Source organism: Oncorhynchus keta, chromosome 26, assembly GCF_023373465.1.
Source record: "Oncorhynchus keta strain PuntledgeMale-10-30-2019 chromosome 26, Oket_V2, whole genome shotgun sequence".
NCBI lineage: Eukaryota > Metazoa > Chordata > Actinopteri > Salmoniformes > Salmonidae > Oncorhynchus > Oncorhynchus keta.
In genome coordinates this window covers 10,634,269-10,756,164 of record NC_068446.1, presented here as the reverse complement: position 1 = coordinate 10,756,164, position 121,896 = coordinate 10,634,269, and the positions used below count along the sequence as shown (strand labels likewise).

At 41.8% G+C, this 121,896-nt stretch overlaps 1 protein-coding gene across 1 annotated transcript; it reads left to right on the top strand.

Moving 5' to 3' along the window:
• Positions 1–390: 390 nt before the first annotated feature.
• LOC118358912 (insulin receptor-like) lies at positions 391–111,546 on the top strand. Its single transcript, XM_035736918.2, has 20 exons — positions 391–1,578; positions 49,869–50,417; positions 80,029–80,353; positions 83,077–83,216; positions 83,423–83,570; positions 83,795–84,009; positions 85,004–85,130; positions 86,023–86,273; positions 86,500–86,667; positions 86,867–87,065; positions 96,026–96,309; positions 96,580–96,728; positions 99,398–99,554; positions 99,838–99,934; positions 100,080–100,147; positions 100,263–100,492; positions 100,739–101,012; positions 101,901–102,030; positions 102,487–102,621; positions 102,887–111,546. Exons 1-20 carry the CDS (start codon positions 1,500–1,502, stop codon positions 103,245–103,247), a joined length of 4,086 nt encoding a protein of 1,361 aa, XP_035592811.1. The 5' UTR covers positions 391–1,499; the 3' UTR covers positions 103,248–111,546.
• The last annotated feature ends 10,350 nt before the right edge of the window (positions 111,547–121,896 follow it).

The following is a 121,896-nucleotide window of genomic DNA, read 5'->3' as shown; positions in this document are numbered from 1 at the left end:
ACCATTGAGGCAACAATCCATTGGAATCCCCACCCAGTTGACTACTTTAAAATTGTGGAAGTATAGTGGAAGCTTTCAATGGCAATGTCTATGCAAAAATTATTTATATCCATTATGAGTCCTCTATCTATCTCTATGTCATGGCCGCTAGCATTTTAATGAACCATATCTAAAACGAGGCCAAATCGGGAAATTCAGCCGCCCTTTAAAAGAAAAATGGGGTCGAGAATGGGCTTCCATACTAACACAATTTTGTTAGACTGTTGGTTTTGTATAATGCTATACACTGCAATCCACACATTGCTAGTTGTGCGCACCGTTACTCCAGTCCGTGTTTTCCTACATACCCTATCTGCCCCAGCTGACTGGTAGTAGTTGTTTACTGGTGGATAGACATGGGGAAAAAAAGGTGGGAACCTGAGAGGTGCTGTATACGGTAATCGAAGTTTTTCCCACATAGCAGTTTATTATGCCATTAAGTTTGTTTACCTCATATTTCCGATTCTGACAGCGGTTATTTACTTTATTTAATTGCCGGTTTTGAAGCTTCGTTGGTTTATATGAGCTGTTTCGCCAGATAATCTGAAGACGGGAGTTCTCACACTTTTTAGCAATGTGCTGGAAGCGGGGGGATATTTGTTTAGTGGCTAAACGTAATGTTCGCTGGATCCATTTTTTTTTTTTTGGGGGGGGGGTGTTTTTCATGTTGTCGTGGGCTGGCTGTAGCGACTAAATCAGTTCAGAGGAAGGTCGTTCAAATATATCCACGTTTTTCCTGCACGTATCCACATTTCATGGGATGTGTTCACATTTTTCCTCTCACGTTTTAAAACTAGGTGTTTTCCTGTGATACGGCGAAGAAGTGCAACATTGGAGTGCATGAAACACTCAGCGACCTGTGGATTACAGCAAGCTAGCCAAGGGTAGCTAGCTTCTTGGGTCTATAGAAGTTCGGCTACATAGCTGGATTTTTGGAAAGAAGAGGACACCCAGATTTCTAAATGATCAAGCATTAATCTTAAATAATTGCTTTATAATACGGAAATACGGTCTGAGTGCCTTTCAACAGTGGAACCTCGTTTATCGTGGAATGAGGCCGTGGCTCGTTACTTTCTAGTTTAGCTAACGTTAGCGGTGTGGGATTTATTTTTTCTCGAATCGGAATACTTTAAAAATAAAAATCAAACATTAAAGTGAACTATCCCATACAATTGTAGGAAATTACTATTTTTATTCGCAAATGTGTCGCCAGAACACACGATCAAGCTATTTAGTGGTCATCTTTTTCAGGGAGAACCGAAATCCCAAAGTTAGCTGAGAAGATATTGCTGTTAATTAAGATACAACCACGTTGGACCCCTGGCCCCTTTTTAAGGGGGCTAACTGGACTAGCTAGCTTGATTTATCTTCTCCTTTTGAAAACTTTTTTGTTTGTATTGGATTTCTTAAACGAACTTTGGATTTCTTCAAAACACACAGAGAACACACTCGAAGTCACAATGTGGCTTGGGACTTCAGCGGTTGTTTTGGTTACTTTTATCTACATTGGATGTCACTGTGTCCTAACAAATGGAGAAAGTAAGTAAAGCTATAGTTGTAATGCAATGTTATGTTGCTGACTATACACGCCACATTATTCTACTAACGAATTATTTGTTGCACATTTCTTTCTGCACAACATTTAAAATTGAATTTATTGAAAATTAATTAAGTAAAGGATTATTTGCCGTGGTCAGTTGAACATTATGGTTGTTTCACCATTTTGCCACGACACAATTTTACCTTAGGGTGGAAATGTGTTTCTCATAGTTATGTTTCTAATATTTGCTTGCAAAATTATTACAGAATACCCACCACCGCCTCTTAAAAATATAGTATTGAGGCCTGGCGTTGATTCGTTAACCGGAGGGCCAGATTAGCTCCTGTTACTGGACTATGGTGGTCTTTTACAGCGAATCTAAACTGAAAGTTGCAGGATTCGCTTGCACAAATAGGCAGGCCTCTTCGTGGCGACTTACTACACACAGTCTCGTTGTAGATTTACATTTACATTTAAGTCATTTAGCAGACGCTCTTATCCAGAGCGACTTACAAATTGGATGGACATGTAAATGCATTTAGCCATCTTTAAGGTCCCTGAAAAACCCATAAATGCAGGTTTTAGCCTACATTCTGGGTTTGCTCTAGCTAACTTTAGCGATTGGAGAACTAGGTTTTCTGGTATGACGCTAATTAACTATCACGAGCCGTATGAATGTTGTGCGTTCGGTTGAATTATTTACCGGAGGTAGAGGCGAGCAAAACCCTATCTAGTTATTGACTACGGTGTTTATATAGCTTGCTAGCTAGCATCGATTGCTAACATCGCTCCCAAATGCCTAAACGACTATATGGGTTAGCTGCGTAAGCTAGATGATATTGTTTACGCTTGTCCATCCCTCAAAATAAATGCCAAAAATGATTTTGACATTCACACCGTCTCATTTCACCATGTGCCAGACAATTACTGTGAGGATGTTTACTACAGAGTAATTTAGTATTTAAATGGGAGAAACAAAACAATATTATTGCTGTATATCCTATTCCTTGTGTTATGAGAAATTGTATTCCTTTTGTTATGCGGGGCATTTTGTATGGAAAAACCAGGTATCCACGCCTGAGAGAAATATAAACCCCACAGTCCCTGTTTTGATCCAAACATTTTCAGATCATCATTTCACAGCATACAATATGATTGTCTCTAATCTTCCATGTTTGCATGACTCGGAGCCATGCATATTATGAAGAGCTGGTACAAGATAAGGTGCTATTTCATATATTTTTTATTTAATCTACACTACATATTTATTTTCTAGCAATATGGAATATTTTCTAGATGAGTGGACCTGGAGTAGCTTTTTTTCAGACTTGACTGTGGCAATTTTGTGCTGCACTGAATTTTGCATAATGAAAATGTCTAATTTACAGTCTTTGCATATTTCTCTTGCTTACAAGACTGTCAGAATTATGCTCTGTTTGCTTCCTTGTAAAGCTGACACATCTCTAGAATGTTTTATCTAGAACATATGAGGCTGTTTGTAAACATTAAGGAAATAACTAGTAGGCATTCCTGTGATGGCCACATGAAGTGAAAGCATCTGTATCACATCCGGCTGGGATTTGGAGTCCCATAGGGCGGAGCACAGCGTCCGGGTTTGGCCGGGGTAGGCCATCATTTTAAATACAAGGGGCGGTAGGTAGCCTAGTGGTTAGAGCGTTGGGCCAGTAACCAAAAGGTTGCTGGATCGAATCACCAAGCTGACAAGGTAAAAATCTGTCGTTCTGCCCCTTACCCTAGAGAGGTTATGTGGCCAACATCCAGCAGGGCGCCAAATACAGAAATGCTAATTATAAAAATTCAGGAAACAAAACCTAAAAATTATGAATGCGACAATCTCAAAGATTTTACTGTGTTACAGTTCATATATGGAAATCAGTCAATTGAAATTAATTTGGCCCAAAATCTATGGATTTCACATGACTGGGTATACAGATATGCATCTGACTTTTTGTTAGGAGCATGGATCAGAACCAGTATTGGGTGTGACTACCATTTACCTCAAGCAGTGCAACACATCTCTTTCGCGTATAGCTAATCAGGCTGTTGATTGTGGAATGTGGACCACAATGGTTGTGCGAATATTGTCTGGAACTGGAACACTGTTGATCCAGAGTATCCCAAACATGCTTAATGTGTGACATGTCAGGTGAGTGTGCAGGCCACTGGGACATTTTCAGCTGCCAAGAAGTTTTTTATTACCCCCCTTTCTCACAAATTTTGTGGAATCCAATTGGTAGTTAGTCTTTTCCCATAGTTGCAGCTCCCCTACAGACTCGGGAGAGGCGCAGGTTGAGAGCCATACGTCCTCCAAAACATGACCAGACCAAGCCGCATTGCTTCTTGACACGCTGCTCGTTTAACCCGGAAGCCAGCCGCACCAATGTGTCGGAGGAAACACCCGGCCCACCACAAGGAGTCGCTATGGGAAATTCCCTAAACCGGATGACGCTTGGACAATTGTGAGCAGCCTCATGGGTCTTCTGGTCACAGCCGATTGTGACCCAGCCTGGGCTCGAACCCGGGGCTGTAGTAATGCCTTAGACCGCTGTGCCACTCCGGAGGCCCCCAAGATTGACCTCCTTGGTCAGAATGCCAAGTGTCATGTCTGGAGGACACCTGGCCCATCCCTGGTAAAGCATGGTGGTGGCAGCATAATGCTGTGGGGTTGTGTTTCAGCTGCAGAGACTGGGAGACTAGTCGGGATTGAGGTGAAGATGAACGGAGCAAAGAACAGAGAGATCCTTGATTGAAACCTGCTCAAGACTTTGCTCTCAAGCTTAGCCTTTTGTTAACAACACTGTCATCTCAGATTTTCAAAATATGCTTTTGAATCATAGCTAAACAAGCATTTGTGTAACAGTATTGATAGCCTAGCATAGGATTTATGCCTGGCTTTCAGCATGCAACATTTTCACAAAAAACAGAAAAGGATTCAAATAAAATTATTTAAATGAGAACTTGTTCTCAACTTGCCTACCTGGTTAAATAAAGGTGAAATAAAAAATAAAAAAATAAAAAATGTACCTTTGAAGAAGTTCAGATGTTTTCAATGAGGAGACTCAGTTAGATAGCAAATGTTCCGTTTTTACAAAAAATATTGTTTGTTGACAAATCGGTCCGTTTTCTTCATCATTCTTCATCACATTTGGGTAAAAAACGAAAATTAAGTCATTAAAACGCGAACTTTTTTCAAATTAACTCCATAATATCGACAAACATGGCAAACCGATGTTTAGAATCAATCCTCAAGGTGTTTTTCACATATCTATCGCCGATAAAATCCTTCGTGGCAGTTGACTTCCTCGTCTGAAGAAATGGAACGCGCATGGACCTACAGATTATCAAATCAAATTTTATTTGTCACATACACATGGTTAGCAGATGTTAATGCGAGTGTAGCGAAATGCTTGTGCTTCTAGTTCCGACAATGCAGTGATAACCAACAAGTAATCTAACTAACAATTCCAAAACTACTGTCTTATACACAGTGTAAGGGGATAAGAAATATGTACATAAGGATATATGAATGAGTGATGGTACAGAGCAGCATAGGCAAGATACAGTAGATGGTATCGAGTACAGTATATACATATGAGATGAGTATGTACACAAAGTAAACAAAGTGGCATAGTTAAAGTGGCTAGTGATACATGTATTACATAAGGATGCAGTCGATGATATAGAGTACATATGATGAATAATGTAGGGTAAGTAACATTATATAAGGTAGCATTGTTTAAAGTGGCTAGTGATATATTTACATCATTTCCCATCAATTCCCATTATTAAAGTGGCTGGAGTTGGGTCAGTGTCAGTGTGTTGGCAGCAGCCACTCAATGTTAGTGGTGGCTGTTTAACAGTCTAATGGCCTTGAGATAGAAGCTGTTTTTGAGTCTCTCGGTCCCAGCTTTGATGCACCTGTACTGACCTCGCCTTCTGGATGATAGCGGGGTGAACAGGCAGTGGTTCGGGTGGTTGATGTCCTTGATGATCTTTATGGTCTTCCTGTAACATCGGGTGGTGTAGGTGTCCTGGAGGGCAGGTAGTTAGTGATGCGTTGTGCAGACCTCACTCCCCTCTGGAGAGCCTTACGGTTGAGGGCGGAGCAGTTGCCGTAACAGGCGGTGATACAGCCCGCCAGGATGCTCTCGATTGTGCATCTGTAGAAGTTTGTGAGTGCTTTTGGTGACATGCCGAATTTCTTCAGCCTCCTGAGGTTGAGGAGGCGCTGCTGCGCTTCTTCACGACGCTGTCAGTGTGAGTGGACCAATTCAGTTTGTCTGTGATGTGTATGCCGAGGAACTTAAAACTTGCTACCCTCTCCACTACTGTTCCATCGATGTGGATAGGGGGGTGTTCCCTCTGCTGTTTCCTGAAGTCCACAATCATCTCCTTAGTTTTGTTGACGTTGAGTGTGAGGTTATTTTCCTGACACCACACTCCGAGGGCCCTCACCTCCTCCCTGTAGGCCGTCTTGTCGTTGTTGGTAATCAAGCCTACCACTGTTGTGTCGTCCGCAAACTTGATGATTGAGTTGGAGGCGTGCGTGGCCACGCAGTCGTGGGTGAACAGGGAGTACAGGAGAGGGCTCAGAACGCACCCTTGTGGGGCCCCCGTGTTGAGGATCAGCGGGGAGATGTTGCCTACCCTCACCACCTGGGGGCGGCCCGTCAGGAAGTCCAGTACCCAGTTGCACAGGGCGGGGTCGAGACCCAGGGTCTCGAGCTTGATGACGAGCTTGGAGGGTACTATGGTGTTGAATGCCGAGCTGTAGTCGATGAACAGCATTCTCACATAGGTATTCCTCTTGTCCAGGTGGGTTAGGGCAGTGTGCAGTGTGGTTGAGATTGCATCGTCTGTGGACCTATTTGGGCGGTAAGCAAATTGGAGTGGGTCTAGGGTGTCAGGTAGGGTGGAGGTGATATGGTCCTTGACTAGTCTCTCAAAGCACTTCATGATGACGGAAGTGAGTGCTACGGGGCGGTAGTCGTTTAGCTCAGTTACCTTAGCTTTCTTGGGAACAGGAACAATGGTGGCCCTCTTGAAGCATGTGGGAACAGCAGACTGGTATAGGGATTGATTGAATATGTCCATAAACACACCGGCCAGCTGGTCTGCGCATGCTCTGAGGGCGCGGCTGGGGATGCCGTCTGGGCCTGCAGCCTTGCGAGGGTTAACACGTTTAAATGTCTTACTCACCTCGGCTGCAGTGAAGGAGAGACCGCATGTTTTCATTGCAGGCCGTGTCAGTGGCACTGTATTGTCCTCAAAGCGGGCAAAAAAGTTATTTAGTCTGCCTGGGAGCAGGACATCCTGGTCCGTGACTGGGCTGGGTTTCTTCTTGTAGTCCGTGATTGACTGTAGACCCTGCCACATGCCTCTTGTGTCTGAGCCATTGAATTGAGATTCCACTTTGTCTCTGTACTGACGCTTAGCTTGTTTAATAGCCTTGCGGAGGGAATAGCTGCATTGTTTATATTCGGACATGTTACCAGACACCTTGCCCTGATTAAAAGCAGTGGTTCAGTTTCACGCGAATGCTGCCATCAATCCACGGTTTCTGGTTTGGGAATGTTTTTATCATTGCTATGGGAACGACATCTTCGACGCACGTTCTAATGAACTCGCACACCGAATCAGCGTATTCGTCAATATTTTTATCTGACGCAATACGAAACATGTCCCAGTCCACGTGATGGAAGCAGTCTTGGAGTGTGGAGTCAGCTTGGTCTGACCAGCGTTGGACAGACCTCAGCGTGGGAGCCTCTTGTTTTAGTTTCTGCCTGTAGGCAGGGATCAGCAAAATGGAGTCGTGGTCAGCTTTTCCGAAAGGGGGCGGGGCAGGGCCTTATATGCGTCGCGGAAGTTAGAGTAACAATGATCCAAGGTTTTACCACCCCTGGTTGCGCAATCGATATGCTGATAAAATTTAGGGAGCCTTGTTTTCAGATTAGCTTTGTTAAAATCCCCAGCTACAATGAATGCAGCCTCCGGATAAATGGTTTCCAGTTTGCAAAGAATTAAATAAAGTTCGTTCAGAGCCATCGATGTGTCTGCTTGGGGGGGATATATACGGCTGTGATTATAATCGAAGAGAATTCTCTTGGAAGATAATGCGGTCTACATTTGATTGTGAGGAATTCTAAATCAAGTGATCAGAAGGATTTGAGTTCCTGTATGTTTCCTTCATCACACCATGTCTCGTTAGTCATGAGGCATACACCCCCGCCACTCTTCTTACCAGAAAGATGTTTGTTTCTGTCGGCGCGATGCGTGGAGAAACCCGTTGGCTGCACCGCATCGGATAGCGTCTTCCCAGTAAGCCATGTTTCCGTGAAGCAGAGAACGTTGCAGTCTCTGATGTCCCTCTGGAATGCCACCCTTGCTTGGATTTCGTCAACCTTGTTGTCAAGAGACTGGACATTGGCAAGAAGAATGCTGGGGAGTGGTGCGCGATGTGCCCTTTTTCGGAGTCTGACCAGAACACCGCCTCGTTTCCCTCTTTTTCGGAGTCGTTTCCTTGGGTCGCTGCATGCGATATGCAATAATATGCAATAATTTCGACACAGGACACCGGGCGGGACACCAGGTAAATGTAGTCTCTTATGGTCAATCTTCCAATGATATGCCTACAAACACGTCACAATGCTGCAGACACCTTGGAGAAACGACACAAAGCGCAGGCTCATTCCTGGCGCATTGACAGCCATATAAGGAGACATTGGAACACAGCGCCTTCAGAATCTGGGGCATTTCCTGTATGAAACTTCATCTTGGTTTCGCCTGTAGCATTAGTTCTGGGGCACTCACAGATAATATCTTTGCAGTTTTGGAAACGTCAGAGTTTGTCTTTCCAAGGCTGTCAATTCCATGCATAGTCGCATCTTTTCGTGACAAAATATTGCGCTTAAAACGGGCACGTCTTTTTATCCAATAATGACATAGCGCACCCATAGGTCGAAGAGGTTAAACCTCTTAGAACTCCCCCTACTTTGTGCAATTTCTGCCTGAAGACATACCCAAATCTAACAGCCTGTAGCTCAGGCACAGAACCAATTATTGGTACCTTTTGAAAGAAAACACTCTGAAGTTTCTGTAAATGTGAATTGAATGTAGGAGAATATAACACAATAGATCTGGTTTAGATAAAACAATGGAAAAAACCATACGTTTTATTTTTACATTTGTATCTTTTAAATGAACAAGATAAAACAAACATTCAGATAGGATCATGGGGACAATTTCAGTGAAAAATAGAAGAGGGCAACAGTACTTGTGTAAAGTTTCAGAATGATAACTTTCAAAATGAGTGTGCTACCCAGGTGTCCCACACAAGTAGCCCAAATGTACCCAAGTGGCCAAATTGGTGAAGGTATACATTTTGAAACAAATAACTATATACAAAATACCAAAAAAACCAATATACATACAAAAATATAATTATTGATAAAAATGTGGGAAAAAAAATATACATTTACAAAATAACATGGGTAACTATTTACACACTTTCAGTCCTCTAACAAAACAAATCAAATATATTTATATAGCCCCAGCCTAAAACCCCAAACAGCAAGCAATGCAGGTGTAGAAGCACGGTGGCTAGGAAAAACTCCCTAGAAAGGCAAAAACCCAGCCAGTCCTCTTCTGGCTGTGCCGGGTGGAGATCAGTGGTTGTAGAAGGTGCAACAGGACAGCACCTTGAGTAAAAATGAACAGTTTATGGTTCCATAGCCGCAGGCAGAACAGTTGAAACTGGAACAGCAGCAGGGCCAGGTACACTGGGGACAGCAAGGAGTCATCATGCCAGGTAGTCCTGACGCATGGCCCTAGGGCTCAGGTCCTCCGAGAGAGAGAAAGAGAGAGCATGCTTAAATTCACACAGGACACCGGATAAGACTCTCATTCGGAGTCAGTGTCACTGTGAAAGAAAATGTTCAGTTAGAATAGTTTCACATATGAGCCCTTATTCAACAGGTATAATAAACAGATATTATATATGGGGTACAGGGAACATAAGGTTGAATATATTATTATGACCTGCAAGATCTACTGTCTTTATTATATTACAACAGACCAGCTGTATCTACTGTCTCCATTTCACTTTGGCCATTGTTGTGGGCCTGCCCTCCCCTCAACAGCCTCAAATAGGCTATTTCATATGGGTTGGGGTGAGGTGGCAGACACACGCATCTCACATTTCATAACATTACATGTTTATATATTGCTTCTAAAATAAAATTAAAATAAAATAAAATAATATTTTATATTATTAATTTCAAACAAGAGCATTAGCATGATAAGAACTTACCAGTCCAAAACGATGTCCTCTCCCTTTAAACAAATATTCCTCCACAATCACTAAATGAATCGTCCTACAACAATCTCTGTCTCACTTTCCCAATCAATTTATTCAAAAATAGTGTGTATAGCTGTATATCTAGTCTTAGATTTAGCTTTCCCTGACTAAGTCGCCATACTGATTGACATATATAAACAGCTGAATCTGCACGTTTACCAAACAATGCAGTGCGTAATACGTGTTTCTCTTTCCGGTATGAAACTTCAATAGCGGATAACTCTCTTTACGCTGGAGCTTACTACATGGGTTGGTCTTGCAACACATGAACTTGACCTATTGACGTTTACCTCAGCTCATTGGCTATCTACCCAGCTAGATTTCAAGACGATCAGTGGTCATTGGGTTAAAAGACAATCAACAAAACAGCAGGCAAATCATTGGTGCACAATGATGTCATGACTTGTTGTCTTCAAATCGGTTTCTTTCAGTCAATACGTCCCGCCAAATGGCCCATCAGGTTTGATTGTGTTACAAACAAACCAATTGATTGCAGTGAAACCAAACATGACTGGTAAAGTCACGTTCTGTGTGGGTTATTTACCTGGAATGTGTCGTCGAAAATGGAATGAGACGGAATTCACGACACAAGCGGTTCACAAAGTGTTTCGTGTTAGGCTATAAAAACGGATTTGATCAAACAAAAGATCATTCATTGTGTAACAATGAGCATTGGAATTGCTAACAGGCGAAGATCGTCAAAGGTAAACTATTTATTTTAATGCAGTTTGTGATTATGTTACGCCTGTGCTGGTTCAAATTGTTTTTTTTTTATGGGGCTCTATGCTCAGATAATCACATCGTATTCTTTCGCAGTAAATCCTTTTTTAAAATCTGTCAACACAGTTGGATTAGCAATATTCTAGGCTTTAGATACATGTGAGAAACTTGTATTTTCAAGAATGTTTAATATGACTATTTGTGTAGCGATCACCGTATGTTGTGGAATTTCAGCCCGCTAGCGGGTTCCGTGCGCAGAGCGGTTAACAAACTATAGTTTTGGCCAGTCGGTTAGGACGTCTACTTTGTGCTTGACACAAGTCACTTTTCCAACAATTGTTTACAGACAGGTTATTTCACTTATGCACTGTATCACAATTCCAGTGAGTCAGAAGTTTAAATACACTAAGTTGACTGTGCCTTTAAACAGCTTGGAAAATTCCAGGAAATGGTGTCATGGCTTTAGAAGCTTCTGACAGGCTAATTGACATAATTTGAGCCAATTGGAGATGAACCTGTGGATGCATTTCAAGGCCCACCTTCAAACTCGGTGCCTCTTTGCTTGACATCATGGGGAAATCAGCCAAGACATCAGAAAAAAAATTGTAGACCTTCAAGTCTGGTTTATCCTTTGGAGCAATTTCCAAACACCTGAAGCTACCATGTTCATCTGTACAAACAATAGTACGCAAGTATAAACACCATGGGTCCATGCGGCCGTCATACCACTCAGGAAGGAGGCGTGTTCTGTCTCCTAGACATGAACGTACTCTGGTGCAGAAAGTGCAAATCAATCCCAGAACAACAGCAAAGGACCTTGTGAAGATGCTGGAGGAAACGGGTACAAAAGTATCTGATATCCACAGTTAAACGAGTCCTATATCGACATAACCTGGGAAGCCGCTCAGCAAGGAAGAAGCCACTGCTCAAAAACCGCCATAAAAATGCCAGACTACGGTCTGTAACAGCACATGGGGACAAATATCGTACTTTTTGGAGAAATATCCAATATACAATGACCCTAAGCATACTTCCAAAGTTGTGGCAAAATGGCTTAAGGACAACCATGTCAAGGTATTGGAGTGGCCATCACAAAGCCCTGACCTCAATCCTATAGAAAATGTGTGGGCAGACCTGAAGTGTGTTATGAGCAAGGTAACCTGACTGTTACACCAGCTCTGTCAGGAGGAATGGGCCAACATTCACCCAACTTATTGTGGGATGCTTGTGGAAGGCTACCTGAAATGTTTGACCCAAGTTAAACTATTAAAGGTCAATGCTACACAATTCTAACTGAGTCTATGTAAACTCCTGACCTACTGGGAATGTGATGAAAGAAATAAAAGCTGAAAAAAATAATTCTCTCCTATTATTCTGACTTTTATCATTCTTAAAATCAAGTGGTGATCCCTAACTGACCTTAGATGGGGAATTTTTACTAGGATTTATTGGTCAGGAATAGTGAAACTGAGTTTAAATGTATTTTGCTAAGGTGTATGTAAACTTTCGACTTAAACTCTAAATGTGATATAAACGTTTTTTTTTATTATCACTTTGCTAAAATGTATAGAAACCTGTTGCTTTGTCATTATAAATTGAAGAGGGACTTAAAAAAATCAGTTTTAGTATAAGGCTGTAACATAATGTGCAAGTCAAGGGGTCTGAGTACTTTCCGAATGTACTGTACATAAGGTCATTTTCTGCAGAAAAGTATTCTCTTTGATGGCATTCTAAAAGAAGACCATGTTCTGTGAAATGTCTTTTTATACAAACCCATAGCTAGGATTTATAAAAGAGCCCTAAGCCATTGCGATGCAAATGTTTGTCTGAGAAGTTGTTTTCCCTGGCCTTTGTTTTTTACCTTTTTTTGATTCTGTATTCTATACAAGTATTTTTTTTGCATTCTGTTTATTAGATTAGAATATGGCCAAATGCCACAGATTTAAGTCTAACAGGCAATAGTAATCTCAGGAGTTGTGAACAAAAGGATTTCCGTGTCCTTTGTCTGTAAGGTGTTTGTGGGGAAGCAGGCAATATGCACTGTAAAATAAATTAACGTCTCGTTCCTCTTCCTAAATGTTTCAGGTTTTATCCCTCTCAACGTACCCTTTTCAGTCTCTCCCCTCTCGCTGTCACAATTTATAATCTGGTTTGTATGTGTTAAGTGAGCTCTTCCTCTCACACTCAGTGTTCACTAGGAATGCAACGGTACAGTGGGCCCCACGGTTCGGTATGTATCACATTTTGTGGGTAACGGTACGGTTTCGGTATCATGTATTTAAGTTTTGTCTTGTATGACTCATACAGTGGATGAGTTTGCAACACGTAGCTCTCACAGTCTAGTACAAATTGATCTGTCAGTGAGGTAGCTATGAGTTGCTCTGGAGGTCCATCTATCAGTGTAGAGAGTTAGATGGGGTGTCTGTCTTCGTTTTCAATTTCTCTCCATGATGGTTCATAGTTTGAGATTTACTTTGCTGCTGAAATGTGTGCGGGAGGGGACATTCTTTTCATTACATTTTTTGTTTACATTTTTTTCATCAAGCGCCGAAATCCTGAGTCAGTAACTGCCGAAAAGGGTTGCTTATCTTTGGCTCTGAATTCTCCCGCCCCTTTTGTTATTTCTGTATCTTTTTTCAGAATTTGTCACATTTGTTGTTGGAAGGCAGCAGCGAGAGTGTTGTTTTCGCTAACGAGTGGACTCTCCTTGCTCCACCTGCAAGGGATATGGCCGGGTGATGGTGACGTAAATTACATGTGTTAGAAGTGTTTCCACTCCAGTAGCCGACAGTGGCAATGCTTGCAGACTGTACTTTGCTTACGGTTTTCTTACCCTCCTCATCGTATTGAACGCTGAATCCAAAATGTTCCCACACAGTGGATTTGAAAGACGGCGATGCCTCTTCAAATTTGCTGCTCTTGTCTCACTAGCGCTTGCCATTGTCAAGTTGGAGCTGAGAGAATATTTGTTTTTTGTTTCCCCTCTTCATGGGTCCCCTTTAGGGAGGTTTCCTACTGAATGTCATTGCAAATTGTCCATTGGTGTTTTAAGGGGTAGGGTTGTGGGGTGTTTTTTGTTGTCTATCTGCGTTGTTTTAGAACTTTTACAACTTTTTTTGTACATAATGTTGCCACTACCATCTCTAAAGACTGAAAATAACTTCTAAACTTCAGGACTGCGATTACTCATCACGGACTAGCAGAATCCTTTTTCTTCTTTCATGACTCTGATGAGCCCGAGAGGAGGGATATACTTCTCTCTCGGGAACAGGCCCCGACCCCAGTGATGAGCGTGTAGAGGAGGCGGAGAAAGAGGCCAGAGGGCGGGCTGCCTTCTGAGGAGTAGGAGGCGCTCAAATAAACCCCCACTCCCCTCAGTTCTGCTCGCAAACTTTACAAACATGCAGATAAACAACAAAAAAACACAATCGGTTGGGGGCACGTAAAACGTCTGCCTTTTCATAAATATACACGTTAACATTTTCATTCGGAGACATTTTTTTTATCTCATTTTGTGTGCAAATGTCACATCTATAGTGCTGGAATTGCCCTTCTGTAAGTTTAAGGAATATTTCCTATTGTCTCCCAACTGTTCACTGTCACCTAAATCAGGTAGGCACATTTCCATCATATGATGTGGAAGTGCATGGATTTAAATGCTTTCCATCTTATGTAATGATGATGGCCCTTGAATCTTTTCTGTCAGATTACTGTTGGCAGGCAGCACTGCTGCAAAACATTTTCTACTCAGATGGCAACCACCCTTCTCCCATTTATCCATTGGATACAGTTACTGTTATAACATTAAAATTATCAACAGGGCTAATGAATGGTGCTAGTCTAAGAACAATTGAGGCCTGAATAAGTAATGACGTGATGCTCATGTCTCCACTCTAACAATCGGAGTCCCAATGGCGGGAAGGCAGGTGACAAGCTTGGCTCCAAAATGATTGGGATTATTTTTGACAGATTTTGTCGAGTGTGAAAACCTCTCACTTTGAGTCTTCCTCTCGATTTAAACACATACACCAATCCCTTCCCCCTGCCACTCATGCCAACTAAATCAAGAGATCACTTCTTTCTCTCCGACAAGTGGTTTCAACTTGCTATTTTCATTTGTAGGTTTGGTATAACAGAATCGGTCACATGGATACCCGAAACACATTAAAACATAATTATAAGTAATATAAAGAGCAAGTTAACCTTTCTAACCACACCCTTTTTGTCTCAACTCAAATTGCGTGCAGAGGAAACACTACTAAAACAGGAGTATCAATGAACATTGAATCTGCATTTTAGCCAAAGATTGTTATATTAGCTATCTAGTCTTTGATTTTAAAAAAAATAAATGTGCTATAAGCATAAAACACAATTTACATTCTGAGAATTAAGGTAGGCCACTTGATTTAAACATCTGAACAAAGTTGACAGGCAAGCATGCTGTTCAATCAGTTGGAGATGGACAGAAGGGTGTGTTCATAACAATTCAACTGTTGCAATATAACCATTTCCTGGCTACTTGCTAGCATGTGGACTTGTACTTGAGAGATTGTTTATGACATCGGTGTTAATTTTCTACAATGTCTAGTCATTATTTGTGAATGTGCGTTATGCATTGTTCCGGTAAAATGTGTTAACAAATGGGGCATTTTCATAGTAGCCTAGTGGTTAGAGCGGTGGGCTAGTAACCGGAAGGTTGCAAGTTCAAACCCCCGAGCTGACAAGGTACAAATCTGTCGTTCTGCCCCTGAACAGGCAGTTAACCCACTGTTCCTAGGCCGTCATTGAAAATAAGAATTTGTTCTTAACTGACTTGCCTAGTTAAATAAAGGTAAAATAAAAAATAGATTGCTTTGAAAGCCAGATCAGTGATAATTGCAAAAAGTAGGTTAAACAATTTTGATACATTTTATTAAATTATTAGTGGGGCTTCTAATTTGCCTAATTTCATACGCCCTGAATTCATACACTGCATTTCAGCAAATAATATAATTTTTCCAAACACCTTTATTTAAAAAATAAATAAAATAATCACGCTTATTTAGAGAACATTTGAACAATCTAGATTGGGATTGGTCAGGGTTATTGTTATATGCATTAATTTAATGTCTTTTGTACCTGTAACCTATGTGAAAAATGTCATAACAACAAAATGTGTCAATTAAAAAATATATATATATTGCTGTAGTGTCTGGACATTCTTTTGCTAAAAATTTACATACCTTTAAGATAATTTCAGATTTATTAAAGCTGCAATATGTAACTTTTGGGGTGACCTGACCAAATTCACATTGAAATTAGTTATAGATCTGTCATTCTCATTGAAAGCAAATCTAAGAAGCGGTAGATCTGTGTGCTATTTCTATGCTTCCTGTCAAGTTTTTCACAGCGGTTTAGATGGTGCAATGATTCTCTACACTGTACTTGTTTTGTCAAACTGAAATTAGGCAAACTATTAGAATTTTAGCAACTAGGAAATGGTGGCGTAATTTCTGCATAGTGCGTCTTTAAGTGACTAATACTTGTCATTATGTTTCAAAATCTGTAGTAGAATGACTGCAATTGAATTGGCTACAATTGGAAATGAAAGTAATGACAATCCACAGTTGGGTCACCTGCTTCTGTCCTCCCACTGGCCTACTGTTATGTTCAGGGGAGAGGCTATACGGACACACCTGGTGGCCAAAATTAATGACGTATGTTGCGAAGCAAGAGTTTTTTTTTTTTTAACCTTACAGGGACACCCGTTCCCAGATGGGACCCCCCCCACCCCCAACACCCTCAGCTGTAATGTGGCGCATGGAACACAATAAATATTCCTAAAAATATTTAACCTCCACACATTAACAAGTCCAATAGCTCAAATGAAAGAAACAAGTTGTTTATCTACCCAGCAAGTCAGATTTCTAAAATGTTTTACGGCGAAAACATAGCACATATTTATGTCAAACCACCACCGCAGACATAGCTCATTTGCATAGCCAAGTAGGAAAAAATATGCAATCAACAAACGCAGGATTAAAAGAAAAATCATTTCACTAACCTTTTGAAATCTTCATCAGATGACAGTAATATAACATGTTACACAGTACATTCATATTTTTTTCAATCTGCAATATATATCCATAAATCTCTGTTTACAATGACGCATCGTTCAAAAAATGCTACTAAAATGTCAGGAGAAATGACGATAGCTCCGGCAGATAACGTCAGCTAACAAGGAATACACATCATAAACTTTGACTAAATATGCATGTTCTACATATGTATAGGAAGATACACTTCTTCTAAATGCAATCGCTGTGTTACATTTATTTTTAACGTTACAGGTTGCGTTCACTAGGCTATACTAGGAGTCGGCGCTCCAAAAGTAGCATTCTGGCTCCTCTATCTTGGAGTCCACAGAAACCCAAATTTACCACATAAATATTCCCTTACCTTTGCTGTTCTTCCATCAAAAGACCTGGAAGGGATTATACTTACCAAAACAGCGTTTAGTTTTCAAGTCTGCGTCTTTCGGTTCTTAAACACGGCACTTTTCGTTCGAAATGTAGCCAAAAGTCAAGTGGGTGCGCACCAAAACGTCGAACTTACATATTATATGTCGAGTAAACTTGTCAAACTAACTTCATAAATCAAGCTTTAACATGTTATAAAGGTGTACAGCAATCGTGAGAACGAACAGAAACACAGGCACCGCTCAATCGATCTTGGAAAAAAGACAGGACTTGACCAGAGCGCACATAAAAGTGACCGTTTTTTTCGAGTGACCGAGAGCTTTCGGCATGCTCAAACTCTCGCGAGCGCGTGATTCTCACAATGAGAAGCCCCATTGAAAGCTGAGATCGCGCTGAACACGTAGGGACTGTTCCCAGAGCTGTAACTGTTTGGGAAGGGTGTTTGCGATGACGTCAAAAGTTGGGCCAACTTTTCTGATGACAAGAGATAGTTTGGGAGAATGCATGCTCTGAGAGTTCCGCTTTACATAGAGACAACATTTAAACGGTTTTAGAAGCTTTAGAGTTTTCTATTCGATAATATTTTTTATATGCATATATTAGCAACTTTTGACAAAAATGTATCCTGTTTAATAAGGGCACCAAATTCCTCCAGTAGGGGCAGTAAACAGCCCTAGCCCCAACAGGTTTTAACTACCTCAAGAATATTTCTAAAACAGTAGCAAGACAAGTTTTCACCAAATGGGCTTACACTTTATTTACTGCTCTAATGGAGCCCAATATGGTGACTGACTGGCTCATTCCCTGGCCTGTCTGTTTTCAGATAAAGCCACTGCAGACTGGGAGCTTGAGCCCAACCTCACTCTCTAGGACTGTTATCCATGTGTTAATGGACCCACTGTGTGTGTGTGTGTGTGTGTGTGTGTGTTTATCAGTGGTGATGGTGAGTCCTGAAACACAAAGGTGTGTGTGTGTGTGTGTGAGACCCATAACAAGGTCTGGTGGTCTACTCTACCCATACTGTGGCGATGGCCGCCCCTTAACCTCTTGTGACACCCCATCCCGTGAACGGGACCGTTATCATCTGACACTAATTTGCATAATGCAATGGACATAAATATTACTAGAAAATATTCCTATTCATGAAAATCACAAGTGAAATATATTGAGACACAGTTTAGCCTTTTGTTAATCACCCTGTCATCTCAGATTTTCGAAATATGCTTTACAGCCAAAGCTAGACAAGCATTTCTGTAAGTTTATCGATAGCCTAGCTTAGCATTTTGTCCAGCTAGCAGCAGGTAACTTGGTCACGGAAATCAGAAAAGCAATCAAATGAAATTCTTTACCTTTGAGCTTCGAATGTTTTCACTCACGAGACTCCCAGTTCCTTTTTTCCAAAAATATTATTTTTGTAGGCGAAATAGCTCCGTTCTTCACGTTTTGCTGAGAAATCACCTGGAAATTGCAGTCACGAAAATGGCGAAAAATATTCCAAATTAGCGCCATAATATCGACAGCAAACATTGTTTATAATCAATCCTCAAGGTGTTTTTCAAATATCTATTCGATAATATATCCATCGGGACAATTCGTTTTTCAGTAGGACCGATTGGAGTAATAGCTACCTCCTGTATTTTACGCGAGAATCTCTCTGGGAGCATCAGGTGACCACTTGCGCAATGTAGCCGCCTACGGGTGTTCTTCAACATAAATGCGTAAAATTACGTCACAATTCTGTAGACGCCTTCGGGAATACGGAGACGGAGTAATCTGGGTGATAGCCAAGATAGCCAAAAACAAGTCTCTCACTGTTGCCGCCTGCTATAGACCACCCTCTGCCCCCAGCTGTGCTCTGGACACCATATGTGTACTGATTGCCCCCCATCTATCTTCAGAGCTCGTGCTGTGAGGCGACCTAAACTGGAACATGCTTAACACCCCAGCCATCCTACAATCTAAACTTGATGCCCTCAATCTCACACAAATTATCAATGAACCTACCAGGTACCTCCCCAAAGCCTTAAACACAGGCACCCTCATAGATATCATCCTAACCAACTTGCCCTTTAAATACACCTCTGCTGTCTTCAACCAAGATCTCAGCGATCACTGCCTCACTGCCTGCATCCGTAATGGGTCAGCGGTCAAACGACCTCCACTCATCACTGTAAAACGCTCCCTGAAACACTTCAGTGAGCAGGCCTTTCTAATCGACCTGGCCGGGGTATCCTGGAAGGATATTGATCTCATCCCGTCAGTAGAGGATGCCTGGATATTTTTTTTAAAATGCCTTCCGAACCATCTTAAATAAACATGCCCCATTCAAGAAATTTAGAACCAGGAACAGATATAGCCCTTGGTTCTCCCCAGACCTGACTGCCAACACAAAAACATCCTATGGCGTTCTGCATTAGCATTGAACAGCCCCGTGATATGCAGCTGTTCAGGGAAGCTAGAAACCATTATACACAGGCAGTTAGAAAAGCCAAGGCCAGCTTTTTCAAGCATAAATTTGCTTCCTTCAACACTAACTCAAAAAAGTTCTGGGACACTAAAGTCCATGGAGAATAAGAACACCTCCTCCCAGCTGCCCACTGCACTGAAGATAGGAAACACTGTCACCACTGATAAATCCACCATAAATGAGAATTTCAATAAGCATTTTTCTACGGCTGGCCATGCTTTCCACCTGGCTACTCCTACCCCGGTCAACAGCACTGCACCCCCAACAGCAACTCGCCCAAGCCTTCCCCATTTCTCCTTCTCCCAAATCCATTCAGCTGATGTTCTGAAAGAGCTGCAAAATCTGGACCCCTAGAAATCAGCTGGGCTAGACAATCTGGACCCTTTCTTTCTAAAATGATCTGCCGAAATTGTTGCCACCCCTATTACTAGCCTGTTCAACCTCTTTCGTGTCGTCTGAGATTCCCAAAGATTGGAAAGCAGCTGCGGTCATTCCCCTCTTCAAAGGGGGGGACACTCTTGACTCAAACTGCTACAGACCTATATCTATCCTACCATGCCTTTCTATGGTCTTCGAAAGCTAAGTCAACAAACAGATTACCGACCATTTCGAATCTCACCATACCTTCTCTTCTATGCAATCTGGTTTCAGAGCTGGTCATGGGTGCACCTCAGCCACGCTCAAGGTCCTAAACGATATCTTAACCGCCATCGATAAGAAACATTACTGTGCAGCCGTATTCATTGATCTGCCCAAGGCTTTCGACTCTGTAAATCACCACATCCTCATCGGCAGACTCGACAGCCTTGGTTTCTCAAATGATTGCCTCGCCTGGTTCACCAACTACTTCTCTGATAGAGTTCAGTGTGTCAAATCGGAGGGTCTGCTGTCCGGACCTCTGGCAGTCTCTATGGGGGTGCCACAGGGTTCAATTCTTGGACCGACTCTCTTCTCTGTATACATCAATGAGGTCGCTCTTGCTGCTGGTGAGTCTCTGATCCACCTCTACGCAGACGACGCCATTCTGTATACTTCTGGCCCTTCTTTGGACACTGCGTTAACAACCCTCCAGGCAAGCTTCAATGCCATACAACTCTCCTTCTGTGGCCTCCAATTGCTCTTAAATACAAGTAAAACTAAATGCATGCTCTTCAACCGATCGCTACCTGCACCTACCCGCCTGTCCAACATCACTACTCTGGACGGCTCTGACTTAGAATACGTGGACAACTACAAATACTTAGGTGTCTGGTTAGACTGTAAACTCTCCTTCCAGACCCATATCAAACATCTCCAATCCAAAGTTAAATCTAGAATTGGCTTCCTATTTCACAACAAAGCATCCTTCACTCATGCTGCCAAACATACCCTTGTAAAACTGACCATCCTACCAATCCTCGACATTTTGCGATGTAATTTACAAAATAGCCTCCAATACCCTACTCAACAAATTGGATGCAGTCTATCACAGTGTAATCCGTTTTGTCACCTAAGCCCCATATACTACCCACCATTGCGACCTGTACATTCTCATTGGCTGGCCCCTGCTTCATACTCGTCGCCAAACCCACTGGCTCCATGTCATCTACAAGACCCTGCTAGGTAATGTCCCCCCTTATCTCAGCTCGCTGGTCACCATAGCATCTCCCACCTGTAGCACACGCTCCAGCAGGTATATCTCTCTAGTCACCCCCAAAACCAATTCTTTCTTTGGCTGCCTCTCCTTCCAGTTCTCTGCTGCCAATGACTGGAACAAACTACAAAAATCTCTGAAACTGGAAACACTTATCTCCCTCACTAGCTTTAAGCACCAACTGTCAGAGCAGCTCACAGATTACTGCACCTGTACATAGCCCACCTAGAATTTAGCCCAATCAACTACCTCTTTCCCAACTGTATTTAATTAATTTATTTATTTTGCTCCTTTGCACCCCATTATTTTTATTTCTACTTTGCACATTCTTCCATTGCAAAACTACCATTCCAGTGTTTTACTTGCTATATTGTATTTACATTGCCTTTTTTGCCTTTACCTCCCTTCTCACCTCATTTGCTCACATTGTATATAGACTTGTTTATACTGTATTATTGACTGTATGTTTGTTTTACTCCATGTGTAACTCTGTGTCGTTGTATCTGTCGAACTGCTTTGCTTTATCTTGGCCAGGTCGCAATTGTAAATGAGAACTTGTTCTGCTCAATAGGGACGCATTGGAACGCAGCGCTTTCAAAAACATGAGGCACTTATGGATTGGATTTTTCTCAGGATTTCGCCTGCAACATCAGTTATGTTATACTCAGACAATATTTTTACAGTTTTGGAAACTTTAGTGTTTTTGGAAACTTTTGTGTTTTCTATCCTAAGCTGTCAATTATATGCATATTCTAGCATCTTGTTCTGACAAAATAGCCCGTTTTACTTTGGGAATGTTATTTTCCCAAAAATGAAAATACTGTCCCCGAGTTACAAGAAGTTAACTTTGACGATCTTCATCAGAATGCACTCCCAGGAATCATTGTTCCACAATAAATGCTTGATTTGTTCGATAATGTCCAAGTAGCTACTTTTGTTAGCCCGTTTATTACACAAAGCCAAACGCTCGTGCAGGTCCATCCGAACGTCGGACAAAAAGTTCAAGAAGTTATTACAAGTCTAAGAAACTTGTCATACTAAGTATAGAATCAATCTTTAGGATTTATCAATAAAGTTCCAACTGGAGAATTCCTATGTCTGGTAGAGGTACCATGGAACATAGGTCGCTATCATGTGTAATGCGCGTGACCAGGACCTGGCTCTCTGCCAGACCACTGACTCAAAGAGCTCCCATCCGGCTCCACAAAGAAGCCTCAATCAAGTTTCTAAAGACTGTTGACATCCAGTGGAAGCCCTAGGAAGTGCAACTTTATCCATAGCCCACTGTGTATTCAATAGGGGCTGGGTTGAAAATAGACCAACCTCAGATTTTCCACTTCCTATTTGGATTTCCTCTCAGGTGTTTGCCTGCCATATGAGTTCTGTTATACTCGCATATCATTCAAACAGTTTTAGAAACTTTTATTTCACAACTTTCTAGTGTTGCCTTTACGCGATTTAGCAAAATAATAGGCATACACTTGATTTAGACTACATTGTTGCATGCTAAATGTTTTTCTTATTTGGCCAGCCAGAGAATTAACCAAATATACAGATGGGCCTCCTGAGCAGCGCTGTGGTCTAAGGCACATCGCAGTGCTGGGTTTGATCCCGGGCTATGTCGCAGACCCATGAGGTTTGGCCAGCCAGGATATCCTTGTCCCGTTGCACTCTAGCGACTCCTGTGGGGCGCATGCACGCTGACACGGTCGCCAGTTGTATGGTGTTTCCTCCGAACACATTGGTGCGGCTGGCTTCCGGGTTAAGCGAGCAGTGTGTCAAGAAGCAGTGTGGCTTGACAGGGTCGTGTTTCGGAGGACTCATGGCTCTGGAACTTGGACTCTCCAGAGTCCCATCGCTGCAACTCCTATATGGACAAGACTAACCACCAATTGGATATGACGAAATCGGGGAGAAAATAAATTAATATATTACAGTACCAGTCAAAAGTTACCACAAATTCTCATTCAAGGGTTTTGATTTTTTACATAGAATAATAGTGAAGACATCAAAATGATGAAATAACATGCATGGAATCAATGTAGTAACCAAAAAAGTGTTAAATCAAAATATATTTTAGATTCTTAGCCACCCTTTGGCATTGATGACAGATTTGCACACTCTTGGCATTCTCTCAAGCAGCTTCACCAGGAATGCTTTTCCAACAGTCTTGAAGGAGTTCCCACATATGGTGAACACATGTTGGCTGCTTTTCCTTCACTCTGCAGTCCGACTCATCTCAAACCGGGTGATTGCAGAGGCTGGGTCATTTGATGCAGCACTCCATCACTCTCCTTGGTCAAATAGCCCTTACACAGCCTGGAGGTGTTGGGTCATTGTCCTGTTGAAAAACAAATGATAGTCCCACTAAGAGCAAACCAGATGGGATGGTGTGTTGCTGCAGAATGCTGTGGTAGCCATGCTGGTTAAGTGTGCCTTGAATTCTAAATAAATCAGACTGTGTCACCAGCATACCACCTTCGCCATGCTTCACGGTGGGAACCACACATGCGGAGATCATCTGTTCACCTACTCTGTGTCTCACAAAGACACGGCGGTTGGAACCAAAAATCACATTTGGACCGAGAACCACCGGCCTAATGTCCGTTGCGTATGTATCTTGGCCCATGCAAGTTTCATCTGATTAGTCTACTTTTAGTGTTAAAAAAAAATGTGCAGCCTGATTCACGGTCTGCTCTGAACAGTTAATGTGTCTGTTACGTGAACTCTTGAAGCATTTATTTGGGCTGCAATCTGATGTGCAGTTAATTGCTGATTTTCTGAGGCTGGTAACTTGAATTAACTTGTCCTCTGCAGCAGAGGTAACTGGGTTTTCCCTTTCTATGGCAGTCCATAGCGCTTGATGGTTTTTGCGACTACACTTGAAGAAACGTTCAAAGTTCTTAATTTTCCATATTGACTGATATTTGTGTGTTAAAGTAATGGACTGTCGTTTCTCTTTGCTTGTTTGAGTTGTCCATATTATGGCAAGAACAAGTTTTAAAAACAAAATAGGTCTATCTTCTTAATACCATGGGGAACTGATTAGCTGAAACACATTAAGAAGGAAAGAAATTCCAGAAATGACCTTTTTAACACCTGTTAATTGAAATGCATTTCAGGTGACTACCTAATGAAGCTGGTTGAGTGCAAAGCTGTCATCAAGGCAAAGGGTGACTATTTGAAGAATCTCAAATGTAAAATATGTTTAACACCCTTTGTTATTACACGATTCCATGTGTTATTTTGTAGTTTTGATGTCTTCTCGATTATTCTATAATATAGAAAATGGTCCAAATTAAAACCCTTGAATGAGTAGGTGTGTCTAAAACTTTTGACTGGTACTGTATGTGTCTATCTCATCACACAGACAGCTATTCAATGAAACAAAATCACATTGATTAAGACAAGTCACAGGCTTTTGGTCAGAAGATGGCCTAGGCTAAGTTACATAACATTCTGGCAAAATGTTGTGATCTGTGCTAGTAAATAAGCCAACTAGACAATATGATCACGAGCAGCACTCAACTTAGGTACTATTTCTACAGCCTAATTGCAGCCTAACCAATATCCCAAAATGTTGCTGAAATAGTTGACCACGCAGGTAGGCTATTACTTCAAATGAATTATAACATTGATGTTTGTGGAATTTCAGTGAGCAACATTTTAATGTCTTCAATTGCATTAGTCTACTTTATGCCAATATTTTTGACATTCAGTGATATTTATTCCCACAGTAATTATTTATGGATCCATTCATTTGTGCTTAAGAAAACAGTCCTTGTGGTGGTCTATGTGAAGAGATGGGTGAAGTTGCTGATGAATTTACGAATGTTTCAGTAAATGTCGGCCAAAAAAGCGTAATTATATTGCCAGCAGCACACGTAGTCACCAACTATCTGTATAACATGAAAACAGCCTAACCAGCTCTGCCAGGGTGAGAAATCGTCAGTGGGGTGTTCTCTCATTTGTGTCTGGCAGTAGCTTGTAAGCTAGCCAAGGTTGGGTGGTCAGAATGCTCGGATCAACCCTCTGCAGGGCGGTAAGTAGCCTAGTGGTTAGAATGTTGGGCCAGTAACCAAAACGTTGCTACATCGAATCCCCGAGCTGACAAGGTAAAAATGTGTTGTTCTGCCCCTGAACAAGGTAGTTAATCCACTGTTCATAGGCCGTCATTGTAAATAAGAATTTGTTCTTAACTGACTTGCCTAGTTAAATAATAATAATAATAATAAAAAAACGTACTTCTCGGCTCTGAAGATAATCTGACAATGCTCTGCATTTACGAACATTCAGAGTGCACTCTAGGACTACAGATTGAATTCACGAACACACCCGAAGTCGTAAGTTGTCTAGCTAGTAATATATTATGCTAACAAGCTAGGTAGAGGTTGCGTAGCAACAGCATCAACTTCCGGTAGACAGGTGTAGCGCGAGTATGCTCAACTGAAAGGATACCGTTCTTTTACAGTATACTAAAATGAACTAATAGTATGTAGTGTCTACTCATTCCGTATGTAGTATACTGTTTGTTAGTATGGGTATTAATACAGCTTTGATACTTGGTGGAAATAAAAGTAGAGGCTTTGTCGCTGGCAATACCTTTTTCATATATATAGAAACATGTATATCAGACAAACAAACATGCCGTAGCCGAGGCGCTTTCAAGGCGGGGCATTCCATTATGTCTGAAAAGGGTAATTGATACAGGCTACCGGTAATGGAATCCTCCACCTGTTTGCTGGTAGAGACCCTGTACTGTGCACTGCAGAAGCAGACAAAGAACGACATACATGGAGCCGCCTCTCCTGCTTTCCTCCTGCCTGTGTAAGTTGTTCCATGCTCCATTGATGTTCCATTGATAATTTGTGATTTTGTTGTCAGCATATTCAACTATGTAAAGTATAAGAAGAATATTTCATTCATTCAGATCTAGGATGTGTTATTTTAGTGTTCCCTTTATTTGTTTTCCGAGTGGCGCAGCAGTCTAAGGCACTGCATCTCAGTGCTAAAGGTGTCACTACAAACCCTGGTTCGATTCCAGGCTGTATCACAACCGCTCGTGATTGGGATTCTCATAGGGCGGCGCACAATTGGCCCAGCGTCGTTAGGGTTTGGCCAGGGTAGGCTGTTATTGTAAATAGAAATGATTAGTTCTTAACTGACTTGCCTTGTTAAATTTAAGGTAAAGAAGTATAATAAAACCGTTTAGCTGTGTTTCTCTTTTCCTCGAGTATAGAAAAGTAGGCTGTCTTCAATATTTTAGTCTCTCAACCCTCCCACATTCCCCACTGTATTTCACAGCCAGTGTCATGTGTCTGACTATGATTAAATGAGATGACAGGCTATTTTATCAAATCGAGTTCCTAATGTTTAATTGATTACGTGATTTTAATTAAAACATTCAACTCATTAATAACCTGGGGCACCACGTAAGTGTGTTTTTACAGAGCTGCTGTCTTCCGAATAAACTCTCAAAGATCTGAAGATATTTTACATCAGTCAGCAGTCAATCATTAATCGTCACCTAATTCAGTCTTATTCTGATTGCCGTAAAGTACTTGGTTATCTGCACGAACACTGGCTAACTATTTGAATCAGAAATACACAAATTGGCTTAATTTCTTCACTAAATACCAAAATCAGATTTTATTTAAACATAAAAAAAAAAGATTTTATATATACAACGCTGTCTGTGTGGGTGGACTATTTCAGTTTGTCCGTGATGTGTACGCCGAGGAACTTAACATTCCACCTTCTCCACCACTGTCCCATCGATGTGGATAGGGGGGCGGTAAGCAAATTGGAGTGGGTCTAGGGTGTCAGGTAGGGTGGAGGTGAACAGCATTCTCACATAGGTATTCCTCTTGTCCAGATGGGTTAGGGCAGTGTGTTTTTGATTGTGTCGTCTGTGGACCTATTGGGGCGGTAAGCAAATTGGAGTGGGTCTAGTGTGTCAGGTAGGGTGGAGGTGATATTGTCCTTGACTAGTCTCTCAAAGCACTTCATGATGGCGGAAGTGAGTGCTATGGGGCGGTAGTCGTTTAGCTTAGCTTTCTTGGGAACAGGAACACTGTTGGCCATCTTGAAGCATGTGGGAACAGCAGACTGGGATAATGATTGATTGAATATGTCCGTGAACACACCAGCCAGCTGGTCTGCAGCCTTGCGAGGGTTAACACATTTAAATGTTTTACTCACGTCGGCTGCAGTGAAGGAGAGCCCACAGGTTTTGGTAGCGGGCCGTGGCATTGTATTGTCCTCAAAGCGAGTAAAAGAGTTATTTAGTCTGTCTGGGAGCAAGACATCCTGGTGCGCGACGGGTCTGGTTTTCTTTTTGTGATCCGTGATTGGCTGTAGACCCTGCCACGTTCCCTTGAAGCACTTGTAATGGCAGTCCATCACAACATACCCAAGCATTTCCTGATTAACAAAGGGGTGGTCTGTGTATAATTTCATTGTATTAGAAACACAGTTTGAGATTATTGTGAGGGGATTTTGCCAGTGGTTGAATGGGGAATTGGGCTTCCCGGGAGAATGTTTTCCGAGTTTGCAATAGTGACCAAGGGGGGCGTGGCTTAGCGAAGGGTCAATTGCAATTCGAGATGTGAACTCGCTAACCTGTCAACATTCAGGGCTTATCTGTCCAATTGACACCAGTGCATAATTGGCCGGCTGGCTCATGAACTGTCCCTGTTCCATGCAGTAGCTGTCTGTTCCTGTTAGCTGGTGAGCTAACTAGACTATGCTTCTGAGGGAGTGAATGGGCTCTGCTCAGCAGGGGGAGGGAGCAGAGCAGACACACAGACATGAGTGTCAGACCCTGCAGGTCTTTTATGTGGACATATAATTAAAGGCCCAGTGCAGTCAAATGTGATTTCTGTTATTTTTTTTCACACTTTGATTGGTCTTTGAAATTGCTAAAATGATGATAATGCCCTTTTAGTGTAAGAACTGTTTGGAAAGACCATCTACAATTTCAGCCTGTTTGGTGGCATGGCAGTAAATCACCAGGCAGTAAATTACTTAGTATACCAATAAGAAAGACTTCCAAACCTCTCTGCCACTTAGACCACTCCAAGACAGTCTTGCTTAAGAAATTACTTTTTGCTAATAAGCTATTTTTGTTTGTTTTCATTGAAAATGGTCAAAAAGAATCACACTAAGTTACTTAATTGTTACCCAGAAATGATTTGATATTGAAATAAAAATGTCTGCATTGGACCTTAAGTGTAATGGCCGTCAGGAGCAAAGCAGGACTCCAAGGGGCGAGCCCGGGCAGCCAGGCGAGGCTCTTTACTGCAGCCACTCTGTGTCGAAGGCGAGAGCCCCCTCTCGTCTGTTAGCTGCAATTCTTCCTGCACTTATTGATCATCTCTCTGTGTGGCACCCTTCCTTCTTGGAGAGGAAGCCATAGCAGTTTAATAGGAGCATCTAAGGCCACATCATCAGAGGAATGGTTTTGCCTCTGAAATCTGAATTCAGAGAGTCATTTCTAAAGACTTTTCTCTCCTGATTTGACGTTGCATTGTAAACATGGTGGCTAGTTCTTTTGGCAGCATTTTCCAAAGGCTTTGGCAGGAAGTTGAAAGAGATTAGAGGTTGACCGATTACTCGGAATGGCTGATTAATTAGGGCCGATTTCAAGTTTTCATAACAAACGGAAATCTGTATTTTTGGGAGCCGATTTAAAAAATAATAATAATAATTATGCCTACATTTAACTAGGCAAGTCAGTTAAAACCTCTTATGGATAGGGGAGACGCTAGCGTCTCAAGTGGCCAATAGCCTCGGGAAATGCAGAGCGCCAAATTCAAATAAAACGCTATAAAACTCAAACTTTCATTAAATCACACATGCAGGGTACTCCATTAAAGCTACACTCGTTGTGAATCCAGCCAACATGTCAGATTTTAAAAATGCTTTTCGGCGAAAGCATGAGAAGCTATTATCTGATAGCAGGCACCGACCTGAACCACCTGAACCAGTTGTAAACAAAATAACTAGTGTAGCAGGCGCTACACAAAACGCTGAAATAAAATATAAAACATGCATTACCTTTGACGAGCTTCTTTGTTGGCACTCTAATATGTCCCATAAAAAATCACAATTGGTCATTTTTTCCGATTAATTCCGTCCATGTATACCCAAAATGTCCATTTATAAAGCAGGTTTGATCTGGAAAAAAACAGCTTTCCAAAACATAACGTCACTACAAAACATTTCAAAAGTTGCCTATAAACGTTGCCAAAATATTTCAAACAACTTTTGTAATACAACTTTAGGTATTTTTAAACGTTAATCGATCAAATTGTAGACGGGGGAATCTGCATTCAATAGAGCAAGTAATCAAAACATGCACCATTTTCCCTCTTGCATGTAACTATCAACAGTTTAACGTTGTTCCAGGATGTGCCTCTTCTTCGTTTCACCAATGATTAACTTCAACCCAATTCCAAAGACTGGTGACATCCTGTGGAAGTCGTAGGAACTGTAAAATGGTCGCTATCTAATTTCCCTTGGCAAAGACAACTGAGGGAACGGTCAGAGAGAAAAAAAAAAAATTCTGAACAGTTTTTCCTCTGGGTTTTGCCTGCTACATAAGTTCTGTTATAGTCACAGACATGATTGAACCAGTTTTAGAAACTTCAGTGTTTTCTATCCACACCTACTAATCATATGCATATAATATATTCCTGGCATAAGTAGCAGGAAGTTGAAATTGTGCACGCTTTTTATCCAAAAGTTGAAATGCTGCCCCCTATCCCCAAGAACACATAAGAACACATTCTTATTTTCTATGACGGCCTAGGAACGGTGGGCTAACTGCCTCGTTCAGGGGCAGAACGACAGATTTTCACCTCGTCTGCTCGGGGGATTTAATCTTGCAACCTTACAGTTAACTAGTCCAACGCAATAACGACCTGCCTCTTTCTCGTTGCACTCCACAAGGAGACTGCCTGTTACGCGAAAGCAGTAAGCCAGGGTAAGTTGCTAGCTAGCATTAAACTTATCTTATAAAAAACAATCAATCATAATCACTAGTTAACTACACATGGTTGATGATATTACTACATATTATCTAGCGTGTCCTGCGTTGCATATAATCTGACTGAGCATACAAACATACAAGTTTCTGTAGGCAGAAGCAGGCGCGTAAACATTCATTCAAACAGCACTTTCGTGCATTTTGCCAGCAGCTCTTAGTTGTGCTTCAAGCATTGCGCTGTTTATGACTTCAAGCCTATCAACTCCCGAGATGAGGCTGGTGTAACCGAAGTGAAATGTGGCTAGCTAGTTATCGCGCGCTAATAGCGTTTCAAACATCACTCGCTCTGAGCCTTCTAGTAGTTGTTCCCCTTGCTCTGCATGGGTAACGCTGCTTCGATGGTGGCTGTTGTTGTGTTGCTGGTTCGAGCCCAGGGAGAAGCGAGGAGAGAGACGGAAGCCATACTGTTACACTGGCAATACTAAAGTGTCTATAAGAACATCTAATAGTCAAAGGTTAATGAAATACAAATGGTATAGAGGGAAATAGTCCTATAATTCCTATAAAAACTACAACCTAAAACTTCTTACCTGGGAATATTGAAGACTCATGTTAAAAGGAACCACCAGCTTTCATATGTTCTCATGTTCTGAGCAAGGAACTGAAACGTTAGCTTTCTTACATAGCACATTTTGCACTTTTACTTCTCCAACACTTTGTTTTTGCATTATTTAAACCAAATTGAACATGTTTCATTATTTACTTGAGGCTAAATTAATTTTATTGATGTATTAGGTTAAGTTAAAATAAGTGTTCATTCAGTATTGCTGTAATTGTTATTATTATAAATAAATCGGCCGATTAATCGGTATCGGCCTCTTTGGTCCCACAATAATCGGTATCGGCGTTGAAAAATCATAATCGGTCGACCTCTAAAAGAGAGATCGTGGAGATACCGACACCCATCTGTTTCTGACTGGGCTGGGAGGGAGGGTGTATTACCAGCAGCAGACCTCTACTTTGTGGGGTGGCTGTGTGTGTATCCGGGCCCCGAGGGAGACTTTTGAGGCTGCTTGTTGCTTCTCGCCAGTGAAGTGGGAAGATGAAAAGGGGCATCACATGTTTCTGTGTTGAAGTTACCTTCTGTGGGTCTGTTTTTCTCACGCAGGCCCATATTTTAGGCCACTCCCAGTTTTCTGTTTATTTCCTGTTTCATAGGCTTTTCTTTGTTTCATAGGCTTTTGTCTGTGACCAAACAGACAAAAGCTGTTTGGTTGTATTTGGACATTGTGTAATAAAACCAGTACAGTATTACTACTTTACTGCCTATTACTGTGTGCGTTGTGTATAGACAATGGAGCTAAGGAATTGACACACAGATTTGGCCTCAGAATAACCCATTGACCCAACAGACGAAAGACAATTTCCTCTGTGGCATCGTCGGTACAGGGAAGGTCACTCCATGAGAGGTTGGCCAGCTTTCTTCTGTTCCTTGAGTCTGATGGGGCCAGGCAGAGGTCTCGGGTTGATGGGGCCAGGCAGAGGTGCATTAACCAGACACAGGGCTAGGCAGTATAACGTATTTTACTATACCGGTATTGATGCACGGACCAGTTTGGATTTTTACTTTACCTTCTATGATGGTATTTCAGGGTTTGGTTCGTTAAATCTGATACACCACTGTTTGATAGTTTACTCCGCTACTTGAGTAGTCACTCTCCCTCTCACCTAGCCCTGCCCTTTGTCACTCAAGGGGCGCAGCTGTTGTTGCTTGCGATCATTTGCTGACCATTTACCCTTCTTCAGTCTACATGGTCAATGCAGCAGATGCAACAATATGTTGAAGACAACAATGCTGCTGTCCACTTGGTTTCTTAATTTTGTTACCTTACAGCCTTATTCTAAAATTAAGGGAACACACTATTGAATCTATCTACACACAATTTCCCATAATGACCAAGCATAAACATGCTTTTAGAAATGTTAGAGTGTGTGTGTGTGTGGTATGTCAGGTTGGATGGGGAGCGTTGCTGCACAGCTATTTTCAGGTCTCCCAGGTTTAAGTCCAGGCTCTTGCTGGGCCACTGTAGGACATTCAGAGACTTGTCCCGAAGCCACTCCTGTGTTGTCTAGGCTGTGTGCTTAGGGTTGTTGTCTTGTTGGAAGGTAAACCTTTGCCCCAGTCTGAGGCCCTGAGCGCTCTGGAGCAGATTATAATCAAGGATCTCTCTGTACTTTGCTCCGTTCATCTTTCCCTCTAACCCGACTAGTCTCCAAGTCCCTGCCGCTGAAAAACATCCCCAAAGCATGATGCTGCCACCACCATGCTTCACTGTAGGGAGGGTGCCAGGTTTCTTCCAGGCGTGACACGCATTCAGGTCAAAGAGTTCAATATTGGCTTCATCAGACCAGAGAATCTTGTTTCTCATGGTTGGTGAGTCCTTTAGGTGCCTTTTGGCAAACTCCAAGTGAGCTGTCATGTGCCTTTTTTACTGAGGAGTGGCTTCCGTCTGGCCACTCTACCTCAAAAGGCCTGATTTGTGGAGTGCTGTAGAGATGGTTGTCCTTCTGGAATATTCTCCTATCCCCACAGAGGAACTCTGGTGCTCTGTCGGAGTGACCATCGGGTTCTTGGTCACCTCCCTGACCAAGGCCCTTCTCCCCCGATTGCTCAGTTTGGCCGGACGGCCAGGTCTAGGAAGAGTCTTGCTGGTTCCAAACTTCTTCTATTTAAGAATGGAGGCCACTGTGTTCTATGGGACCTTAAATGCTGCAGAATTGTTTTGGTACCCTTCCCCAGATCTGTGTCCTTCCCCAATCCTGTCTCGGAGCTCTACGGACAATTCCTTCAACCTCATGGCTTGGCTTTTGCTCTGACATGCACCTTATATAGACAGTTGTGTGCCTTTCCAAATCACGTCCAATCAATTGAATTTACCACAGGTGGACTCCAATCAAGTTGTAGAAATATCTCAAGGATGATCAATGGAAACAGGATGCACCTGTGCTCAATTGAGTCTTACTTATATCAAAGGGTCTGAATACTTATGTAAGTTATTTCTGTTTTTTGTGTTTTTAAATGTTCTATAATTTAACATTTTGCTTTGTTATTATTGGGTATTGTGATTAGATAGAGAATTATTTAATTCCTTTTAGATTAAGGTTGTAACGTAACATAGTGTGGAGATAGTCAAGGAGTCTGAATGCACTGTATATACAGGCAGTTTGTGGGACTGGTAATGGATAAAGACTGACTCTAATGCAGTTCTTAAGTATGGGGTGACCATTATACACGTGATTTTAAAAAATCCTGGTTACTGATATTTGAGGGGCAAAATGTCTTAATTGACATAACATTTTAAATGTGTATATTTGTAGAACCCTGTAAGGGAAGTGTAGACACAAAATTACTAAATTCTAAGTAATAGTAACAGAACAAAACTTGAGTTATGGATGTGATGGAAAAGGACGTTTTAAAATATTAAATGATATCAAGCACATACTGAGTAACTGAATAAACATACAAAAACTCAATTCAATTTTTTTATAAACTCATGCTTTGTATTAATCTCACACCCTTTATGAAATGGTACCTCCTCCCCCTGTTGTCCACAAAAGGACACAGGGACTGGACAACTTGAGCTGCTGTCACCCTGGCAAGATGTACACAAATCTTGTGTGGTCGCCCATGAGAAGATGAAATATTCGGCAGATACGGAGTAAATTATTCTAGCTAATCCCAATAGATTGTTATAAATTGTGCGGGCTGTAGGCCTAATATGTCTGACTACCGAAACACTACGCCTACAGTTTATCTTAATGGTGTTGTAGCCTAACATCTTTAGCTGAACTAATCCAACGTCTCGGGGGACGCCCCATGTTTGCATAACAATTAGAGATGAGGATTTAAACCATGTCACAACAAGGCCCCCTAAACAAGGACCAGGCCCACTGAGTATCTCTCCCGTCCCACGACACACCGCCTGTAGAGGGAATGGGTTGTGACGTGTTAATCCCCGGTATTCCTATTTTTTTTAAAATGTAAATGGTGGGGAGTTGGTCTGGCAGCCATATTCAAATTGAGCTTTATTTAAACGGCACATTTCAGACCTAGAATGCAACGCAATGTGCTTTATAGGAAGAAACAAATAATAAATGAGAATAAAAGCTGAAATATTTACAACACAACAAACAAGCTAAAAAAACTAAATTACACAAACTGAACTGGCACCCTAAGGAAAAGCAAAGCTAAAATGTCTTCAGATTTTTTTTTTTCAATTTAAAGTTTTATTAAGTTTTCTTGTTTTTCAATCAACCAACGAAACACATTCCACATTCACAGATGTGACAGGCTTTAAAAAAAGAAAGTCAAAAAATAATAATACATTTGAAAAAATAAAAATACAATTCAAATGAATGATAAAGTCAAATAAAAGCATTTATTTTTCTTAATCTATATATTTTCCTTGGTGCATATATATATATATATACATACATACGTACATACACACACGCACACACACATATGCACACACACATACGCACACATACTCAAAAACTAAATTAAAATAAAAACACAAAAAAAAACATAACACTTGCAGCAGCACTATCAAGGTTCTTATCAGCTATTTCAAGCATTCGCTGAGACGACGGGCCAATAATTAGTTTTTAGGTTTTACAGTACCTTACACAACATGTATCTGCGCATTTCCCTAGTCACCCCGTTCACTCTGTCCAGTTTGAAATATAGTTGAATAGTGGAGACCAGAGTCTATCAAACTTGGGCTGTCTCTTGTGGAGGTCATAAGTGAGCTTTTCAAGAGGAAGAAAGTCAACAATCTGGTCAATCCACATTTTAAATGTAGGAGGGGTATTAGAGGCCCACAATAGAATAATACATTTCTTAGCAAAGTATGTAAGTCATGAGCAAATTTTCTCTGTCAGGATCAAGAACAAAGTCCTGCTGGGCATTAAAGAAGATAGATACACGGGGTCATATCAAACTGTACCTCTAGTATTTTCTGAGCAGCAGTATGTACAGATTGCCAGAATCTGGCAATCTCCCTACAGCTCCAAAATACATGCATATACGTTCCACTTTCAGAGGTACATCTTTTACATTTAGGAGACATATCTGTTTTCATTCTATGGAGTCTCAAAGGAGTATAATAACATTTGTACAAAAATTTGCAATTAGATTCTTTCATTTTTACACTGGTAGAGGAGCAGTATACCCTGTCGCAATCCTCCAGTGAAGCCAGCAGGACAGGGGTCTTCTGTGCATTTACTTGATCAATAATATCAAAAAGACGGCGAACGTTATCAGAAGAGTATCTGTCTCTAATAAATCCAGTTTGGTCCGCTTTTATTATTTTGGGAAGAAGAGTGTTTAGTCTTTTGGCGAGCAATTTGGTAATTATTTTATAGTCGAAATCCAACAAGCTTATGGGCCGGAAGGACGAGCAGGATAGGGGGTCCTTGTCCTTTTTTAGCAACACTGTAATGCGAGCTGTGTGCATTGAGTCTGGGAGAACTCCGTTTTTGCAAAAATCCTCCAGCATTGGCATGAAGATAGGGCTGAGCTGGGGCCAAAAAGCTTTGTAGAACTCTCTGGGGAATCCATCTGGGCCTGGGGACTTATTAGGTGGCATGGAGGTAATTGCCTCCAGGATCTCCTCAGGAGTGAAGGGGGAGTTGAGATCTTCTTGGTCGGTCTCTGATAGTTTAAGTAGCGAGATTCCCTCTAGGAAAGAGTGGAGTTCTGCCTCTGTGTGTTTTCTCTCAGAGGTATATAGTTTGCAGTAAAAATCATGAAAAGTTAAATTGATATTTTTTGGGTCATATGTGACCTCGTCCTCTGCTGTTCGGATAGCCATGATTGTACGCTCTGACTGCTCCTTTTTGAATTGGTAAGCAAGTAATCTACTGGGCCTATTGCTATACTCATGGTATTTCTGTTTAGTAAAGACATTTTTTTTTTAATCTCCCGAGTGTAGTCCAAATTCAGTTTGGCTTTGGCTGCTTTAAGATGACTCCAGGAGGTGCTGTCTAGGGATTGTTTATGTATTTTTTCACAGCATTCCAGCTCCCTCTCAAGATCTAGCCTGTGTGCTTCCATTGCTTTTTTCTTAGAGGAAGCATATGCAATTAGATGACCTCTTAGTGTGGCTTTAGCTGCGTCCCACATTGTGGCCGGAGAAACAGGAGAATCTTTATTGTCTTGTGTGTAGTTGTCTATCCATGTAGTTACCAATGTATGGAACACGTCATTTGATAGCATGGAGGTGTTGAATTTCCAGCTCTTTGACCTCGGGATGTTTTTGCAGAGGTCAAAGCGGAGGTGGACAAAGGCGTGATCTGAAAGTGCTATCGGTCCGATTGTACAAGTGGCTGAATTTACGAAACTCTTTGGGATAAAAATGTAATCTATACGGGAGTAGGTGTTATGGACAATAGAGTAGTATGTATAGTCCATAGATGAGCTATTAGTCTCTCTCCAGATATCTATCAGTCCCATCTCTTTAGTAAGAGTTCAACATCTTTGCAGATCTAGGATTTGTGCTGGGGACTTGAGATGATTTGTCTAGGGTTGGGTTAAGGGTACAATTAAAATCTCCGGCCACCACGCCAAAGGAGACACTGCTCATTGAACAGGGTTATACTTTTTGACATGAAGGCAGGAGTATCTGTGTTAGGGGCGTATATGTTTAATATAGTAATTGGTTGACCATATAGTGACCCAGTTATCAAAATAAATCCCCTCCGGATCAGTATTGTTTTTGTCAATTATGAATGGAACATTTTTATGGATAAGTATGGCTGTGCCTCTACTGTTTGATTTGAAAGATGAGAAATACACCTGTCCCACCCAAGCTCTGCGGAGTTTGGCATGTTCAGCATCACAGAGGTGTGTCTCTTGTAATAGCGCAATGTCTGCTTTTTCCTTTTTTAGAGCACATAGTATCTTTTTTCGTTTTATTGCATGCCCTAGACCATGGCAGTTCCATGTCAATAGATTTAAGGTACTAGTCATCGTCATCGAGCAGTAATCGAACTTTAGTGCAAGTCATCGCTGGGTAAAAGTGGATAGTAATTACAGCTGCGTTCACATAAAAGGAAAATAAATGGTGTACATAAATAATAATCTCTGAACACCCCAGCCGAGTTCTCAATTCTGTGTTCCGAATAAAACAAAAACCAGGAACAGTTAGCAACGCACAACGTCTCCCTCTCCCCACCAAAGAAATGCCTCATCCTCTCCACCCCGCATTGAGTAAATAACACAGTTGCCCTCGTCCAGACCACAGTAAAAGAGGGGAGAAAAATAAAATCAATAGCCCAGCCTTCATATACCTCCCCCAAGGGACATGGGGAACCCCAAGTAATAATAGCAACAACAAAAAAACATGGAAATAAAAGTAGGCTGAAACATTAGTAGGCCTAGGTTAGGCTATTACAGCCCATCTCTCTCAGTTAAAGGAAAATAAATATAAATTGGACGGCTATAATGACATTTAGGGGGTGGGTCTCTGGATATCGGCTATATGTCGTCTTACCTCCTTTAGTAATGGCATTAATCGCATTTAGTCATTGGTCTGTTTCTCATTGGCCAGGATTGTCTTTCAAAAAACATTTTGCCTATTCGGGAGTTTTGAAGTGTCGCAAGGCTCCTCGGTGAAGAATCCTGAGCTCGTTTGGGTATTTGAATCCCCTGAAGATGCCTCGGTCAATGGAGTATTTCTTCACTTCGTCAAATTCCCGGCGCTTTCGGCGTATTCCAGCTGACAGGTCCTGGTGTAAAGTGAGTTTGGCGTTTCCCTCTGTGATGGTGTTGTTTTTCGCCGCCTCTAGGACTCGTTCCTTGTCGGTGAATCTCAGGAAACGTATGGTGATTGGGCACGGTGGTTGTCTGGCTGCTGGTGGGGGCCTCAGTGCTCGGTAAGCTCTCTCGAGTTCTATGGGCCTGTCGGTGGACATGTGGAGCCACTCGGGAAGTTTGTCTTGCAGTCTTGTCTTGGAGGCTTTTTCCGTCGCTAATACTCGAGTCCGGGTAAAAATGTCACCTGTAGTGTCGCCTTTTGTAGCCGCCATGACTTTTTCTTACTAAAGCTAAATGAGTTTGAACTTGGAGTGGAGGTAAGATAAGGAATTGGAAACTACTTGTGCGGAGCTCTTAGTTCATGCGGCCATCTCGTTCAAGGGTCACGTGTTCCCCCCCTTTAAGATCTCTTAAATATGTCCAGTTTCGGCACTTCTCAGGTTCTCCGGCAGGCTATTCCAGAGGCTGGGTGCATAACAACTAAAAGCTGCCTCTCCATGCCGCTTGGTCCTAGGCTTTGGGATAGTTCATCTGCCAGAGATCCGGTGGGAAGTACTGGGTACATAACTCGTCCAAACTCGTCATTTAGCTCGAGACCATGGGTCTCAACTAGAGGTCGGCCGATTAATTGTAATGGCCTATTTAATTATGGCCGATTTCATAACAATCGGAAATCGGTGTTTTTGGACACCGATTTGGCAGTTTTAATTATTATTATTGTTACACCTTTATTTACCGTAATTGCTGGACTATTAAGCGCACCCGACTATAAATTGCACCCACTGAATTATTAAAAAATATGTATTTTGTACATAAATAAGCCTCACATGTCTATAAGCCGCAGGTGCCTACCGGTCCATTGAAACAAATTAACTTTACACAGCCTTTAAACGAAACACGGCTTGTAACAAAAATAAATAGGCTTTAACGAAACACGGCTTGTAACAAAAATTAAACAGTAGCCTACCAGTAAAGTCATTGGTCACTATCTTCCTCCTCCTGTGCACTGAAACCACTGAAGTCATCTCCTTCGGTGTCGGAGTAGAATAGCCTCAGAATTGCTTCATCCAATGTTGGATCGTTTTCATTGTCGCTCTCGTCACTTTCATCCGGAGGCAAATACCCCGCTGAGCTCATGCTGCCCCTTCAACACGCAGCAGTCCAGCCTTTCGAAACCCGTTGATGATAGTGGATTTTTTGACAATGCTCCACGCTGTCAGGACCTACTGGCAGACTTGACCATAAGTTGCTCTTCGCATGCGGCCCGTTTTAGTGAAGGATTTCTCCCCACTTGTCATCCAAGCCTCCCACTGAACACGGAGCGCTACCTTAAATGCACGATTTACACTGATGTCGAGTGGCTGCAAATACTTTGGGCCATCTGCTTTTCTTCTCTCTGAAAGGTTTGTTGTCTTTTTGCACTGAGTCAGTTCCTCACGCTGCTGTTTACAAAGTCTTATAATCGACTCATTAAGGCCAAGCTCCCATGCAGCAGCTCTATTTCCTTTTCCAACAGCCAGATCGATCGCCTTCAACTTGAAAGCTGCATCATATGCATTTCTCCGTGTCTTTGCAATGAGGGTGACAAAATTACTACCGTAATCAGAATGATGGGAAGTTTGAGCGCGCTCGATTTACGCCACATTCTGTGACGGTGCTCAGTTTTTTGGCGGGCATGAATCTTGTGAAAGCGGGAAAAATCCATAAATTAGCCGCGTCATTGTATAAACCGCGAGGTTCAAAGTGTGGGAATAAATTAGCGGCTTATAGTCCGGAAATTACGTTAATCTTTATTTAGCTAGGCACGTAAGTTAAAAACACATTCTTATTTTCATTGTTATTATTATCTTATTATTGTCAGGTTGGGGATTCAATCTTGCAACCTTACAGTTAACTAGTCCAACGCTCTATCCACCTGCCTCATTGCACTCCATGAGAAGCCTGCCTGTTACGCGAATGCAGTAAGCCAAGGTAAGTTGCCAGCTAGCATTAAACTTATCTTATAAAAAAACAATCAATCATAATCACTAGTTAACTACACATGGTTGATGATATTGCAAGTTTATCTAGTGTGTCCTGCGTTGCATATAATCGATGTGGTGCGTATTCGTGAAAAAGGACTGTCCGTGCTCCAATGTGTACGTAACCATAAACATCAATGCTTTTCTTAAAATCAAGAAGTATATATTTTTAAAATCAGCATATTTCACTAAAAGAAATCCAGGTTAGCAGGCAATATTAACCAGGTGAAATTGTCACTTCTCTTGCGTTCATTGTACGCAGAGTCAGGGCATATGCAACAGTTTGGGCTGTCTAATTTGCCAGAATTTTATGTAATTATGACATAACATTGAAGGTTGTGCAATGTAACAGGAATATTTAGACTTATGTATGCCAACCGTTAGATAAAGTACGGAACGGTTCCGTATTTCACTGAAAAAATAAACGTCTTGTTTTCGAGATGATAGTTACCGGATTCGACCATATTAATAACCTAAGGCTCGTATTTCTGTGTGTTATTATGTTATAATTAAGTATTTGATTTGATAGAGCAGTCTGACTGAGCGATGGTAGGCACCAGCAGGCTCTTAAGCATTCATTCAAACAGCACTTTCTTGCGTTTTGCCAGCAGCTCTTTGCTGTGCTTCAAGCAGTGCGCTCTTTATGACTGGGGCGGCACGGTAGCCTAGTGGTTAGAGCATTGGACTAGTAACCGAAAGGTTGCAAGTTCAAATCCCCGAGCTGACAAGGTACAAAATCTGTCGTTCTGCCCTTGAACAGGCAGTTAACCCACTTTTCCTAGGCCGTCATTGAAAATAAGATTTTTTCTTAACTGACTTGCCTAGTAAAATAAAGGTCAAATCAATTTTTTAAAAATAAATAAAAATTAAAAATTACTTCAAGCCCTTCAACTCCTGAGATTATGCTAGTGTAACCGATGTGAAATGGCTAGCTAGTTAGCGGGGTGTGCGCTAATAGCGTTTCAAACGTCACTCGCTCTGAGACTTGGAGTAGTTATTCCCCTTGCTCTGCATGGGTAACGCTGCTTCGATTGTGGCTGTTGTCGATGTGTTCCTGGTTCGAGCCCAGGTAGGGGCGAGGAGAGGGACGGAAGCTATACTGTTACACTGGCAATACTAAAGTGCCTGTAAGAACATCCAATAGTCAAATGAAATACAAATGGTATAGAGAGAAATAGTCCTATAATTCCTATAATAACTACAACCTAAAACGTCTTACCTGGGAATATTGAAGACTCATGTTAAAAGGAACCAACAGCTTTCATATGTTCTCATGTTCTGAGCAAGGAACTGAAACGTTAGCTTTCTTACATGGCACATATTGCACTTTTACTTTCTTCTCCAACACTTTGTTTTTGCATTATTTAAACCAAATTGAACATGTTTAATTATTTATTTGAGACTAAATTGATTTTATTGATTGTATTATATTAAGTTCAAATAAGTGTTCATTCAATATTGTTGTAATTGTCATTATTACATTTTGTTTTTAATCGGTATCGGCTTTTTTTGGTCCTCCAATAATCGGTTAATGGAAAATCATAATCGGTCGACCTCTAGTCCCAACCCCGCCATGTGCAACTGGGTCCTGGACTTTCTGACAGGCTGCCCCCAGGTAGTGAAGGTAGGAAACATCTCCACCCTGCTGATCCTCAACACTGGGGCCCCACAAGGGTGCGTTCTCAGCCCTCTCTGACCTCCCTGTTCACCAATGACTGTGTGGCCATGCACACCTCAAACTCAGTCATCAAGTTTGCAGACAACTAACTTTTTTGAACGGTAGTGTAGGTCTTTCTGCAATTTTGTTTTGCCTTGAGTACATTTTCTATTTGGCTGGCTACTTCAGGTATTTGTGGAATACACTGCACTTTCATGTCATCTGATCATATCACTAACCAGTGCTCCCACACATCGGCTAACTGGGATATCTGCATTGTCTGACCCACCACCCGCCAACCCCTCTGTTATGCTACTGCTACTCTCTGTTCATCATATATGCATAGTCACATACTACCAACCAGCCTGACTAACTGGTGTCTGTGTATAGCCTCGCTACTGTAGCCTTTATTTTTTGTTTTATTTTCTTACCTACCTATTTTTCACCTAATACCTTTTTTGCACTATTGGTTAGAGTCACTGTAAGGTCTACTACACCTGTTGTATTCGGCGCATGTGACAGACCTTGATTTGATTTAATGCGCATTTGCTTCATTCTGATTGATCGAGAGTCGATAGTAATTTATGACTGTCGACTATCCAGTGATGGGTTCTGACTTCTAAACTATTATATCCTTGTTCATGGTACTGCGGGAGAGGGGAATGCAGAACATGTTATTGATAGACATCAGGTATCCTATGTGACGTAGAAGGGCCACAGTCAGGTTTCAGTTGTTGGGTTGTAATTTTAAATACTTGCTACACCAGAAGTTAATGGTTATCTGTAGGAGGAATGTATATGGGGGGGTCAATTAAGGTTGTATATGAGCCAGGGGCTTGGAATGTTACTGAGTAAAGGAAAGGCAATCACATGGTTGCGGTCACTAAGGGTGGATAGCTGTGGATTAGTGAGGAATGGGGACCCAGGTAAGGTCACATTAAGGGGGAAGGCACAGTTTGTTAGCCACATCACTTAACTTCCTGCCTAGCATTAAAGATGTAATGTTTAGAGGAAGAGACTTCACCTTGTGCTGGTGGGAACATGTATTTGTCAGGTCAGACAGCTGAACAATTTTTTGAGCTTTTCCTAGTTGTCCGTTAGGTTCTAAATAAACTAACACCGGACATCTGAAAAAATGTCATTATTTGAATAGTAAATTATTTTCCAAGGTTCACCTCCTAATAGTTAAAAATTTGACAATGCACCTTTAGGTTAATAGCTGTCTGAAAAGAATGCCTGAAAATGTCAGCTTGTTTGACTGGGTGGGCTCCAATAACAGTGTTCCCTCCTCTCTGCCAATAACAGCTAATTTTCAGGTTACACTCCTAGCTAGAAAGTTGTATATAATTACCCTACAGTGGAGGAGCAATGGGAGAGTAATTCTGCTTTGAACTTAACCCCACTTTTGAGAAAATGGCCCTTGAATGTTTTGGTACACATACTGGAGAGCTCTACGTTGTCCACACCCATTCAGCATTGTTCACACCCTCTTAAGCCAAGGTAGCCACCCTTTGCCTTGTTGACCCCTTTGCACAGTCTTGGCAGTCACCTAGAATGCATTTCAATTAACAGGTGTGCGTTAAGTTAATCTGTGGAATTAATGCATTGAGCCAATCAGTTGTTTTGTGACATGGTAGGGGAGAGCCCTATTTGGTAAAAAAACCAAGTCCATATTATGGCAAGAACAGCTCAAATAAGCAAAGAGAAATGACAGTCCATCATTACATTAAGACATGAAGGTCAGTCAATCTGGAAAATTTCATGAACTTTGAACGTTTCTTCTGTGCAGTCGGAAAAACCATCAAGAGCTATGATGAACTGGCTTTCATGAGGACTGCCACAGGAAAGGAAGACTGAGTTACCTCTGCTGATGATGGCGCCGGAGATGATAGCTGCCGTTGTATTGTCTCTTAATAACCTGTCTATGACAGGTCCCCCCCCAACATTCCGCTGAAAAGGCAGCGCGGGATATTAAAAAATATTTTTTTGAAATATTTCACTTTCAGAAATTAACAAGTCCAATACAGCAAAGGAAAGATAGACATCTTGTTAATCTACCCTTCATGTCTGATTGTTAAAACGTTTTACAGTGAAAACACAACATATTTGTTAGATCACCAACAAATCCCAAAAAACACAGCCATTTTTCCCAGCCAAAGATAGTCACAAAAGCAGAAATGGAGATAAAATGAATCACTAACCTTTGATAATCTTCATCATATGACACTCATAGGACATCATGTTACACAATACATTTATGTTTTGTTCGATAATGTGCATATTTATATCCACAGATCTCGGTTTACATTGGCGCCATGTTCAGAAATGCCTCCAAAATATCCGGAGTAATTACAGAGAGCCACGTCATATAACAGAAATACTCATCATAGACTTTGATGAAAGATTCATGTTTTACATATGATTAAACATACACTTGTTCTTAATGCAACCGCTGTGTCAGATTTTTTAACTTTACAGAAAAAGCATACCATGCAATAATCTGAGACGGGTCTCAGAGGTACACATTTCTCCACCATGTTGGAGTCAACAGAAATACGAAATTACATCATAAATATTCACTTTGATGATCTTTCATCAGAATGCAGTGCCAGGAATCCCAGTTCTGCAATAAATCGTTGTTTTGTTCAATAATGTCCATTACTAGTGTCCATTTAGCTACTTTTGCTAGCATATTTAGCTAGATTGTGCAAAGCTGTCATCCAGGCAAAGGGTGGCTACTTTGAAGATCCTCACATATAAAATATTTTGATTTGTTTAACATTTTGTTGGTTACTACATGATTCCATATGTGTTAATTCATAATTTTGATGTCTTCATTATTATTCTACATTGTAGAAAAATAGTAAAAATAAAGAAAAACCATTGAATAAGTGTGTCCAAACCTTTGGCTGGTACTGTAGCTGACAACATCTTAACTAGCTAATTTGTGTTAATTGATACAGGAAAATTTACTCAAGATCATTATTTACAAGTTAATGGCGGGCTTATTAAAGAAAATGGCTTACGATAGTAAATGTTACGAAATAAAAGCAGGGCATTCTTCAGGATAATTTTAGAACTTGGACACTGTCATGTTTGCCTAATGTTATATCCTAATTTGACTTTGGTGCAGGTCATGTTGTTTTTCACATTACTGTCTCTGGTAAACACACACTATATCAAATAAAATCAACATTTATTTGTCACATGCACAGGATACAGAAGGTGTAAACAGTACAGTGAAATGAGTACTTGCATAGTGGAGTTTTTTTGTTTATACATGTAGCTAGCTAGCTGAACAATGAACCATAATCCCAACTCATAACGTTACTACCCTGCATGAATCTACAGGTAGCTAAAACTAACCAACGAGGGTCGATGTTAGCTAGTCAACATTAGGCTATAACTAGCAATTGAAATGGCTCTGAGATAGGAATATTATTGCTACACAGATCATACATGTACCGTTAGCTAGTTAGCTGACAGTGCGCTTTAACTTGGAATGAAAACGACTTTCTGACCAAATTTGAAATGTATAATATCGGAAAATGTAGCAAAGACCCTCTTAAACATATACATTGTTGAACACTTCTCCCTCTCTGTCACGGATACCATGGTTGCCCTTAGTTTAAAGATGTTATCCGGTTTTATACAACACTATTCTATTTTTGACTGCCTCCGCATTTGTTTGCAATCAAACACCTGAATTTTCTCAATCTCCTTCACTATCATACTCTGCTTCCACTGGGCATTCCAGTTACTTCAAAACTCAGTCCTCCAAAAAGTGGAGAACATTAGCAACATTATCACAGTTTTTTGTGATATCTTTCAAAAAATCTGCGTTAGAAAGGATGACCTACACATACTGAGAAGCTCATGTTATAGACACATCCGACCAATCTGAACTCATCTCTCGGCATGTCCAGCCCATCCATTATCTCAGCCAATCATGGCTAGCAGGAAGGTTCCTGTCTTTCTTGCCTTTTGATATATATAAAAAAATAAGTTCACGTTCAAATGCCTCTCCTGTAAAGTAGTGACGTGACGCCTAGTTTTCTCAAACCAGTAAAAATTGTTACCCAGAAATGATTTGATTTTCAGATAAAAATGGCTGCATTCAGCTTTAACTTGTTGGGCTAACAGTGTTTTATATAATACTTTCGCTGTATCCTGAATAGGGTTGCACCATTTTGGGGAATATTCAGACGTGGTAACGTGGGAATTCCATGGGAATTAACGGGAATAAATGCAAATTTATATAAATACCATTTTATATATATATATATATATATATATATATATATTTTAAATGTAGATGATTTTTGCATTGGATATATTTACCATAATCGTATGGAGACAGAAACATAAACCTTTTTCCTTATAAGTAGACATAATTGCAAATGACTGACTCCTTAAAATATAAATATAACTATTTAGTTACGAATTGAACTTTTAATTAAATGAGTTGACTTCACATGGGATGATTTCACTGAACAACAAAAGGAAATATTGAATGATCCCCAATGATCCATTGTATCTCCCAAAAACGTTTTCAACATACATCTTCTCCCTCAATGTCCACATCTTGAACATCAGCCTCTGAGGCCTCATCTTCAGTTTCACTTTCCAACCTTGTTGAGGATGGCTCGTTGTCAGGATCAAAAAGCCTCAAATTTGCCAGGATGGCCACCAATTTTTCAACCCTTGTATTGGTCAGCCTGTGCTTTGGTATGCGTGTTCCCAAACAAGGACCAGTTGCGATCTGAGGCGGCTGATGTTGGTGCGATTTGGAGGATGATGAGGCAACAGGGGAAAGAGAATCAGATCCACAAAGTCCCTTCCACCAGGTGGCTGATGAGCTATGGTGGCATGACTGCCATATTGCATCTCCATCCCAAAGCCATTGCTTGGAAGTGTACCTCGCCAGACTGCCAAGAACCTTTCCCTCATCCAGGCCAAGGTGGCGAGACACGGTAGTGATGACACCTTAGGCCTTGTTGATCTCTGCACCAGATAGGATGCTCTTGCCAGCATACTTGGGGTCCAACATGTACGCTGCGGTGTGTATGGGCTTCAGGCAAAAGTCTTAACTGCAGTTCTGAAATACATCGAAAAGCGTTTTCTCTGCTTGCAGCAATAGTGAAGTGGGCAGGGCAGTACGACTTTCTTCTCTTACATCTGCAAGCAGAGTCAACATCAGACAGGATGGCATTGTCTTATTCAATACGTGCAATGGCTACTGCTATAGGTTTCAGGCTGCTTACCACTCTCTCCCAAAATACATCAACCAAGAGGAACCTCTTGATGTGGCTGTCCATATCAGCAGACTGATATGGCCATTTCTTGGAGAGACTCATTCCCCTCCAGGAGACTGTCAAATATGATGACAACACCACCCCAACGGGTGTTGCTGGGCAGCTTCAATGATGTGCTCTTATTCTTCTCACTTTGCTCGGTGAGGTAGATTGCTGCTATAAATTGATGACTCGTCACATACCTACCCATTTCCTTGGCTCTCTTGTAGTGTTGCCATTTGTTTTTCAATTATGTAAATTTGCCATGATGTCCTTGAGGAGCAGATTCAATGCCTGAGCAGCACAGCCAATGGGTGTGATGTGATGGTAGGATTCCTCCATTTTAGACCAAGCAGCCTTCATGTTTGCTGCATTGTCTGTCACCAGTGCAAATACCTTCTGTGGTCCAAGGTCATTGATGACTGCCTGTAGAGACTGGTGTGTCTGTCCCTTGTCTGTTGTCTGTGCTCTTGCCGAATACTGGTTGAGGGGTAGAGATGATGTAGTTAGTTATTCCTTGCCCACTAACATTCGACTACCTGTCAGAGATGATTGCAATACGGTCTGCTTTCTCTATGATTTGCTTGACCTTCACTTGAATGCTGAACTATGAACATCCAGCAAATTAGTAGATCAAGCATGTCTGGTTGGAGGGGTGTATGCTGGGTGAAGAACATTCAGAAATCTCTTCCAATGCACATTGCCTGTGAGCATCAGAGGTGAACCAATTTCATATACAGTTCGAGTAAGACATTCATCCGCATTTCGCTGACTACATTCCTCCATTGAGTCAAAAGCACTTCTGATTCCAGGAGGACCATGAGCTGTTGCTATCGATAAGGTGTCTGATTCATCATTTTCACCTTGAATAGAAGTAGAGCGACTTTTGTCAGAGGTTGCTTGTTGTGAGCACTAAAGGAACTATGCAATTGGCCAGATAATTCTGCATCTTTGTTGCATTTTTCACATATGATTTGGCACAGTATCTGCAAATGTGCACAGCTTTTCCTTCTACATTAGCCGCTGTGAAATGTTTCCACACATCAGATAGTGCCCGTGGCATTTTCCTGCAAAGATAAGAAAAAAAATAGTCAAAAAAATCCCAAATACAATTCCATCTACAGATAAATTGTTAATCACTTAGATTAAACAACTCCTTTGTAAGATAAATGTTTTAAAATGAAACATGTATGGAAACAGGTGAATTAACCTCTCTAGGGTATGTGGGACGCTAGCGAGAAAATGAATCACTACCTTTGATCTTCATATGGTTGCACTCAGAAGACATTCATTTATTCAATAAATGTTCCTTTTGTTCATAGTCTCTCTTTATATCCAAAAACCTCCGTTTTTTTCTGGTTTTCTTCAGTAATCCACAAACGCAGTCACAACAACAGGCAGACAAAAAAAAAATCAAAATTGTATCCGTAAAGCTCATAGAAACATTTCAAACGATGTTTATATTCAATCCTCAGGTTGTTTCTAGCCTAAATAATCGATAATATTTCAACCGGACAATATCGTCATCAATATAAAAGGTAAACAACAAAGGCACTCTCTTGGTCGCGCGCATGAAAAAGCTCTGTGACACGGCAGGGTCCACTCATTCTGACTGCTCTTACTCCCTCATTTTTCAGAATACAAGCCTGAAACCATTTCTAAAGACTGACATCTAGTGGAAGGCATAGGAACTGCAATTTGAGTCCGAAGTCAATTGATACTGTAATGGCATTGAATAGAAAACTACAACAACAACAAAAATCCTTCTTCCGGAATGGATTTTTCTCAGGTTTCCACCTGCCAAATTAGTTCTGTTATACTCACAGGCACTATTTTAACAGTTTTGGAAATGTTAGTGTTTTCTATCCAAATATACCAATTATATGCATATCCTATCTTCTGGGCCTGAGTAGAAGGCAGTTTAATTTGGGCACGCTTTTCATCCAAAATTCCAAATGCTGCACCCTACCCTAGAGAAGTTAACACTCAGTTAGCAGGCTCAAGCAAGCTGAAACCCATACAAACTAACTAGCAGAAATGTTTAACAAGTTAGAAATGATTTAAACACACTTTGCTGTAGGCTACTATTTACTAGTTAACAAAAAAACATGTATGTCATATAAAATATATTCACCCCACCCAGTATTGTAATCAAAACATACCAGAAAGCATGTGGTCCTTGACTCAGACAGTGTAGTAGTGTGGGCTCAATAGCATCTCATTAGTGTGCAAGAGCTTGAGAATCAGCTGTACGTGTGATGGAATAGTGCACTGCACATGTGATGGAAGAATCCACTGTGCATGCAGAGGGCTGCATTTCCATTGTATTGGGGATAGTTTAACCAAAATATGCCACAAGACCTAGAATTGCGTATCCCACAAAAAAAGATCACTGTTATATGCTAACTTTTTTTGATGAATTTAAGCAACATTCCACAAATTCCCAGGCTTAACTTCACATGGAAATTTCCTGGAAGGTTTCCGACCCTTTGCAACCATAATCATGAATATAGTCACAGGTAAATGGGTTGACTGGCCCTCAGCTTGTGTGGTGTTGCGGTGCCGTGCAGTAGTAGCTTAGAGGATGCAGCAGTTTTATGAATTGCTCAGATTCCTTGTGTGTAATGTATTCGTGTTTTATCTACCTCTTGTGTTTTTTTAGCACACAACTTTACACTCATCCTGTTGATAAACCAACCCTAACCCAATGTTATGTCAATTTATTTACAATTCTGTCTTGATTCAGCTGAATTTTTGAATGTTCCTGGAAATGACTAAGTAATACAATGCACTACTACTATGCAGCTACTGACGTGTCTTCTCTTCTCTTTTTATCCTGCTCTATTTCCCCCAGTCTGTCAGAGTAAGGATATCCGTAACAACGTGACCAACCTGCAGTTATTAGAGAACTGCACAGTAATTGAGGGCCACTTGAAGATCCTCCTCATGTTCAAGGCCAAGCCCGAGGACTTCAGGGGCCTCAGCTACCCCAAGCTGACCGTTGTCACCGACTTCCTCCTCCTATTTAGGGTCTATGGTCTAGAGTCCCTCAGCAATCTGTTCCCCAACCTGACGGTGATCCGAGGCAACAACCTGTTCTTCAACTACGCCCTGGTTCTGTTTGAGATGGTGGACCTTAAGGAGCTGGGGCTCCAGAGCCTCATGAACATCACCCGGGGAGCCGTGAGGGTGGAGAAGAACCCGGACCTCTGCTACCTCTCCACCCTGGACTGGTCCAAGATCCTGGACACAGTGGAGGACAATTACATCGTGGCCAATAAGAATGACCGGGAGTGTGGGGATGTGTGCCCAGGCACGGCCTATGGGAAGACCACCTGTCCTCAGACTACCATCAATGGACACTTTGGAGAGCGCTGCTGGACTCAGAACCACTGCCAGAGAAGTAAGTGGCCTTTTTAAGATACTTAAAGTATTTCTGAAAGAATGGTAAAGGACACACAAAAAAAGAGTACTGTATATAAATGATTATATCTCAAACATTGGTAGCCCACATGTTTTCTTTGGTCATTTCCTGATACATCTGATATGTTCAGTTGGCATATGTGAAGGTCCAGGCCTAATTGCTTGGCATTTTCATCCAATTTAATTTGTTACCTATGCCAACTTGACGATTTAGACAAGGTTATGATGTTAAATATAGAAGAACTTGCGCTCTGCCTGGAATTCTCCAGAGCTGTCCGTTTGCCTGTCTTTCTGTGGTAAAAGTAGCAGGATGAATGAAGGTGACAAGAGATAATGATAACTGTATGGAAAAGAGATTTCCTACCCAATCAATTTAGACGAATGATGCTTTTGCACAGATGGCTTTTGTAACGATTTCCATAATAGAGGGATTGTTGTTCTTTCTATAATATGTCACGGGCCATGCCTACTCCCCTTTGATTTTTAATTCATTGACTGGAGCATGTAGGGAATGTTTTTGTAATGATACAATTTGGAGAGAGACTAGGCTGGCCTCATGTACAATTCAAAGTTCTCAGACAGACAAGCAGGCTGACAATATAATTGGAAAGAGAAGATGCATTTGCTGGGAGAGGAGAGAGGTGAGGGGCTGATGGTGAAAGGTGCAGTGTGTGCCAATACAAATCTTACAGCACACTCCCTTGCTGTCATCCCCTCTCTTATCTGTATGTGTGATGGATCTGTGTGTGTGTGTCTGTATTTGAATCAGTTCATGTACGGGTGGGTCTGTGTGTATATGATAGGGCTTGGCGATATATCAAAGTCATTTGATAAATTAAAATGTATGTTTTGGCATGAAATTCCAAAAGCCTGGATCGCAAGAATGAAATATTATTTTTATAATATATTTTTTGAGCATTTGTCCGCTTGTTCTCATTTGGTCTTTTTGGTCTCGGCTCCTTCTGTGCTGTGTGCACCTTCCCACTCATACACCAAGCCCCTGCCACTCACAACAACACAGATGAAAGATCACTTTTTCCTCTCTGACAGCAAGCAGTTTCAATTGGGTATTTGTATTTCAGGGTTTTACTGTAATAGAGGAGAACATAACCTTTCTAACTATACCCTTTTTATGACTCAATTGACAGCGAGCAGATCAATGAAAATTTGTTTCTGGAAAATGAATGCTCAGTTTCTGTCACGCGTGGCACCATGTGCCACTAGCAGCATTTTAGCCACAGACTGTTATGTGCTCGCTGTCTTGTCTGTGTTTTATAAATGTGCAATGAGCATAAAAATAAGCATTTATATAAGGAATTGGCATTCTGAGAAATACACATCTTATCCAGCCACTTGATTTAAACATTTAAACAAAGTGGACAGGCTAGCATGGTGTTCAAACTGTTGGATGCTGACAGTAGGGTGTGTTCATAAATTAAACTGTTCTACCTTGTTAGCTAGCACATAGAACCTAGATCAGGGGTCAGCAACCTTTTTTGTGTGGAGTGCCAATTTACAATATATCTTAACATGTCTCACGATCTCTGCCTGCCAGTTATGATTTTCATATGTGCATTACAACTAATTGTGTCTCCTGAATATCTAAATGTCCACATACGGAAGAATTCCAAAGCTCACTAAACAGATGCGATGTCCATTAGCACCAAGGGTTTGAACTTGGAACCCAGATTCTCTTGGTGTATGATAGTGACATTTAAGCACGGGTTGGCCCATCTTATCTTCAATCAGCTTTGTGAATCCTTTATGTTGATTTTTTTTTTTGGACTGCATGTTGATTTGTAAATACACTGCTTTGCTTTTCCAACCTGGACACGGCCTTGTTGATTCCTTCAGCCTTGTTCGCCTCATCCTTGAAGTTTTTCTCATGTCTCTTTTCAAAATAATGCCGTACACTTCCAGTCCGACAAACAGTTTTACAACAGAGAGCGCAAACAGACCGGGCCTTCAGTAAACCAATTCCACATTCCTTTGTCCAAGAGGCAATAAATGAGCAGACATCTGCCTTAGTTTGTATTTGCTGATGACATTTTGCGCTCTGATCTTTTTTAAATAACAAAAGAAGGCTTGCCAACTGCTAGCCGTGTCAAAACAATGTTCTCATCTTCAGTGCCGCCTTGGTTTTGAATTTGGCGGGAGAGGTGAGCCAGGTCATGTTGCGCTGAACTAATAATATGAAACTCCTGCAAATTCATGAAAGCCCATTGGCTAATCAGAACTGACATACTTCGGACTACACCATTGCATTGAATACCAATGCAATTTTGGAAACCAATGCAGGGGTGTGTATATATATATATAATAACAGTTGAAGTCGAAAGTTTACATACACTTAAGGTTGGAGTTATTTAAAACTCATTTTTCAACCACTACACAAATTTCTTCTTAAAATTTCTTTGGGATAGGGGGCAGTATTTTCACATCCGGATGAAAAGCGTGCCCAAAGTAAACTGCCTGTTACTCAGGCCCAGAAGCTAGGATATGTATGATAGTATTGGATAGAAAACACAAAAGTTTCTAAAACTGTTAAAATAATGTCTGTGAGTATAATAGAACAGATTTGGCAGGTGAAACCCCGAGCACAAGCCATCCAGGGAATTTGTTTTTTTGAGGTCATTATGTTTTCCAATGGGAATCCAGATTTTTTTTGAGTGCCCATATTGCAGTTCCTATGGCTTCCACTAGATGTCAAGTCTTTAGAAATGGTTTGATTTTTGTCTTTTGCGAAATGAAGAAGTAATGCTGTTCTTTGTACGTGTCACTCTGAAGTATTTTGGTGCGCGTGAACAGGAGCGCCCTCTGTTATTTTTCTTCGGTATTGGAAACTGTTTATCCCGTCTTAAATGTTATAGATTATTTACATTTTAGGATACCTGCGGTTGGATTAGGAACGTTGTTTGAAATGTTTGGACCAAGTTTACAGGTAACTTATTAGGTACTTTGTAGTAATGTTGGAACCAGTGTGTTTCTGAATCAAACGCGCCAAATAAATTGACATTTTGGGGATATAAAGAAGGAATTTATTGAACAAAATGACCATTCATTGTGTCACAGACATTTGAGATTGAAGATCTTCATCTTTTTGCAAAGGAAAGGCATTTATTATATGGCTATTTCTGACTTTTGTGTCGCACCTGCCTGGTCGAAAAATGATTTTCATTTGTTCGTATGCGGGGCGCTGTCCTCAGATAATTGCATGGTGTGCTTTGGCCTTTTTGAAATCAGACCCAGCGGCTGGATTAACAAGAAGTTAAGCTTTATTTTGATGTACTACACTTATATTTTCGGGAATGTTGAATATTTATATTTCTGTAGTTTATATTTTGGCGTTCTGCAATTGCACTGGATGTTGTCAAATCAATCCCGCTAACGGGATTCGAGCAGGACTTGCGCTTAAGGGACCCCTAAGAGGTTATTAACAAACTATAGTTTTGGCAAGTCGGTTAAGACCTCTACTGCTCCAAAACCGCCATAAAAAGCCAGACTACGGTTGGCAAATGCACATGGGAACAAAGATCGTATATTTTGGAGAAATGTCCTCTGGTCTGATGGAGAGGAAAAAAAATAGAACCGTTTGGCAATAATGACCATCATTATGTTTGGAGAATAAAGGAGGAAGCTTGCAAGCCGGAGAAAACTATCCCAACCGTGAAGCACGGGGGTGGCAGCATCATGTTGTGGAAGTGCTTTGCTGCAGGAGGGACTGGTGCACTTCACAAAATAGATGGCTTAATGAGAAGGAAAATAATGTGGGTATATTGAAGCAACATCTCAAGACATCAGTCAGGAAGTTAAAGCTTGGTCGCAAATGGATCTTCCAAATGGACAATGACCACAAGCATACTTCTAAAGTTGTGGCAAAATGGCTTAAGGACAACAAAGTCAAGGTATTGGAGTGGCCATCACAAAGCCCTGACCTCAATCCTATAGAACATTTGTGGGCATAACTGAAAAGACGTGTGCGAGCAAGGAGGCCTACAAACCTGACTCCGTTACACCAGCTCTGTTTGGAGGAATGGGCCAAAATTCACCCAACTTATTGTGGGAAGCTTGTGGAAGGCTACCCGAAACCTTTGACCCAAGTTAAACAATTGAAAGGCAATGCTAGCAAATACTAATTGAGTGTATTTAAACTTTTGACCCACATGGAATGTGATGAAATAAATAAATACTGAAATAAATCATTCTCTCTACTATTATTTTGACAATTACATTCTTAAAATAAAGTGGTGATCCTAACTGGCCTAAAACAGAATTTGTACTAGGATTAAATGTCAGGAATTGTGAAAACCCGAGTTTAAATGTATGTGGCTAAGGAGTATTTAAACTTCTGACTTCAACATATATATATATTTTTAAACAGCCAAAAATAAGTGAGTTAAATGTCCAGCCAAGGCTTAGCGCTCCACGCGAAATAAATAAATAAATAAATAAATAAATGAGGACTTGTGAAGTGTCTGTTTCTCAAACTAGCCAGTAATGTACTTGTCCTCTTGCTCAGTTGTGCACCGGCGCCTCCCATTCCTCCGGCGCCTCCCATTCTTTCTTTCTGGTTAGAACAGTTTGTGCTGTTCTGTGAAGGGAGTAGAACACAGCGTTGTACAAGATCTTCAGTTTCTTGGCAATTTCTTGCATGGAATAGCCTCAATCTCTCAGAACAATAATAGACTGACTAGTTTCAGAAGAAAGTTATTTGTTTCTGGCCATTTTGAGCCTGTAATCGAACCCACAAATGCTAATGCTCCAGATACTCAACTAGGCTAAAGAAGGACAGTTTTATTGCTTCTTTAATCAGCACGACAGAGTTCAGCTGTGCTAATATAATTGCAACAGGGTTTTCTAATGATCAATCAGCCTTTTAAAATGATAAACTTGGATTAGCTAACAATTTGCCATTGGAACATAGGAGTGATGGTTGCTGATAATGGGCCTCTGTACGCCTAAGTAGATACTCCATAAAAAATCTGCCGTTTCCAGCGACAGTAGTCATTTACAACATTCATGTCTACACTGTATTTCTGATCAATTTGATGTTATTTTAATGGACAAAAAAAATATTCTTTCAAAAACAAGGACATTTCTAAGTGACCCCAAACTTTTTGAACGGTAGTGTATGCGCTCCGGCAATGCACACACACACAGACAGGCATTCCTTGTCATTGCCTTTTCAGAGAATACAAAATGCTGATGCATTCAGTTTAATACATTTTCTAATAAGTTAAATACATTTAGTTGATTTCCAAATGTGTGACACATTTGATAGAAGAATTGAAGTGACTATTCTTTAAATGAAGTGCAGCTTGTAAATGCTTCATAAAGCCTTTATAAACACTACATAAATCACATCTATTACCATGTGTCATGTTTTAAAGTGTTCATAAAGGTGGCATAACTGATATAACAACCACTGTCAAATGTGACAACCAACTGTCAAATACGACATAAGCCTGGTAAGCGTGGTCCTTCTGTAGCTCAGTTGGTAGAGCATGGCGCTTGTAACGCCAGGGTAGTGGGTTCGATTCCCGGGATCACCCATACGTAGAATGTATGCACACATGACTGTAAGTCGCTTTGGATAAAAGCGTCTGCTAAATGGCATATTATTATTTTATTATTATTATAAAGTGTGGCACTAACGCTGCTTAATAAAGGCTTTATAAATCATATTTAATTGAGGCTTCACAAAGCATTTAACTTTGTCATGCATCTTGGTAGACAAGCTAAACTAACTATTCACAGCCCTGTAATTGTCAATATAATTGCATTGCTGGACTTCTTGAAACTTAATGTATTTGTATTGTTTTTAAAAATGTTTAAAAAACAATGAACAATTAATGGTTTAAACTGGTTTTTAATTTGTTTTTGTTTTAGGGAAAATTCCCTAATTGTTAATACATATTGTGTTAACTTCATTAAGTCTATATGTATGTGTTTTTAAATGACCCAAGGTGTCTAACTTGAAAGGAAGTACAGCGCCATGTGAGATGTAAGGGATAATCAACAAGAGGCTATGCGTTTTTTGGAAAATGATAAACGACGTGGACGGTTGCATTATTTTCCAGAGAACGCATAGAGCCCCGAGTTAAATTATCCCTTTTATACCATGGTTATATAATTTAACATATTTGCTGCTAGGAATGTGTTAATTTGCAGGTATGAATGTTTTCAACATCGACTGAAGTAGCTAGCAAGTTACTCAATAGCTAAACAGTAGTTGCCTTGCTAACCAAACACACAGACTTGCTAGTTTAGCGAACCAAACCATCAGTTATAGCTTGCTATTATGGAAATATTTTTAATTCGACTGTTGCTTTTAAAAGCAGCTCAAACAGAATATGTAAGAATGAACTATAGCGGGGCCTCCCGAGTGACACAGCGGTCTAAAGCACTGCATCGCCGTGCTTGAGGTGTCACTACAGCCCCGGGTTCGATCGCAGGCTGTGTCACAGCCGGCCTTGACTGGGAGCTGCCTCCCAGGATTTCCTTTCCCCATTGCGCTCTAGCGACTCCTTGTGGCAGGCCGGGTGCCTGCAAGCTGAGAACGGTCGCCAGTGTTCCCTCCGACATGCTGGTGTTATATACCTTTTCTTTATCGGCCTTTTAAGCATTCTAGTACAGTTAAATAGTTAACACATGGACGCAGCAGTGTAAGGCACTGCATGTGCAGTGCAAGAGGCGTCACTACAGTCCTGGTTCGAATCCAGGCAGTATTACATCAGGCCGTGATAGGGCGGCACACAATTGGCCCAGCGCTGTCCAGGTTTGGCCGGGGTAGGCAGTCATTGTAAATGAGAATTTGTTCTTAACTGACTTGCCTAGATAAATATTAATATACACTGCTCAAAAAAATAAAGGGAACACTTAAACAACACAATGTAACTCCAAGTCAATCACACTTCTGTGAAATCAAACTGTCCACTTAGGAAGCAACACTGATTGACAATAAATTTCACATGCTGTTGTGCAAATGGAATAGACAACAGGTGGAAATTATAGGCAATTAGCAAGACACCCCCAATAAAGGAGTGGTTCTGCAGGTGGTGACCAGACCACTTCTCAGTTCCTATGCTTCCTGGCTGATGTTTTGGTCACTTTTGAATGCTGGCAGTGCTTTCACTCTAGTGGTAGCATGAGAGGAGCACAAGTGGCTCAGGTAGTGCAGCTCATCCAGGATGGTACATCAAATGGCAAGAAGGTTTGCTGTGTCTGTCCAGCATGGAGGCCAGAAAATGTACATCAGGTGTCTGGAGGAGGCCTAGGAGGGCAAACCTAGCAGTCACCTCCGCCTTTGTGCAAACAGACCCCAAAATGACCTCCAGCAGCCCACAAATGTACATGTGTCTGCTCAAACGGTCAGAAACAGACGTCCACAGGTGGGGGTTGTGCTTATAGCCCAACACCGTGCAGGACGTTTGGCATTTGCCAGAGAACACCAAGATTGGTAAATTTGCCATTGGAGCCCTGTGCTCTTCACAGATGAAAGCAGGTTCACACTGAGCACATGTGACAGTCTGGAGACGCCGTGGAGAACGTTCTGCTGCCTGCAAAATCCTCCAGCATAACCGGTTTGGCGGTGGGTCAGTCATGGTGTGGGGTGGCATTTCTTTTGGGGTCCGCACAGCCCTCCATGTGCTTGCCAGAGGTAGCCTGACTGCCATTAGGTACCGAGATGAGAACCTCAGACCCCTTGTGAGACCATATGCTGGTGCGGTTGGCCCTGGGTTACTCCTAATGCAAGACAATGCTAGACCTCATGTGGCTGGAGTGTGTCAGCAGTTCCTGCAAGAGGAAGGCATTGATGCTATGGACTGGCCCACCCGTTTCCCAGACCTGAATCCAATTGAGCACATCTGGGACATCATGTCTCGCTCCATCCACCAACGCCACGTTGCACTACAGACTGTCCAGGAGTTGGCGGATGCTTTAGTTCAGGTCTGGGAGGAGATCCCTTGGGAGACCATCCGCCACCTCATCAGGAGCATGCCCAGGCGTTGTAGGGAGGTCATACAGGCACATGGAGGCCACACACACTACTGAGCCTCATTTTGACTTGTTTTAAGGACATTAGATCAAAGTTGGATCAGCCTGTAGTGTCGTTTTCCACTTTAATTTTGAGTGCGACTCCAAATCCAGACCTCCATGGGTTGATACATTTAATTTCCATTGATAATTTTTGTGAGTTTGTTGTCAGCACATTCAACTATGTAAAGAAAAAAGTATTTAATAAGAATATTTCATTCATTCAGATCTAGGATGTGTTATTTTAGTGTTCCCTTTATTTTTTTGAGCAGTGTAGTTTACACACCACACTGACCAAAAAGTTATTTTGTTGGCATTTACCTATGTCCCCATTACCAGTAAAACATAATCAAAACCTATTTCTTTCACTTACTTGCTGTGCTGTTTTGTTGTATATTTGTTCAGTCATTTCATTCTCAACCAGGATTTCTATGGAACGCCGTTTAGGTCTTTGACGTGTCAAATAACACTATTTGACATGTTAAATAAGAATGTTGACAAATCAGGACCTGAATGACTGCACGTCAAATAATAATTTAACTCTCTCATAAATTTCTTACGTAGTTATTACACAATCACTCGTATTTCATGTCGCAACGATTCATCGATACGTATGCTATGGTGCTGCAGTTGTCTCGCGCACCTACAGTGGTGGTCATAAAGAAAAACGTCAGCTTGCTTATGAATGCAATTTTTTTTAGTTCTTACCCAAAAACATAGCAAAACGACATCTGTTTCAGTAACTATAGTTAGCTAGCTAACTATGTAGCCCGGTGTCATCTAAAATAACAAAAATGTATAATACAGTTCTGATTTGATTGATGGTGGTTGGACCCATCTATGTGAAGCTAGCCACAATAAGAATTCGTCTCAATAGTGGGACTTTTCGGTTAGCCTTCAAAATAAAAGTATGGCATAATTCTACTATTTGTTTTCATTTTCATCAATGTCAATGACATACTTTTATTTCGAAGGTAAACTGCAAATTCCACTATTGTGCCTGATCCTTATTGTGGCTAGCTTCCGATATATTGTGCATCCCTAATTCAGACCTTTTACGCAGTACTTTGTTGAAGCAGCTTTGGCAGTGATTACAGCCTCAAGTCTTCTTGGGTATGATGCTACAAGCTTGGCACACCTGTATTTGGGCAGTTTCTCACATTATTCTCTGCAGATCCTCTCAAGCTCTGTCAGGTTGGACAGCTATTTTCAGGTCTCTCCGGAGATGTTTGTTCGACTTCAAGTCCGGACTCTGGCTGGGCCACAAGGACATTCAGAGACATGTCCCGAAGCCACTCCTGCATTGTTGGCTGTGTGCTGAGGGTTGTTTCCTGTTGGAAGGTAAACCTTTGCCCCAGTCTGAGGTCCTGAGCACTCTGGAGCAGGATTTCATTAAGGATCTCTGTACTTTGCTCCGGTCATCTTTCTGTCTGGCCACTCTACCGTAAAGGCCTGAGTGGTGGAGTGCTGCAGAGATGGTTGTCCTTTTGGAAGGTTCTCCCATCTCCACAGAGGAACTCTGGAGGTCTGTCAGTGACCAGCAGGTTTTTGGTCACATCTCTGACCAAGGCCATCCCCAGATAGCTCACTTTGGCTGGGCGGCCAGTTCTAGAAATAGTTTTGGGGGTTACAAACCTCTTCCCTTTAATATTGATGGAGGCCATTGTGTTCTTAGGGACCTTCACTTCTGCAGAAATGTTTTTGGACCCTTCCCCAGATTTGTGCCTCGAGACATTCCTTCCGGGTGGACTCCAATCAAGTTGTGGAAAAATCTCAAGGATGATCAATGGAAACGGGATGCACCTGAGCTCTATTTTGAGTCTCATAGCAAAGGGTCTGAATACTTACCTAAAGGTATTTCTGTGCTTTTAATACATTTGCAAACATTTCTATAAACCTGTTTTCCCTTTGTCATTAAATCAATTTTTATTGGTCGCATACATAGTTTAGTTTATTTTATTTTTACAGGGACAGTGCACATTAATCAACGTTTCAGTAAAAGTGCCGGTTTTAGCCAGCCGGCTAATTTTCAACCGCAGTCCCTGGGCAGGTTATTAAAAACAATTACAATATAGACAATAGCACCATAGACATAGCAACATAGGACAAGCAAGACATAGCATACAGACAGAGCAACATAGAACAAGACAAGACAACAAGACAAAATTCATAAAAGCAACAAAGTGTTTCCACACCTCACAAGCTGCAGACAACAGACAACATGGAAAGCGGCAACACACAGCTAGGGACCATGTTCACAAATCTGATTGACCTTTAGCCATGTCTTCAAGCATTTTGTGAAAGTGTGATATGTGGTGCAGTTATGTGTGTCTGATGGCAGTGTATTCCAGACATGGGAAGCTCTCACAGAGAATGCAGATTTACTAAAGGTGCTTTTCCTTAGGGGAACTATACAGTCACCTCTCATGGCAGACCTTGTGGATCTGCTGCCATATGTCTGGGTTTTCTGTTTAACAAAAATATTGAGTGGAGGGGGAGCCAGGCCATTAAGGATCTTGAATACAAGACATGCGTCGGTGTATTGCACAAGATTTTCCCAACTCAAGAGCTCATGTTTTCTAAGGATGTGACAATGATGATGGCTATTGGGCTTCCTATCAAGCACTTTGAGAGCCTGTTTGTAGACAGACTGAATAGGTTTTAATGTTGTACAGCAAGCTTGGGCCCAACTCGTCAAGCAGTATGTTAAGTGGGGGAGTATCATAGATTTGAAGTACAGTTTTGCTACCTCTGTAGTCAAACAATTTCGTATAAATCGGAAATTAGCTAGATTGAATTTAGTTATTTGAATTACCTTTTTCACATGCTTTTTAAAAGAGAGGTATGGTTAGCAGATGTTATTGCGAGTGTGGAGAAATGCTTGTGCTTCGAGTTCCGACAGTGCGCAACATCTAACAAGTAATCTAACAATTTCGCAACTACCTTAGACACACAAGTGTAAGGAATGACTAAGAATATGTACATATAAATATATGGATGGCCGAACGACGTAGGCAAGATGCAGTAGATGGTATAGAGTACAGTATATACATATGAGATGAGTAATGTAGGGTATGTAAACATTATTATATAAAGTGGCATTGTTTAAAGTGACTGGTGATACATTTATTACATCCAATTTTTAATTAATGAAGTGGCTAGAGATTTGAGTCAGTATGTTGGCAGCAGCCTCTCAATGTTAGTGATGGCTGTTTAACAGTCTGATGGCCTTGAGACAGAAGCTGTTTTTCAGTCTCTCGGTCCCAGCTTTAATGCACCTGTACTGACCTCGCCTTCTGGATGATAGTGGGGTGAACAGGCAGTGGCTCGGGTGGTTGTTGTCCTTGATGATCTTTATGGCCTTCCTGTAACATCGGGTGGTGTAGGTGTCCTGGAGGGCAGGTAGTTTGCCCCTGGTGATGCGTTGTGCAGACCTCACTACCCTCTGGAGAGCCTACAACCCTCTGGAGAGCCTGAAAGCATTGCCTTTTAAATTGTTTAACGTGGATCAAATGTTTCAGGTAGCCTTCCACAAGCTTCCCACAATAAGTTGTGTGAATTTTGGCCCATTCCTCCTGACAGAGGTGGTGTAACTGAGTCAGGTTTGTAGGCCTCCTTTCTCGCAAAAAATTCTGAGGTCTTGGCTGATTTCTTGTGATTTTCCCATGATGTCAAGCGAAGAGGCACTGCGTTTGAAGGTAGGCCTTGAAATACATCCACAGGTACACCTCCAATTGACTCAAATGATGTCAATTAGCCCATCGGAAGCTTCTATATCCATGACATAATTTTCTGGAATTGTCCAAGCTGTTTAAAGGCACAGTCAACTTAGTTTATGTAAGCTTGTGAACCACCGGAATTGTGATAGTGAAATAATCTGTCTGTAAACAATTTTTGGAAAAAGTACTTGTCATGCACAAAGTAGATGTCCTAACTGACTTGCCATAACTGTAGTTTATTAACATGAAAATGTGGAGTTGTTCATAAACTAGTTTTAATGACTCCAACTTAAGTGTATGTAAACTTCCAACTTCAACTGAATACTTCTGGGATGAGTAGTGCATTCATTGGTTAGTGGCCAATGACTTCAAGTCTGTATGTAGGCTGAAGCCTCTCTGTTAGTGATGTAAAATACATTTTAAAAACTAAATTCTGCAACGACTAGAAGTGAGGCGACCCTCTGTCGGCGCCATTTTGTGTGATTACGTTGGATTTTGTATAGATTAAGGAAAAATATATTTAATCCATTTTAGAATAAGGCTGTAACATAACAAAATGTGTAAAAAGTGATGGGATCTGAACACCGGACTGTTTTTCATCTTACAAAAGTATTCATCCCCCTTTGAGTTTTTCCTATTTTGTTGCATTACAACCTGAAATTTAAATGGATTTTTATTAAACACTGTGTGTGGCGCAGACCCAACACCCAAAACAGCATCATGCTGGGGGATGTTTTTCATTAGCAGGGAGTGGGAAACTGGTCTGAATTGAAGGAATGTTGGCTAAGGTGTACGTAAACTTCATACTTCAACTGTACGTTTTCTTGGAAAACAAGGACATTTCTAAGTGACCCCAAACTTTTAACGGTAGTGTATGTCTTATGCTAAAGTGTACTGTTAGCTAGCTAACATTAGCTGGCGGGCTCCCTAGCAGATGTTATTATTCGTTTCCCAGAGGTGTTTGCTTTTCTAGTTAGAGCCTAATGTTAGCTAGCTAACATTGAACCAGGTTGGTTAGCTCACAGCACTGTGGCATCGTTGGCACTTTGTTCATTGTTGTCTAACTAGCTAACGTTAGGTGGCTGGCTCGTCAGCTAACGTGCCGTGTGTACAACACCCATTGGAATATGGCCGTTGTCAGTAAATGTTTGCTGGTTAGGCTGTTTTTATGTCATCCAGAGGTAAACAAATCATCAGCAAGAGCATCAAGTGTGCGCTCCGAGAGTGAAACGAGATGTGTGTGTCTAAAACTTAAGAGGGTGTGAACGATGCTGAATGGATGTAGACAAAGAGCTCTTCACTAGATACCAAAACATTCAAAGCCAATTTTCTTGTGAGTTTTCAAGTTGATCAACTTTCAAAGCAGAATTACTTTCCCATTGTTCCTCAAATGCAGTGTATTACATACCATTTTGTAGCTCTGAGTCTCTAAAAACACCATAAGACCGAATCCAGGTGGTGAGTCACATAGGCCTTTTTTGTCGTTATTGACCCATCTACCAATAGGTGCCCTTATTTGTGAGGCATTGGAAAACCTCCCTGATCTTTATGGTAGAATCTGTGTTTGAAATTCCACTGCTCGACTGAGGGACCTTACAGATAATTGTACGTGTGAGGTACAGGGATGAGGTAGTCATTCAAAAATCATGTTAAACACTATTATTGCAACCTGACTGAGTCCAAGAAATGTATTGTATTACTTCTTAGGCACATTTGTATTCCTATTCTTAATTAGGCTTGCCATAAAAAACGTGTTGAATACTTATTGACTCGAGACATGAATTAGTAAACAATAATAAAAACCTAATTCCACTTTGACATTAATGGGTATTGTGTGTAGACCAGTGACACAAAATCTCATGCTGTAACACAACACAATGAGGAAAAAGTCCAGGGGTGTGAATACTTTCCGAAGGCACTACTCTATTCCAACAGTTGGTACATTGCACAATCACTCAAGTAAATAACATTTCTCCCCCTCCATTAGTTACAAGAGGTGACTTTCAGAAGTCAAATACAAGCCAGTCTATTACTTTTACAGTTGGAGTGCTAGAGGAGGTTGTAATGTAGGAAAGGTGGAAGGGACTTGGGCAATGGGGCACGAGTAGATAGAAGCGAGGGAATGGGAACTCTCACCCCCTCCTTGGCTGAAAGACTAGTATGCACACTCCCCCAAAGACACACACTTCGCTGTACGTGCGAGAAGCATTGCATCATGTTCTAAAATTGGCTCCTGCTTTGACACACACACACACACACACACACACACACACACACACACACACACACACACACACACACACACACACACACACACACACACACACACCACTTGACTAAACTAGTGCCTATCACATGACAGGGAGAGGACCATCATACCTGCTCCACTGCCCTTTCCACAGCAAAGGAAACCACTCTCACTCCCATCTCTCCCTCTCCTTTCTCAATATCACCCTTTAGGGCAATTCCACGATAACAGATTGATGTTGGCTCAGATTTTTCACTTTAAACCAATGATTGCAAAGTTAAATAAACCAACTCTATGCACAAGGATGACCGAATTTCCACTGAAAACGTTACAGAAACACATTTACTTGCAAAGTTTAGTAACAGAATGATGGCACAAACCGTCATTCAGTTACCAAACTTTGAACCTGCACTAGAGGTCGACCGATTAATCGGAATGGCTGATAAATTAGGGCCGATTTCAAGTTTTCATAACAATCGGAACTCGGTATTATTGCACACCGATTTGGCCGATTTTAAAATGTTTTTATTTATATATATTTTTACACCTTTATTTAATCTTTATTTAACTAGGCAAGTCAGTTAAGAACACATTCTTATTGTCAATGGCAGCCTAGGAACGGTGGGTTAAGTGCCTCGTTCGGGGGCAGAACGACAGATTTTCCCCTTGTCAGCTTGGGGGATTCAATCTTACAGTTAACTAGTCCAACGCAATAACGACCTGCCTCTCTCGTTGCACTCCACTGGGAGACCAATTCACCTTTCAGCAGGAAAATTACCTAAAACACAAGGTCAAATATACACTGGAGTTGCTTACCAAGATGACGTTGAATGTTCCTGAGTGATCTAGTTACGTTTTTGACTTAAATCTATGGCAAATCTAGAAAATGGCTCTCTAGCAATGGTCAACAACCAACTTGAAAGAGCTTGAAGAAAGAAAGAAAAATCCAGGTGTGCAAACTCTTAGACTTACCCAGAAAGACAAACTGCTGTAATCACTGCATAAGGTGATTCGAACATGGATTGACTCAGTGTGAATACTAATGTATATGAGAATCCTGTATTTCATTTTCAATAGCTTGTCTAAAAATGTCTAAACACGTTTTCACTTTGTTATTATGGGGTGTTGTGTTTAGATGGGTGTTTAAAAAGAAAATGTTTTCAGGCTGTAACACAAAATGTGGAATAAGTTAAGGGGTATGAATACAATCCAGAAGGGATGTTGGTTATTACTGGTAACGTATGCTGGTGTTTGATGTTTTTTTTTAATAAACCTTGATTCCTGCCTGTAATGAGGTCTGTCACCTGAGGTGTCCTGAGAGGAGAGAGGGAGAGGCCGAGGGTGAGAGAGAGATGGAGGAAAGCCCCTTAACTTCACTAGTGTAGGCGGCAGCATTCAGAATTTTGTGTGAAAAGTGTACCCAAACTAAACTGCCTGCTACTCAGTCCCATAAGCATGGATATGCATATACAGTGCCTTGCGAAAGTATTCGGCCCCATTGCACTTTGCAACCTTTTTCCACATTTCAGGCTTCAAACATAAAGATATAAAACTGTATTTTTTTTGTGAAGAATCAACAACAAGTGTGACACAATCATGAAGTGGAACGACATTTATTGGATATTTCAAACTTTTTTAACAAATCAAAAACTGAAAAATTGGGCTTCGCTATGTATTTCGTGGGTGATTGTTCCTGTCTCTGTGTAGTTTCACCAGATAGGCTGTAATTAGATTTCATGGTCCGTTTTGTTGTTTTCGTATTTATATAGTTATTTCATGTGTCACTTTTTCATAAAAGTCATGAGTAACCACCACGCTGCATTTCGGTCCGACTCTCTTTCTACAAACGAAGAACACCGTACAGAATCACCCACCACACTCGGACCGAGCAGCGTGTTAACAGGCAGCTGGAGCAGCGAATGGAGGACGTTATGGACAGCAGAGGCTTGGAGTATACGACGTTGGAAGAAATAGACAGGTGGGCGGCAGACCCAGAGAGAGTGCCGGTGCCCGCCTGGGATTCGCTGGAGCAGTGCGAAGAGGGCTATAGGAGAATGGAGTCGAAAAGAAAGACACGGCGGCGCAGAGCGAAAACCGAAAGTCACCCCCAAATATTTATTGGGGGAGGGCTCAGAGAGAGCCCTGTTAATCGTGAAGAGCAGTTGCAGTGGGAGAGGCTGCACCACTTGGAGAATTGGACATGGGAGGAAGAACTGGACGGAAAAGGACCCTGGGCTCAGCCTGGTGAATATCGTCGCCCCAAGGAGCAACTAGAGGCGGCTAAAGCGGAGAGGCGCTGGTATGAGGAGGCAGCACGGCGACGCGGTTGGAAGCCCGAAAAGCAGCCCCAAAAAATTATTCCCGGATGTTTTGGTCGAGCTCTCTCCAAGACATTTTTTCGAGACAGACGCCTATAGAATTGACATCGCCTCCTGATGAATTTGATCGCTTATTAACGTGTACTAATACCTAAAGTTGCATTACAAAAGTATTTCGAAGTGTTTTGTGAAAGTTTATCGTCGACTTTTTGAATTTTAAAAACTGACGTTACGTTATGAAACACAATTTTTTTCCGTTTATCACACAGTCTTCATAGATCGATATCTAGGCTATATATGGACCGATTTAATCGAAAAAAAGACCCAATAATGATTATGGGACATCTAGGAGTGCCAACAAAGAAGATGGTCAAAGGTAATTAATGTTTTACATTTTATTGTGCGGTTTGTGTAGCGCCGACTATGCTAATTATTTTGTTTACGTCCCCTGCGGGTCTTTTGGGGTGTTACATGCTATCAGATAATAGCTTCTCATGCTTTCGCCGAAAAGCATTTTAAAAATCTGACTTGTTGCCTGGATTCACGACGAGTGTAGCTTTAATTCAATACCCTGCATGTGTATTTTAATGAACGTTGGAGTTTTAACTAATACTATTAGCATTTAGCGTAGGGCATTTGCATTTCCAGAGCTCTGGATGGGACGCCTGCGTGCCAGGTAGGAGCAAGAGGTTAAGGAGTAGTTTATCTGTATTCGTATGTTTAACACTTGTCTTTTATCAATGTTTATGAGTATTTCTGTTATTTGATGTGGCTCTCTGCACTTTCACCTGATGTTTGTTTGAGACCATGCATTTCTGAAGATAACGCACCAATTTCAAATGAGGTTTTTGGACATAGATTAAATTTATTGAACAAAACACACATTTATTGTGTAACATGAAGTCCTGTGAGTGCCATCTGATGAAGATCATCAAAGGTTAGTGATTAATTTAATCGCTATTTCTGACTTTTTGAGCCCTTTCCTTGGCTGGAAAATGGCTGTGTGGTTTTCTGTGACTAGGTGCTGACCTAACATAATCGTTTGGTAGGCTTTACGGCGAAAGCACACCAATTTGAAATCCAACACTATGGCTGGATTTACAAGAAGTTTATCTTTAAAATGGTGTAAAATACTTGTATGTTTGAGGATTTGTAATTATGGGATTTCTGTTGCAATTTCACTGGCTGTTGTCGAGGTGCGTCCCACTTGTACCAGAGAGGTTAAGGAAGAAGTGAATGTTCCCTTTGTCGGGAGAGGCTCTCTCGTTCTTTCCCTCTTCACGGCTTTGAAAAGAGCAATTGGGAGAAAGTGAGCGAGTGTGAAAGATGGCAGGCAGACGTGGATGATAAAAATGGCCCTGATCTCAGGCATGTAAAGAATGCCAGATGGCTTTGGACAAGTGACTGATCTGGGCAGGGATTCCATCAATCGGTGTTGCGGCCCTCTTCAGGGTGTAAAGTCAGGGCTTGGTTGGGCACTTGCAGGGCTAGTGGACCAACTGGGCCCTGGTGATGTCAACTCACAATAAGACACGTTGAGCGGCTCTCCTGCCCCTCTCTCCCCTCCCTTTGTAAACAGGTTTTCACTCTCAACCAGGCAGCGCAGCCTGAAATGGAGGCCAGCTCGGGGTAGGAGGGAGGTCTGGGGCGGTGTTTGTTCAGCTACTAATTGCGGTCTCGGCTAGATATAGGCAAAGATAACTATTAGCTGATCCTCCTCTTATGAATCAGATTTATTAGACAGAAAACAGGGATGCCCAGAGTATCTTCCTATAACAATTACATGCGAGAGAGAGACAGATAATTGTCTGTTCCTCAAGCACACTGTTCAGTTGATGTGAATGTTGCACCACTGAGGGAGCTTTCCAGGTCAAAGTTCGTAGGCTGTGGAGGGCCCCTCCCCCCAACTTTTGTCCCAGACGAAGGCTGTGTCACTGTCAGCGCCATCCCACTCGGCAGCATCACACACACAGGGCCCTATAACATCCACGAAGCGTAGAACGCAGACGGAATCACGGAATCCAGACATTAAAACAGAATTCAACAACATTAATAAATGTATTGAACTTAGTGCCCAACATTATCATAAGACGTGAGCAAAATGCATCAGTGATTTATATTTTCCTTCAACTTTCTGAAGAGGCAACATGGGATTGCCCCTGTCTGTGTGCACATTTGTCTACCACTTTGGTTAGTGATTTATAACATATTTGACAGAATGTAAACTTCCTGCCTCCCACATTGTCTCAGTTAGTACCTTTCCATAAACCTAGCTCTTATCCACCCTCCATTGACTCCAATATACACATTCATTTCACATGTAAAGTATTCAATAAGTTCTAGTATGGTAACATGAATAAGTGTATTTCAAGCTAGAATCCAACACATGAAAGCTTTTCTTCTGCTTCTTTTTCCCCCTAACCATGTGACCACTTGACAAGGGAAAATGTATGGAAAACCCCTACTTTTGTTATTGGCTACAAACAGGGCCTAGAGTTCCTCTCTTGCTCTTGCCTTCCTTCTCCACAGATCATTGTCCTGATCTTCCAGTCAGCACATCTTTATCATTCTCTCTTTCAAGGCTCCTGAGTGTCACAGCGGTCTAAGGCACTGCATCTCAGTGCTAGAGGCGTCACCCTGGTTTGAATCCAGGCTGTACATTCAGCACAGGAGGGTAGAGAAGGAAATATAAGCTACAGGGCCCAGACAGTTAATAAGACTATGGCAGTCTGTGGCCATTTTGCATTTTTCTCTCATCAGGTTCTCACAGGGCTCAGCATTCTGAAACTTCTCTGAGATGGAACTCACAGGCACATGTTGGCGGAGAGGAGTGCCCAGTGATATGCTTGTTATTGGGAGTTTATATAGTGTTTTGATTTTTAGCTTTGGAAGTGATTGTATCACATTTTTTTTAGATTACTTCCATGCATTTATTTTGTGAACCATAATAAGGCCGAGGATATGTGGTTAGTTATGACCTTCCATATCACCACTGATTTCATTACAGGTGGTTTTTACAAGAGGCTGTCACCCTTTTGAATCACATGATCTCTCTGGCCTGCCTGGCGGTGGGATAAACAATCCTGTTGCCGCAGCCATGGGATATGCTATGATGTGATAATTACCAGAGTGACTTACAGGAGCAATTATGGTTAAGTCTCTTGCTCAAGAGAATATCGACCACATTTTTTCCCCCCACCTATTCAGCTTGGGGATTCGAACCAGACAACTTTCGTTTACTGGCCCAGGGCTCTTAAAGGGGTATTTTGGGAATGAGGCCCTTTATGTCCCCAGAGTTCGATGAACAAATAGTAGATACCATTTTTATATCCAATATGAAGGAAGATGGAGGTAATTTTGCAAGCCAATGCTAATTAGCGTTAGCGCAACGGCAAAGTCTATGGGCATCTGCTATCAGGCTGGGACCATTGACTGTGCGAACTTGCTACACCTCTACCACGATACTTACCCAACAGTTGTGCCCCTCAGAGCAGGTCAGTGTGAACAGAATTGTCTCGTTCAGCCCAACACTCCTACAATCTAAATGGTAATAGCCAAGCAATGATATTGAAACAGCTGAAATGTGTATATACATTTTCCTACTATTTGAGACTTGTTTTATTGAGTTTTTACCTGAAATTGTTCTAACAGCCTGTTACATTCTGAAATTGCTGGCTGCACTGAGCCACGTAAACTATGGAAACCCATTACCAAAATAAATGTATGATGTCGAGAGTAGATCTATCAAAAAGGTTATGTTTTAGCATTTTTAACATTATGGGGTGATTTCAGGTCCCAGAGTGGTATGGGGGAATTGTTTTCTTGTGGCCCAGAGTTTTTCCTGATCTGTTGGGTGCTAACTTAACCAACTCCGGACCCTAGTAGGGTAGGACATAGTAGTTAATCAGCTGTAAAAAATCGAATAAAAAATGCTATGAGCTATGATGGGACCAGATTTTATATCTCCTGGTATAAAACTTCTGACCTTAGGGAGGATGAAAACATTAAAACCCTGTCAAACTGCAGCAACCTTGTACTTGTTCATATGAATTTACACAGACTAAGAGACAAACAATGCTATTGGACAGTAGAACTAATAACCGGCCATGAGCTTGCTTTATGCAGTGTTGCATCATGTTGGCCTTTGCATCTGTAATTAAAGTTATTCATACAGTATGTCATCACTATTGTGTTGACTTGATTTATTCCAGTCAATAATGTTGGATTAAAAAGGCCTAGGTAGCCACCGGAAATTTGAATATCAACCAAATTTGATCACATTCACATTTTCCCAGATCACAAAAAATGAGCCTATATTAGACTATAAATACATTAGGGCTGACCCCATTTAGTTGACTGGTAAATTATTTGGTCGATACGCTGTTGTTCGACCGAGATGTCTTTATTTGAGCAGTAGCAAAAAAAAAAAAGAGGTCCACAACCTGAAGAACGGGAGAAGGGCAAGATTACAGCAATATGTAAGTCTTTGAGAGAGGACATGAGTTTTGTGTGTGAATCCATGATAACAATGAAGAATAAATCGGACTATCTCGAGGGACAATCCCGGTGGAACAACATGGTTGTGGACGGAATTGCAGAATCTCCACTTGAGACCTGGACGGAGTCTGAGGACAAAGTGAGGGAAATGATCTCTGTGAACTGAAGATGGACCACAGGAAGATTCAGGTGACATGCCCAGGCTGATAGTGGCCAAGTTGCTGAGGTTCAAGGACAAGGTAGCTGTTCTGGAAAGAGCCCATATTAATATGCAGTACCAGACAAAAGTTTGGACACACCTACTCATTCAAGGGTTTTACTTTATTTTTACTATTTTCTACATTGTAGAATAATAGTGACTACATCACATCTATGAAATAACACATATGGAATCAGGTAGTAACCAAAAAAGTGTTTAAGAAAGTGTCAAATCAATTCATTTTAGATTCTTCAAAGTAGCCACCCTTTGCCTTAATGACAGCTTTGCCCACTCTTGGCATTCCCTCAAACAGCTTCACGTGGAATTCTTTTCCAACATTCTTGAAGGAGTTCCCGCATATGCTGATAACTTGTTGGCTGCTTTTCATTCACTCTGCAGTCCAACATTCCAAACCATCTCAATTGGGTTGAGGTCGGGTGATTGTGGAGGCCAGGTCATCTGATGAAGCACTCCATCACTCTCAGTCTTGGTAAAATAGCCCTTACACAGCCTGGAGGTGTGTTTTGGGTCATTGTCCTACTGTAAAACAAATGATAGTCTCACTCATCGTAAACCCGATGGGAATGGCGTGTTGCAGCAGAATGCTGTGGTAGCCATGCTGGTTAAGTGTGCCTTGAATTCTAAATAAATCACTGACTGTGTCACCTCCATGCTTCACAGTGGGAACCACACATGCAGAATTCATCCGTTCACCTATTCTGTTTCTCAGACCACCCCTCAGTCAGACTGCTCTATCAAATATAAAATCATAGACTTAATTATAATATAATAAACACACAGAAATACGAGCCTTGGGTCATTAATAAGGTCAAATCTGGAAACTATCATTTTGAAAACAAAACGTTTATTCTTTCAGTGAAATACAGAACCGCTCCGTATTTTATCGAACGGGTGGAATAATTCTAAATATTGCTGTTACATTAAACAACCTTCAATGTTATGTCATAATTCTGTAAATTTCTGGCAAATTAATTATGGTCTTTGTTTGGAAGAAATGGTCTTCACACAGTTCGCAACGAGCCAGGCGGCCCAAACTGCTGCATATAATCTAACTCTGCTTGCACAGAACGCAAGAGAAGTGACACAATTTCCCTAGTTAATCTTGCCTGCTAACATGAATGTCTTTTAACTAAATATGCAGGTTTTAAAAAATATACTTGTGTATTTATGTTAAGAAAGGCATTGATGTTTATGATTAGGTACACATTGGTGCAACAACAGTGCTTTTTTTGCAAATGTGCTTGTTAAATCATCACCCGTTTGGCGAATTAGGCTGTGATTCAATGATAAATTAACAGGCACCGCATTGATTATTTGCAACGCAGGAGAAGCTAGTTAAACTAGTAATATCATCAACCATGTGTAGTTAACTAGTGATTATGTTAGGATTGATTGATTTTGTTTTTTATAAGATAAGTTGCTAGCTAGCATTAAACTTATCAATGCTCATTGCTGCACTCGTGGTCAGCCTGCCACACAGTCTCCTCGTGGAGTGCAATGTAATCGGGCATAATTGGCATCCAAAAATGCAGATTACTGTTTGTTATGAAAACTTTAAATTGTCCCTGATGTAATCGGTCAACCTCTATTACCTAAAACACACATCTTAAGTAAAGGAATGTAATAAGAATATGTACATATAAATGTATGGATGAGCAATGACCGAGCGGCATTGGCAAGATGCAATAATGGTATAAAATACAGTATATACATATGAGATGAGTAATGCAAGATATGTAAACATTATTAAAGTGGCATTATTGAAGTGGCCAATGATTTCAAGTCTGTATGTAGGCAGCAGCCTCACTGTGTGTTAGTGATTGCTGTTTAACAGTCTGATGGCCTTGAGATAGAAGCTATTTTTCAGTTACTCAGTCCAAGCTTTGATGCACCTGTACTGACCTCGCCTTCTGGGTGGTAGTGGGGTGAACAGGCAGTGGCTCGGGTGGTTGTTGTCTATGATGATCTTTTTGGCCTTCCTGTGACATCGACTGCTGTTGGTGTCATGGAGCGCAGGTACTTTGCCCCCGGTGGTGCGTTGTGCAGACCGCACCACCCTCTAAAGAGCCCTGCGGTTATGGGCAATGCAGTTTCCGTACCAGGCGTGATGCAGCCCCATTGTGCATCTGTAAAAGTTTGATATTTTTAGGTGACAAGCCAAGTTTCTTCAGGCACCTGAGGTTGAAAAGTCGCTGTTGCGCCTTCTTCGCCACACTGTCTGTGTGGGTGGAACATTTCAGTTTGTCAGTGATGTGTACACCAAGGAACTTAACTTTCCACCTTCTCCACTGCTGTCCTGTCGATGTGGATAGGTTGGTGCTCAGTGAGCACTGTTACCGTCAAGTAGGTTTTGCTAGGGCGTTGCGGATGGGTGTAAGCATCTGTTTCTGATTCATGTGTGTGTGAAAGAGACACACGCACATCTTTCACACACAGAAATGATGGAGAGAGATTGAGGAGGGGAATGAATGAACAGGCTGTGTTTGGCCAGAATAGGAATGTTGCGGGGCAGTGTTAGTTGCAGTATTAGCATTGTGCTAGCTAGTAGTAGGCTCTGAGCAGGCCTGGGGTTAAAAAGGGCTTAGAGAGAGGGAGCAGGAGAACGAGAGAGGAGGGAGCGCCTCCTAGGCAGCGAGTGGCGGCCTCACGTATTCTCCCAGTGTGCCTCTGTCTATCGAAGGGTTAACCCTGGGCAGCTCTCCTCCCCGACATGGAGGGGGCCATTGAATGGCTGCGTTCCACGGCCAGCAAACACATTGGTTAAGGGTGAGGGCGGATCTGGGTGGGAGCTGTACTCCGGCATGTACTCTTCCTGGGAGATCAGGAATCTTTTTCTCCCTCGTGTTTTTGACCTCCGTCCTTCGCTTGCCCATCTATCCCTCTTTAATTTCCTTCAGCCAGCCTGCTCCCCAACCTTCCCCTTCCCACCCCTCAGATCTCACATTACCCCTTCTCCAGCCCCCTCCTTCTCCCGTCCTCCCTCTCCCGTCCTCTCATTTCAGACAGGCAGTGAGGAGGCCTGCCCCTGCCTCCTCACTGAGAGGCAGAAGGTCCTTCCTTGTTATTCTGCTGGTAGTAAGCGTGTGATGTCCTCACCGTCGTGTCAACCCTCGAAGGTTGGCTGACTGACTCATTTTAATTCTTCTCTTTTCCCAGTAGTTTTTTTTCCTCTCAACTGTTGAGGAATAGTGAGCTCAGTCAGCATCATCACCCTTCCCAAAAAAGAAGTGTGTTTGCAGGCCTGTAACATTTTCCGCTAGGGTGAGCACAGCAGCAGATATTTCAGAATTGTGTGTGTGTGTGTGTGTGTGTGTGTGTGTGTGTGTGTGTGTGTGTGTGTGTGTGTGTGTGTGTGTGTGTGTGTGTGTGTGTGTGTGTGTGTGTGTGTGTGTGTGGTCTTGCCCTGAGGAGGAAGAGATGATGACTCCCAACCTGATGTCTGTCTCAATGTGTCCTCACACCATGCATACAGCGGCTCCAGATAGCCCCACACTGGAACGCACGCACGTATGCACACATACCTCGTCACTTTTTTTAAAACAATAAGGTGGTCACGAGACAACTGTTTGAAAAGTGATCTGGACTTTTTCCACAGTTTCAGTTGAGGTTGTACAATGATCTAGCCACAAATGACTGCTAGCTTTTGTGTAGAGTCATACTTTCCCTAACATCACCACTGTATTGTATCACTGGAATTAAGCTTATAGTACATTTTTAACCAGGATTTCTGTTTGAAGACATGGGTTAGGCGAATTTGAACGTGTGCAGATAACCATGTGTTATTGTGGTTGTTGTGGTGACTGGACCAGACCTGAGCCACAGGTAATGTTGTGTATCACTTTGTTAAAGTTATGGGCATTAGTAGAATAAACAGGAGGGGGATATAGTCAGTCAGGATGAACTTTGTGGAGTAAAGTGGTATGTTTATTGTCTGACTCCCTCGTGAAGAAAACCTAAAGCAAAGGATCTTTAAGTTGTGTCACTAGCGGAGAGCTGAAAGTCCTGCTTCCATGTTTAGATATGTGGAAGTTGTAATGCAGGTTGTTTTGACACTGTTTATGGACTGGTTGTGTCGTGTCTGAGCCCAGCTGAGGCTGCGGTGGGTTATTTTTGACCATGGCCGGGGACCAGGGAGCTCTGACTGTGAACTAGGTTGTTGTTAGAAAGGGGTCATCCCACCAGGCAGGTGCTATATGCAACTGGGAGAGAGTGAGATACTCTCTGTGGTGTGGTGGTTTTCTCTGGGCCTCTGTCAGGCCAGACAGCTGGATTTCTCATCTGCAAAACTTTAGCCCTGTCCAGCCCCAACCCCATCCCAGCTCAGACCAGGCCTATACCACTTCCCAGTCCAGCCTAGCTTTGTTCAAGCCAGACCAGCTCAATGAGAAGCAGGAATGTGGATGTCCTTTGTGTGGCGATGGCCTAGGAGCGGTCCAAATGTATTGTGACTGTTTTAGGCTTATGGTGGGGTGGTACATTATACTTTTCGTCCCCTCTTTCAGGCCCCTCACTTTAATGCTGCTGATCAAATACACACTTAAGCTCCTTCAACTCTCCATCCATTGGACTCTCTCATATAACATAGGGCCACTGACATGCACTGTTCACTTAAACAGACACACTGTAGTAGTAAACAAACAGACCTGTAAAAAATAGCAGAATTAGTAATAGTTACGACAGAACAGATGACAGCAGCTTCCTCTCCTCCTCATTTGCCAGTTACTTCCTTCTGTGTTGCTCCCTTCTGTTAGCCCGTGGTGTGGTAACGGTCAGGGTGCGTTTGAGGCTCCCTCCCTCCAGAGGGCACTGGCTAGCAGGCAGCCATGCATACAGGACCCTGAGGTTTCCACCCCAGAGCCTGGATCGAGAGCCTGGATCCCAGAGTCCGAAACCTCTAACCTCCCTCCTCAGCACTGCCTCTCATTTTCTCCTCTTTCTCCATTTTTGGGTTTAGTGTTTTGTCCCCACCCCTCCCACTTCCATTCTGTTGTAAAAGAATGCTGTGGTTGTTTGAGTTGGACCCAGGCAGCTCATGTCTCTCCTGCTTGCCAAACACGTGGGACAGACACACAGCTTTTATACATCAGCCTCTCAAATCCCCTCACATTGTTCTGTCTGGGATGTCTGTCTCCATGGCGGGCCGGTGTCAGCACCGGGAGCAGGTGACTCGCGGCAGTGCTGCTGGGCCGTTTCCGGTTACCGGGAGCCCAGCCTGGACCGGGACACAGATCCTAACCTCTGTCTGCCTCCCAGCGTTACCTAGAAACACAGCAAAGAGATATTCTGGCTCAGAGGTGAACCACCCTGGACTTTGGGAAGGCTGTCTGGAGAGATCCATGGGTGGTTTCCCCCCGGAATAAATGAAATGTAACTGACACAAATTCCACACTTTCGGTTTCTAGCTAATGTTGGCTAGAAGAGCTGTAATTGTTCCAATAGTAGGAGTGAGATCAGCTGTATGGCTGAGGTAAACACTGCAATAGTGTAAAAGTTTAGCTAACCATACAACACTATGCACAAGTACCACGCTTAAAAATTTTCACTGAAGATTTTACAAAAATGAATTTAGTGGAATTGTGCAGTTGCGAACTTTGGTACCGGAAAGACAGTAAAATCACCATGTTTTTATGCGATCATGTTAAAAAAAATATATATATATATTTTTTTAAATATCTGCTCCGAATTCAGACTCAAAGACGAAGAAATAATTGGATGTCAGCTAGTATTGAACGACAATAAGTGAAGTGCATTTACACCCGGTAAAGGCATTATGATAACGGAATGACATAATGAGTCCCTGATCTATACTACACCGAAATGCATAATTATGGATATGAATGTCATTCTCATGTTTCACAAGTTTGGACAACACAGCGTAAGGCAGTACTGCACAGTAGAGTACAGTGCAGTGCAATACAGCAGAGTAGGGTAGAGTTATGTGCAGTATAATTCATTATAGTACAGTACAATGTACTGTACTATACTATACTCTACTGTACTGTACTCACTGTACTGTATTGTATTTTACTGTAATCTACTGTGCTATCCAAACTGTTGAAACATACTTCTATGATCGGTTTAGATTTGGTCCAGTCCGGTCCACCTGTGGACGGTATCATCAAGGCCAGGGTGGACTGACCAAATGTCAACTACTTTCGACGTCCGGTGTAGGTCGGTGCTCAGTGGGTGACGATGCTGGCCACAATAAATGGAAAGAAACGGGGCTCATTCGTTGGTGTCAGTAAGAGTTGGGAGAGGTGACATTTAACTGGAGAAAGAGCGAGCAAGGTTGTTCAGACGGGCTGTTTAAACTCTTGGTTTGACCACCAGACGACGGAAAGACAAAGAAAACATTTATGAGCTGAACATAACAGTATGCGGAGTGGGAGGACAGTAGCAGATAACCCAACTGTAGTTTGTGACTATTATGATTTCCCATTGTGGCCAATTCAGTTGCAGTAATTCTGTTACAGATTTGTTTATTGTTCCGTTACAGGTTGGTAATGGAAGTATGAGTTTGTTTATAATTTAAGTGATTCAAACTTTATCAGTAAAATCACTAACTAATTGATCTACCTTTTACGTGTTACTTCTGTGAACTTTCATTATCCTCCCTCACGAGCGAGAGAATATATAAAATCTATATGTGTGTTTTTGGTAACGAAATTTACAAGGCAGTATTTCTTAAACTTACAGAAGGCAAACAAATTCTCAAACTAAATCTAGTGTTGATATTAGTTGGCAGCGTTCTTTACATCAACATTGTGTTTTGATGTTTTTCTAATACCTTGACTTTTTCGAGAAGACCCATTTATCCAGAAATCAAATCCTTTACTGATGCCGAGTTTCTAACATGGAAAATGGTTGAAGATGTTATCTATGCCTTCATTTCCCAAAAATATAGACTCTTAGCTTTCATGACACACCCAATTTGGAATGCTCCTATGAACTTCACATGTTAGTGCTCACGGGGCCTTTTCGGTGGAAATTCCCATATACAGTTCAAGTCGGAAGTTTACAAACACTTAGGTTGGAGTTATTAAAACTTGTTTTTCTACCACTCCACAATTTTCTTGTTAACAAACTATATTTTTCGCAAGTCGGTTAGGACATCTAGTTTGTGCATGATTATTTCACTTACAATTCACTGTGTCACAATTCCAGTGGGTCAGAAGTTTACATACACTAAGTTGACTGTGCCTTTTAAACTGCTTGGAAAATTCCAGAAAATTATGTCATGGCTTTAGAAGCTTCTGTTAACTGCTTGGTGACGGGGGCAGTATTGAGAAGCTCTGAATAAGGTGCCCAGAGTAAACTGCCTGCTACTCTGTCCCAGATGTCAATATATGCATATTATTAGTAGTATTGGATAGAAAACACTCTGACGTTTTTAAAACGGTTTGAACAACAGCAAAGGGCCTTGTGAAGATGCTGTAGGAAACAGGTACAAAAGTATCTATATCCACAGTAAAACGAGCCCTATATCGACATAACCTCGAAGGCCGCTCAGCAAGGAAGAAGCCACTGCTCCAAAACCGCCATAAAAGAAGCCAGACTACGGTTTGCAACTGCACATGGGGACAAAGATTGTACTTTTTGGAGAAATGTCCTCCATAGAACTGTTTGGCCACAATGACACTCGTTATGTTTAGAGAAATAGGGGGAGCTTGCAAGCCGAAGAACACCATCCCAACCGTGAAGCACGGGGGTGGCAGTGTCAGGAGGGACTGGTGCACTTCACAAAGCTTGGTTGCAAATTAGTCTTCCAAATGGACAATGACCCTAAGCATACTTCCAAAATTGTGGCAAAATGGCTCAAGGACAACCAAGTCAAGGTATTGGAGTGGCCATCATAAAGCCCTGACCTCAATCCCCAAGAAAATTTGTGGGCAGAACTGAAAAAGCATGCGTGAGCAAGGAGGCCTACAAACCTGACTCAGTTACACCAGCTCTGTCAGGAGGAATGGGCCAAAATTCACCCAAATTATTGTGGGAAGCTTGTGGAAACCCGAAACCCGAAACGTTTGACCCAAGTTAAGAAATTTAAAGACAATGCTACCAAATACTTAATGAGTGTATGTAAACTTCTGACCCATTGGGAATGTGATGAAAGAAATAAAAGCTGAAATAAATCATTCTCTCTACTATTATTCTGACATTTCACATTCTTAAAATAAACTGTTGATCCTAACTGACCTAGGAAGGGGAATTTTTACTAGGATTAAATGTCAGGAATTGTGAAAAACTGACTTGAAATATATTTGGCTACGGTGTATGTAAACTTCCGACTTCAATTGTATATAGTGTGACTATCTTTTGACGCTGTTTACTCTCTGTTAGTCAGCACCTCTGCAATCATTTGGGTGTGAGTCAACTCATTTGGGGGGATGCTTTTTACTCAGGGAGACCGGGTAATATATTTGATCCAGATGTTAGTGATATCTACAGTCTAAGCCGATTCAAGACTGAATTCAGACAGCCCCCTGTATTGAGTTTGAACTCTAACCATCATCCCTCTCGCTCTCCCTCCCCCACTCATTCTCCCTCCACAGTGTGTCCCTCCACCTGTAAGCATCGGGCCTGTACCCAGCATGGCCACTGCTGCCACGACCAGTGCCTGGGAGGCTGCTTGGAGGCAGGCAAAGCCAGCAGCTGTGTGGCCTGCCAGAACCTCCAGCACCAGGACACCTGTGTGGACCACTGTCCCCAGGGATACTACATTTTCAAGGGCTGGCGCTGCGTCTCTCTCTCCTTCTGCCAGGACCTTCACAACCAGTGCAAGAATGGAAAGAGCAGCGACTGCCATGAGTACGTCATCCACAACAACGCCTGCATCCCAGAGTGCCCCTCGGGGTACACCACCATCAACTCTACCGCGTAAGTCTTAGATCTATAACATGACAGCCGTTTACTAGGGGTTTAACGATTCACCAACACGCATCAGTCCCCTGTTTACATGTTTGAGATATGAGTACATCAGTCCCCTGTTTACATGTTTGAGATATGAGTACATCAGTCCCCTGTTTACATGTTTGAGATATTTGTACATCAGTCCCCTGTTTACATGTTTGAGATATTAGTACATCAGTCCCCTGTTTACATGTTTGAGATATTAGTACATCGGTGCCCTGTTTACATGTTTGAGATATTAGTACATCGGTCCCCTGTTTACATGTTTGAGATATTAGATCGGTCCCCTGTTTACATGTTTGAGATATTAGTACATCGGTCCCTGTTTACATGTTTAAGATATGAGTATATCAGTCCCCTGTTTACAGGTTTGAAATATGAGTACATCGCTCCCCTTTTACATGTTTGAGATATGAGTATATCGGTCGGCGGGACTCAAAACCCATCCAATTGTAGAATGTATCGGTCAGGAAATCGGTCCAAACGTTACGAATTGCCAGTTCAAAATGTTTTTGCTCAATTTACTATATCTTCCCGGCCTCCCGAGTGGCACAGCAGGGTAAGGTGTCACTACAGTCTCCCGGTCACAGCTGATTCGGTCACCAGCTGGACAGTGTTTCCTCCGACATATTGGTGTGGCTGGCTAACGGGTTAAGCGAGCAGTGTGTCAAGAAGCAGTGTGGCTTGGCAGGGTCGTGTTTCGGAGGATGCATGGCTCTCGACCTTCGCCTCCCGAGTCCGTAGGGGAGTTGCAGCGATTGGGACAAGACTGTAACTTCGAATTGGATACCACGAAATTAGGGAGAAAATGGGGTTTTACTATACCTGCGGGATAATACTGAGTCCTCTCCTTCTGTGTTGAACTTAGCATGTAATTGTGTTGAGTCATTGATCTACAAGTCATTCTGCATTCAATATTAGTAGCCTAGTCAAAATGTGCGCACTCTGCGCAGCTTCGCACGCTGACCAACAAGAGGTAGGCTTATTCCTGACCTGGCACATCTGCGGGTAACCTTCAGCATTCAAAATGTTTGTATAATGAGTTGCACAATAATAGGCTTTATTAGTTGAGTGACAACCAATATAATTTGCTAGGTTATTTTTATCAAATGCCCTGTTGAAAATAGTGTTTTACCGGAATAAATGAAGCCTAAACTACCCCCGGAGACAACTCATCTGGCTATACATTCGATTTCATTTCGATTGTTCAGGTTCAACAATCAGCAATAGTTTTGGTAGTTTTGCTTGAAACAATCAGTTGTCATTTTTAGATATACCGGGTAAAGTATATACTTTCATAATGAAGACATCAGTCACTTTTGCAACCCACACAGTATGGCCCAAGCAGGAGACCTTTAAGAAGAGAAGCTCACTCCAAGTCATCAAAACATTCAAACGGTCTAAACCATTCGATTATGAGACTGGGGTGAAATCCAAAGTTGTTCATATATTCATAGGCAATGTGATAGCAAATTTGTAAAGATACATATTGATACATTTCTATAACATATACACAGGGTGTCAGGAAGCGGGTGCAGAAGATGAGTTTAATAATAAGAAACAGGAAGATAATCAAAACAGGACAGGGCATCGGCTTTGACGTTCTTTGAACCTGGCCTATATGACAAGGTCTAGTGAAGAATGGGGCCCACCTTGCTTGGCGCTGGTTCAGCCCCCTCGCTGTCCGTATGTACTCCAGGTTCCGATGGTCAATGAGGAAGAGAAATGCTTCCATGGCAGCCTCCAGCAAGTCTCCCCACTCCTCTAATGCCAACTTCACCGCCAAGAGCTCCCGGTCACTGACGTCATAGTCCCTTTCTGCAGGAGACCGTTTTTTGTTGTTGTTGTAGTATGCACATGGATACAAATGTCTGTGGGTTACCTTGACGTTGGGACAGGATAGCCCCCATATGCCCACTTCTGAAGCGTCCACCTCCACCACAAAGGGCAACGTAGAATCTGGATTTCCTGCAACGGGTGGCGGTGAAATGCCCCTTCAGTATACAGAAGGCGTCATCGGCTGCAGGACTCCACACCAACGTATGGCTTTGCTGTGCATAAGGCTTCTTTTTACAGTCTATGGCCCAAGGAAACATTGCAGACACAGTGATTTGAGCTATCTGATTGGCCAATGGTAGGCCGAGAGGTGCACTTGATTTGCTCTCTGGGCTTTCCGGGTAGGCAGAGTTCTACCTAAAAGACACATGAAATGGTTAAAAATGGAAACACTTTGCCTTCCCAGTGCTAGGGCTGCTGAATCAAGTGCACTTACCACCAACAGCACAAAACTAATGAAAAAATAAGAACACAAGGTTTTATCGTCTGTTTTTTTTTTACAGAAATGTTTGGTGTTTGACTAGGAATGCCGTGATCGACCGATTGGTGACCACTGGTATATGGTGATATAGAGGTAGACAGGAGAAAGTGTTTGTGTTCCGGGGACGTTGTTCACCTCCTGAGTAGTGCAGTGGGGCCGTAAGAACAATCAGTGCCTCTTGGGGTTTTGGCATCTTTTGAGAAATGTCTCAAATTTGACGACACTGATTTTGATCACACAGACCACCGTTATTTCATTCCTTTGCTAGGATTATATGTCCTTATCAGCTGGCTTGTTGTGAGGTGACACCATGTGTTATGAGTGTGTGGCAGTGGACCATAACCAGTGTCTGTGTGTGTCTTTCTCTCTGCAGGTTGAACTGTACCCCGTGTGCGGGGCTGTGTCCTAAGATGTGTACAGGGCTGAAGACAGTGGACTCTGTGACAGCAGCCCAGGCTTTGAGAGGATGCACTGTGCTCAACGGCAGCCTGATCATCAAGATCCGTGGAGGGAGTGAGTACAGTATACACCTACCACTTCAATACTTCCTCATCTACCCCTTCCAACCAATCCTCACCTACCTAGTATATTATATAGTCACAGACTCTCTTAGTGATTTTTTTTGTCAGGTGCTCAAAAGGCTTTACATTGAAAGTAATTGGAACTCACAGACCCACTACCAATGTGAACTGACTGTCTGTTTCCCCTCTCTCCATCAGACAACATAGCAGCAGAGCTGGAGGCTAACCTGGGTCAGCTGGAGGAGATAACAGGCTACCTGACCATCAAGAGAGCCTATGCCCTTGTCTCTCTCTCCTTCCTCCGCAAGCTACACATCATCCGCGGAGAGACGCTGACCCAAGATGGGTAGGTCTCGGGTACTGTGCACTATATAGGGAAAAGGGTACCATTTCAGATTTTTCGGTTGGAACATTGTCCAAATTAAAACAGTACATGGGAGCATAGACCAGTGTGCAGATTATTATATATATATTTTTTTAATTTCTACTGCCTTATCAGATTTTTCTTAGGTCTTACAGACTGACTAGTTTGTTCATTTTCTCAACCGCTCTCTTCGTGTACCTTTTCAGGAACTACTCGTTCTACGCGCTTGACAACCAGAACCTGCGTCAGCTGTGGGACTGGAACAAACACAACCTGACCATCCTTCAGGGGCGCATGTTCTTCCTTCACAACGCCAAGTTGTGCATGTCTGAGATCCGCAAGATGGAGGAGGTGACGGGCACCAAGGGGAGAGACATCAAGAATGAAATCGCCGGCAGGACCAATGGAGACCAGGCCTCCTGTAAGACCAGACAACACTTTAGACAAAAAATATAATACTATTAATATGTAGTAGACGCTAAAAATAATATATGTAGTAGACGCTATTAGTCAAAGGTTACTTACAGTTAACGTTGACAATTAACTTCTTGGCGCACCGATCCCTTTAGCGGGATAATTTTTGTCAACATCCGCTGAATTGCAGAGCACCAAATTCAAATTAAATTACTACAAATATTACATTTTCATGAAATCACAAGTGCAATATACCAAAACACAGCTTGTTAATCCACCTGGCGTGTCAGATTTCAAAAAGCTTTACAGAGAAAGCAAACCAAGCGTTTATGTTAGGACAGCTCTCTCAGCAGACAAAACATTACAAACAGCTGGCAGCAAAGTAGATTGCTTTTCTGACTTTCGTAACCAATCACATGAATCGCTTACCTTTGATGATCTTCGGATGTTCACGAGACTGTTACACAATAAATGTTGGGTTTTTTCCCTAAAGATTATTTTTATATCCAAAAACCTCCATTTGGTTTGTGCGTTTTGTTCAGTAATCCACAGGCTCGTGCAGGTCACGACGGGCAGATGAAAATTCCAAATAGTATCCGTAAAGTTCGTAGAAACATGTCAAACATTTTTTATAATCAATCCCTAGGTTGTTTTTACAATAAATAATATTTAAACCGGAACATATTTTTTTCAATAGGATAGAGAGAGAGAAAAGCTCTGCTCCAAGCTGCTCGCGCATGCAAAAATCTAAGGACACCCAGCTATCCACTGACGCGATGTGATCATTCTCGCTCATTTTTCAGAATAAAAGCCTGAAACTATGTCTAAAGTTCACTGTGTCTAAAGTCCACTGTTCACACCATGTGGAAGCCATAGGGAAAGGAATCTGGTTGATATCATCTTTACCTCTTCTACAATATTGCTATTCTCTCACCTCCCTCATTTGCCCTGATCACACCTCCCTTGGCTGATGTCTGTCTGTCTCTGTTGTTGGTCTCCAGGTGAGAACCAGGTGCTGAAGTTCACCACGGTGCGCACGCAGTCAGACAAGATCCTCATCAAGTGGGAACCCTTCTGGCCGCCTGACTTCAGAGACCTACTAGGCTTCATGGTCCTCTACAAAGAGGCGTAAGTAGGACGCAATACATTAATACATAAATACCTAGAGGTGTACTGTACTGAAAGTAAATTAGTACCCTTGTCTGAGCCAGAATGGCCCACAGGGAAGGAACCTGTCATCTGTTTCTGTAAGGTGAGGCAGCTTGATATAGACACCCCTGGAGCAGACGCTAGTCTATGGCACGGGTATTGTAGGTAGAAAACATGAACACATAAATTAAGAATAAACACAAATACATTCAGAAAGAGGTAGAAGTACTGTGTGATGGACATGCCGGTAAGCAGTATTGTAAGACGGACATACCGTGTCATTATTTAAGCTCCCAACACAGTATATACTTCTTAGCTGTATCACAGAACAGAACAGGTGTCTTTTTCTGAATGAAACATGCTGTTTTAGAAGCATCGATCAGCATGTGGTGTACGGTATGAGTAATGGCTATTCTCTTCTCTTTGCATTACTCTTCAGAAAGCTTATACCACACCATGTGAATAGGTGTCCTGGTTGCATTTCTTTGCGGTAGAACTGAATATGTGAATATTGAATTTGTCTCTCGCTCATCTCCTACAGTATAAGAATGTGATGGGTCTTACTGTAGCTCTAGCATTGAATGAGTCTTCTTTATTAAAGAAGGGGCTAGTAGTGGGCATTTTGTTAGCGGCTGTATCGACTATGAATGGTAGCTGCCACTTTCTGCTTTTGGATGTGCGTAATTAGGCCACTCTCCTGTCATTGTTTTGAATCCAAGTCTCTTCCCAAGAACGTAGTAATGTGTGTGTGTGTGTGTGTGTGTGTCCCGCCCTTCCAGACGCTAAAATAATGTGACGTAGTTTGACTTGGCTTAGGGTATATTTCTACTATTGAGTATCTGTGTGCGTCTCTGTCCCCTTCCTTCTCCAGGCCCTATAAGAATGTGACAGAGTTTGATGGCCAGGATGCGTGTGGCTCTAACAGCTGGGTGATAGCTGACATAGACCCTCCACCCCGGGCCTCGGAGGGGAAGGAGCAGGGAGAGCCTGGCTACCTCATCCATACTATGAAACCCTATACCCAGTACGCCATCATGGTCAAGACCCAGCTCTCCGCCTCAGATGAACACCAGGTCCTCGGGGCCAAGAGTGAGATCATCTACGTCCGCACCAATGCCACCAGTGAGTCACAAACAATCCTCCGTTCCTTACAACATTCTAATCTACTACATCTCAAATCTTGCGGCCCAACAAATGCATAAAACAGTGTCTCTAGCTAGCAAGCTTTAACTCAAGTGATTTGTCTTTTGCTGTTAACCAAAGTCTAGAGGAACTAGCGGCGATCCGCCAATAGGTCCCAACCCGCTAGTATGACGACCAACCCTACTTTAACCATGTTGTGTTTTAGAGCCGTCGGTGCCGCTGGACCCCATCTCATCATCCAACTCGTCCTCTCAGATCATCCTGAAGTGGAAGCCCCCCACGGACGCCAATGGCAACATCACTCACTACCTGGTGTTCTGTCAGCAGCAGCCCGAGGATAGCGACCTCTACAAGTTTGACTACTGTCAAAAAGGTGAGACACAGAGGATTGTTAATTATTCAGAGGTTTACTTCATATTATAGTTACGAAAAGGTCGATAAATCATATCAAATGATCTCATAGTCTGTTGACCATTGAAAAGGGGGTTTCAGGGTTCACTATTTTGTGTGTGGGATTCAGTTGGGATGTGACGTTTGGGATTCTAACCATCTCTCTCTCTGTCTGTGTGCAGGAATGAAGCTGCCGTCGCGGGTGCCTACCCATCTGGACACTGACGAGGAGCAAAAGTGGAACCAGACAGACGAGTCTGGGCCAGGGAACCGCTGCTGTGCCTGCCCCAAAACAGACACCCAGCTCAAGAAGGAGGCTGAGGAGTCTGAGTACCGCAAGACCTTCGAAAACTACATCCACAATGAAGTGTTTAAAGTCAGGTATGATAGCACAGTATTACCGCTGCACTCACTTTGCTGTGGCGCTGTGTCATGGCAAAATCATTGCCGCCACAACAACAAAAAATATGGAACGTGAACAAATATTTCTGCTGAGTCTCACTTTGAAGATGCTATAACAGCCCACATTTACTCTTCCTCTGCAAACAAAACAAGTAATTCATAGAAAAATCTGATAACACCATAGTAGAATAGTTTATCTATTTACCCAATGGGCTTGTTGTTGCGTGTTCTTTGTGAGAAAAATATTCCTCTCTTGGTGCATTTCAAGTTACTAGTGCCATAGGGTGGGAAACATGCATATTGACCAGCAGTCAATGCACAACAATTCTTGCAATCGCGAAAACCGCAGTTTTAATGGAGTTAGGTTCTGACAGAGTGAAAAACCATTAACTTCTGGTGGAGCAAGAATTTCAAATTGCAACCCAACAGTGGCTTTTGTTAAAAAGAAGGGATCCCAGTTCTCCATTCCTACTTTATTTATTTCTAAACTCTAAATATGTGCAAACTGCACCATTTTAAACCCAGAATTTTTAGCAGCGGCATGGTTGTAACACGTTACCGCTCCACAATTAGCAGTGAGTGCATAGGGGAGAGTGGGGCTAAATGTAACACCATTCAATTTTAGGGTAGCTTGGGGTACACTACCTCAAAATAATTAAAAGGGATTGACTTAAAAAATTGTGATGAGACAGATACTAGTTTTAGTTGAGCAAGAGACGTGGCAACCAGGGGAGTAAAAATTGTGATTAAGTTTCTGTGAGAATTACAGGCAGAGAGTGTTCTAGCCCAAGTTGGCAGTTACCCTAACAGGTAGGCCTACATTATTATTCACTGTGTTTATGCATGTTTTATGGGACATAAAATGCATCTATAGGATAGAAACTAGTTAAAAGATCACATTTGGGATCTGGCTAATGATTAAACCCAATAGGGTAAATGCAGATAGGTAACCCCATTCTTCAGCCTATTTATTTGCGCTTTGCTGCATCAGTTGGGCTACAGGTGATAATGTTTATTGCTAATAGCATACCTCATAATATGGACAATGCATAGGCTATATACATGGCCCAATATGTTAAATAATTGTAACAAATAATTTTATGAATGTGTTATTGGGCTCGTTTCTGGAGTTGGAAATTATATTTTAAACGGTGTCAGCATACTTTTATTTTAACTCATTTAGGAGTAGAATGTCCTTTTAAAAAGTCACCAGAACAGAACTTCTCAGACCCCCCCCCTGCTACAAACACTGGATAGCATAACTACAGTTTAAGTCGGGAGTTTACATACACTTCGGTTGGAGTCACTTTTGGATGAATAGCGTGCCCAGAGTGAACTGCCTCCTACTCTGTCCCAGATGCTAATATATGCATATTATTGTTAGTATTGGATAGAAAACACTCTGAAGTTTCTAAAACTGTTTGAATGATGTCTGTGAAAAAATCTGAGAAAAATCCGACCAGGAAGTGGGATATCTGGGGGTTTGTAGTTTTTCAAAGCTTGGCCTACCGAATACACATTGAGATATGGATAAAGTTGCACTTCCTACCGCTTCCACTAGATGTCAACCATCTTTAGAAACTTGAATGAGGATTCTACTAAAAAGGAGGGGTTCATGAGACCTCTTTGAGTCAGTGGTCTGGCAGAGTGCCTTGATCTCATGATGCGTGCTCCCGATAGAATTACTTCTCGTTCCAGTGCTTTTCTTCAGACAAAGGAATTCTCCGGTTGGAACATTATTGATGTTTTATGTTAAAAACTTCCTAATGATTGATTCCATACATCGTTTGACATGTTTCTAAGGGACTGTAACGAAACTTTTGGGGTTTTTGTCTGGACAAAGTGCCTGCCCCTCATGAAGATGGATTACTGGGCTGAACACGCTAACAATAAGTGGCTATTTGGACATAAATTATGGACTTGATGGAACAAATCAGTAATTTATTGTTGAACTGGGATTCCTGGGAGTGCCTTCTGATGAAGATCGTCAAAGATAAGTGAATATTTATGGTGTAATTTCTAACTTCTGTTGACTCCACAATGGCGGATGTTCCTCTGGTTGTTTTGGATTCTGAGTGCCGTTCTCAGATGATGCTTTTTCCGTAAAGTTTTTTTGAAATCTGACACAGCGGTTGCATTAAGGAGAAGTCTATCTTTAATTCTGTGAATAACGGTTGTATCTTTAGTCAATGTTTATTATGAGTATTTCTGCAAAATCACCAGATGTTTTGGAATCAAAACATTACTGCACGTATCGCTCCAATGTAAACTGAAATTTTTCGATATAGATATGCACATTATCGAACTAAACATACATGTATTGTGTAACATGTTGTCCTATGAGTGTCATCTGATGAAGAACATCAAAGGTTAGTGATTCATTTTTATCTATTTCTGCTTTTTGTGACTCTTTGGCTGGAAAAATGACATCAGTTAGGAAGTTAAAGCGTGGTTGCAAATGGATCTTCCAAATGGACAATGACTCCAAGCATATTTCCCAAGTTGTGGCGAAATGGCTTAACGACAACAAGGTCAAGGTATTGGAGTGGCCATCACAAAGCCCTGGCTTCAATCCATTAGAAATGTTGTGGGCAGAACTGAAGGAGTGTGTGCGAGCATGGAGGCCTAGAAACCTGACTCAGTTACACCAGCTTTCTCAGGAGGAATGGACCAAAAGTCACCCAAGCTTGTGGAAACGTTTGATCCACGTTTGATCCAAGATAAACAATTTAAAGGTAATTTTACCAAATACTATTTGAGCATGTAAACTTCTGACCCCATGGGAATGTGATGAAGAAATAAAAGCTGAAATAAATCATTATCTCTACTATTTCACATTTTTACAATAAAGGGGTGATCTAAACTGACCTAAGGCAGGGATTTTTTACTAGGATTTGTGAAAAACTGAGTTCAAATGTATTTGGCTAAGGTGTATCCAAACTTCCGACTTCAACTGTACCTTCATAACAAAGTGTTTGAGATCAGGTATTATGGCATAACTAAAGTACCTTCATAATTAAGTATTTGAGACCAGGTATGATTATAGCCGAGTTACCTCCACAACAAAGTGTGTGAGATCAGGTATGAGAACAGTAGTTCCATCACAGTGAGATGTTGGCGTAAGAAACAACAGTTAGCTATATACCTCAGATATTACCCCAGAACTCAGGGAACCCTGAAAGTAATTGACTACCTCCTACACACCTAAGAAGTCTATTAAATGAACATGAGGGGAGTGGATGATGGAGTCTGGATGACGGTTAGTCCCCATTTGATTAGTTAACGCCTCGGCCCCCTCAACTTGTCAATCAATCAGAGCACAACAGCCAGCAGCTCTGCGTCAGTGGTGGTATGCATAATTTGAAGCACTTATTTCACGCCCAGCAGTGTTATCTAGCCTTGGCAGAAAACTGGGAAAATGGCAGTGTCTCTCTCTGTGTGACAAATGAAATGCCTGCTCAACCCAAGCGTGATAATTAGTGAAAGCCTATGCGTTTCCATTCACCTTTTATTGCGATTCCAGGAACATGTGAGAAGAGAGTCCGTGTAGCGTAATGTTTTGACGGCACCAAAGTCTCTTTGGCAGGTGGAATAGCAAGCAGAGCTGGCTTTCAAATGCACCGTTGACTGACATGAGGCCCCTGGGCTGACGCACACACACACACACACACACACACACACACACACACACACACACACACACACACACACACACACACACACACACACACACACACACACACACACACACACACACACACACACACACACACACACACACAGTGACATACACACAACCTCACATTTCAACCATAGGAAGGCATTTGTATAATAGTTGCTGAGGCGAGGCATGGGAAATCACCATGCAAATCCAGTATCTGAGTCAGTCTCTTCCGCATTGCCGCCGTTTCAAACGACGTTGTCCGGCCTTGGCAGTTCTGATTTAGCTCCCAGTTCATAGAGTGTCCCTGTAGCTGTTATTCACATGGTTACAGGAACACTGTGCTCCTTACAGCACAGCCTCACAGGCAGGGGCCCTGCTCTCCCTTTGTTTGTCCCCGGATTATACAGTCAGTGTGTGTGTACTAGCGTGCTATCCGGCTAGCCCCGACCTTTTGTGTGGTGTGTGTGTGTGAGTGACAGCCTTTTGAACAAGGAGTTCAGACACAACAGTGCCAGCCTAGTGAGCAAGGAGTTTAGAAACACAACAGTGACAGCCTAATGCACAAGGAGTTTAGAAACACAACAGTGACAGCCTAATGCACAAGGAGTTTAGAAACACAACAGTGCCAGCCTAGTGCGCAAGGAGTTTAGAAACACAACAGTGACAGCCTAATGCACAAGGAGTTTAGAAACACAACAGTGCCAGCCTAATGCACAAGGAGTTTAGAAACACAACAATGGCATCCTAGTGAACATGGAATTCAGACACAACAGTGTCATGAGCTGGCCTGGGGGTAGGTTTATGACAGTCATAAATACCTCTCCCCGCCTTTTTCCTCTCTCTACCCTACTGATGTGACATTTGAAAAACCCTTGGTTAACATAGAGATTCTGGGAACATCAGAAGGTGGGGGGAAATTAACCATATTTTTGGGTAATCCAGTTGAACCAGTTGAGCATATGCGTTGGTACTTAATGAATGTTACTTAAGTACGTTGGTACTTAATGAATATGATGTCAGTTCGGTTGTCATCTGAGACATGCTCATCAATGATAGGATGACATAAACTCTACAGTGGAAAGTCTATACATTGTAGTTATCAGATTCACATGGAATTGTTGTACAATTTAAATGTTTGAATATAAAATTATTGGTGAAAAGATTAAATGTAATTTTAGCTTCCAAATGAGAGTTTGGGGTTTTCACAAGGTTAGGGCTCTGCTCAATCAGTGGCCCGCCCCTGTGAAGGACATGTGTTATAAAACTATGAAAACACACCCTTCTCCCTCCACTATATAAAATGTAACCTCCTGTTCCAAGTACGTGAGGCCTGCAGCCTTTACGTTAAAAGGGCAAATAACTTGCTGTTCCGGGTACATTAGGATGACGATCCGATGTCAGAAGGGTTAAGATAATAACTACAAAACGAAGCCAACCTCAGCGTTAGCTTTGGTTGCGAATGGTATGAACGTTGAACTCTTATTCACTACAGAAGTGATACCTCCTAGCCGTTGAGTTAGCAACAGCAGCTAAAAACGCTAAAAACGACAGAGTATCCCATCTACCAACCAACGCCGACACTACAACGTATCCAATTTACCACCAGAGACATTCTTCAAAGGACTTGGTTGGGCAACACGGCCTTCCATCTACCACCAACCTACCGAAGCGCAGCTCGGAGTAAATATTTATTGCATTTTCCTTTTCCAAATAGCCGGTAATTTAGAATGAATAAAATACTGTATTTACGATAGCATGGCTTCTCCCTTTGTTCCTCAAGTCATCCCGCTCCTTCACTCAAACCCAGCCCCCTTTTCTTTTGAGTAACCAGCTGTCATATCTGTTCCGTACGCTAGGGACGTTTTCCTTTATGAAGTAATTTGTAATCAAGGTATGATTCATTCTGTGTATATGTAATTCTGTGTGATTAGTTAAGTATTTAGTAAATAAATAATCAAACCCAATTTTGTATTGCTGATTCAACTTGTTAGCCAGGGTTCGTGAAGATAACCAAGAATTTACAACTTTGATGAGACTGAATTAAGGTGACGATTAATATTGACTGCTATTGATGTAAAATATTACTAGAGTTTATTTGGAAGATGACTGCTCTATAAATATTATTTTGTGGTTCCCCGACTTTCTAGTTAATTACATTTACATGATTGAGCCAATCCGGAAATATTAATTACAGAGAAAGGATTTTATATATGCCATTTAGCAGATTTTATAGAATAGCATGTCATATCACTTAATCCGGCATAGCCAAAGACATGACAACAGTGACAGCCTAGTAAACAAGGAGTTCAGTCTAGAGGTCAATCGATTAATTGGCATGGCCGATTTCAAGTTTTCATAACAATTGGTAATCTGCCTTTTTGGACACTGATTTTGGCAGAAAACATTGCAATCCGTGAGGAAACAGGCTTGACCACCTGTTATGTGAACGCAGTGTCAAAAGGACCTTGTGGCTGCAATGAGCCAAGTAAGTTGCTAGCTAGCATTAAACTTATCTTATAAAAAAACAATCAATCTTCACTTAATCACTAGTTTAACTATACATGGTTGATGATATTACTAGGTTAACTAGCTTGTCCTCCGTTGCATTTAGTCAATGCGGTGCCTGTTAATTTATCATTGAATCACAACCTGATTCAACTTCGCCAAACGGTTGAGGGTTTAACAAAAGCGCATTCGTGAAAAAAGCACATTCGTTGCAAAAATGTACCTAACCATGAACTATGCCTTTCTTAAAAATGTTCTATGCCTTTATTAAAATATACTTATGTGTATTGATTTTTTAAAAACCTGCATATTTAGTTCAAATAAATGCATGTTAGCAAGCAATATTAACAAGGAAATTGTGTCACTTCTCTTGCGTTCAAGGCAAGCAGAGTCAGGGTATTTGCAACAGTTTGGGCCGCCTGGCTCGTCACGACCTGTTTCTTCCTAACAAAGACCGTGTTTAATTTTCCAGACTTTTACATAATTACGACATAACATTGAAGGTTGTGCAATGTAACAGCAATATTTAGACTTGGGGTTGCCACCCGTTCGAAAAAATACAGAATGGTTACGTATTTCACTGAAAAAATAAACTTTTTGTTTTCAAAATGATAGTTTCCGGATTTGACCATATTAACGACCAACGGCTCGTATTTCTGTGTTTATTATAATTAATTCAAACAGCACTTTACTGTGTTTGCGAGCAGCTTTTAGCAATGCTTGACACACGGCACCGTTTGACTTCAAGCCCATCAACTCCCTTGATTAGGCTGGCAATACTAAAGTACCTATAAGAACATCGAATAGTCAAAGGTATTCGAAGTGCAAATGGTTTAGAGAGAAATAGACGACGCGTCATAATTCCTATAACTACAACTTAAAACTTCTTAACCGTGAATATTGAAGAACTGTGAATATTGAACCACCAGCTTTCCAATGTTCTGAGCAAGGAACTTAAACGTTAGCTTTTTTTTTACATGGCACATATTGCACTTTTACTTTCTTCTCCAACACTGTGTTTTTGCATTATTTAAACCAAATTGGACATGTATCATTATTTATTTGAGACTAAATAGATTTTATTTGTATTATATGAAGTTAAAATAAAAAGGTTCATTTTCATTCAGTATTGTTGTAATTGTCACTTACAAATGTATATAAAAATCGTCCGATTAATTGGTATCGGCATTTTTTGGTCCTCCAATAATCGGTATGGGTATTGAAAATAAATCTGTCACGCAATGACAGGCCAACATAGACACTCAACAACATAAAACACAGCTAACCATGCCTTGTAAATGGCACCACACCTTCATGGCTTTCCCAATCTTTTCTTATGAAGGTATTGGGCTGAAACAGTCACTCAGACTTCCACCTGGGGTCAGCCAGTATGGCTGGTGTCATCATCATGCCTCGTTAGCTCCTCTTTCCGCTCATCCCCTCTAAACCTTACTGTTGCTGCTAAGACTGGCAGAGAGAGAGAGAAAAGTAGAGGGAATAATATATGCCATTTAGCACATGCTTTATCTAAAAATACTTATAGTCATGCGTGCATACATTTTTACATTGGGTAGTCCCGGGACTCTAACCCACAATCCTGATGTTGCAAGATACATGCTCTACCAACTGAGCTTCAGAGGACCACGTAAATGAATGGACTGTCTGGAACCCACCGTGACCCAGTCCAGACCTGGCTAGTTCTGTTTTTTTGCTGCCATTTTGGTTGACTCCAGTGAGTGGATTTCTGTCTATTGTTCTACTGACTGTCTGTATTTCTCTGATAGTGTAGTGACATAGCTGAGATGTTTGAGTAAGTTCAGTTGTGCTGTCTGTCTGTGCATCACCAGGCAGCAAGCACTCTGTCAAAGAGAGCCTGTAATCAGACGCAGGCAGGCCTGTGACATCACTGTGGGCCCAGCCAGGCTGCCAGCATTCTGAAGACTCACTGTTAGACAGATAAATTGATTGATAGACAGATATATAGATAGTGCCCCTCCATGCAGATGTCAACCTGCCTTCTGAGGAAGAAGTTGCCTTAGTCTACCACGGGATCTGATCCAAGGTCAGATTACCATCCCTCAATTTGAACCTCAACCATTAGGAGAAAAGATTTTTGACCCAGAGGGAGGTTGGATCTTCCCTCTTGCTACTCTCTGTAGCAGCAGGAACACAATGTAACAAGCCATCAGCCTCTCCCTGTGCTGTTCTCAGTGCTTCTCAGTCTGCACTCACCTCAGATGTAAACAAACCCAGTAATGTCTGGATGTAATGTCTGTAATGCCAGGCTCGCTGAAGCCTCCTACGCGCCATCTAGTGTTGATGAGTATAGAGGAGATTTTTTTTGTTGTTAAAGGTCAAGCAGCATAGCTGAGTTAATGGGCACTGTGGCCAGAGAACAGGACTACTTACCATGGACTCTAACTCACAACATCGTTATCTTCACTTAATGGAGAATAGGAGGACAATTAATGTAATTGGTCAAACACCTGGTATTTTGGAGTTGTGGGCTGTGTTGGGTAGATACAATGGGTTTCTGGGATGGAGTAACTAACATTGATTTTCAGCAGAGATCTATACGGTAGGTAGGTAAGTTCCAGTATAGGACAACCAGGTTGTCGGTTATTGTGAAAGTTTGTTCATAATGACTTCCGCTGACAACTTTCATCTTAGCTCTTTTTAGCATAATTACGCCTCATCTCACCTGGCTTCTCATCTCCCTCTCCTCTCCTCTACTCTCCTCCTGTCGCTCTCCTCCCCCTTTCTCCATCAGACCGTCTCGTCGGCGGCGCTCAGTGGGCGTGGCCAACGCCACCCTTCCGCACTTCCTGACCACTCCCCCCACCCTGCCCAACGCGTCCACCACGCCCAGCCCAGATGGCGAGGGGGTGGAGGGCTCTAAGGTGACGTTGGTGGTGTATGCCAAGGAGTCGACCGTCATCTCCAACCTGCGTCACTTTACCAGCTACCAGATAGAGATCCATGCCTGCAACCACCCCACAGACCCCCAACGCTGCAGCATGGCTACCTACGTCAGCGCCCGCACCATGCCCGAAAGTAAGGCTGTACACGGAGTCAGACACACATATTTTTTTAATTATTTTCTTTATTTTATTTTTTTTACCTTTATTTAACCAGGCAAGTCAGTTAAGAACTAATTCTTATTTTCAATGACGGCCTAGGAACAGTGGGTTAACTGCATGTTCATGAACTACAGCTTCTCTGCAAGTAACATTATGCATATTTGTACACTACACAGTACAGACACTCTTCTTTCATATTGCCCTTGCTGATCGTTCTTCCTGTATTCTGCTCCTCTCCCTGCAGAGAAAGCTGATGACATTGTGGGCCAGGTGACCCATGAGATGGTGTCGGAGCACCCAGAGTCTGTCCACATCAAGTGGCTGGACCCCAAAGCCCCCAATGGCATGATCATCCTGTACGAGGTCAACTACAAGAGGTTGGGAGACCTTGAGGTTAGTATGAATACTAGGATGAAATTACTTAATTGTGCTTCTATCAATCGATTTCCCCCTGCTTTTTCTTGTTTTTTTTATATTTTCTTACTTGATTCTGCAGAATTTCAATATGTTTGATTAGTTTATTACGTGTATACATGGTAGCTACAGTCTGAGTTTGATCTTTGCTCATCCTTTTTCAACCATTGTCTGTGCTTTATAAAAACATGGATACCTAAACAACAACAATAATAGTGTGATGGTAGGGACGCAGGGCTGTCGTCCGTACAAAAACAAAGTTACTTAGGAACTGTGCACAGTTTGAGAGGTTTGTGGCCACTTGGAGACACCAGTTAGACCTCTCACTCAATCCCTTTTTAATAATTGTTCTTATTTTACACCTATTCCAAAATGTAAATGAATATTCTTAGTATGGAACTAAATGTATCCAGAATATTTTCAGATGTCCTTAACGACAAATGCTGTGAAAAGTACAGTAAATGTAAAATGCAAATCAAATCAACAGTGTAATGTTTGGAACTGTTGTGTCCTCACCTTTGGTCTGATTATTTCAACTGCTACCATGATCATGCGAATGCTTTTTATAGTTCTTCTGTTAGAAACATTTAAATGTGGCCCTATCCATATATGCCAATGTCCAAGAGTGTAAGGGGTTTAAAGGAAGCTATTTCAAATATTTAAGTGTGAAAGATAACAAGATTTGCTGATTTTGTTTTATGTAAATAAAATGTTTGAGTGCTAGTATACTAGGTTCAAAGCTGTTTGATTCACAGAAACCCTACTTTGTTGTTGAGGAGAAGCCTCGGGGAAAGGCACATCGACAGTGGGGAGAACAAGTATTTGATACACTGCCGATTTTGCAGGTTTTTCTACTTACAAAGTCTGTAATGTTTTATCTTCGGTCCACTTCAACTGTGAGAGACAGAATCTAAAACAAAAATCCAGAAAAACACATTGTATGATTAAGTCATTAATTAGCATTTTATTGCATGACATAAGTATTTGATACATCAGAAAAGCAGAACTTAATATTTGGTACAGAAACCTTCGTTTGCAATTACAGAGACCATACGTTTCCTGTAGTTCTTGACCAGGTTTGCACACGCTGCAGCGGGGATTTTGACCCACTCCTCCATACAGACCTTCTCCAGATCCTTCAGGTTTCGGGGCTGTCGCTGGGCAATATGGACTTTCAGCTCCTTCCAATGATTTTCTATTGGGTTCAGGTCTGGAGACTGGCTAGGCCACTCCAGGACCTTGAGATGCTTCTTACGGAGCCACTCATTAGTTGCCCTGGCTGTGTGTTTCGGGTCGCTGTCATGCTGGAATACCCAGCCACGACCCATCTCCAATGCTCTTACTGAGGAAAGGAGGTTGTTGGCCAAGATCTCGAGATACATTGGGGCGGCAGGGTAGCCTAGTGGTTAGAGCGTTGGACTAGTAACTGGAAGGTTGCAAGTTCAAATCCCCGAGCTGACAAGGTCGTTCTGCCCCTGACTTGCCTGGTTAAATAAAGGTCAAATAAAAATACATGGCCCCATCCATCCTCCCCTCAATACGGTGCAGTCCTCCTGTCCCCTTTGCAGAAAAGCATCCCCAAAGAATGATGTTTCCACCTCCATGGTTCACGGTTGGGATGGTGTTCTTGGGGTTGTACTCATCCTTCTTCATCCTCCAAACACGGCGAGTGGAGTTTAGACCAAAAAGCTCTATTTTTGTCTCATCAGACCACATGACATTCTCCCATTCCTCCTCTGGATCATCCAGATGGTCATTGGCAAACTTCAGACGGGCCTGGACATGCGCTGGCTTGAGCAGGGGGACCTTGCGTGCGCTGCAGGAATTTAATCCATGGCGGCGTAGTGTGTTACTGTTTTTTTTTGAGACTGTGGTCCCAGCTCACTTCAGGTCATTGACCAGGTCCTGCCGTGTAGTTCTGGGCTGATCCCTCACCTTCCTCATGATCATTGATGCCCAACGAGGTGAGATCTTGCATGGAGCCCCAGACCGAGGGTGATTTAACGTCATCTTGAACTTCTTCCATTTTCTAATAATTGCGCCAACAGTTGTTGCCTTCTCACCAAGCTGCTTGCCTATTGTCCTTTAGCTCATCCCAGCCTTGTGCAGGTCTACAATTTTATCCCTGATGTCGTTACACAGCTCTCTGGTCTTGGCCATTGTGGAGAGGTTGGAGTCTGTTTGATTGAGTGTGTGGACATGTGTCTTTTATACAGGTAACGAGTTCAAACAGGTGCAGTTAATACAGGTAATGAGTGGAGAACAGGAGGGCTTCTTAAAGAAAAACTAACAGGTCTGTGAGGGCCGGAATTCTTACTGGTTGGTAGGTGATCAAATACTTATGTCATGCAATAAAATGCAAATTAATTACTTAAAAATCATACAATGTGATTTTCTGGATTTTTGTTTTAGATTCCGTCTCTCACAGTTGAAGTGTACCTATGATAAAAATTACAGACCTCTACATGCTTTGTAAGTAGGAAAACCTGCAAAATCGGCGGTGGATCAAATACTTGTTCTCCCCACTGTATATTATAAACCCTGGTCTCCAGTCACACTGTTTATACAAAGCCTTGTGCGACTTAGTGCTATAACTGTGACGTAGCCATGTTATAACCACTCTATAACCTTGTAATAATGTGTTCCAGGAGCTGCATCACTGCGTGTCCAGGAAGGCCTACGCCCAGATCGGCGGCTGCAGGCTGAGAGTGGTGCATCCTGGGAACTACACCGTGAGGATACGTGCCACATCGCTGGCAGGAAACGGCTCCTGGACCGAACCCACCTTCTTCTTCATGCCCGACAGTAAGTCCTGCCTGCCTGCTCCAATGGGAACTGGACTTGTTTACACTTTCTGGAAAACAAATGTGAGCAGTTCATTTTGCTATGAGAGTGACGGGGTCAGCAGATAGCTTAGACGTTAAGAGTGTTGGGCCAATAACTGAAAGGTCGCTGGTTCAAATCCCCGAGTCGACTAGGGTAGCAGGGCACATAACCCTAATTGCTCCTGTAAATTCCGCTGGATAAGAGTGTATGCTAATTGACAAAAATGTAAATTAGTGACCAATGGCTGCTGTGTTTGTTGCAGAGGACACCACTTCACTGAAGTTTATCATTGGCTCAGTTATCTGCTTCATCCTGCTGCTATTCGTAGGAGGTGGAGTCTTCATGATCTTCAAGAAGAAGTAAGACTTGATCGATTAGATGTTTGGTATAATTGTTTTATTTATTTAAAAAATATATTCTTTACAATGACAGCCTGGCAAGACAAATAGACAAATTAAATATGCAAGGATACCTTTGACTAATCTGTGTGACTGTGTGTTCCAGACAAACTGAGGGACCCACTGGACCTCTGATCGCCTCGTCCAACCCAGAGTACCTGAGCGCCAATGACAGTAAGGACAACCAAACCCACACCTCAAACTGGTTTTGCAAGTTTGTTTTCCTGTGAGGTAGTGTACATGTTAAAGTGTACTAAAAAGGATAACTTTCTCCATTTGTATTGTGTAGTGTACGTGCCTGATGACTGGGAGGTGGCGAGGGAGAAGATCAACATCTTGAAGGAGCTGGGTCAGGGCTCATTTGGCATGGTCTACGAGGGCATCGCCAAGGACATTGTGAAGGGCGAGCCGGACACGCGTGTGGCAGTGAAGACGGTCAACGAGTCGGCCAGTCTGAGAGAGAGGATAGAGTTCCTCAACGAAGCGTCGGTCATGAAGGCCTTTAGCTGCCACCACGTGGTTAGGAGCTTATTCATTCAGTTTCGTTACTAACCACTATCTATTATCTGGGTATGATGACCGAGAATGTATTCTCTGGTAAGAAGGTTGACACAGTGGATCCTCTGTACTGTAGATTGAGCTTTTTGAGCAGATGGAGTTTCATGGCTGTACGTGTCATGCATTGGAATCCGTTTATATTGAGTACAGTTTTTTTTATAGAGAAATATATAATATCTCAATGGTCCTGACTCTCTCTGTCTATAGGTGCGTCTTCTGGGGGTGGTGTCTAAAGGCCAGCCCACTCTGGTGGTGATGGAGCTGATGACCCACGGGGATCTGAAGAGCTTCCTGCGCTGCCTCCGACCAGACTCTGAGAATAACCCCACAGGGAAGCCCCCTCCCACACTGAAGGAGATGATTCAGATGGCGGGGGAGATAGCAGACGGCATGGCCTACCTCAACGCCAAAAAGTTTGTCCACAGAGATCTGGCCGCCAGGAACTGCATGGTGGCTGAGGACAACACCGTCAAGATCGGAGGTGGAGTACAGTAGAATAACAGAGTACACGATCACACTCAGTTTCAACAAGTAAATCAGAACTGTGTGAGCCTTTCATAATTCAAGAGTCATGTGGCTCGATGTATGACAACTGTCTCGTGTGTCTGTGGTTGATGTATGACAACTGTCTCGTGTGTCTGTGGTTGATGTATGACGACCGTCTCGTGTGTCTGTGGTTGATGTATGACGACTGTCTCGTGTGTCTGTGGTTGATCTCGTGTGTCTGTGGTTGATGTATGACGACCGTCTCGTGTGTCTGTGGTTGATGTATGACGACTGTCTCTGTGGTTGATGTGTGTCTGTGGTTGATGTATGACGACCGTCTCGTGTGTCTGTGGTTGATGTATGACGACTGTCTCGTGTGTCTGTGGTTGATGTATGACGACCGTCTCGTGTGTCTGTGGTTGATGTATGACGACTGTCTCGTGTGTCTGTGGTTGATGTATGACGACCGTCTCGTGTGTCTGTGGTTGATGTATGACGACTGTCTCGTGTGTCTGTGGTTGATGTATGACGACCGTCTCGTGTGTCTGTGGTTGATGTATGACGACCGTCTCGTGTGTCTGTGGTTGATGTATGACGACTGTCTCGTGTGTCTGTGGTTGATGTATGACGACCGTCTCGTGTGTCTGTGGTTGATGTATGACGACTGTCTCGTGTGTCTGTGGTTGATGTATGACGACTGTCTCGTGTGTCTGTGGTTGATGTATGACGACTGTCTCGTGTGTCTGTGGTGGATGTATCTCCATGACTTTGGTATGACCAGAGACATCTATGAGACAGACTACTACAGGAAGGGTTAGAGTTATGATGTGATGATGCTATTTTACTGTAGGTTGTGTTTTCACTGTTCCTCTCCTCCCCTTAGACTTTGGCATGACCAGAGACATATATGAGACGGATTACTACCGTAAGGGAGGGAAGGGTCTGCTTCCTGTCAGGTGGATGGCTCCTGAATCTCTGAAGGACGGAGTGTTCACCGCACATTCAGACTGCTGGTGAGTACAGTAGGACACACCTGGCTGCCACGGATGTCTGATGGGATTTTCTGCTCGTTCTTTTATTATTCCCCTCTATTCAATCTCTTTAACCTCTTCTTCTTTTTCTGAGAGCATGTTTTTCCACTCCTCCTTCTTACCCCCTTCATGTCTACAGTAACTCTATAACCACTTTTTATTCAGTGACACTAATCTAGGGGTATTTCAATCTTACCCTGCAGCCTACGTGGGTCCAGACTACTGATGGTTTTCTGTTCTGCCTGATAATTAATTGCACCCAGCTGGTGTCCCAGGTCTAAATCAGTCCCTTATTAGAGGTGAATAATGAAAAAAGCAGTGGAACTGGCTTTGATGTCCAGATTTTAATTTGAAGTCACTAGTCCTTTATTTCATTATTCACATCCTTTTATTGTTTTTGGCTTGAGATAATAATGTGTTGTACTTGTCTATCTCCAGGTCATTTGGTGTGGTATTGTGGGAGGTCAGCACCCTAGCAGAGCAGCCTTACCAAGGCCTGTCCAACGAACAGGTCCTCAAGTTCGTCATGGACGGAGGATACCTAGACAAACCAGAGAACTGCGTAGAGAGGATGTACGTGTCTCAAACACTGTAGACTTTTAGTGCATTGTGGGATCTGTAGTATTTTACTTTGATGTGCCATACCAGCCATACAAAGTACATGAGGTATATATTTTGATTTGGTTAAGTGTTTGAGTTACCAATACTACATGCCTACAGTATTACTTGGGCTAGTTTTGCTTCAATGGGGGACCAACAGAGGTGAGCGGCTTGTGGATAGAGCTCATAGATGTATTTTTCTCATTCATTCATCTTTCTCCCTCTTCTCCTCCCTCAGCCACAACCTGATGTCGATGTGCTGGCAGTACAACCCCAAGATGCGTCCAACCTTCCAGGAGATCATCGAGATGTTGAAGGAGGATGTTCACCCCAGCTTCCAGGAGGTCTCCTTCTTCTACAGCGAGGAGAACAAGCTCCCCGAGACAGAGGAGTTTGACTTGGACCTGGAGAACATGGAGAGCATCCCACTGGACCCATCGTCCTACTCCCAGAGAGAGGACAGCGACAGTGTGTCCAGAGACAATGGATCCAGCCAGAACGTACGGGGAAACTATGAGGAACACGTGCCCTACGCACACATGAACGATGGCAAGAAAAACGGACGAATCCTATCATTGCCGAGATCCAGCCCTTCCTAACATTTCCTAAGGTTTTCTTCCTCCGTTCAAACTATTTAAATGGTTTAACTCTTGCAGAAGCCCTTAAAAAAACTGATCTCAGGACATGTATTTTCTTCCTCACAGCTGCCAAGCATGGTGGGACACACGATGCAAACATTTTGGTATATGTTGAAAGACATTTTTGCATTTATCCAGAATCATCTACTACAACTTTCTACTATCTTTGTTTTTTTGTTCACTATTGCCATGTTTCCAGGACTGGTTGATGGAAAAAGAAAAAAAAAACTGAACACTTCTCGCTCTTTCCAGGCTGCCCCATCTCTCTTCCATTCTCTTGAAAACCTTTTCAGATAGTGGCCTTTTTATTTGTGGCCTGTTAACAAAGAGAAGTGTCCATCAATACTTGTATTAATTTCCTTTGAATTTCCTTTGGAATTAGACAGGTTTGAACCATGGGATGGCATAAACTCTCTAGAACAAATGTCTATTCGTAGAGAAACTTTTTATTTAATTTTTTTGTGCAGAATTCCAAACTTTACGGATATTATTTTGGTGTTTGGTGAATAGTTCTAATTTATTAGCATTTTTTTTTGTCTCACTTTTTCAGTTTTATTTCTGAGTCCTCACATTATGGCTGAAGGATATTTAAACAGTTAAAAGTTGGGCAAAATAGTTCCTCAGACTGACCAATAGCTGCTGCTTTCATATATTTTTGTGGATATAGAATATATAATATATATAGTATATATGGAATATTTGGTATTTATATCAATATTTTATATAGAATATATACAATATAGATGTTTTTGTACATATTTCTTATTTGTAATGTTTTCATCTGAGGCTTTTCTGGTAAAAATGTTTTTTTTTTGTCTGTCTTTTCTCTCTCTCTAACCCCAGATATCACACTAATCGGCCACCAGTGCTCTGTTGTCTTAGACCTCCACACGTGGTTTTACTTCTCTTTCAAACCCTCAGGAGAACCCTGTTCTCCTCAGCGACAAAGGGCAGCCCACTATTTTAGAAAAATCATGGCATCTTTCAAATGTTGTTCGTCCTGTCAGTAGAAGCGTTTGGGTGGGCCACTATGCTAAAATGACAAGAACCAAAAACTGAAATGGGAATGAATGGTGCCTTGGTCTGATGGAGCCATGGTGTAGATGTCCATGTTGTGTTAAAATGTGTCTGTTTGGTTGATCATTAGCGATCTGTTTGATTGATTGATGTTATCGGTGGGGCTAGAAATGTGATGTCTGCTTGCTTGGACAGACAGTTTGTCTTGGCCTGATGATTGTACTTGGCTTGTGCGCTCTTGGCTTGTGCTGTTGGTAGTGGGATTTTATAGGGTTATAGTTGGGTCATACGAGACCCATCTACCTATCTATCTCCTCCACTGGAGTCGGAAGCCCATATAGGTGGATGTATTGCAGGACCACATACCATCAGGGCTTTGAGAGAAATATAATGCCGTGCTTCATATGAGTAACGAGCATCAGCTCTACTCCAGCACAACCCCCATGTCCTCAGACAACTGGTTTTGTTTTGACCCTACCACCACCCTACGCCCTCTCCCCATATAACGATAGCCTCATTGGCTGTAATGTTCGCTGACACAGGAAGGAGGTCAGAATCAGGCTGCTGGTGGAATTTTCCATGTTACTGTGGTTGAATGCTTTTGATTTTGAACATTTTGGAAAGTTCCTATTGCATTCAGAGTCCACAGCGGGCAGCAGCGAAAGAGAGGGAGGGAGCCGTTAGATGAAGGTGTGTGTGTGTGTCGGTGTGTACTAACGGAGAGAGGTGGTGTACAGGTGGTGGTATGGTATGAGTCAGGACACGCTGTAGCTGTACAACAAGTGCTGCTTTACCCCCAGGGCTGGGCTAACATTCTACTATTGGCAGTGGAGACCGTGTTCGGACTTGCTGTGTGCCCGTTATTCACAACCCCTTCTCCCTTCCACCCGAAAGAAAAAGATATTGAACTTATTTCCCCCTGCTTTTAATTTGGGTTTCTTTCAATCCCACACCCTCCCATTTGGGTTGTGGTGTACCCCTCCCCACAATTTGGATTGTAACCCATCACTCCAGTATCTAAAGATGGGTTGTGAAAGTATAAACCTCTGTCCATTTACATTCATATTATTAAGTTCCATACAGACATTCAAACATTCCTGTCAGCTTCTTCCCAGCACAAGACAAAGTCCTGATTTGTTTTTAAAGTACACACACACTTATTCTATGTGGCACAAATCACAAATTGGTGTTAACTACATAAAGATTGATTGAAAAGTGTCTACATGGCATTCCCATTGAGAAGCACAAATAGCCCAATCATTAGTAGTTCACACACACACACACACACACACACACACACACACACACACACACGTCTCTATTTGTCCCACTATCCCTCCCTCTAGCCAAAGGCAGTGATACTCATTGTCTATTGTCAGAAGCATTGATAAGGGACAGAAAAGCACAGACAGGAGCTAAGGGTAAGTCAATCTGACCAGCAGTTTGAGCCTGTGTGGCTGTTAAGAGCTTACAGTTATAGGCCTGGTGTTATTAACCCTAACCTGCCCATTCATCTTCGCCCAGTTATCACTGTTTACCCCTCCATGTCTGTATGTCTGTCTGTATCGGCGATGGTGGAACCGCATCAGCCTCCACCCAGTGCCTTTTCAACCAACCACAGACCAGAGAGATGGATGTACATTGCACAGGCTGGTTACTGTTTGTTTGTTGGCACATACTCATGTTAATGCGTGTGTGTGTGTGTGTGTGTGTGTGTGTGTGTGTGTGTGTGTGTGTGTGTGTATTTATACATGTTAGACAGAGTGAGAGAAATACGACTCGTAGATGGGAGCTAAATCCATACCGTAAATCTCAAGTAGTACTTAGAGATAGATATGACAGTTGCTAAATAACTTATATCTCTCTGTTTCTACGGGGAACATCGGCTTGTGAGAGAGGTATGTGGCTAGTTTTTGGTCAGTTGTTGTAAGGGTTGAATGGCAAGTTGATTTAGTGCTATGGTGTTCAAAGTTTAAGCAATGTTAAAACACCTTTCTGGTTCTCGCTGATTCTTGATCTACTCCACTTACTCGAATGCCCCCCAAAATGTTAGTTTTTTTCCTCAATCAGTTACACTCTCATACATTTTTACTTTGTAAATACTAAAGAATATATTGTCTGGAAAAAAAGTGGGAAACCTCCCTCACAACTGTGCATACAGTACATGCCCATAACGAGAGATAAGTGGTGGATCTCTACATATGACCATTGTCTCTTTATGGCGGTGTATACACGTGTATGCAATTTTCAATTCAGAAGATCACCATCATCTTTGAAAAATTACAGATATTTAATATTTTATTTATTGTATTATTGTATATATAAAAAAACACTGTTCGCTTTTTGTCCGTTTTTTAAATATTGAAAGTCAGGTAAAAAAAAAAAAACTAGTTAAGGGTAGAGCTATAAATGTGAAAAGGAGTTGGTAGTTGTAGTTTCTATGTATTTGGCCACAGTCTACCTCAGTGGGTGTTTGGAGGAATCAGTTTGAGACTACAGCATCTTTCTTTGTCTGTCAGTCTGTTGGTATCCCTGTAGTTCAAATCAGAGGACAGGGACAGCCCCTTTAAAGAGATTAAAAAGATAAGACCCTGTGTGTTTCTCAACATGCGTACTAACATGCTCCGAGTACGCAAATTGGACCACGAGAGGGTCGGATTATGAGTCCAAATCAAAGTATACATAATCTCGAATGCGTACTCCGTTTGTAAATATGTTTGAAGCATGCATCGATGCACACTTCAACAGAAAGTATACAAAGAAATATGACGCAACCACGTAAACAATGATGTAACATTTTTTTTTACATCAATGGAGGGCATTAGTTAAGCTGAAGAGAGAGAAAATACACATCAACCTCGGAATGAAATGCATATTCACATGTCATATGTTGCCAGACTACAATATGTTTTTTCTTGATACCTTCATAAATACCTGCTGTTTAACCTGCCTACTTACAATAGATTGCAAGCCCATAATAAGTCAATGGGGCAAACTGGCTAGCTACTACTGTTAGCTCTACTGGCTAGCTACTACTGTTAGCTCTACTGGCTAGCTACTACTGTTAGCTCTACTGGCTAGCTACTACTGTTAGCTAGCCAGAACATCAGTTTTCAGCCAAGCGTCAGGTTTCTTTTTGAAATGAACAGAATTTTTACATACCCTGTAACAACGGTTAATGTAATAGCTGTTGTTACATACCCGCTAGCTGATAGTTGCTTTGTGAGCGAACCAGACTGCTTTGCTTTTGTGCATTTATTGTTCTAGGGAAGACTTGATTTTAGCTTTTTTTTATAGAAATTCTGCATCAAGACAGAGTAGTCCAAATCATGATTGCATATTTCTTGATCACATATCCATAGTCTGCAGTAGCTCAGCCTTGGTCATGCTTTTCACCATTGACTCACCATAGATGAACTCCTCAGTGTTGGTTTGTGTGGGTATATACACTACCGTTCAAATGTTTGGGGTCACTTTGAAATGTCCTTGTTTTTGAAAGAAAAACACTTTTTTTTTTTGTTCATTAAGATAACATCAAATGGATCATAAATACAGTGTAGACGTTAGTTGTAAATTACTATTGTCGCTGGAAATTGACTATTTTGTTTGAAATGGAATATCTACGTAGGCCCATTATCAGCAACCATCACTCCTGTGTTCCAATGGCACGTTTCGTTAGCTAATCCAAGTTCATCATTATAAAAGGCTAATTAATTGATCATTAGAAAACCCTTTTTGCAATTATGTTAGCACAGCTGAAAACTGATGTTCTGTTTAAGGAAGCAATAAAACTGGCCTATTTTAGACTAGTTGAGTATCTGGAGCATCATTAAATAATGATGCTCCAGATACTCAACTAGTCTGAAATAGGCCATAGGTGTGTTCGATTACAGGCTCAAAATGGCCAGAAACAAAGAACTTTCTTCTGAAACTAGTCAGTCTATTCTTGTTCTGAGAAATGAAGGCTATTCCATGCTAGAAATTGCCAAGAAACTGAAGATCTCGTACAAAGCTGTGTACTAATCCCTTCACAGAACAGCACAAACGGACTCTAACCAGAATAGAAAGAGGAGTGGGAGGCCCTGAGCAAGAGGACAACTAGTCGAAAGAAGGCCAGTTTTATTGCTTCTTTAATGAGCACAACAGATTTCAGCTGTGCTACATAATTGCGAAAGGGATTTCTAATGATCAATTAGCCTTTTAAAATGATAAACTTGGATTAGCTAAGACAGCATGCCATTGGAACACAGGAGTGTGTCTAGTGTGTGTATATATATATATCTCCCAGAGTCCCTGTTCTTCTCAGTCAAATACGGACAGCATTTAGTCTCAAGGCCGTTTAATGTATCCTCCAGACGTGTTTTTATTTCTCTGTTCTGTTGTTTTCCCTTAAATGTTGTATGTATTTTTTTTCTACTGTGAATATCAAGAAATGACCTTATTGTTATATCAATGCCATGGAATGGGTCTGTCTGGACACTGCATGCCTCCGCTGGTCAAAGGACTAGATTTTCACTTCCCAGGGAGGCACGTGTATCGGGGGTTGGGTGATGGAAGGAGCTTCCAACCTGTTTCTGACTGAAGTGCAAGTGCTCTTGGCATCCTAGCAAATCATATTTTAGGGGAGATGTAGCTTAGAAGTTGTCAACAAACAACCACCCTCTTGCAAATCAAATGTTCAGCCTTTAAAGTTAATGATCTGATTGTATGCCTGTTATCATTGTGATATGTGGTGTTCACTGCCCCCAGCTGGCTGGATGGGGGAAGTGCAGCATCAGGACTCGAGTGTGTAGCCAGGGCTCTGTCCCATAGTGCCTTGCTCAGACAGACTGCCCTCCTCCTGACGACACAGCCAGCCAGACCCTCAGTGCCATGGACTGGACTAATCTGCTCTGGTCCGGACTGGACGGTCTCATCTCATCTCCCAACGTCCCAGCAGGATAATACTGGAGTATTAACGTATTATGCATTCTAAGACAGGAGATAGTTGTGTTCTGTACTCATCGCTGCAGTGAGAGGGATGCAACACATCCCCTTTGCTTGGCTGGATGATTCATGATATAACTGTATTGGGATAATTGCTGTATGTGGACGATATTCATGGTTTCACCAAAATGTTGAACTTCTTGTCTCTACTGGGGCAAAGCTCTTGCTTGAATTCTGCATGAACCCAACCATCCCCAGCTGATTTAGTTTTTAATGTAATATAATTTTGTATTTTGGCCATCTCTTTGTTGATGATAGTCCAACACCCAAAGCACATGGGATCATGTATAATTAGCAACTATTGATTGCATGACATGGGGAGAATAGAACTCCCATTTAAAATAGTGGCAGATATCGGTGAAAAATTGTATCACTTGACTTAGGGAAGTTTAGGTTTAGTTTGAAACTCGAATCAAATGTTATTTGTCACATGTTTAGTAAACAGCAGGAGTAGACTAACAGTGAAATGCTTACTCACTCTGATAACCTGAAAATGGAGTTTGACAGAGCATGCTAGTGCTGCAGCGCAGGTTGAGAACAAAGCATTGTATGTATTTTATTGTTTTAAAAAGAAAGTATTACATTTAGAGATGTTTATTTCTATTCCTTTTGGGGGGTGGGGGGCAAAAAAAGGAGGGCAAATACAATTACTTTTCTGTCTAATCTTTTACTACCCTTGTAGATTATTGAATTGAACATTGTTGTCAATGTATATAACTTTTTCTAAATGAAATACCAAAGTTAGATGTTTTTAGTCATGACACTACCCCAGTATGCAGAGCAGATAAAAGTACTGTACTGTAGATGTACTATGGAGCAGCACAACGCTGGCTGGATGGGCTACCTGTGTATCATATGACATGTGGCCTAAAACGTTCATTTGATCATTGTTCCATTCCGGTGTAGATGCATGTTCCCGTGCTTGTGAACAACATGCGTTTTTACCACTGCCCCCACGTTAGCATGTTTTATTTATTTATTTTGATCTCAAAATATCACACATTGCTATGTTATGGGGGGGGGGTGTTTCTTTCTGACCAACAGCCTACAGAAAAGTCATCTAGATTTAGATGACATTTTGTTTTTCGATGTGAAAAACTGGAAAAGACCACTGCACGTTCGTGGAGGACAACACAACATGAAATCCTAAATAAATAAATAAGCTATAAAGTGTATCAGAAACTATGGTGATATCCCAATCTAATGTGTAGGTGGTTCTTAACCATTTAACATGGCTATGGGGCAGTATGAAGAAAAACACCGTCGCTGTGTATTATGTACAATGTCTGTTTAGTAGTGTAATGAAATGTGTACGTGTGTAAGGCTATGGCTGGTATGGCTTAAACAGAGACGCCACTTTTACAACTGACTCGGCTCGTCTACATAGGCGTCGATGTAATGATTTATATATTATATTTGCCCTTGCTGAAAGTTTTTGTTCAATGTCACGTCAAATTTAATGAAGTGTAATTGTTTGACAAATGGATGAGGGTCAGGTGGGGGGGTTCAGTATAGTAGTGGTGGGTGTGGTTGTGGTGCTATTGAGGGTTTAGGGGGTAAAGGGATCCTAGTCATGCTGTCTTGCCAGTGGTCTGCTTCGTTTTGACACAGCTCGCTACATGTTAAGGTCTCTAGCCCCGAGGTGGAGTTTTAGGTGTCTGTATCGTCCTTGGTTAAAGTCTTGCCATGGGTTGTGTTTGTTTATATCTGATTGCTGCTCCTTCTTCTGTGCACATAGATGGCCACAAAATGCTGTGTGTGTAGGCTGGCAGGATACCTCTTCATGAACCTCTGTCATGTTATTTTTTAGAAGATTTACTGATGTATTCGTCATTGATAATGTATAGCTACATTTACATTTACATTTAAGTCATTTAGCAGACGCTCTTATCCAGAGCGACATTTGTCACACACATACATATACAGGTGACGTGTATGTGTATCACACCCATGTACAACCACAAAGATGGCTACATCCCAACACTGGATCGGAATGTGCCATTATATTTGTGTATATCACATATATAAATATCATATTAATGCTCTTGTCACTTCCACACACAATTACACATGTGCAGGATCAAAATGTGCCATGACTAAATAATGCCTGACAATTTATTTTTTCTATATTTTCAAGGAGAAGCAGTGACATGTACAGAACATTTTGGAATGATATGAAAATAAAATCTTACTGTGTGTAAATGATTGTACAATGAACTGTTTATATTAAAATCATGAATAAAATGATTGGATAATTGTTTTTGTCAACTAGGTCAAATTAACTAAATTTAGCAATCCCTCTTCAAATGGTACTGCGTTGGCATTGCAGTTTTAAACTGATCCACTTGAGTGAACTGCAATGCAGACCACTAGTATCTGCCAAACGGTTTGTACTTTACAGTACTAAATCAAATCAAATTGTATTTGTCACATACACATGGTTAGTAGATGTTAGTGCGAGTGTAGCGAAATGCTTGTGCTTCTAGTTCCGTCAGTGCAGTAATAACCAACAAGTAATCTAGCTAACCATTCCAAAACTACTACCTTACAGACACAAGTATAAGGGGATAAAGAATATGTACATAAATATATATGAATGAGTGATGGTACAGAGCAGCATAGGCAAGATACAGTAGATGGTATTGAGTACAGTATATACATATGAGATGAGTATGTAAACAAAGTGGCATAGTTAAAGTGGCTAGTGATACATGTATTACATAAAGATGCAGTAGATGATATAGAGTACAGTATATACGTATACATATGAGATGAATAATGTAGGGTATGTGAACATTATGTTAGGTAGCATTGTTTAAAGTGTCTAGTGATATATTTTACATAATTTCCCATCAATTCCCATTGTTAAAGTGGCTGGAGTTGGGTCAGTGTCAATGACAGTGTGTTGGCAGCAGCCACTCAATGTTAGTGGTGGCTGTTTAACAGTCTGATGGCCTTGAGATAGAAGCTGTTTTTCAGTCTCTCGGTCCCAGCTTTGATGCACCTGTACTGACCTCGCCTTCTGGGTGATAGCGTGGGTGAACAGGCAGTGGCTCGGGTGGTTGTTGTCCTTGATGATCTTTATGGCCTTCCTGTGACATCGGGTGGTGTAGGTGTCCTGGAGGGCAGGTCGTTTGCCCCCGGTGATGCGTTGTGCAGACCTCACTACCCTCTGGAGAGCCTTACGGTTGTGGGCTGAGCAGTTGCCGTACCAGGCGGTGATACAGCCCGACAGGATGCTCTCGATTGTGCATCTATAGAAGTTTGTGAGTGCTTTTGGTGACAAGCCGAATTTCTTCAGCCTCCTGAGGTTGAAGAGGCGCTGCTGCGCCTTCTTCACGACGCTGTCTGTGTGGGTGGACAGAACCAAGTATTGAGAGTTAGGACATTGAGGTTTCTGCATTGTGTTTACATGCCATTACAGCATTCTATGGCAGCCATGTTCGCTCATCATTAACATAATATGGGAAGAATGTATTCACTATGTAACTGAATGTCTAGAATTAGAATAATACTCAATTCTATAAATTGGTCAAACTCAATATATGGCTCTGACTACGAGTAGGATAATATTTTGCATAACCAGAGAGAACAGAACATGAGCTGTTGTTAAATGACATGATTTCATATTTATTTTAGACTGGTCTAAGGCCAGTTTTGCATTTCTCTCGCCAGATGGCATTTGGGAAGTTTAAGCTGATCCTGGATCTGGTCCTGAAATAGGTCAACATCAACAACCTGGACCAACTCTTGTTTAACTCGATAGGATCCTTGTGTGACCTCTTTATTCAAATATTTGTCACATGCTTCTTGGTAAACAACAGGTGTAGACTAACAGTGAAGTGCTTACTTACAGACCCTTCCCAACAATGCAGAGAGAATTTTGTTGTTGTAAATAATAGAAAAATAATAACACAAGGAATAAATACACAAGTTACGATAACTTGGCTATGTACACAGAGTTCCAGTACTGAGTCGATGTGCAGGGGTACAAGGTCATTTGAGGTAGATATGTACATATACAGTTGAAGTCGGAAGTTTACATATACTTAGGTTGAAGTCATTAAAACTCGTTTTTCAAACATTCCACAAATGTCTTGTTAATTAACAAACTATAGTTTTGGCAAGTCGGTTACTTCGTGCATGACACTAGTCAATTTTCCAACAATTGTTTACAGACAGATTATTTCTCTTATAATTCACTGGATCACAATTCCAGTGGGTCAGAAGTTTACATACACTAAGTTGACTGTGCCTTTAAACAGCTTGGATAGGTTAATTGACATAATTTGGGTCAATTGGAGGTGTACCTGTGGATGTATTTCAAGGCTTACCTTCAACCTCAGTCCCTCTTTGCTTCACATCATGGTAAAAATCAAAAGAAATCAGCCAAGACCTCAGAAAAAAATCATCCTTGTGAGCAATTTCCAAACGCCTGAAGGTACCACATTCATATAAACAAATCAAAGTGTATTTGTCACATGCGCCGAATATAAAAGGTGTAGAACTAACAGTAAAATGCTTACTTACAGGCTCTAAGCAATAGTGCAAATAAGTAGAACAACAGTAAAAAGACTGATTGAGGTAGTATGTACATGTAGATTTGTAAGTCGCTCTGGATAAGAGCGTCTGCTAAATGACTTAAATGTAAATGTAAATGTAGATATGATTAAAGTGACCATGCATACTGTATATGATGAACAGAAAGTAGCAGTAGCGTAAAAGAGGGGTTGGTGGGTGGTGGGACACAGTGCAGATAGCCCGGTTAGCCAATGTGCGGGAGCACTGGTTGGTCGGCCCAATTGGGGTAGTATGTACATGAATGTATAGTTAAAGTGACTATGCATATATGATAAACAGAGAGTAGCATCAGTGTAAAAGAGGGGCTGGGGGGGCACACAATGCAAATAGTCCGGGTATTTGATTACCTGTTCAGGAGTCTTATGGCTTAGTGGTAAAACCTGTTGAGAAGCTTTTTTTTGTCCTAGACTTGGCACTCCGGTACCTGAGGGGGAAAAGGTTTTGTCGTGCCCTCTTCACGACTGTCTTGGTTTGTTTTGACCATTCTAGTTTGTTGTTGATGTGGACACCAAGGAACTTGAAGCTCTCAACCTGCTCCACTACAGCCCCATCGATGAGAATGGGGGTGTGCTCGGTCCTCCTTTTCCTGTCGTCCACAATCCTTATGTTGAGGGATAGGTTGTTATTCTGGCACCACCCGGCCAAGTCTCTGATCTCCTCCCTATAGGCTGTCTCGTCGTTTTCGGTGATCAGGCCTACCACTGTTGTGTCATCTGCAAACTTAATGATGGTGTTGGAGTCATGGCTGGTCATGCAGTCATGGGTGAACAGGGAGTACAGGAGGGGACTGAGCACGCACCCCTGGGGAGCTCCAGTGTTGAGCATCAGCGTGGCAGATGTGCTGCTACCTACCCTCACCACCTGGGGGCGGCCCGTCAGTAAGTCCAGGATCCAGTTTCAGAGGGAGGTGTTTAGTCCCAGGATCCTTAGCTTAGTGATGAGCTTTGAGGGTATAAGGGCAGTATGGAGTGCAATAGAGATTGCATCATCTGTGGATCTGTTTGGGCTGTATGCAAATTGGAGTGGGTCTAGGGTTTCTGGGATAATGATGTTGATGTGTGCCATTACCAACCTTTCAAAGCACTTCATGGCTACGGATGTGAGTGCTATGGGTCTGTAGTCATTTAGGCAGGTTTCCTAAATGGGCACAGGGACTATGGTGGTCTGCTTGAAACATGTTGGTATTACAGACTCAATAAGGGACATGTTGAAAATGTCAGTGAAGACACCTGTCAGTTGGTCAGCACATGCCCGGAGTACACATACTGGTAATCCATCTGGCACCGCAGCTTTGTGAATGTTGACCTGTTTAAAGGTCTTACTCACGTCGGCTACGGAGAGCGTAGCATGCCTCAGTGTAGCTTGCCTCGAAGCGAGCATAGAAGTGATTTAGCTCGTCTGGTAGGCTTGTGTCACTGGGAAGCTCACGACTGTGCTTCCCTTTGTAGTCTGTAATAGTTTGCAAGCTCTGCCACATCTGACGAGCGTCGGATCCGGTGTAGTATGATTCAATTTTAGCCCTATATTGACGCTTTGCCTGTTTGATGGTTCGTCGCAGAGCATAGTGGGATTTCTTGTTAGCTTCCGGTTAGAGTCCCGTTCCTTGAAAGCAGCAGCTCTACCCTTTAGCTCAGTGCGAATATTGCCTGTAATCCATGGCTTCTGGTTGGGGTATTTACGTACAGTCACTGTGGGGACGACGTCATCAATGCACTTATTGATAAAGCGAGTGACTGATGTGGTGTACTCCTCAATGCCATCAGAAGAATCCCGGAACATGTTCCAGTCTGCGATAGCAAAACAGTCCTGTAGTTTAGCATCTGCTTCACCTGACCACTTTTTTATAGACCAAGTTACTGGTGCTTCCTGCTTTAATTTTTGCTTGTAAGCAGGAATCAGGAGGATAGAGTTCTGGTCGGATTTACCAAATGAAGGGCGAGGGAGAGCTTTGTACGCGTCTTTGTGTGGAGTACAGGTGATCTAGAATTTTTTTCCCTCTGGTTGCACATTTAACGTGCTGATTTGGTCGAACTGATATAAGCTTCCCTGCATTAAAGTCTCCGGCCACTAGGAGCACCACCTCTGGGTGAGTGGTTTCTTGTTTGCTTATTTCCTATACAGCTGACTGAGTTGCGGTCTTAGTGCCAGCATCTGTCTGTGGTGGTAAATAAACAGCCACGAAAAGTATAGCTGAAAACTCTAGGCAAGTAATGTGGCCTGCAATTTATCACAATATACTCTTCTTCAGGCGAGCAAAATCTATAGACTTCCTTAGATTTTGTGCACCAGCTGTTGTTTACAAATGTGCACAAGACCCCCCTGTTGTCATTCAGCCACGATTCTGTGAAACATAGGATATTACAGTTGTTGATTTCCCGTTGGTAGGATACCTCGTCTAATTTATTGTCCAATGATTGCACGTTGGTGAGTAGTATTGACGGTAACGGCAGCTTTCCCACTCGCCTTCTCCGGGTCCTGACAAGGCATCTGGCTCTTTGTCCTCTGTACCTACATTGCTTCCTCTTGCAAATAACAGGGATATCGGCCCTGTCGGGTGTTTGTCCTGTGCATCCTCCTTGTTGTAGAAAAAATCTTTGTCTAATCCGAGGTGAATGATCGCTGTCCTGATATCCAGAAGCTCTTTTTTGCCGTACGATATGGTTGCAGAAACATTATGTACAAAATAAGTTACAAATAACGTGAAAAAAACTGTAGTACGCAAGTACAAACAATAGTACGCAAGTATAAACAAATGTATAAACAATGGTACGCAAGTATAAACACCATGGGACCAAGAAGGCGTCATACCGCTCAGGAAGGAGGCGGGTTCTGTCTCCTAGAGATGAACTTACTTTGGTGCGAAAAGTGCAAATCAATACTAATTGAGTCTATGTAAACTTCTGACCCACTGGGAATGTGATGAAATAAATAAAACCTGAAATAGATCAATCTCTCTACTATAATTCTGACATTTCACATTCTTAAAATAAAGTGGTGATCCTGACTGACCTAAAATTGAATTTTTACTAGGATTAAATGTCAGGAAGTGTGAAAAACTGAGTTTAAATATCTTTGGCTAAGGTGTATGTAAACTTCCATCTTCAACTGTAGGCACAGATAAAGTGATGAGGCAACAGGATGGATAAACTGTAGCAGCAGCATATGTGATAATTCAAGAGAGTTAGTGTAAAAAGGGTCAATACATCACTGGGGCCAAGCTTCCTGCCATCCAGGACCTCTATACCAGGCGGTGTCAGAGGAAGATCCTACAAACTGTCAAAGACTCCAGCCACCCTAGTTATAGACTTTTCTCTCAGCTACCGCACGGGAAGCGGTAGCGGAGCGCCAAGTCCAAGCGGCTTCTCAACAGCTTCTACCCCCAAGCCATAAGACTCCCGAACAGCTAATCAAATGGCTACCCAGACGATTTGTATTTGGGCGATAGTTGTTGGGCGATTAGGCCTGGCTCGCAGTCAACGATCCAATTCATCTCAAAGGTTTTCGAAGGGGTTGAGGTCAGGGCTCTGTGCAGGCTAGTCAAGCTCTTGCACACCGATGTCGACAAACCAATTTTCTGTATGGCTCTCGCTTTGTGCACGGGGGCATTGTCATGCTAAAACAGGAAAGGGCCTTCCCCAAACTGTTGCCACAAAATTGGAAGCACAGAATCGTCTAGAATTTCATTGTATGCTGAAGTGTTCAAATTTCCCTTCACTGGAACTAAGGGGCCTAGCCCGAACCATGAAATACAGTGACAGACCATTATGACTCCTCCACCATACTTTACAGTTGGCACTATGAGTTCGGGCAGGTAGCATTTTCCTGGCCTCCGCCAAACCCCGATTTGTCCATTGGACTGCATCTATTTTATGTTATTTATTATTTATTTCAATTAACCGGTGTGCATTGTTAAAAGTACATTTGTGGAATATGTTTTCTTAATGCGTTTGAGCCAATCAGTTGCGTTGTGACAAGGTAGGGGTGGTATACAGAAGATAGCCCTATTTGGTCAAATACCAAGTCCATATAATGGCAAGAACAGCTAAAATAAGCAAAGAGGAACGACTGTCCATCATTACTTTAAGACATGAAGGTCAGTCAATGTGGAAAATTTCAAGAGCTTTGAACGTTTCAAGTGCAAAAACCATCAAGCGCTATGATGAAACTGGCTCTCATGAGGACTGCCACAGGGAAGGAAGACCCAGAGTTACCTCTGCTGCAGAGGATAAATTCATTAGTGTTAACTGCACCTCAGATTGCAGTTCAAGTAAATGCTTCTCAGAGTTCAAGTAACAGACATCTCAATATCAACTGTTTAGAGGAGACTGCGTGAATCAGGCCTTCATGGTCGAATTTCTGCAAAGAAACCAGTACTAAAGGATACCAATAATAAGAAGAGACTTGCTTAGGCCAAGAAACACAAGCAATGGACATTAGATCAGTGGAAATATGTCCTTTGGTCTGATAAGTCCACAATTGAGATTTTTGTTTCCAACCGCCGTGTCTTTGTGAGGCGCAGAGTAGGTGAACGGATGATCTCTGCATGTGTGGTTCCCACCGTGAAGCATGGAGGAGGAGGTGTGATGGTGTGGGGGTGCTTTTCTGGTGACACTGTCAGTGATTTATTTAGAATTCAATGCACATTTCACCAGCATGGCTACCACAGCATTCTGCAGCGATATGCCATCCTATCTTGTTTACGCTTAGTGTGTCTATAATTTGTTTTTCAACAGGACAATGATCCAACACACCTTCAGGCTGTGTAAGGGCTAACTGACCAAGAAGGAGAGTGATGGAGTGCTGCATCAGATGACCTGGCCTCCACAGTCACCCAACCTCAACCCAAATTAAATGGTTTGGGATGAGTTGGACCGCAGAGTCAAGGAAAAGCAGCCAACAAGTGCTCAGCATATGTGGGAACTCCTTCAAGACCGTTGGAAAAGCATTCCTAGTGAAGCTGGTTGAGAGTATGTCAAGAGTGTGCAAAGCTGTCATCAAGGCAAAGTGTGGCTACTTTGAAGAATCTAAAATATGTTTTTATTTAACACTTTTTGGGTGTTACCACATGATTCCATATGTGTTAATTCATAATTTTAATGGCTTCACTACTTCTATGATATAGAAAATGGTAAAAATAAAGAAAAACCCTTGAATGTGTCACGGATTTCCCCGATACTGCTACTCATATTTACATTTACATTTAAGTCATTTAGCAGACGCTCTTATCCAGAGCGACTTACAAATTGGTGCATACACCTTATGACAACCAGTGGAACAGCCACTTGCATCTAAATCTTAAATTACTCATTCCGTGCACCAGTTCTGGAGGTCTGCGTCACCGGCCTCTAGGCGTCTCTGAACTGTTTCATTACGCGCACCTGGTTCCCATTTCCCCTGATTAGTAATTGTATATATGTGACCACTGTTCGCCATTGTCATGTCAGTTATTGTTCCCATGTCTGTTGGTCTTGTGAGTACCTGTGCTTTGTTGTTTTGGCTTTCGTGCTGCGTGTATTATGTACTCGTTATTACGGGTCTCGTCCCGTGTATTTATTAAGGTTTAACCTCACTGTTTTGTTTGGGTTTACATCCCTGTTGTATACATGTTTGTTTTGTGCTTCGTCCCGTGCCTTTTTATGGAATGTTGTATTTTTGGGTTGAGTATTGAAAGTTCGTATTACGTATTCCTGCGCCTGTCTCCAATCATTTATACAACGTGAAAAAATGAGTAGATATGTCAACTTCTGACTGGTACATCATTACTTATTTTAAGGTTGTTTTGATTAGTATGTGGGTTATAATAAATTGACATTTGTAGAGGGTTGATGCATTTTCATCAGAGAAAATCAGGTCTGTGATAGAAATGTCAAACTTTAGTCATGTGTCAGCTGAACTGTTGTGTCCTCAGCTTTTGGTCTGGTAATTTCTGGGCGAAGTTGGATGTCAGAAGTATTACAATGGAAATGTACTTTTAATCTGTTTCAGCATATTTCAAGATATGGCATATGAGGTTACAGTGAGATACCCGATGGGTTGGATTAGGTTTCTTGTCAATCATCTTGAGAAAACGTATTCTTCACTGGAAATCAACCAATCCTCTGTCACAATGGAAAGGTCAAATGCTTTATTATCTAAATGTTGAATGTGAGTGGGTGACAGAGAAATAAAATGGTGCGGTTAGAGGCCATGTGTTGGAGTGCAATGCAGGAGCTGGAGATGCTGGCGTGAGCATGTGGCTCTGAGCAGTGACGTAGTTACGTAGTTGTGTGAAGTTGTCGTTTTTGTATGTGTGCTTTGTATTGTTAAAAAATATATATTGCCAAAAAATATTGGAAAAATTACTTGCAACGCAAATCTGATTTCATTATGACTAGGAATTATTTAGTTTAAATTCCTTATTGTAACCACAATGTCACAAATAATTGAACACGTACACACACACACACACATGAGCAGATTAACTTGGTCAAAATCAGAAAGAATATTTGTACTTATCTATTTTGATCCAAAGCCACTCAGCTTTATGCTGACAAATGTTGCTTCATGCTGCAAAATAGCCTGCTAAATAGGCCAAGCCTAAATGTATACATTAAATTGCCTGAATGAAATAGTAATAGTAATGAAAATGTAACGAAAAAAAATCAAAAGGCCCAAGTCTTGAAAATACGGGCAACCTTTTTTCCATCTGTATCTTCACTGGACTCATTCAGTTTCTTCTTCATATCAGCAAAGAAGGACTCCATGGGTGTTTCTCAATATGCATACTACCGTGCTCCAAGTGTATTCTCCGACGATGTTCTCTTGAGTTCGTTCTTGTGAGGACGAGAGCATGGAGAATGCAGAAAACATTACATTTGAGAAGCCCTCGCACTCCCTCTTCTTTATTACCTCACTCTTCACCTCCCCATTCACTGAACCTTCATCCAGCCAGGAAAATGGCAACAATAGATGAAACAAAATGCACACAAAGCAAACGTTTTACTTCATAATTATCAGCTAGATATGTGAATCGTAATAATCTACCTAACCAGATATATTATTTTTGGATAGCTAGCCAGTTATCCCTATTGACTTACAGTGGTTCCTCCTTTAAAAGTTGCGAGCTTACACCGTGAGACTTAGAGGTACCCAGCATCACGGCCTCATTGCTCCAGACCACCACAAGGGGGAGGTAGAGTACTCATTATGCGTTTGGGTCCCAAGGTTTTTATATGACCAATCATATCGAATGGTTCCGATGACGAATATGACGCGAGCCACCCGTCCCTGTTGACTTTCTTCAGCAAAGACGGCTGGCAAAACATTACGGTGGAACCAAATGTAAGTAATGATAATGTCATAACGAGTCAAGCAAAAAATGTAGAGACAAACGATTGTGCATATTTTTTTGTCAAAGTTCATTTACGAAAAGTGCTATTTAGCAAGTTAGCTAACATTAGCCAGCTAGCTTGCTGGTGTTATGACATGAGTATGACATTGCAATTAGTGTTTAATGTTTTAGGGACCACAAAACCAGGCTGTCATCTTGGGAATCGGTGGATGTAAAGAATTTACTGCAAATCTAATGTACAATTGTGTAAGCTGGTGTTGCAGTGCAATGCCGCTAAAGTAACATAGCTAGCTAACTATTTACTTGTTTATTGTGTAGTGGAGGATACAAAATAATTGTATGCCTATGGATGTGTAGCTAGCTACGGTATGTAGCCGAGCTGTGTATGGACACTAAAACAAAAGGTTCTGAACTAATATTCATACAATCTATGAACCTCAGCTATCAGTTGTTGTATCAACTTCAAGTCAGAATGAAGCCTATGGATTGAGTAGAATATAATAACTGTATTGTGCCAAGGATGCAAGTCCTATGTACTGTATTTATTACCACTATGAGATCCCCACATTGTAGCCTGTACATTGAATATATTCACTGATCATGTACTCTTCCTTGGTAAATAAATGTGCGGTTCAGGTATGAATCTCTGTGACATTCTTTTCCAGTCATATCCAATACCAGGTGTATCAGACTGCA

What these genes read in the sequence shown, in the direction of transcription:
- LOC118358912 (XM_035736918.2), top strand. Translation starts at nt 1,500, where the DNA reads ATGTGGCTTGGGACTTCAGCGGTTGTTTTGGTTACTTTTATCTACATT. An exon ending in TGTCCTAACAAATGGAGAAA is followed by an intron (nt 1,579 to 49,868) that starts GTAAGTAAAGCT and finishes TATTTCCCCCAG; the next exon opens with TCTGTCAGAGTAAGGATATC. An exon ending in CGTCCGCACCAATGCCACCA is followed by an intron (nt 86,274 to 86,499) that starts GTGAGTCACAAA and finishes GTTGTGTTTTAG; the next exon opens with AGCCGTCGGTGCCGCTGGAC.